General features: G+C 42.6%; 1 pseudogene; it reads right to left on the reverse strand.

Annotated features, from left to right (window-relative positions):
* Window positions 1–74,692: 74,692 nt before the first annotated feature.
* LOC147465863 (uncharacterized) lies at window positions 74,693–114,615 on the reverse strand (annotated as a pseudogene).
* Window positions 114,616–142,719: the final 28,104 nt, after the last annotated feature.

Raw genomic sequence — 142,719 nt, forward strand, 5'->3', positions numbered from 1 at the left:
TTATGTATAAATCCGGAAGAATTCGAGTGCTACCTTGAAGAATCACATGTTCAGGATTGTGTATTTGATTGTTCAACAGTGAAAACACACCAAAGACTGAAACAGTTAGGGGTTTATTGGCCAACTATGTATGCGGACACACATTCTTATGTTACCAATTGTACTATATGTAGTGCCAAAAGACCAATGAATCATGCAACTTTGTTCCAGGTAAACATTGCACCTGCATGGATTCAATATATCATTGACTTCTTAACCACCAGGACGTTCCCTGAGAACATCACAAGAGCACGAAAAAAATCTATAGATCTGGAAGCTCGTGACTTTCAGTTAATTGGGAACCAACTCTATAAGCGAGGAAAGGACAATCAACTTAGAATCTGTGCAAGTGAAAGCGAATACCTGCTGATTCTAGAACATGCACATAGCGGAATAAGTGGAGGCCATTTTTCGGGCGATAAGACGACAAAAATTGTCTTAACCGCAAGAATTTGGTGGCCTACATTGCACATGGATGCTGAAGAGTTTGTAAAGCGTTGTGACGCATGTCAACGCACCAAGGAGTACGAGAGGAAGCTCAAGCAGAATCATAAGAACGCATAGCAAAAAGAAGACTTCTGTGACAACAACAACAAAGTGGAGCACCATTGCGAATCAATGCCATTCAACTGACAAAGTTGGATGAAGACACAGTGGAGCCAATAATTGCGGTCAAAGTGGGCAGCAATCAAGTTGAACCGAGGGCATTGCTTGATTCGGGAGCTCAAGCAAATTTGATCTCTTACGGATCATACCAACAGCTCAAATTCACAGGTCAACTTCATCATACTCCTCAAGTGCTGGAAAGTAGCACATCACACATGTTGAAAACATTGGGATGGACTATATTGCATATACAGATACATCAATATATTTACCCACACAAATTCTATGTGGTGGAGGATGAAAGCACACAACACCCAATAATGTTGGGGCAACCTTGGCAAAAAGAGTACAATGTGCAGATAGATTGGAATGCAAAGGCATTCAAAATTCAGCATGCACATGAACAACAGGTGATAGCCTTTGCTCAACAATACCAGAATAATCAGCTGCAAGCCATGCAATCACTGGAAAAAGGGCCAAAAGCAAAAATTCAACCAAAGAACAACATGATACCCGAGACCAAAAATCAGGTAAAAGCCAACCATGCTAATTACAGACATACGAAGTCACCGGCCGCAATGCAAAGATCTAGGTTACCAAAGCAAGGAAAACAAGTATGGATGCGGAAGGATAGAACTGCCATGGCAGACAAACAACAATGCAACAAACGAATTCCAATGAAGCAGATGGTTCAACCAAAAACCAAGGGCATAAAATAGATATGGATCCCAAAGAAAATGCTTAGCCATAACCCAAATGTCACTCGCATTTGGATACCAAAACAAAAGCAAAAGGAACTCCCTTTAGTACAAGCAACAACGGAAGGCAGACAACTGCATTTGAAAAAGGAAAGCTGGCTTGTGTGGATGCCAATCAGCAACAAAAGAGTGGCAAAAAAGGAAGTAGCAAAACATTTCCACAAACCGGCAAAAGCAAAATACCAATGGAAAGCAAAGGCAATACGGCCCATAGCCATTCCGACCAAGCCAATCCTCTCCATAGAAACAACTACGGTTATATCAACAGTGTCGGCAAAGCAATTGCCTTTTGCAAAAAAGACAATTAAACAGAGAGCAGTAGAGTTATAGCTGTTACCTCGACGGCGAATGCCAATAAGCATCTTGCTTATTCCCTTCTCTTGCACAACATTAATTTTTCCATGCATTGACCGAGTATGCATAAAATCGGGCCACATTAATCGGCCAAGCATTAGCACAACTTTTTCAACCTATGCATGGCACATACTCCGAGGCGATACCTTGTCGTCCGGGAGGACTCCGGCTAGGAGGGGGGGAGGCATTCTCAAATGCAGAACCAATAACAGAAACAACAAAAAAGGGCATGATTTTTGACTATTTTAAGGGTTGTTGTTTGATTGAAAAAGTTTCTAGCGTAACCCAAGTACATATGCCCTTATACAGCATGTATCTATAGGTATATGGGGCCAAACGCCAAATCAAGCCCCTAGGTGTGTGTATATAAGTAGAAATAGCCATTTTTCGGGCAAAATATTGGTAAAACGGAGAAATCCGGCCATAAAAATTGCATGTGAGTGTATATAATGGTTTGCTGTGATGTTTGTGATTTATTATGATTTTTGGGGATTTTCTTGGTTTGATTTTCTATTTTCCTTTTAATTTTGTAAATTTTCGGCAGAAAAACTTCAAAAATACAAAAAGCAGGTGAAAAACGGTTGTAATAAAAAACAAAAAATATGGGGATGATCAGTGACTATAGGACAACCTATGGTACAGTGGGGGTGATATTATGAGACTGGAGCGGAAAGCGTGTTTTGGCTAGGTTTTGACCGAAATGCCAAATTTCTGGTAAATAGAGCAAATGGAGTTCAAATCAAGAAATTTTTGAGCCTAAACCACATCTCGCAAGAAGATAGGAGCACATGTCAAATTTCATGAAAAGTGGTTCGGGGACCTCCATTATAAGAAATTTTCACCTCATTTTTAGCTCATTCTCACTATTGACTTTGTGGAGAGAGCTTCTGCCACCTAGAGCAGACCGACCTTCCAACAACTTCTAAGACGCGCACGACTACCCGACGAGCTCCAGACATGAGAGGTAGGCTCACCACCTTGAGCTTTTCGCGCATGTTTGTCATTATGTCGCGAAAACTAGCGTAGGGGTCACACACAAAGCGGGCGGTAGAGACCTACAAGTAGAGACGGCGGCCTAACGGCTAACCCAAAAGCAACAAGACTTCATCGGCTGCTTACCCTAGCCTAGGAGACCAGTCTTGAATGTCCAAAGGCAGTAGAAATCCATCGGGAAAAACCAAATGGGAAATCGGCGAAACGACGACCAGATGCTACCAAAATTCATGGGTAGGAGCATCTCGACATGCTCGACAAGTCTATGTGACCCGCATGAACAAAAAGTGACCCGAAGCGGCACTAAACTTTATAAACGGCATCAGACACACAAAGGGTCAAATTGCTCTTACGGCCAAACCGCAAGCCCGTTTGCCACCAAACTTCACCAACGGCTTTCCAAGACCATCAATAACCAAGTCCTATGGTGGTAGACCACCACAAATCATCGAAGGTATGTAAACGCAACCACGGGTGCTTCTAGAGCGACAAATTGCCAAATGAAGCTCCGGTGAAGCCAAAGTCAACAAAAACCATACGGCAAGGATCCGCAAGGGATCGGGAAGCTATGGAGACCAGCATCAAGAAATTTTATCACCAGAAAGCACTCCAAAAGTCAGAAAACGGCTCGGAGGCTCTGAAGTTCACACAGGGAGTTAATCTCTATCCATTTGACTTTTTTGTTGATATTAGGCTCAAAAGGGACTCTGGGGGACCAAGGGCAGGCACTAGGAGCACCACCCATGAAAAAATCATCAGGAGACATCCTACGCGTAGGATGTCTCAAGGGCACTTTTGGGCACAGACTCCAAAATTTTTCATCATACACATTTTTTGAATGACATTTACAAGCTATCCACCAAGTCTCATCACATTTGGACCAAAATTGACCTCATATGCATGAAAAAAACGCAAAGTTAAGGCATCGAGGCAATAATGGGCCATAGACCTACCAAATCTTGTCCAAATCACATGAAACTTGCACAACACACTCACTAACACATCAACAACCAATCTGTGTGGTCAGAAGCAAAAAAATGGTGAAAAAGACATCCTATGCGTAGGATGTCTATTTGACTTTTTTGGCCTGCAGAGGATTATTGTTCAGTCCAGATCCAATCACCTCATCATGAGGAGCTCATATATCAAGTTTGAAGCCATTCTAATCATTTTTGACCCCCAACACCTTCAAAGATACACTTTTGGAGCCCAAAAACACCACATGCCCTTACAAGCATCAATCACTACCCAAATCCAAATCCAAGAGCATGGCCATGTTCCATAGGCCAAGGACTACCCACAGAACAAATTTCATGACATTTTGATGAAAAAGACATCCTACGCGTAGGATGTCTCCATCATAAATTAGGCCTTTTGTGCAAAGAGTGACATCATGGGAGCCAATATCATGGTGCAATGAGCCCATATACCAATTTTCAAGCCATTTGGACATCAATTGCTACCTATGATGGACTTTCTATCCAAAGTGTGACCTAAAGCCTGAATCAGCCCAAAAATCCACTTTTTGATATCCAAATCCAAATCCAAGCATATAGCCATGTTCTATGAGCCATGCACTACCAACATGACAAGTATGAACCAATTCTGATGAATAAGACATCCTACGCGTAGGATGTCTAAATGGAAAATTTTGGCCAGATTTGCACTGTGACCACATGAACATCTTCACAAGTTCCTTTTAAGCTTTATTTTCAATTTTCAAGTCATTTGGATAAGTAAAACTCAGTTTCACAGCTAATATGGAAAAAACGCTAACTTCGGACTACTGAGTGCAACAGCATCTATGACAGCCGCGAAGTCACCGGCAAAGAAGAAAAGAATGACCATCAAGGATTACCTGGAAGAAGTGGAACCCTTCGTCATTCCAGAAGGAACACTAAAGCCCACCAGCACATGGATACAAGAAGCTCTGTTAGAGTCCCACGACCTAAAGATCTACCAAGGAGTGTTCAAAGACATTGAAGGCAATGTTATCGAGCTACCAATGCTGCCGCGAGAACTCAATGAGTTTGTAAGAAGCAACATGGCCAGGTACTTGGAGAAGATTGATCTCCACAACTACTTTGAAGCAATACCGGCAGGGGTGGACATAAAGAGAGTCTGGGAGTTTGTGACAACCATCAAAAAAGAGGATGGAGTGGCCAAAGTAACAGATCTACAAGGCAGGCCAGAAACATAGATAATCATCACTGAGCAGGTTGTAGCAGATGCACTAGACCTCTCCAACAAGGGGGATAGTGTAACAAAAAGAAGAGATGAGGTAAAGGTGTACAATGAGAAGAAAGGGAATTACACCTTTGAAGATATTGCCAACCCAAGAGTGGCAATCATGAGCCAGTTGTACAACCAATACTTCCACATGTGTACGAAGAGGCCACAAAAGTACAGAATGCCGCTAGGTGCAATTTCCACGACACTCACTTGGGCAATGACGAAAGGCACCCCAAAGATAATCAATTATGCGGCATATATACATGACAACCTAGTAAACATGGGTAACAAGAAGCCAACCTATATAGTGCTAGGAGAACTAATCACCAAGGTGATTTATGGGGCACTACATGCAAAAGGAAGGTGGCGTGAACCCCCGTCTCAGAACGATTGGTTGAGGCTAAAAGAAGACAAAGAAGACGAGCCTCAAAGAGCACCAAGGGTGGCTACAAGACTGAAGAGACGGCCAGAGCCGGTTCAAGAAGAGCAATCGGAGCAAAAGAAAGGAAAAAAGGAATTTACCCAAGTACCTGCAAAAGAAACAAGGTCACAGAAAGCGGCAAGATTAGAGAGGCTGATGGAGAGCTTTCGAGCAGAGAGAGCCCTTAAGGGTGATTTAAGTGAACTCTGGAATCCATCTCTAGAAGCTATGTCGGGATCATCTCGAAGAGTGCAAAGGGACAGATTCGAGGACTATATCAAGAACTTTGAGATTCTTGATGCCGCATCAGAAAATATACCGCATGTCCCTTTCACAGAGGAGGAGGTGGAGCAAATACGATAGAAACTGCTAGATGAGCAAGAGAGCCAAGAAAGAGAACGAAAAACTAAAGCAGACAGAGATTTAAAGGGCAAGCCTACATTTCTACCGGCCCTAAACCCAGCCCACAGCCCTCACCACCGCCCTCACCACCTCCTAACAGCCCTCCACAAGAAGAGAAAGAGATTGAAGACAAGCCAGAAGAACGGGAAGAGGCCAAGCAAGAGCAGAGCCAGGAGCCGGAGTCAAAAGAAGAGGCTAAGCCTCGAAGTGAGCAAAAAGAATTAGAAGATTCTTATCACAACTTTTTGGACCTGCTAGCTGCAGGATACACGAAGGAAGAAGCCGCCATAGTCGCATTTGACTTGGCGAGCACAGGGCTTAAAGAACCAATGCAAGGCATCAGGCTGGTGGAATTAAAAGAAATTGCCACAGATATAGTGGACCTGCACCCGCCCTCCAACGACTAGGACATGGTGATGACGAAGCTAACCGGGTTGAGAGCGCAATCCATGGCTTCAGAAAGAGAGATGGCAGCTCTCAAGGACACTGAAGTGAAGATTAAGATGGAAGTAGATTCTCTACAAGGACAAAGCCAAAGGCAGAAAGAGAGGGAAGCTGAGCTACAGGCTAGCCTAGCAAGGGCACTGCAAAAATGCAAGGCAATGGAGGAAGCAGATAAAGCAGCAGAAAAAAGAATGCAAGCAGTTGAAGAAGAATGGCAGCAGCTCAGCAAATCACTGCTAGATGCCGAGAGGGAAAGAGATAACCTGACACTACAGCTGGCAGAAGAGTCTAAAGAAGTACAAGCCATGAGAAACACCAAAGAAAAGGCGGAGATAGATCAAGAAGCAAGCCAGGATGAGGTCCTTGAGCTCAAGGACCAACTCAAAGTAAAAGATCAGACCATCCAGAGGTTGCGAGCATCACCTGCTAGAGTCAGAGCTACTAGCTTGACTCACATCACTACAGAGAGTCAACTCTATGAAGAACAGATGCAAGAACTTCAAAAGGAGCTGACTCTAGAGAAAACGCAAAGATTGATGATGGAAGAAGGATCTATCGTCATGCAATCAAGAATGGAAGAAGAGCAAAAATCCCTGCAAGAGGAAGTAGAAAGTCTGAAAAGAAAGCTCGAGGAGGCGGAGAGAATAAACGTCAAATTAAATGACCTCCTCGTGAATATGGGCGAAAAAGCGGAAACTAAAAAGCAAAAACTCCTGAGGCAAATTGAGGAGTTGAAAGGACAGCACAAGCAGGAGAGCCAGAGAGCACAGGGCTAGCAGCCAATGAGGGAATTGACTTAGAAAATGTGGCAGATCTGGTGGACACGCCTATGCAAGAGGAAATACTAGAAGGATCCTCTCAAGAGCCACAGGATCTAACACAGGAAGAGGAAGAAAAGTTGCGTAAAGCAATAGAGGTGGAGCTCAGAGAGACAACAAAGGAAGCCTTGGAGTGGGAGCAGAGGGTTTTCAAGTCTATGACCATTCAGAAGATCGACGCCAGCAACCTCAGGTGCGAGTGGCTTCAACCCTCTCTCCCATATCCATTGCTGAAATATGAGGCAGCCACCATCAACAAGCGGATAAGAGAAGAGACGACCGTACCACTTTACAATGCAGATACCTCACAACAAGAAGGGGTCAGGCTAATTGTTGATTCTCAACCAAAGGGGAGGAAGGCCTGGCTCAAAAAGTACCCACAATACCTAATCCACTTGGTAGAGGCACCGAAAAATATCAGAGGCAACCTCAGATTTTGTCCTCTACCAAGGATCAGGACGTGGAAAGTGCAGGAAATCTTGCAAAGGAGCCAACCCACTTGGCTGAATTACCCTAAGTTGTCAGGCTTGAAGGCAGGTGAGAGAATAAGTGTCCAATACATGGTGAAAACCCTAACGGGCGCCATCAAGTTGTTCATTGGCTCACCTGACCTTACATGCATTATGATGAAGAAAATCTACAAAACCCTCTTGGCAGTGTTTGAGACTTTCAAGCCAAGCCAGGTGATCGACAACATCTTTTTCTTCCAGGATACTTACAGCTGCGCTTATGATCTATCTGGTCAGCCTTCCAAGGAGGTGATACATGCAATGTATTAGAGGATAATGTTTCTACCATCCTATCACCTCCAGGATTTTGAAGAAGCGTTCTACACAGGCTTCTTCACAATAAACACTGACATTTTTGGCCCGACAATGATGAACCTGCATGCAAGATACAAATCACTGCTAAAGATGCGAGAAACGATACGATGAAGAAGCAGATCAGCGTCGGGGATGACATGAGCAAGGAGGGGGGGAGTGTTAGAAGCTGGACATACCCCACGGCAACTAACTACTCAGAAGATTATTATTTTTGTAATTATTCATTCAGTGAGGAAAACTTGATTTTCCACCTTGTAAATATTGGGACTTACAGAAGTTTCCAGATTGTACCCCAGTTTTGATAAGTTAAATTGAGTAGATGGTTGATTTGGGAACTTTAGGGTTTGAGAATTGTAAGGTATATATACCACTTTTTGACCTTAATGAAAAACCTTTTGTCATTTTTAAAACAAGTTTTGAAGTCTGTGAGTGAGCGTACTGTGTACGAGAGAGAGTGTGAGCTTCATCTTGACACTACGTGTGCACCGGTGGTCGGAATCGAGTGCTAAGAAGTGCAGCGTGTTACCCCCGACGAGAGCTACACGTCGATACCCACATTGCGCGCGTACGGTCCAGTTTTGCGAGCTCTTTTGACGAGCTTCATCTGATGTTTGGGTGAGCATACGTTTTCTGATTTTGCATTGCAACATATCCACACGTTCACATTGAGTAGAACTACACATTAGGCACTTTAGGTCTCGGAAACGAAGACCTGCACATTTCGGCCAGACATCCTACGTGATTTTGTACCGAGTGTTTTGGGTTGGGATTTTGGTTCATAGACCTTAGGGAGAGCGACCTATTGGTGTTAGTAGGGTCTCCTTCAAGTTCTATGGTGTTTCGAGATTGTTTGATAGGTGTTTGGCTCTAGAAAGCGTTGTAAGAAGTTTCCTCTTATGCACTCTTGAAGGCCGTGACTTAGACAATTGGTAGAGACCTCTGTAGGAATTAGTTAGGAGTCGGTCGAGTGTAGGTTGACACCTTATTCTTGCTTCCACATGCCTGCGGGTCAAGCTTCGTCCTTAGCTAACATTATATGTTAGGTGAGTTCTCGCTGTGCTGACGTCCGTCGCGGCGTATCCGTCCAACAAGATTCAACCAATGTTGGGTTAATGAACTCCTTTACCTCAAGACATAAAGCAATTGTTTGATTTACACAAACAATAGAAGCACTCATGAATCAGCACATGTTTCCACCAACTTCATACTATGAAGAGCCATTTGAAGCCTATGGGGGAAAGTCAAAAGGAACTACATATGCTAGCACGGTTATCCTTCATGGATAAGCTCAGACAAAGGTAGAGAACTTTCCTACATTGCTCAACCAACAAAAAACCATTACCTAATGGAAAAAATAATGATCACGTAAATAGCAAATCAGAACTACAAACCTAGAGAATATCCTCCTAAGATAGGATAGCCAATGTGGCCACAACAATGCCGCTCAACCAAATGGTCCTTGCTATGAATGTGGAGTAATCTTTGGGCACAAATTTGTCCACACAAGGGTGAGCAAACAAACATTTTTGGGTTTTGTAAGGGTTGTGTGATAGATCTTATACTTCCAAATTGCCTCAAGAATATTGAAAACAAGGAAAAAACAACGATGAATGTAATTGGATTTTTCCCTTGTTTGAGTGGATTTGAAATCGAGCTAATAATTCCTATTTATGTGGTAAGCAAATCTCAAACTCAAGAAGCTACAAGAAACATGATGTTGATCGCTGGGTCAACAACACAACATAACTCAAGTTTCGTACCAAAGTCTTATCTTTTGCGAGTTATGAAATGCTGCGGATTATGGATATAAACGTCATTTGTAATGAGTAGTTATTCTAGTTTCAGAAGCCGGGGTGCAATGGCACTTCCAGATTGTAAATACAAAGCCATTTGACCCTTTCAACCCCATTTTTGGTTAAACCTAAGGTAGCCTTAGTATATAAGGTACCTAGGTCATTTTGTAAAGAAGACTTTTATCATAATCAAACTTAGCGCTGCCGTCAACAGTGTGTGAGAGAGAAAGAGAGTGAGTGTGAGCTTCATCCTCCTGCTACGCCCGGCTTGCTCAACACATTGGAGATCCAACTGCACCATTGTGGTAGGCTCGAGGAGAGCTACGCGACAACGCCAAGCATTCCCTGCGAGACGAAGCGCACCCGCCGACGCATCTACGAGCTATTTGTGGCCGTAAGTGTATCAAACGATGTCTATTTTCTGCGTGCTAGTAGTCTATAGAATCATGGCGACATAAGCTACACATAGGTATTCATAAATTTCCGTTTCGGGCACTTTCAAAATTCTGCTCTGGCATCCTATGCGTTTTCCGCAGACGGGTTTAGAGTGAGGGTTTTGAGTATAGAAGCTTAGGGACAGGTGTATCCTAGTGAGGGGATGGTGTTCCTTAAGTTTCGTACGAATCTGGCATGATTAGGTGAGTTACCTTCCGCATGTGTGTATGTGGCTAGATGGTGTAGTTGAGAGCAGTGAGGTTCTTGATTGTGGTTTAGTTGGCCTTCCTGAGTGTTGTATGTGTAGGATGGTCTCAGCCTTACAAGCTTAAGAGATTTCCTCCGTGTGCCTATCGTGTCATTTGTGTCCTCGATTGACATTATGTTGATCTAGGTAGTGTTTGCATGCACTTCATGGGTGTGTGAGTCTCTCCCGTCCAACACATGACAATCAAGGATGAGCCAAGACAACCACATCAAACCGAATTCAAGAGTTTAACAATCAAGACTCAAAGAGAATTCTAGAAGCAAAAAAAGACAAAATAAACGCTAAAAACCTAAAGAAAAAGATTGTCTTGGAGATAGAGTTGCAACAAACCAAGAAGGAGCTTAAATGCAAAAAAGAAAACATGTAAAAGATAGAAGGAGCAGAGTCTTCCAAAGTTTCATCAGTTGGTTGAGTCTTGGTGGACAAAGTACTAGAACCCTTAGATGCTTTGTTGCAAGCCTACAAGACGAGGCTGAAGACCCAACCAAAATTTAGAGAAAATATGGTTGCATCTTGAATTTGAAACAATGGATTGGAAATGTGCAAATGTCTCATAAAGACCCCTCTCTAATGCAACCAAAAAAAGAAAAAAATTCTAGCCAAAAATTGATGACACATAGAAAAGATACGGAAAGTAAGCTCAAGGAAAACAAGACTATTGATATGATGAGGCCTGAAATTGAAACACCATTGGATACCGGGTAGTGGCAAACACGACAAATGATTCCAAGTCATAGGGAATGATTCTTACCCCAAACGTGGAAGATCCATGGCCGAAGACTTGTGGGAAACAATTAGAAAGCTCAAAGATGGTAGTGCAACTTTTGAGTATGTACCTATCATAGAAATCAACATGGATCATGAGTTTTATCCTAGGGATATACAACCATTATACAATGATGCAGGGATAGAAGGCTAAAACATTATAGACTCTAACATCTTTTATAGGGGAGAACAAAACAAAATTAGAGGTCAAAGTTGTGTCCTCTCAAAGGAAGCCAGTTCCAAGGATGATGGACACCAAGAGCCTCCATGAATTAATGCCATTTCCTATAAAGTGTACCATCACTCTCTCATAACTTTTGCAGATTAGACCACACCTATGGGGCTAGATGGGATTTTATTTGAAAAGGATGGTGCTAAAAAAACTTTCTCAAGATGTTTATAAGATTGAAAAAATGTGTAAATTCTACATGAAAAACCAAAAGCAAAACATGTGCCTATAAACAAGGTGGGTGACTACTTGGAAGGAGAAGAGGAGAATAACACCTTGCCACTAAAGCACCAAAAGGAATGAAAACCAGTTGATAGTAGGGTTGGAGTGGCCATAGCTACAAAAAATCTAGGAAATTTAGGGAAGACCAGATCTCAGGAAAACAAGAATGAAATTGCAACTTGCAAATGGGTTTGTAGAAAGACCTTTGGGTATGCTGGAGCAGATAATCATATCGTCATGTAAGATCAGATACGAGCATACTTTCTCCATAGGGACTTTGGGAAGAGCAACAACTTTGACATTATTTTGGGATGACCATTCATGTATCAACTCAAAATGATGCAAGAGATGGGGGCTTTTCACAAGCCAAGCTCCCATACCCCTCTTCTCTCGTCCCCACCCCATGAAAACCCCCTCTTAGGGAGGGAGTGATAAAAGGCATTGGAAAAATTAAGAAAAAATAAAGTATGATTATGTAAATATATAAGAAAGGTAAAATAGGCCACCTCATGCCTGCGGGGTAGCCCATCCCCACCTTGCCTCCTTTTTTCTTCATTGTTGCCCCGTCGTGTGTCCCTTTTCCTCTCCTCCACTCAAAAGGTCAACCCCCTCTCTCTTCCCCTTGTCCTTTCTCCTTTCTCTCTCCCCTCAAGCTACCCCACCTCTCACCAATAATGCATTATAACTCACTAATAATGCACCCTAACTCACATGCAACTTACCATATCTTCCAAAATAGTATACCCCACCCCCTCTTTCTCTCTCCTATCATATCCCATGACCCAAATACCCCCCCTCTCTCTCTAAAGGGCGCCATATCTCTTGTCTTGTAGCTAAATAACCTTCCCCACACTCACACACACTCAGTTTCACTGAAAAAGGTGCCCACAGACCCATCCCCACCCAGTGGTTACCTGATTTTTCTTGTGTTCACACACATCTGCACACAGATTCACCTCTGAACACACTCCCCTCTCTCCCCTCTTGTAATTACTTTATTCTCCATGTCACCTCTCACTTTTTTTCATCAACCCATCTCTCTCTCTTAGTCTCTCTCTCTCATGAGACTGCTGTTCTGGCACATATACACACAGCCAGACAAGTGGGGCCCACAGTCACATGGCCTATGTAGATAATGATTTCTTCATTTCTAAATTCTAGAATTCCTCCCCCGTCCTCCCCTATATAAAGAGGGGTCACCATCACACTACATACACACACAACATCACCAAAGAACACACTATGCACTGTGTGTGCCTAGTGCACACACACACACCCACACCATCACCATCACCGCAATCACCATGCTTGTCTTGAGCATGACCTCTACACCCTTGGCTATGGAAGATGAAGGGCAACTAAATGAAGGATGATGGCTATAACCCTCGTGCGAGTCTTCACCATCAACTCCCACCTATCCGCCATGTGCTCTACCACTCTCTCCCTTCTCATTCCCCTACCCTATGCTCCCCATTTTATCGCCTTATTCTCTAAATAAAGCGTGAGGTTTTGTGAGTATGTTTTCTTGCAATGTTTTGCTCATGTGAGGTGTGCGGAATCGCCACCTAGTCTTGTGTTTGGAGTGAGCTTGTGTATGTGTGAAGGGTGTACGGATTCGCCATCCTTTTGTGGTGCCTAAGTACTAAGCCGCTATACCCCCTCCCTAACTCTCTCTCTCTCTCTCTCTCTCTCTCTCTCTCTCTCACTTGATCTCATTCGCTTTCCTCTTCATCATTACTCCCAAGCATCCATCTCTCTTGGATGAAAACTTTGTTATGGTGGTGTTTTGTTTGCGTCCTAGCCACTGAAGCTAGGTGGTGCCCCTGTTTGCTTTACCATGACAGGCTCGAGGCACTTCATTCGGTCCCCGGTATTTTAGAGGCCGTCGGGGGTTCGGGGTTCGCTTTGCTCCCGTCATTTGGTGCCCCCACTGAGGATCTTTTCATGAAACCCTTCAGTTTACAAGACTGAAACCCCTAAACTATTGTGAATGGATGAATGGATAGCAAGATTTGCTAATTGGACGACAGAAGAAGAAGAGCTCCAAGCACAACTAGACGAACTCCGCATCTCCATCGAAGCTCGAGTGCTAGGCGTAACGGTAATTGATTTGCAGTGGGAGAGTCAACCAACACGCCAAACCCAGTGGATATACATAGGCCAAGTGCCAAGAAGAAGAAGGAGAAGGTCGAAACCATGTCCGCAACCTACAACCAACCCACAAAAACAAAATGGAAGGAGCTCTACACAATAGAGAATCAACACTATTCTACTTTGAGAATCGGGTAACTCAAGTCACCGAGGTAATTATCACAGTCAGTTTTCAAGTCGCACCTGATGCTGAAGCATAGATAACGGAATCATTGGCTCACACTCTCACTAGAGAAACTAGGGATCTACTGAGTTTGTTTCAGGAAAGAACACCACCCTCTCCCACAAGCTTGGACAGTGACTAAGCACCTCTAAGCTTCACATGAATCAGTACAACCTACCTCAAGACATATCACACATACCAACACGTGTACGCTCAATCAAGGTAATACTGGATTTGAAGGCTCACTACCAGTACGTCATTGGCACCATGCTGGGTGGGGAGCAATTTTTTGAGGTTCTGGCATCAGATCAACCATTTGTCTTACCTTTGGTACAAGGCAATGTACCGTTTGAAGTTTTAATCTATGTCCTAGTATAAGAGGGTATACACGCCTCCTTGTAAAGAAGAAAAAACTTTTGCAAGTTAAGCAGTGTGTCTTTCTAGCTCTCTCTCAGTAATCATGGCAAGTGTAGCATTTCCAACATTTAAAGGAAAGAAGGGGGAGGATTTGGTAACAGACTTCCTAGATGACTTTGAAGTAGCATGTGTAGTGAGCAACAAAGATACGGATGAATCCCGGGTTAGAATCTTTAAGCATCTCATGAAGCCAGAAGCTAGATCATGGTACAATGCACTTCCACAAGCAACCAAGGATGACTGGGAACCCTTAAAAACCGCTTTTAAGAGGCGCTTTGGGGGAGGTACCACTTCAGAAAAGTTGTGGGACAAGTTGAGAGACTTGAAGCAGGAGGGTCTTTTAGAATATGCCACCTATGAGTCCAAATTTGTGGATTTGTGGGAACGGTGGGTTGAGTCACTGGCAAGGGGGGAAGCCGCACCCGATTTCCTAAAAAAGGATCGGTTCACACATGGCTTATGGCCGCTTCTCAAGGAGAAGGTGAAAGGTAGATTCCCGGCTACGTACGAGTTAGCCATTGAGATTGCTCGCCTTAAGGACAAGAAGCTACGAATGAAAGCCAAAGAAACCAAGTCAACAGAAGCAGGAACATCGCGTCGACCAGCAACTACGACAACCACCATACCACCACCACCGGCTCTTGGGGTAAGAGATGACCAACAAGATATGTTGGCCCATATTACTGACCAACTGCAGAATTTGTCTGTCCACTTAATACAGCAAGGGAGGAGTCAAGAAAGAGATCAAGACCCTGGAAGAGCACGATGACAAAACAGGGAGTATCATTGCTACAACTGTGGAGAAGACGGTCACGGTATGTACTACTGTCCCAAACCACGACAAAACTATAATAGAGGAGGTAGGAGGAACCAATTGTCACCCCCTAGAGAAAGAACACCCCCACCCCGAGCACCACCCCCACCAACACAAATTCTACGTCCACCCCATACACCACTACAAGCATCCATCCCACCTCTTCCACCAGCCCCACCACCTGATCGCCCTGTAAACATCATAAGGCTAGAAGAGAAAGGAAAAGCCGTAGTAGTGGATCCACCCAGAGCAAAGGAGAGGGACAATGGTAAGGAGAAGGTAACCTTTTTAGAACCACTTGAAGCCATGACTGTGAAAAGAGCTAGGAGGGAGAACGCTACACAATCAAATGATGAGAGAAGCATGAGAGGAGAAACTAGCAAGAGGCCATCCAGGCCACGACGGAAATTGGGCATCACCGACTTCCAGCTAGGGGAAAGTTCTAAGCCCTATGATCTAACATTGGATGTGGTAGAGCAAGGACCGAAGATTACATGGCCACAACTGCTACATCTTGCACCAAAAGTAAGGCTACAATGGTCTAAAATGGTAAGTACAAGACGCTCCAAAACAAAGGTAGCCGGAGCAATTTCGGGATGCAACATGGATGACATCCTTCCAATTGTCGACGTAAACATAAAAGGAAAGAGGGTTGGAAACACCTACATTGATGGAGGTGCACAAATCTGTGTAATGAGCGAAGCTATGATGCTTCGATTAGGGCTCGAGGTTGACAGGCCTTCTCCATGCAAGGAAAAGATGGCAAACTACCCAAAAGTAAAGTGTGTGGGTGTGGTAAGTGCCGTGAAAATCAAAACTTTTAACACTGAGGTAGAGGTAGATGTTTTTGTAATGCCTACTAAGGGGGAGGGCTATCCACTAATTTTGGGAAGGCCATGGTTGATGGCCATGAAGGAAAAATAGGACTAAGGTACTAGCCTTCTACGCATGACCGGTAAGAAAGGGGAGACAATCTACTACGACATGAGGATTGGCAAGCAGAAGCAAATGAATCTGGAAACATCGGCAGATGAAACCACTAGCGAATCTTCCAGTTCTGAGGAGGAGACCACATCCACCGACGAAAGTGACAGTTCCATTGATGTGATGGGTATCATTATGAAGGATCCACAAAGGGTAAGCACAACTGGTGATCCATCACCAAAAGGGCAACCCAATGAAGAGGAGAGCAAATCACCTGGCCTAGGAGGAAGTAGGTTGAAGGGTATGTTGTCTACGGAATTAACACTTGAGGAGAAAGATAGTTTTTTGCAAAGGTTGATGGGATTTCCTAACCTGTTCATTGACAACTATGAAATAATCACAGGCATTACAGTGGTGGAACATCATATTAAGCTGAAGGAAGGGGTAAAACCAATTGTGCAAAAGCTACGACGACTGGGGGTCATACAAGAAAAGGCATTCTTGGCCGAGGTAAGGAAACTGCTGGAGGCGGGATTCATCTATCCTGTAGAAAACTCAGAATGGGTGTCACCCGTAGTGGTGATGCCTAAAAAGAATGGTAAGTGGAGGGTCTGTGTTGACTACAAACCACAAAATGCAGCTACAAAGAGAGACCACTTTCCTCTCCCTTTCTTGGATGAAATTCTGAATGAAGTAGCGGGTTTTGAATGCTATACCGTCTGTGATGGTTAGTCAGGATACTTTCAAATACGCATAGCCTTGGAAGATCAGCTAAAAACCACTTTTATCATGCCATGGGGTTGTTTTGCATACAGGGTTATGCCATTTGGTCTCACAAATGCACCTGCCACATTCCAAAGATATGTCACATATGTTTTTCAACCGTTCTTTGGAACATCCATAAGAGTGTTCATTGATGATTTTTGTATATATAGCTCCCGTATTTCACATTTAGAAAAGGTAACTGAAGGTTTGGCCAGGTTGCAGAGCCTAGGTGGGCAATTAAATGTGGATAAATGTCCAATTGGGGAGAGTAAAGTCATTCTACTAGGCCATGAAATTTCAGCAAGAGGTACCAACGCCGACCCAAGTAAGGTGTCCGCACTCATAGCCCTACCTTCACCAACGACCGCACGTCAACTGGTCTCTTTTCTACAGAAGGTGAGGTACTTAAGTAGATTCATACATCTACTATCACGACTTGTTCTACCACTACAACAACTCACTCAAAGATCAACTTTCACTTGGGACGAGGAAAGTGAACATCACTACAACAAGGTAAAGGAGGTCTTAGCCACTGTGCCAACTATCTCACCACCTAAGTGGGATGAAAAATTCTATGTCACCTCAAGTGTTGGTGATGACTCATTGGGGGTTGTGCTACTCCAAAAGGATACAACGACATCTTTCATGAGGCCAATCTACTTCTCTAGTCGAATGATGACAGCAGGAGAGAAAGGTTTCACCCATGTGGAACACTTAGTCCTAGCTCTTAGATTTGCAACTATAAAGTTTAGGTCATATTTGCTGCCTAAGCAATTTGTGCCACGAATGAAATATTTCCCTATGTTGTACAACACATGGATGTGTCTGCTAGAATTACTAAATGGCTAGTTCGTCTGCAAGAGTTTGACTACACGGTACAGGTAGAAAGCACAACAAGGGCAAGTTTCGGGGGACTCATGACCTACCAAGTCTTTGAAGGGAAGGAGAAGCAATCTAAGGAAGGAGAAGTCCGATTACCTCCAGTACCACCGATGGTAGAAGGAGCATACTCTCTCTACTTTGATGGAGCCTACAAGCGAGCGTCCGACAAAGCAGCTGCAGGCATAGTGGTCTTTGATGACAAAGGTATTTTCGTTGGGCCAATTGTTAGATTCACATTCTAACAATGAAGCTGAGTATGCAGCACTAACCAAGGGTCTACAATGGTGTGTCTCGCAAGGTGTACAACGCCTTAATGTATTTGGGGATGCTCTACTTCTGGTAAGGCAAGTAAATGGAGCATGGACATGCAAGAATCCTAGTTTAAGGACTCACTTAAGTGGTGTAAAAACCTTGTTGGGTAAGTTTGAAGAAGTTCAAATACACCATATCCCAAGGGCTCAAAACCAAGAAGAAGATGCCCTAGCAAGTGAAAGACTACAGGAAGTGGTGGTTGGAGCAATAAAACTAGAGCTCCCTCTATTTCAAGGAAGTGATGCCTTGCTTGACATCATGCATTTTTTGGAAATAGGGGAATGCCCATCAGATTTAACAAAGGGACAGAAGCAATGGCTGACACGGAAGGCCACAAGGTATCGACTCATCAATCACGGTTTGTATCGTAAGGGTAAGGACCAAATACTCAGAAAGGTCCCTCTCTCTCAGGAAATCACGGGAGTAATTGCTAGCTGTCACGACGGGGTTTGTGGTGGTCACTTTGCCCTAGACATAACAAGTAGGAAAATCTTGCAGGCAGGCTTCATATGGCCTAGCCTCAACCGTGATGTACACCATTGGTGCAAAACGTGTAAGTTGTGTCAAAAGGCCGGCACTAGGTCACTTATGCCTGAACCACAGACACCTATTCTCTCATATGGCCCATTTGAAAAATGGGGTATCGATGCCATTGGGCCATTACCTAGGGCCAACTCAGGAAAATTCTACATTATCATGGAGGTCGACTACATGACTAGATGGGCAAAGGCTACAACCACCACTAGAATCACAGTGGTAGAGGTAGCTAAATTTATCTACGAGCACATATGATGTAGGTTTGGCACACCTTTAGAGATCATCTCTGATAGAGGGCCAGGTTTCAGAGCAGACTTGGTAGGAGAATTAATGCAGAAACTGGGCATTACAAGGAGGCACTCTTCACCATATTACCCTCAATGTAATGGCCTAGTTGAAAAGGTAAATGGAATGGTTTCTAAAATTATTACCAAGCAGGTAAACAATCATCCCGGAGACTGGGATAAGTATCTACTACCAGCTTTATGGGCCTACAGAACTTCATTTCGTACATCCTTGGGACTCACACCATATCATCTAGAATTTGGTAAGGAAGCAATCTTGCCCATTGAAGTGCAACTACAAAGTCTCAGAGTAATGGCAAGCCAACTTCAACAACCCAACATGCATTTGAGAGATCACATCATCAACTTGAAAAGACTGCAGCTGGACAGAGAAGAAGCAATAAATTATTATGCAGCACAAGCAAATCATAGACGGCTTAGTTTTAACGAGCATCTCCGGAAAAAAGAATTGAAGAAAGGAATGTTGCTGCTCCGCTACGACAATCGCTTCGACACATGCAAGGATAAGAAACTCCTACTCCGATGGGAAGGTCCTTTCATCGTCAGGAAAAAGTATGCCAATGGAAGCTACCAGCTTATGGAGGCTAATGGAAAACTTCATAAAACCAGGGTAAATGGTTGGCGACTTAAACCTTATTTTCTTCGATTTGACCAGGCTCCACCAATTGACATTCCAGATGAGAACACACCATCAGCCGCCACCTCCGACGATAATGATCAAACAGATGAGCTAAAGACATGAATGCTTCTAGCCAAAAGGGGAGGGCTAATGCTGGGGGCTTTTCACAAGCCAAGCTCCCATACCCCTCTTCTCTCGTCCCCACCCCATGAAAACCCCCTCTTAGGGAGGGAGTGATAAAAGGCATTGGAAAAAGTAAGAAAAAATAAAGTATGATTATGTAAATATATAAGAAAGGTAAAATAGGCCACCTCATGCCCGCGGGGTAGCCCATCCCCACCTTGCCTCCTTTTTTCTTCATTGTTGCCCCGCCGTGTGTCCATTTTCCTCTCCTCCACTCAAAAGGTGTCCTTTCTCCTTTCTCTCTCCCCTCAAGCTACCCCACCTCTCACCAATAATGCATTATAACTCACCAATAATGCACCCTAACTCACATGCAACTTACCCTATCTTCCAAAATAGTATACCCCACCCCCTCTTTCTCTCTCCTATCATATCCCATGACCCAAATACCCCCCTCTCTCTCTAAAGGGTGCCATATCTCTTGTCTTGTAGCTAAATAACCTTCCCCACACTCACACACACTCAGTTTCACTGAAAAAGGTGCCCACAGACCCATCCCCACCCAGTGGTTACCTGATTTTTCTTGTGTTCACACACATCTGCACACAGATTCACCTTTGAACACACTCCCCTCTCTCCCCTCTTGTAATTACTTTATTCTCCATGTCACCTCTCACTTCTTTTCATCAACCCATCTCTCTCTCTTAGTCTCTCTCTCATGAAACTACTGTTCTGGCACATATACACACAGCCAGACAAGTGGGGCCCACAATCACATGGCCTATGTAGATAATGATTTCTTCATTTCTAAATTCTAGAAATCCTCCCCCCTCCTCCCCTATATAAAGAGGGGTCACCATCACACTACATACACACACAACATCACCAAAGAACACACTATGCACTGTGTGTGCCTACTGCACACACACACACCCACACCATCACCATCACCATCACTGCAATCACCATGCTTGTCTTGAGCATGACCTCTACACCCTTGGCTATGGAACATGAAGGGCAACTAAATGAAGGATGATGGCCATAACCCTCGTGCGAGTCTTCGCCATCAACTCCCACCTATCCGCCATGTGCTCTACCACTCTCTCCCTTCTCATTCCCCTACCCTATGCTCCCCATTTCATCGCCTTATTCTCTAAATAAAGCTTGAGGTTTTGTGAGTATGTTTTCTTGCAATTTTTTGCCCATGTGAGGTGTGCGGAATTGCCACCTAGTCTTGTGTTTGGAGTGAGCTTGTGTATGTGTGAAGGGTGTGCGGATTCGCCATCCTTTTGTGGTGCCTAAGTACTAAGCCGCTATACCCCCTCCCTCACTCTCTCTCTCTCTCTCTCTCTCTTTCTCTCTCTCTCTCTCTCTCTCTCTCTCTCTCTCTCTCACTTGATCTCATTCCCTTTCCTCTTTATCATTACTCCCAAGCATCCATCTCTCTTGGATGAAAACTTTGTTATGGTGGTGTGTTGTTTGCGTCCTAGCCGCTGAAGCTAGGTGGTGCCCCTGTTTGCTTTACCATGACAGGCTCGAGGTGCTCCATTCGGTCCCCGGTGTTTTAGAGGCCGTCGGGGGTTCGGGGTTTGCTTTGCTCCCGTCACAAGATTGAATGTGGGACATTGAGAAAAGAAGATTGCATCCTAGAGAGGTTAGTAGAGGATAAGAGCTATGTTCAAGAGCCATTTCTTGATGATTTTTTTGAACCCTTTGGGTGGGACCAAATATACTCTAGATGTGTACATGAACGAGCGAACCCCAACAAATTCTATGATGATGAAGGTTTTGCCATAATGCCCTTCCAGATGCTGAATGTTATTTTGGAATTCGGATTTAAAACTGAGGATATGGAAACTCTAGAGATGATTGATTGCATGGAAAAGGTTTTCATTTGATGTATAAGCAATGAAAGTGATGAATAGTTTCAAGACTTGCGAGACGATGAATTAGAAATTGAAGCTGGGGATGAGCTATCCAGTAGGTTTGAAAACAAGATGAAACCAAACCAGCATGAGGCATTCTTCTATGAATTCCCAAACTTGAAATCAAGAAGAATACAAGGGAATCGATCTAAATGGGTGAAAGCAAAAAAAACATGCAAGGGAAACTTATGCCTCAATTGTTGAGCAAAATGAAGTATCCAATGCTCATAGGAGCAAATGAATTTGTTGGGGACAAGATCACACAAAAACCTGTGAAACCAGCTTCTACAAATATTAATCCAAAGAAACGAAGGAAAGGGAAATCCAAAGTCACAACTTAAACATCATAAAAAATGTCAAAAACCATGCGAAATCGTGAATATCAAAAGTTGAAGCAAACCTTGAAGGAAGTTTGGACAATGGATATAGAAAGTGTAGAGGGGTTTGAAATCGACAAATTTGACTACACTCTCACTACAAAAAGTTCACGATGCAAGATAGACAAGTCATAGTTTATCAGTCAATGAGGGAGCTAAAAAACCCAGGAACATCTTATGATGGACCTGAAAATGCCAAACACATCTACTTGGCTAAGTAAGGAAGGACTGAAACCGGAATATAGTGCCACAAGGCTCATCAAGGAGCAAGAGTAGCTATTAATAGCTACTCTCAAACAGTATAAAGATTTGTTTGCATGGTCATACAAGAACCTTAAGGGAGTTGATCCAAGTATTTGCCAACATACGATACCCTTTAAGAGTGATTCCAAACCTCGTAGATAACATCCCTTTATAATGAAATCTTTACCAAAAATATCAAAGAGAAGATAGACACACTTAAGAAAGCTGAGTTTATCTACGGGATTGAACACACAGATTTGGTGCCACCATTTGTGGTAGTGCCCAAAAAGAACAAAAAATTGCAAGTTTGTGTATATATCAAATGAGTAATGCTACCACCATCAGAGATAATTATCTACTTGCTGGGTACCTACTTGGTCCAAAATTGCCAAACTCATTAATTTGTCTGTTAGATTCGAATCGAATCTTTCAATAACAAAGGAAAAAAAGAAATAGCTTTCCAGTTTCCCCCTTTCCCTCATCATGCACGCAAAGCTTAGCCTCGCATCCCTCTCTCTCCTCTCTCTCTCTCTCTCTTTGGCCTTGCTCTCAGACCCGCGATGGATTTCCTTGTCTCGCTCTCAAAGCACATAGTCTATTGCTAACAGGATGTGGAGCATGGGCCCCGTCACAATCATAGTAGCCAAAAAAAACTTCCTGTGTTCGCCTTGGCCCTAGGAAAAATGACATCTCTCTCTCTCTCTCTCTCTCTCTCTCTCTCTCTCTCTCTCTCTCTCTCTCTCTCTCTCTCTCTCTCTCTCTCTCTCTCTCTCTCCACCATTCGTTGTCCTCCTCGTCTTCTTTCTCGCCTGAACTCAGCACCGCCTTTCTCTCTTGAGCCTGCATGAGACCCTACATGCGATGGAGAAAAAACCAGGGCATGGCGATGGAGAGCAGAACAACAATCCCCCATCCCTCTGCACCATTGCGGATCAGCACCATGTGTATTTGCTCCTCCCTTTGCGATTCGTCATAGGGCAATCCTACCCTTCACCACACAATCACGACAGCTTAGACGCAGCACACCGACAAGATGCGAAGAATGCCAACAACAAATGAAATGCCCGTCCACACGTGCACTAGAGAGACACACAGGGAGAAGAAAGAGACTTGGATTGCGCAGAGAGAGAGAGAGAGAGAGAGAGAGAGAGAGAGAGAGAGAGAGAGAGAGAGAGAGAGAGAGAGAGAGCATTGTGTCAACCATGCCTCGCTTGCATCCTCCCTATGAAATCGGACATGGCGCTCTTCCGCCGATATCTTGCTTAGCTGCAGACGTTCATGAGATTGTGGCAGGCCTGCTTCAACTCCTGCGACCTCAGCTCATCCTCATGCACGTCCTTTGCTCGTCTGACGCACAGAGAGTCTCTCTCTCTCTCTCTCTCTCTCTCTCTCTCTCTCTCTCTCTCTCTCTCTCTCTCTCTCTCTCTCTCTCTCTCTCTCAAAAAACATCACAGTGACATATGTACTCCTTTTTGCTTTACTTTGCCCACCCTTGCCTTCTCCAAAGCGGTATCTCCAATGATTCTGCCTATTGCAACCCAAGAAGAAACGTTTTGGACAGCTACTCATGTGATAGAGAGAGTTGCGAGCAAGGAAGCTTACAAATTTCTTGATGGCTTTTCAAGCTACAATTAGCTCACCCATAAAGCAAGAGGATCAACATAAGACAAGCTCTGTAAAATAGAACGAGGCATATTTTCTTATAGGGTAATGCCATTTGGCTTAACCAATGCACCTGCCACATTCCAAAGGCTGATGAGTCATGTGCTTAAAGAATATCTAAGACAATATTTAGAAATTTTCATGGATGACTTATGCGTGCATTCCCTCCTAAGGAATGAACACATAGAGCATTTGAAGAAGATCTTTGAAAAATGATGGTATTTTTGAAGAGCTTTGTACATACGACTGTGAGAGGGTACTCAACAACACATTGTAATTGATTTTTCTCTTAACGTGGTGATCAAATTTCTGCTCCAAGAATTCCATTGTGTTCCTTGTCTCTTGTTCTTTCATTTAAGTATAATCAGTCTTAGTTTTGTTGTGGTTTGTGACTACCTATCTGTGAGCTAAATCTACAATGTGACCATAGGAGAGTGTTCCTAGACCATAGAGAGACCTATCTCGACTGTTGTGTTGCAATTTTAACAACTTGGACCATGATGGATTGGAATTTTGGTACCTTGTTGGATGGCCTGCAAACTTTGTAGGATAGTGCCCCTAGACCTACTATAGATCCTCCTAAAGTCTTTTCATTCCAAGTTCATTTGGTCAACATAGAGCGCTGAGACAAGACATGGGAAGATTTCCTAGATTAGACAGTGATAGTTTTCAAGTGCTAATGATGGCTTAGTTCAGTAGGTTCACTTATTGAGGTTGAAACCCTCAAAGAGACTCCGTGCCCCATATATCCGAGTTGCTTCCCTGAGTACTGACATTATGTTAGTGCCAGAAAGCTATGCCACAAACATCCAATCATAGAGACACGATAGCAGTTGGCACAAGTCCACTCTAGAAGAATATGGTCTATGATGAGAGCGATACATTTGTACTCCCAGAGAATTATGAGCAAGTGGTGTTCATCTCAGACTTGGTAGATCCTCACTGGCTTTTTGTGGTCCAAGTTTCATTGTGTAGTAAAAAAGTGTTTTTGGAGGGTGTGGAAGTGGAAGATGTTCAAGATAGTGAAAGAAGGGCCATGACATGCAGCCCTTGAGGAAGAATACCTCAAGGAGATGGGGTTCAACCTAGAGAAAAAATGATGAGGATAAAGTAGATGTGAGTGGATGGAAGACTCGAATAAGGATCTACCTTAGGCAAGCCAGCTTCTACGGTTTGATGATAGCATTGGAATAGAGATAAAGATATATATGTTTGGAACTTTAGATCTTTCAAAACATGATAGATTAGTGGACACTTGATGTCACCTTTTATAACATGACCAAGTGACCTGCATTTTGTGGTTTCCAAATAATCAAGTTTATTAACATGTTTCCTCCAAGATTATTATGTGTTTTTGTCTAGGTGCACTTATTTTTTTTGGGGTTGCATATCCCTAAAGATAGATATGTTTGGAGATTTGGATGTTTTGAGACATGATATATTAGTGTACTCTCAATGTTATCTTTTGTAACATGACTAAGTGTACTACATTTTATGGTTGCCAAATAATCAAGTTTACTAACTCCTTACAGGTTTTCTCCAATTTTATTATATGTTTTTTTTGTCCAAGTGTGCTTTTCTTTTTTGGGTTGTATATCCTATCGTGTAGCTTAATCCATTTTTTTGTGCATGTATTCTATATTCTAATCTTGCAATAAAAATGACATCTACTAGTTGGAATTTATGCTTGATGTTGGCTTGCAACAATGATTCTCAACCATGGATACACCTCATAGACAATTCCACATTCTCAGTGAGTATTTCTCCCATACTTCTCTAGACTTCACCACACAACTTAGTTAGTTTGGTAGATTCATAGGCTGAGCCACCCTTGAGTAGAAGTGGACGACCATGAATTTTTGGCAGGGTTAAAGTATGATCCCTATTGGTGTGCTGTATACAACCACAAACCCCCTTAGTCCCTCTACATCAGTGGCCCCCTTCGGTCCTTCCACTTCTTTTACCCCCATTGACACTTCTCCTCAGGGGTACATCATACGTCAAATCCACCTGAGACCACCTTCATGGTCCTCTATGTTGAGGAGATTGACATATGTGGAAAACCTCCTGTAGTAGTGGCGACAAAGGAAATGAGGAAGATGCTATGGGGATGGCTACACCAACACCCACGCTAGATCTTGCAAGACCATCCATATTATCTATCATGACCACATCTCTCAGCACACCTAGTACACCTTAGGGGCTCATGAGCATGGTCCCTCCAAGTTGTATGGAGTTGCACATGGGGCACCATTCATGAATGTGATTGGAAAGGAGGAGTTTTTGATGTCTTTGCAACCTATAATCTCAATCCATCCCAAAAGATTGAACAATTGTCATACTTGCCAGTGATAATAGTACCTCTGATGCCAAAATAACATAACATGCCACAAAAGTAAATGTTGATCTACCAGTTTATTGACATCCTATAGTGAAAGGATTTATCATAATAGGCACACCAACAAGTGATCCAGTGGAAAAAGGATAAAAGAAGCCTTTGGTGGTACAAAAAAAGGCCCAATTTTTATTCCACATGATTGGTACTTCTACCACACAACCATTGGAATTTTGGAGGGAATCCATTTGTTGGAAAAAAAAATTCTTTAAAATTTTGATACCAAATTAATACAAAATTAAAAGTGTGACCATACATGTGACACAAACATAAGGTGAAGGGCTCATTATTGAGAGGAGTTGTAACTGTTTGAGCTTATGGGATAGAGGAGAGTAGCACCATTTCAAAAAATTCATGTCAAGGTATGCTTGCAGCTACTCCATGAAGGGAAACTTGCTCTACTAATATGATAGGTAGAAATCCAGCTTTGATAGTGCTCTCCCTCAATTGTGCTAGTTCCCTCTCTTCTAAAGGAGCTCACAATGCTGTTCCATGAGGATGCCATCATGTAAGTCTATTTCCAGAGCCTCACCTAGTTTCAAACCAAGACCAAAGGGCAAGGATAGTGCAATGAAATCCCCTCAAAGTATAAACAAGACACTGACACCTAATATGGAGGTGAAGCAGAAAAGCATCCCCAACACAAGGACAAGTGGCAAGAAGATTGTGTCGATGGAACGTTCAAAGCAAGCACCTGTCCTTTTTTATGAAGAGAGTCCAAGAAAGTCCTTGGGGAGGCAAAGAGATGAACATTGAATATGGCAACTACTACTTTGTTGCCTTCCTCATTTTTGATTCATGCATGTTTAAATACATCTTTGCATGCATGCATGTATGAAAATCACCTATGTTGTTGGCTTTAAAAAAAATTGTGTTTTGGTAATTGTGGGAAGATTCCTCACCTACTTAAAGTTTGCATGCTTTAGTAATTAGTTATATGGTACTACGTGTGCATGCATACTTGAATGTGCTACAATTTTGAGCAGGACCCTAATCCAGATTATGTGTTGTACGAGGTTACATTTTTGAGCTGATTAGAGTATGAAACTATATTCTATATTGTATCAAATTTTGTCTTAAATAGTATCAATTCTGGTACTATTTTTGCAGTATGAAATTATATTCCACACAATATCAACTTCAATCTTAAATAGTACCAATTTTGGTAGGATTTCTCGTAGTATGAAATTATATTCCACACAATACCAACTTTTGTCTTAAATAATACCAAATTTGGTACTATTTCTTATATTATGAAACTATATTCCACATAGTACCAAATTCTACCTTAAATAGTACCAAATCTAGTATTATTTTTGAGTAATGCATGCTGAGAAATTGTATTCCAAACAATCAATAATTTGCTACTAAATAATATCAATTTTGGTAGTATCTAGCATAATATGCACCATGTGATAATTAATTCCATATGTATGCATGTTTGAATGTGCTACAACCTTATGTGTTATAGGAGGTAGATTTTTTACTTGCTACATGATATGAAACTAGTCCATAGCATACCAAATTTGGAATAAAAGCACAATATTTGATACTATATGTCACCATTTTGAAGCTTGTAAGGCATGTCTAACTAGTGATAAAAAAAATTTCCCGTTTCAAGTAAAAACAAAATGGAAGAATATCCTTTGATTACTAGGTTTTGCTACACAACAGAGAACCTACATGAGGAATATGGCTTGAATCTACAGGGGGTGCTCCCAAAGGACCTCAATGATGATGATCTACCTATTGTTGATCAATGGTTGTCAGAGTTAAGGTAGAAGAGCCAAAAGCACTCAAACATCTACTTGAATCAAAAGCAACCCCACTTGGTTGATGATTCAAACTATTGTACTATAAAGTCTATCAAGCCCCCCCATCATTCAAGGAGATTACAAGTAAATTTTCATGGTGCTATGCATTCAAAAGGTGCCATGCAGTAGCAAAGAACCCTACAATCCATATAGTGACATGGGATATCTTTCGTGAGAGTGTGCTTAGTATGTGTAGTAGCACAATGGGAGATTTGCAGCGAAAGGTTGAAACCTAGAGGAGGGCTAATGGTGCCTCCCATGGAGGTTTCCCCCATCAAAACAAAAGCTTCACATGACATAGAGTAGCATCAATATTTGTATAGAGAGAGAGCATTTGTACCCTAGGCTAGTAGTTGATTACATCCCTAATTTGGAGGTGGTACTTGATAGGATGCCTCGAAAGAATAAAATTGTCACGAGTACGCTTACAACATTGAGGGCTAATATCCAGGAGACGAAGGAGACTTTGCTGAGGTAGGAAGGCTCATATGCTGCGTAAAGAGAATTAAGGATGATATTGTGGGATATGAAGCACGACTTGTTGAGTTGTGACAAAAAAACCTTGTTTGTGATGATGAGATAAGGGAGGTGGAGGCTGACTCGGTAGCCAGTCAATGCATTCTCTTGCAACTTGCTACTAGTGAAAACATATAGAGATGTGAAGAAGAAGTTCAGAAGGAGAAGATATTCAAACTAATAGGTCTTGATTCTTTTGGCAGTCTTGGAAATTATACTTTTAGGGTGCATAGTCTGTTTGGAAAGTTTGGGTGGTTTAGGAAGTTTTATTACTGATAATTTTTCCACATTCTATAATTTCAATAGTTTTGGCAGTTCTAAAGATAATGTACTTTTGCTAGTTATGAAAGATTTTGTAGTTTTGATAGTTTAGAAAAATTCCACAGCTTAAGTACTTTGTATGGTTTTGGTAGTTCTAGTAGTTTTGATAGTTTGGCTAGTACAGGTAGTTTGGAAAGTATTGTTAGTTGTCTGGTGGGTTTGTCAGTTTATGTAGCTAATGAACTGATACATTTGGTATTTTTGTAACTTTTGAACCTTTGGTAGCTTTGGTAGTTCTAGGTTCTAATGATTGAAAACTCTAGTTGGGGTACTTTTGGTAAAGTTAGGTAACATTTTAGATTTTATCTAATTTGGTAGCTATGAAAGTTTTTGGTACACTGTTTGGTAGTTTTGAGAGTGTGGTACATTTGGTACTATTTGGTAGTTTTGAGAGTGTAGTACATTTGGTACTATTTGGTAGTTTTGAGAATGTTTGATACATTTGGTACTATCAAGTACTTTTGGTACATTTGTTGATAAAAACTATAGTTGAGGTTCTTTTGGTTAAGTTTAGGTGCTTTTTAAAGTTTAATTAACTTGGTAGTTATTCAATTTTTTGGTATATTTGGTATTGTTTGGTAGTTTTGAAAATGTTTGGTACATTCGGTCCCGTCAAGTATATTTGGTAGTGTTAAGTACTTTTGATACTTTTGCTCTAGTTGAGATACCTTTGGTTAAGTTTTGGCACTATTTGGTACTTTTGGTGCTTTGGGATTGTTTTGTATTGCTTGATCTATGGTGTTTACTTTTGCTTCCTCCACATTATGTTGTATGATTGGCAAGTATGGAACTTGCTAGCTTGGTTTGGTGGTACAAAAAAAGGACCTATTTTACTTCTACCAATGAAAAAGTGGGGATTGGTAAAATTTTTGTAGTTTAGGTCAAAACTTTTTGGACCTTGTGTTTTTAGATTCTCCTTTTGAAGATCTATCACTGATATATAGTATGATAGGTAGTTTTTCATGTGACATGTAGACATTGTAGCTCAAAGATTTGTCAAAGGGTCTGTCAAGGACAATCCTTTTTGTACCACCAAAGCGTGCTTTTAGCCAAGATGATAACTTCTTTATATATGTTTAATCTTCTCTCTTTTGTTTTACAGATAGAACATGATTGTCTTGAGGTTGAATGCAAGGAACCACATTGATTTTTTCAACAAGGTCATTATAGGGAGAAGAGGTTCACTCTCTTCCTAGGGCCTCAAATTGTGGATGCTGAGAATAACATGCATGTCTTTGGTGTTTGCCTCGTTTGTGGGGAGGCTTTGAAGGCTTCCTATGTTGCTGGTATCTTCATGCTTTCTTCTTGACATCAATATTAGCCTCTATGCTTTGTATTCTATCCTGGAGGAGTACCTCTTGTGCTAAACCTGGTCACAACATTGCAATCCCTATGAATTCAAAGTCTCGGATTAGTGGGCACTCTACTTTGAAGCGTATGTGGGTAATGTTTCAGCATGAAATTTTTCTCTTGTGCTGATTTTGTCCCTTGATCAAAAAATCTATCAATGTTTTTTGATTATGTAGATGGAGAGAATACTACTGAGGATTCAAAGTGGACAGTTTGGAGAGGAATTGAGGAGAACCAAGGTCCTACCAAGTTAGTTGCTAGTAATATGTTTTCTCAGGATGATGCTACCAATAAGGAAGTACATGGTGTCCTGTGGGACTTGAGGTATTTTTTTGTGGAAGGCCTAGGCGATGAACAAGGGTTGGAGGGTTCAATCACAATTGTGAAAACTAGAGAGGGACTAATGTGGAGGGTAGATCATGTGTGTCACGTGAAGAAGACATGAAAGAGAGAGTCCCTGAGACCATTCACTTGGATGAAGAGGGGTCACATATAGGAGTCAACATAGAGGCAAAGGGTGATGACACCAAGGCTCATGATGGTGGGACCCCAACTCTTGATGAGGCCAAGGTTGGTGATGAATATAACCCAAATGTCAATGAGTTATTTGGTACTAATAAAGATATGCCAACTATTGATGAAGACATGCCAGCTATTGATAAGGCAAGAAATGTTAATGCCAACGGGAAAGGTACGATTGATGTGATGAAGGGGGAGGATGATGAAACTAACTTTTGTGTAGAAAATACCAACAATGTGGACGGAGGTAATGCCAAGAAGTGGGAGAGCACAAGAGATGCCAATAAGGGGGGGAGCACAAGAGATGTCAAGAAGGGGAAAAAGGGAGAGGACGATGCAACACAAAACCGTATAGTAAAGGCAAGGAAGAAGAAGGTGGGAGGTAATTCCAAGAAGGGGGAGAGCATTGGAGATGGAAAGAAGGAGAAAGGGGGGAGGATGATGCAAAGAAAAAACATACGAAAAAGGTGACTAGACAGGCGAGAGGTACTACCAAGAGGGGTTGGGGGGGGGGGGGGGGGGGGGGGGGGCACGGGAGATGTCAAGGGGAAAGATGATCCCAAATAGGGGTCAATACAACAAGTTTCAAACGATGGGGGGTTGACGCAAAGGGGGAGATGAAAACTGATGAGACTAAAACTACAAAGGGAGGTGAGGCTACAAGGAATATGACTTTTGTGGGTGACAAATATGCAAGTAAAGAATCTGACTTGGCCACTCTATTGGAGCTTTTTATTTTGAACAGACCATAGCGCCTTGCAAGTCGTGGTTTGAAACAACGCACATGCAAGGATTTGACCTTGAGGGTGTGAAAATTGTATTAGATCTACATGAATCAAAGACATTGTACTGTTCTTTTGTTGTTGCCATCTATCCTCCATCTATCATTTGGTTCAGTTTATACAATCTCTCATGTTTTCTTGTGAAGGAGTCACATAAACTTGTGTAAAACAAAATTCTAGTTTGGGTACTGTTCTGTACCAAGATTTGGTACTTCGTACTACCAGATTGGATACCATATACTACCAAATGGTTTGTCTAGTACTACCAAATTTGGTATTGTCCAATAGAATTCAACTATGTTGTCTTGCTTATTATAAGGTTTAAAAATCTTCTATTTTGTTTTTCTTATAAGTATAAAACCAAACTTTAGTTTTATATTGCTCAACACCAACTTTTGGTACTTCATACTACCAAAAAATTGGTACTTTATACTTTCAAATGGTCTGTCTAATAGTACAAATTTTGGTGTTGTCCAGTAGAAATCTTTCATGTTGTCTTTCTTATAAAAATCTTATGGAATGAGGTAATGTTTTACATTACCTTTTATATTACATAGCACAAAATTTGGTACTTAATACTACCAAATTGGAAACTTTATACTACCAAAAGGTTAGTCTAGTAGTACCAATTTGGTATTTGCTAGTGGATTGTTTCTACCTTTAACCTTTTATTACCCAATTGAAACTACTTGGTACCTTGAGTGATCCAATAAGGTAATGTGTGACATGATTTTGATAATTCCTTACTCCAAAAATTGGTTGTGTTGTGTTGTGTTGTGTTATGTTTTTCCTACATAGAGCCAAACAGCTTACAAGTACCAAATATTGGTACTCTTAACATTCTATTGGTATTGTATATTCTTATACTTAGCAATGTAAGCTACAATTCTTGTATTCAATCTCTAATACAAATAATATCTTTTATTTCAATACTTTGAACTTTGGGTATTGTAGGAAAGCAACATCCATGGTGGCTAGAAGACCATTGGAAAACACAGAGCTCCCCAAAGATCTACCAACTAAAAGTCATCGACTGACCTAATTTTGGATGTCAATGGTGTGTTGTTGAAGAGTTATTTCAAGGTGCCAGATGATTTTTGATAGTTTCCCTTCCTAGATAAAGTCAAACCCCAGGGTGTGCAAGTCCAGTAGATATTCCTATTGTGTTGTGAGGCATGATGCTGAGGAGTTTATCCTTGCACTAAGGAAGGAAGCCTATATTATGCTTTGGTCATGTTATAAAATGCATATTCTCATGAATACAATGCACACATACTTTCTTGAATTGATGAGGATGCATGGACTATTTTTAGGTACATTCAACCTTCTCTAATAGTATGCATTCTCTTTACAAGCATGTACTTGAAACTAACCTCTTACTTACATCTATAGATACATTCTGCCAGAACAAATCCAAGGTTAGGGCCGACACTATGCAAAAACATTTGCAGGTCCCAAAAAGGCTAGGTGACAAGCCACTATTCTTGAAGAGGTTGAGGAGAGTATGGCAGAAACACCTACAATTTAATGAAATCAATAGAGTTTTAGTCAACCATACCGGATACAAGTCATTAAAAACTGGCTATGATGCATGTTTATGTAATTGATCTTACTAGCCAAAAACACTTTGATGAAGAATCCCCCTTGTACCTCATGGATTCTATCCTATTGTGGTACAAGCCATTTCATTGAAAAATGGCTATGATGCCTGTTTATGTAATTGACCTTACCAGCCAAAAAAACATTGACAAAGAATCCCCTTTGTACCTCTCATGGATTCTATCCTATTGTGGTTTCTTGGTTGTATACACTCCAAATACCTAACCACTTACTCTCACAAGAACCCTTTGTTTGATGTAGAAAATGACATCTCCCCTATAGTTGCTAACCATTTCTAGGTTAAATCAAAAACCGATCATTAAAAAACATCAAAAAATGAGTGAAAACGGACGCCTAAAAAAGTAAGCGGTTAACCTTGAGGTTATTCGCCGACACTTGTAGGGTGCCAAAGGCACATGCATCTGCTCTCTGGTCATGTGCTAGAGACGGAGCAACTAGAGAGAATTTTGACTTACGCGAGTTCTCATTATCCACCTACCTTAGGTTCCGGGCCCTCGGCGGGGACCTAAGGTAGTACAAACCAAGACCCAAACATAGCAGCTAGTGACTCTTCCTTTGACTATGACATCATGGAGGGTTTCCCAATGCCTAATCCCGATAGCTCAAGCCAAAACATGCATGCCATGGGTCCACAGTCCGGGCCAAGCGTGCTTAGCCACTTGAAGGAAACCTTTAGTAGAGCCAGTCGCTCCGAACATGGAGATAACGATGTAAATGAGGGGGGTGGGAAAGTAAATTCGCCATTCATGACCAACGTAGACCCTATGATCTTAGAGAGTGTGCACGTGAATACTCCATTCACTGAACCCCCTCACTCTTCAGAGCTATTTCCCTCTGAGGTTATATTATCTGATGGTAGAATCCTTGCCGAAGTGAAAGAGGTTGAGCGGTATATCCTTGCAGTGAGGGAAAAGGAGATTGAGAGCTTATGCAAGGCGGAGCAACAAAGAGATTTAACATCAAAAGCTCCTATGTCAATATCCTTGCTAGGAGAGAAATCGAGTTCTCTTGAATTAGCGAGTACTAAGGGTCAACCCATAGAGAGTAACATTGCATCTAGCTCAAAGGACACCCCTAGGACCTCAATCCTAGATGGAGCGTTCTTAAATGAGAACTAGGAGAACGAACTACAAATGGAAACTCTAACCAACCTATACAAAGGTCACACCTATCACGTGGGTTGGTTAGATGTCCTACAATCCACAATGGGTGCTACTAGTGTGGAAGATAAAAAACAAAGAGTTTGTGAGGTCGTCCATAGGGTCATTGAGTTAGAGAGATAGAACAAGGGGATCAACATGCCTTCAACGGATCTCATGAGATTCTTGGATATAGGAAAGGCTAAACAACCGACCTTATTGCAAATGGAGACTCCCTCGGTGAGTCTGATGGAACCCCCATATGTTGTTTCGCCAAGGGTCTCAGTGCAATCTGAGCCCACTGTAGGGATGCGTTGTAGCACGACCTAGTCGCAACCCACAAAATTGTCAAATCGTGGATCGGCAACCCGGCTAGGGCATGGAAGCACAAGCCTAAGATGTATAGACGTAGAGGATTCAAGGGATCCTTCTTCTCATGATAGAGAGAATCCATGGAAAGGGGCTTCCTCTAATCAATAACACATTCCTACTCACTAATCACTTGCACACAATCATGTGGTTAAAATTAACCTCTCACATCGATCTCTCTTATTCACAACTCTTAATCAAAACTACACAAGCATGCAATTAACATATCTACTCCACATTAGTGTGTCCATTCCGGCACAACCCCTCAATACGACTATATATGCATACACACTAACCGCACCTTGTAGAGAGAGATGAAGAGAAGGAAGACATAGCCCTCACACACCATGGCCAATGGTGTGGATAGAATAGATTAACTCAAAAAAGGGATTAGAGATCTACCATCACACTGATACAATCTCACTCCGCACAATCAAACAAAGAGACTAATAAGAAATAAGGTGTAATTGATTATTAGAAATCAAGAGCTACATGGGCATGGAAAGCCCATGAGCCTCATGACCATCCACTCTACAAAGAGGAGTCCTCACCCAAGAATGACTACTCATTAAGCATAGGGCTCTTTTATAGCTTTGGGCCTCAAACCCTTCAACTATGGGATAAAGTTTGGGATAAAGTTGAGCTCTCTAGCTTAGACTAATACAACTTTGGAACTCCTACATGAGCCCAAGGCCTATACAATGAAAGGAAATATTGTGCACTATGGCACATCTACAGCTTGGTGTATAATTGGTGTAGCCTGTGTTAGCCACGGCTAACATTCTCCCCTTCCTAATTTGGTGCACGTCCTCGTGTGCCGGTGAAGCAACACATGTTGACATGGTAGAAAGCAAGTCCATGGAAGAAATGTTGAGCTGCAAAACATAAGAACAAGTAAAAAATGAAGCACAATGATCAAACATGCAAGTGAATTTTTTGCTTCTAAAAGATGGGTGAATCATAGTAAAAAACTAGACAACATAAAGCAAAAAAAACACTTATACTATTGTGAAGATTAAACCACTTGAAATTTCAGTTTTATGCATGAAACATAAGCAATCAATTATGACCCTAGGCTAATGAAAGTTCATAAACGTACTAGCATAAAAACTACATGAACAATCTTAATAAATCATTCAAGTCTATCACGTCTACAGGCTATAAAAAAGCTCCTAATCATTAGTACATTGTCACAGCTTTTTTGAAGCTCATGGAAGTTTTGTTTTTGCATTTCATTGAAAAAATTAAGCACAATTACAAGGCTACCACCCCAAGGCAAGTCTAGCTACGACTCTCGGCTCCTTGAACCCTCAAGAAGGTGTTCCAAAAGCCTACTAGCCTACCAAGGCGACGGCTAACCCCTATCAGCCCAAGGCATCGGTCTAGGGCCTTGACCAAGCGAGCCGAGGTGATTCCCCTCGCATGCCAAGTGCCAATAAGGCGCTAGGCCTCACATAGACACAACATAACATATAGATTTGATTTTCATATGCCTAGTAGCATTTTTGCTACTTTTCCTTGACACTTTTTTTCTTCATTGATTCATTTTTTAGCACTTTATCGCTTCCATTATGAGATGATTTATGGCAATTGGACTAAAGAGACTAAAGACTAATCATAGCCCTAGGTCATGTTAAAAATGAATGGAGTATTAAGACTATCACTAAGAGTCTAGGACTAATGAGAAATGAATCTACATTAACCTAAGGTCAAGGCCAAATACCTATGATTTGCACACATAAAAGCTAATTTGTTGATGAGTTAATTTTCACAAAGCAAAGTGTTGAAACTTTATTATGCCTAGCTTTTGAACATGAAAAAACCATAGCTTAGAAGCAAAAATTACTTAAGCCAAGCAAGAGAATCAAAAGAGAAAAATCATGGAAGGATTACACCTATTCATGAAGTGGCTCTCGATAGCCAAATTTTATAATTTAAAGCTTTTCAAAAAGTTGGCTAACAACTAGCTCACATTAAATTTTACAATTTTAGAGCAATCTATGAGCTAGAGATGACTCCAACTTGATGAAATAAAGATGAATGGCTCCCAATAGCCAAATTATGTACTTGAAAGCTCAAAAAAGTTGGGTAAACACTTGCTCAAAATGAAAAAAATTAAATTTTTGACCAAGCTATGAGGTAGCATGTATACAACTTTTATTCCAAAGAATTTGGAATGGCTCTAATTAGCCAAATTTTGCAATATTGCAATGATGACCCCTCCTTGGATCAATGAAATCACACTCCTGCCACACCCCTTCAAAACAAATCAAATGTTAGTGCTTTTAACCATTTGTAAATTCAATACAAGCACTAAAAATATGCTCAATCGATCACAACCCCTCAATGCTATCTCATGGCCATTCAAGAAGCTCAATTTAGTGCTATGCAAGGATTTTTGCATACATATTAAGCACTAAAAAAATATCGAGCACTGTCATTTAATTCAAGCACTAAAATGTACGAGCACTGTCATTTCCAAACATAAAGTCCCAACCAAGCAAGCACAACTCATAAATCAATGCGACTCTCACATGAAGCTCATATGCATGCTAAAAATGATAAATTTTTTTTCTCTCTGTAGTGCAATGAGACTTCAATCATATCAAGCACATAGGCAAATTTTTGGTGCAACGGCTTTTTTTCTTGCTCAATCTAGGCACCCACTCAATGCTCACATCCAGCTAGCTCTCATATCGCATGCATAGCAAAGACAAAACATAAGACGAAGTTATTTGTCAAGCTCCCTCAAGTACCATCTCTAGTAATATACTAGTACGCAAAAGCATCTTACATTAACCTGAAGTAACACAAGAAATTCATGCTCATCAAAGCAGGTTTAACATACCAAATTCTCTCGTTGACGAACCATTTACTCGAATGCAAGGGAGGTCAGGTGTGTGGGAACGTATGCATAGCTTTTTATTTTATTTTTTAATTTTCTAAAAAGGTTTTTTCTCAGTGCGATGGTTGCATCTATGGGGTCGCGACTCGCCACACACACACAGAGAGAGAGAGAGAGAGAGAGAGAGAGAGAGAGAGAGAGAGAGAGAGAGAGAGAGGAGAGAGAGAGAGAGAGAGAGAGAGAGAGAGAGAGAGAGAGAGAGAGAGAGGTGATCATGTGTGTGTGTGTGTGTGTGGGGGGGGGGGGGGGGGGGGGGACTGCATGCGAATTCGGCAGCAGCAGTAGCGATCGATGTGGGCAGTGATGTTGGACAATGCAGAGGCAAGCAGGCGATCCTGATCCGAAGCCAAAGAGAGGGAGCATATGTGTAGGTGTGTGTGTGAATTCCGGCCAGGCAGGGCTTTTATATGTTCTTTGAAGGCGTGCAGGTTTGAAAGCTTCCAAGGTGGGCCACTGGGCTTCGTTTGTGGGCAAGGACAAGAGGTTTGCCGCCCTGTCAAAGCATGGGTTGACCTCGCATGGTGAATCGGATGACAGCGACGGTATTGAGCTTCTAAATGTACTATGTCGGCCTGGTCATCACAGCGATGGTACTGAGCTTTTGAATGTACTGTGTGGGCCTGGTCATCACAGCGATGGTATTGAGATTTTGAATGCATGGGTTGAAGTCTGACGGCAACCAGCGCAAGTGTGTAGTCCGAACCGTCCATTTAGGCCATTCGTTAGTGTCTACAAGACTTGGGGAGCAGCTGTTTAGGTGTTGTGAGAGAGATGGAGGCTATGGTAATTCAATGGTTTATTGGCGGCTCTCCGGGTCAGCAGGAAAATGGGCCGAGGCATATGCTCCAAGGAGGTAATGGCCGCTATTGATGCTACTATTTGTGTGTGTGTGAGCTGTGAAGACGCCAAAATTGCAAAAGACCCCGGTGGGGTTTGGCTTCTTGTGAAAAAAGGGTGTGTGTGAGTTGTGTAGCGCTACAAGCCAAGCATGGCAAATCCAAAAATGGGTGTGTGTGTGTGTGTGTGTGTGTTCAAGCCAAGGTAAGTGGGCAAGGTAGGAGACGAATATTGATTCCGTAGCCTTCGCAGTCAGGCCAGAAACAGGAACTCACCAAGGCAACCAGTTGGCATGCAGAGGCTTTTCCTTTATTTTATTTGTTTTGTTTTGTTTTTTTTAAGGGAAGCTTCCCATGACAAGGTGTTTTGACTATATGTCGGCATGAGTGAGTTTGAGCCACGGCAAGCAATGTATGTCAAAGAACAAGTGTATGTGTGTATGATGAGTGTTGCATCACTAGGCATCAATGAAATCACGAATTGAGTTGTACCCATGACCGAGAACAAAAGAGAGAAGCGTGAGTATATGCGTGTGTGTATCCCAATGGTAACTCCTTAGATAAGGTCTTAGTAATGCATTGATCTATTTCAATTTAAACTACCATTGTTGTCATTTGGCATTTGGATCACTACACCAAAATATCTCTCAAAATCATTCGATCAATACACACAAAAATTTGATTCAATAATAATTCAATTTATTCTCTTTTGGACATATTGTCTTTGATTGAGAGTAATTATTCTATGCATCGATTTGACATTAAAACCTATCAATTGGTTATTGCACAATGCATATACACTCAATGAGAACACAAGTTCTCATCGACCAATCCAACTTGATATTCAATCATTGCAAAATTTCTCATATCTAATATCAAAATCACTCAAATCCCATTTGGATCTGTCATTTACGGTTTTACAAAGCTTCAAGCTCGTGATAATGGTAACTCATGGACGTACAAATTAATCAATTTTTACCATATCCTATCATATAGACATACATGACAATGGTATTACCCTAAATCATTCTCAATTATGCGCAATTGAGTCATTCCTCTCGATCAATTGATTTGATGACACACACTCAATGGTTTAGGTCTATTCAATCATTATGACTTACCATTGGGTCCTTAGTGAAGCCAAAACAAAAAAACATGGCGATTGTGCCACCCAAGACCGAAGGGACGGGAGCCGATGGGCATGAAACTTTGCAAGGGTGTAGAAAGCACATAAATCCTTGTCCTTGCAAAGTCTCATGGCCATCGTAACCCGTCTCGACAGTCTATGGTGGCACAATCGCCAGTTTTTTACCATTGGGTCCTTTGCGAAGCGAAAACAAAAAAAGTATCGATTGTGCCACCCTAAATTGACGAGACGGATTGCGATAGGCATAAAACTTTGCAAGGGTGGGGAAAGCACAGAAGTCCCCACCCTTGAAAATTTCATGGCTATCGCAACCTATCTGCACGGTTTACGATGGCACAATCGCCAATTTTTGTCCATTGGGCCCTCAGCATAGCCAAAATGAAAAAATTGGCGATTTTGCCACCCTAGACCGACGAGACGAGAGCAGATGGCCATGAAAATTTTTAAGGGTTGGAAAAGCATCTAAATCACCATCCCTACAAAGTTTCATGGGCATCGTAATCTGTCTCGGCGGTCTACGGTGGCACAATCAGTTGAATATTGGGCCCTTAGCGAGGCCAAAACGAAAAAATTGTCGATTATGCCACTGTAGATCGTCGAGACGGATTGCGATGGGTATGAAAGTTTGCAGGGGTCGTGACACAAATCCCCGTCCTTGCAAAGTTTCAATGTCCATCTTAATCTGTCTTGGCGGTGTACGGTGGAACAATTGCCAGTTTTATACCATTGGGTCCTTATCGAAGCAACAAAAAAATTGGCAATTGTGCCGTCCTAGATCGAAGACGTGGGAGCCAATGGCCATAAAACTTTGCAGGGGAAGGGAAAGAAACTAAATCATTTTCTGTGCAAAGTTTCATGGCCATCGCAATCCGTCTCGACGGTCTACAGTAGTTCAATCACCAATTTTTTACCATTGGGCCCTTACCGAAGCCAAAAAGAAAAAATTGGCGATTGTGCCACTCTAGACTAACGAGACGGGAGCAAATGGCCATGAAACTTTATAGGGGTGGTAAAGTCACCCAAATCCCTATCCTTGCAAAGTTTGATGGCCGTCACAATCCTCCTCGATGGTCTACGATGGCACAATCGCCAGTTTTTTACCGTTGGGTCCTTAGCGAAGCCAAAACAAAAAAATTGGCGATTGTATCACCCTAAACAAAAGAGACAGGAGCCAATGGCCATGAAACTTTGTAGGGGTGGGGAAAACATAAATATCCCTACCCCTCCAAAGTTTCATGACCATTACAATCCATCTCGACGGTCTTAGGTGGCACAATCACTAGTTTTTCACCATTGGACCCTTAGCGAAGCCAAAACGAAAAAAGTGGCGATTGTGCCACCCTAGACCGACGAGACGAGAGCGGATGGCCATGAAACTTTTCACGAGTGAGGAAAGCACTAGAATCCTTGTCCACAAAAAGTTTGATGGCCATCACAATCTGTCTCAAGAGTCTATGGTGGCACAATCTCCGGTTTTTTACTATTGGGTCCTTAGCGAAGCCAAAAGAAAAAAATTAGAGATTGTGCCACCCTACACCAAAGAGACGGGAGCCCATGGCCATAAAAATTTGTAGGGGTAGGGAAAACACCTAGATCCTCACCCCTGCAAAGTTTCATGGTCATCGCAATCTATCTCGACGGTCTAGAGTGGTTCAATCGTCAGCTTTTTACTATTGGGCCCTTAGCGAAGCCAAAACGAAAAAATTGGCGATTGTGCCACCCTAGACCGACGAGACGGGAGCAGATGGCCATCAAATTTTGTAGGGGCACCTAAATTCCCATCGGTATAAAGTTTCATGTCCATTGAAATCCGTCTCAATGATGTACGGTGCACAATTACCAGTTTTTTACTATTGGGCCCTTAGGGAAGCCAAAATGAAAATATTGGTGATTGTGCCACCCTAGACGGACGAGACAAGAGCAGATGGCCATGATACTTTGCAAGGGTGAGAAAATCACACAACTCCCTCCCCTCCAAAGTTTAATGGGCATCCCAATCCGTCTCGATGGGCTACGGTGGCACAATCGTTAGTTTTTTACCATTGGGCCCTTAGTGAAGCCAAAACGAAACAAATGATGATTGTGCCACCCTAAACCGAAGAGACCGGAGCTAATGGGCATGAAACTTTGCAAGGGTGGGAAAAGCACTTGAATCCCGACCCTTGAAAAGTTTCATGGCCATCGCAATTCGTCTCGACGGTCTATGGTGGCACAATCGCCAATTTTTGACCATTGGGTTCTTTGCGAAGCCAAAACAAAAAAAGTGGCGATTGTGCCAACCTAGACCGACAAGACGGATTGTCATACGTATGAAACTTTGCAGGGGTGGGGAAAGCAATGAAATCCCCACCCTTGCAAAATTTCATGCCCATCACAATCCATCTTCACGGTCTACAGTGGCACAATCGTCAGTTCTTGTCCATTGGGCCTTAGCGAAGCCAAAATTGAAAAATTGGCGATTGTGCCATCCTAAACCAATGAGACAAGAGTGGATGGCCATGAAACTTTGCAACGGTGGGGAAAGCACCTAAATTTCTACCCCTGCAAAGTTTCATGGGCATCGCAATTCGTCTCGGCGGTCTACGGTGGCACAATCCCGAGTTGTTGAATATTGGCCCCTTAGCGAGGCCAAAACCAAAAAATTGGCGATTGTGCCACTGTAGACTGTTGAGACAGATTGCGATGGGAATGAAACTTTGCAAAGGTGGGGAGATCTCCCAAATCCCTGCCCGTGCAAAGTTTCATGGCCATCCCTACTGTCTCAACGGTCTATGGTGGAACAATTGCCAGTTTTATACCATTGGGTCTTTAGCGAAGCCAAAACAAAAAAATTGGCTTGTGCCACCCTAGATCGAAGAGACAGGAGCCGATGTCCATGAAACTTTGCAAGGGAAGAAAAAGAACCTAAATCCCCACCCTTGTAAAGTTTCATGGCCATTGCAACCTGTCTCGACAGTCTACGGTGGTTCAATCGCTGTTTTTTTTACCATTGGGCCCTTAGCAAAGCCAAAACGAAAAAATTGACGATTGTGCCACCCTAAACTAACGAGACGGGAGCGGACCATGAAACTTTGTAGCGGTGGAAAAATTACTCAAATCCCTACCCATGCAAAGTTTGATGGCCATCACAATTTGTCTTGACGGTCTTCGGTGGCTACGGTGGTTCAATCGTCAATTTTTTACCATTGGACCCTTAGCGAAGCCAAAACAAAAAAATTGGCGATTGTGCCATCCTAGACCGACGATACGGGAGCGGATGGCAGTGAAATTTGGTAGGGACAAGAAAAATAACCTAAATCCCCATTGGTACAAAGTTTCATGGCCATCGCAATCCGTCTCGACGGTCTACAGTGGCACAATTGCCAGTTTTTTACTATTGGGCCCTTAGCGAAGCCAAAATGAAAAAATTGGTAATTGTGCCACCCTAAACCGATGAGACGGAAGCGGATGGCCATGATACTTTGCAAGGATGGTGAAAGCACACCAATCCACTCCTTTGTAAAGTTTCATGGGCATCTCAATCCGTCTTGACGGGCTACAATGGCACAATCGCTAGTTTTTGACAATTGGGCCCTTAGTGAAACCAAAACGAAAAAAATGGCTATTGTGTCACCCTAGACCAAAGAGACGGGAGCCGATGGGCATGAAACTTTGCAAGGATGGAGAAAGCACCTAAATATCTGCCCTTGCAAAGTTTCATGGCCATCCCAACCGTCTCAATGGTCTACGGTGGCACAATTGCCAGTTTTTTACCATTGTGTCATTTGCGAAGCCAAAACAAAAAAAGTGGCGATTGTACGACCCTAGACCGACGAGATGGATTGCGATAGGCATGAAACTTTGCAGAGGTAGGGAAAGCATAGAAGTACCCACCCTTGAAAAATTTCATGGCCATTGTAATCTGTCTCCACGGTCTATGGTGGTACAATCACCAGTTTTTGTCCATTGGGCCCTTAGCGAAGCCCAAAAAAAAAAAAAAAAAAAAAAAGCAATTGTGCCACCCTAGACAGACGAGATGGGAGTGGATGGCCATGATACTTTGCAAGGGTGAGGAAAGCACACAAATACTCTCCTCTATAAAGTTTCATGGGCATCTCAGTCCATCTCGACGGGCTACAGTGGCACAATCACTAGTTTTTGACAATTGGACCCTCAGTGAAGCCAAAACGAAAAAAATGGCTATTGTGCCACCGTAGACCAAAGAGGCAGGAGCCGATGGGCATGAAACTTTTCAAGGTGGGGAAAGCACCTATTTCTGCCCTTGCAAAGTTTCATGGCCATCGCAATCCATCATGATGTTCTACGATGGCACAATCGCCAGTTTTTTACCATTGGATCATTTGCGAAGCCAAAACAAAACGGATTGCAATAGACATGAAACTTTGCAAGGGTGGGGAAAGTAGAGAATTCTTGATCCTTACAAAATTTCATGGCCATCGCAATCTATCTCCACGGTCTACGATGGCACAATCGCTAGTTTTTATCCATTGGGCCCTTAGCAAAGCCAAAACAAAAAATTGGCGATTGTGCCAACATTGACCGACAAGACGAGATCGGATGGCCATAAAACTTTGCAAGGTTGGAGAAAGCACCTAGATTGACACCCCCACAATGTTTCATGGTCATCGCAATCTGTCTTGGTGGTCTACGGTGACACAATCACCAGTTGTTGAATATTGGCCCCTTAGCGAGGCCAAAACGAAAAAATTAGCGATTGTGCCACCGTAGACCGTCGAGACAAATTGCAATGGGCTTGAAAATTTGCAGGTGTGGGGAGAGCACACAAATACCCACCCTTGCTAAGTTTCATGGCCAGACCAATTTGTCTCGACGGTCTATGGTGAAACAATTTCCAGTTTTATACCATTGGGTCCTTAGCGAAGCAAAAACAAAAAAATTGGCAATTGCACCACCCTAGATCAAAGAGACAAGAGCCGATGGCCATGAAACTTTGCAAGCAAAGGGAAAGAACCTAAATCCCTACGCCTACAAAGTTTCATGGCCTTCGAAATCCGTCTCGATGGTATACGGTGGTTCAATCGCTAGTCTTTTACCATTGGGCCCTTAGCAAAGCCAAAATGAAAAAATTGGTGATTGTGTCACCCTAAACTAATGAGACAGGAGAAAATGGCCATGAAACTTTTTAGGGGTGGGGAAAGCAATCAAATCCTCGTCAGTTTTTGACCATTGGGTCCTTAGCGAAGCCAAAACAAAAAAATTGGTGATTGTGCCACCCTAGACCAAAGAGACGGGAGACGATGGCCATGAAAGTTTGCAACAGAGGGGAAATCACATATATCCCCACCCATCCAAAGTTTTATTCCATTGCAATCCATCTCGATGGACTACGGTGGCACAATAACTAGTTTTTAACCAAAGGGTCCCCAGTTTTTGCCACCCTAGACCGACGAGACAGATTGCAATGGCCATGAAAGTTTGGAGGGGTGGGTATATATATGCTTTCCCCACCCTTGCAAAGTTTCATGGCCATCGGATGTTGTCTCTTTGGTATAGGGTGGCACAATCGCCAATTTTTTTGCAATTCTTGAATATTGGGCCCTTAGCGAGGCGACCAAAACAAAAAAAATTAGTGATTGTGCCACCGTGGACCATTGAGACCGATTGCAATGGGGATGAAAATTTGCAGGGGTGGGGAGATCATACAAATCCCCACCCGTGCAAAGTTTCATGGCCATCCCAATCCGTCTCAATGGTCTACAGTGGAACAATTGCCAATTTTATACCATTGGGTCCTTAACGAAGCTAAAACAAAACAATTGGTGATTGTGCCACCCTAGATTGAAGAGAGAGGAGCCAATGGCCATGGGACTTTGAAAGGGGAGGGAAAGAATCTAGATCCCCACCCTTGCAAAGTTTCATGGCCATTGCAATCCATCTCGACACTCTACGGTGGTTCAATGCCAATTTTTTTACCATTGGGTCCTTAACAAAGTCAAAACGAAAAAATTAGAGATTGTTCCACCCTAGACTCAACGAGATGGGATTGGATGTCCATGAAACTTTGTAGGGATGGGAAAAGTACTCAAATCCCCATCCATGCAAAGTTTGATGGCCATCACAATCCGTCTCAACGGTCTACGGTGGCACAATCGCAAGTTTTAACAATTGGGTCCTTAGCGAAGCCAAAACAAAAAAATTGGCGATTGTGCCACTCTAGACCGAAGAGACAGGAGCCGATGGCCATGAAACTTTGCAAGGGAAGGGAAAGCACATATATCCACATGCATTCAAAGTTTCATGGCCATTGCAATCCGTCTCGACGGTCTACGATGGCACAATCGCCAGTTATTTTACCATTGGGTCCATAGCGAAGCCAAAACAAAAAAAATCGCGATTGTGCCACCCTAGACCTATGAGATGGGAGCGGATGGACATGAAACTTTGCACGGGTGTGGAAAGTACTTGAATCCCTATATTTGCAAACTTTTATGGCCATCAAAATCCGTCTCAACGATGTACGGTGGCACAATCGCCAAGTTTATACCATTGGGTCCTTAGCGAAACCAAAACGAAAAAATTGGCGATTGTGCCACCCTATACCGAAGAGACACGAGCCGATGGGAAGGGAAAGAACCTAAATCCTAGGCTTGCAAAGTCTCATGGCCATCGCAATCCGTCTCGACGATCTATGGTGGTTCAATCGCGAGTTTTTTTACCATTGGATCCTTAGCGAAGCCAAAATGAAAAAATTGGTGATTGTGCCACCCTAGACTGACGAGATAGAAGTGGATAGCCATGAAACTTTGTAGGGGTAGAAAAAGCTCTCAAATCCCTATCCCTGCAAACTTTGATGTCCATCACAATTCATCTCGACGGTCTACGATGGCACAATCGCCAGTTTGTTTACCATTGGGTCCTTAGCAAAGCCAAAATGAAAAAATTGGCGATTGTGCCACCCTAGACCAAATAGACAGGAGCCGATGGCCATGAGACTTTGTAGGGGTGGGAATCATTATCCCCGTCCCTCCAAAGTTACATGGCCATTGCAAAATCCGTCTCGATGGTCTACGATGGCAGAATCGCCAATTTTTTACCATTGGGCCCTTAGCGAAGCCAAAACAAAAAAATGGCAATTGTGCCACCCTAGACCAACGAAACAAGAGCGGATTGTTGGGGCTGATGGTGTGTGTGTGTGTGTGTGCGCGCGCGCTTAAGGAGTTTTGTGTTGAAGGAGTACGAGCGGAAGTACGACGGGAGAAAGAGTGTGCGAAGAAGAGCACAACGATATGGTGAACTCTCTCTAATGTAATGTGTAGAGCATAGTGAGTTCTTATTAGGTTTTTACAAAATAATATGTGTACATCCCTGGCGGCCCGCCCACTTACCTGGGCGACCACATTGGGCTTTATACCCCAACAACCTCCCACTTAAAGTCCAATGTGGTACTTTAAGTGTGAGAGAAGCTACTATACAAGCTAATATACAAGAGATGTAGAGAAGTGATGTACTACCCTACACCTAATTGCTTGTGAAAATGCGCAAAGCTCTCTGAGGAAAGTCCTTTTGTAAGTAGATCAGCAGGATTTTCTGTGGTGTGAACTTTGACAAGCTGAAGTTGCTTATCCTCAAGCATTTCCCTAATTCACATCCACATGCTTTCTCTTTGAGTGATAAACTGGATTGCGAGCCAATTGTATAGCACTTTGACTATCACAATATAACATAGGCATCTCTTCTTTGATTCCCAAATCTGTTACTAGTCGATTAAGCCAAATTGATTCTTTGCATGCCTCTGATGCTGCAACATATTCAGCCTCTGTAGTAGACTGAGTAACACAATCTTGTAATCTAGAACGCCATGATACTGCTCCACCAGCCAATGTAAAGACATACCCTGACGTAGACCTTCAGTTGTCTATGTCACCTGCATAATCTGAGTCTGTAAAACCCTTTACACTTAGCTTCTGACTCCCATAGCATATATGCATACTCTTTGTAGCTTTCAGGTATCTCAATATTCCTTTCACTGCCTCCCAATGTTTCTTGCCTGGGTTTGACATGTATCGACTTACTGCTCCCACTGCAAATGAAATGTCTGGGCGAGTAGCAATCATTGCATACATCAAACTACCCACTGCAGATGCATATGGAATCTTATCCATTTCAGCCTGTTCTTCCTCAGACACAGGACAATCTTGTTTGCTAAGTTTCACATATGGTGGCAATGGAACACTCAATGCCTTTCCCTTCTCCATATTGAAACGTTGCAAAACCTTGTCAATATACTCTGTTTGAGATAACCAAATCAACTTCTTTGATCTGTCTCTCTCAATGCGCATACCAAGTATATGACTTGCCTCACCCATGTCTTTCATGTCAAACGATTTTGCCATCTTTGACTTCAAAACTGAAATTTCTTTCAAGTGCTTGCCAGCAATCAACATGTCATCCACATACAAAATAAGGATTAGCCAACTGCCATCCTTATCCTTCTTTGTATATAGACAGTGATCGAACTCACTACGTTTGTAGCCTTGAGAAAGCATAAACTTGTGGAACTTATGGTACCATGCCCTCGGTGATTGTTTTAAGCCATAAAGACTCTTTAACAACTGGCATACCAAATCTTCCTTGACTTTCTCAACAAACCCTTCTGGCTGCTGCATGTAAATTTCCACATCTAAATCACCATGGAAGAACGCTGTCTTGACATCCATTTGGTGCAACACCAAATCTAATATGGCAACCAATGCAAGAAAGCATCTCAATGTAGTCATCTTGACCACCGGAGAGAAGACTTCATCAAAGTCAATGCCTTGTTCTTGCTTAAAGCCCTTGGCAACAAGCCTTGCTTTGTACTTTGGCTGACTATCATTAGTGGTGATCTTATACCTGTAAACCCATTTACAAGGTAGAGTCTTTTTGCCATGTGGTAATTTAACTAGCTTCCATGTCTGGTTTTATGATGCAGAGATGTCATCTCTGACTGCACGGACAATTGCCAATTCCCGGAGTCCTTCATTTGCACTGCTTCCTTGTAACATGAAGGCTCATTGCAATCAGTCAACATGACATAGTTCATAGATGGAACAAACCTATCAGGAGGTCGCGTGATACATCCAGATCTACGCAAAATAGGTGGCTCAGGCTCAGCCACAACCTGTGGTTCCACTCTATCTTGTCCTTGCTCCTCTTGAGCCCTGACATTTTGTCTTGCACGTGCAGGTCCATCTTCTTGGAAGACAACTCTTCTAATCTCCTCAACCCTCTCTGGTTTAGAATGATATTTGGCTTCATTAAAGTGAACATCATTGCTGCGGATAACCTTTCTGGATTCGGGATCCCAAAGTCTGTACCCCATCTCACGAGAATTACCATAGCCTAGAAAGATGCACTTTCTACTCTTTGGCTCAAGTTTGTTCCTAAATTCCTTTGGAACATGAGTATATGCCTCACAGCCAAAGACTCTGAGATGCTTGTATGAGGGAATTTTGCCTGACCATACCATCTCTGCCACTGAATCCTTCTTCAAAACCTTGCTAGGAGATCTATTTATAAGATGAACAGTTGTTGATACAGCTTCAGCCCAAAACCCATTTGGCAGTTGTGCATTAGACAGCATACTTCTGACCTTCTCTTGTATGGTCCTATTCATCCTCTCAGCAACACCATTTTGAGGAGGATTGTAAGGAGCAGTAAGTTCACGTTTTATACCTTTTGACTCACAAAAGTCCTGAAAGGCCTTTGAAACATACTCTCCACCATTGTCAGTGCGTAATCATTTAAGCTTCTTGCCACTTTGATTCTCCACAAGTGTCACAAACGTTTTGAAAACACTAAACGCTTCATCCTTATGCTGAGAAAGTAAACCCATACTTTCCTCGAGTAATCATCTATAAATGTCATAAAGTAAGAAGCTCCCCCTAGAGATAGGTTAGGCATAGGTCCACACAAATCACTATGAACAAGTGCCAACTGTGTATCTCTTCGACTGCTTCTATGCTTATGTGGCTGTTGTGTTTGCTTACCATACAGACAATGTTCATAGAATTCAAAATCATTAAATGACAATCCAGGCAAATAACCAGAATGAGACAAGATTTCCATTCCCTTCTTGGACATATGTCCTAACCGACTATGCCACAAAGAAACGTTCGGCTACTCGGTTACATTGATTAGATTTTTAGAGACATTTGATACATAAATCATGTAAAGTCCTCCAGACTTTACTCCATGTGCTACTATCATAGAACCCTTGGATATCTTCCACATGTTCTGTCCAAAAGTGGTGACGTAGCCAACATCATCAAGTAAAACTGTACTGATCAAGCTCTTTGTAATTGCGGGAACATGTCTCACATTCTTCATCGTGAAAGAAGAGCCATTCTGAAACTTCAATTGAACATCTCCAACACCTAAGATCTCACATGTCTGCCCATTGCCTAGCCAAACATGGTCTTTAGTGGTCACATAAGTGGTAAACCACTCCTTGTTTGAAGTGATGCCCCTGAGTCTATAATCCAGTCCCTCAGTGCATTTCCATCAGATGCTATAAGAGGAGCTGAGTCCATTGTATTCTTCAAGAAGTAGATGTCTCCTGACACTAGACTGTCATCCTCTGCAACAGTGTTTGTCACATTTATTTCTTGAATCTTCACTGAGGACTTGTTCTTCTCACCATGGTCTTCATCTTTCTCTTTGCCTTTTTCTGCTTTCCATTCTCTGCAGTCTCTTTTCATGTGACCCTTCTTGCCACAATGGTAGCATTCTATGTCACTCTTACCTTTAGCACTGCGGGACTTGCTACGAGACTGATTCCTCTTTCCACCTTTGTAATTTTCTTTGGTCCTTCCCCTGACAACTAAGGCTGTTCCTTTGTCTTTGTCCATTGTCTTTCTGTTGGTTTCTTCAGTAAGCAAACTGCCTTCTACACCTGCTATGGTCAAACCATCTGGAGGTGCAGAATTACTCAAAGCTGTGCGAAAAGTATCCCAACTTTCCGATAATGTGATCAACAGGAACATAGCTCTAACATGTTCATCAAACTTGACACCTTGAGCTGAAAACTGACTGTAGACGGTGTTGAATTCATTCAGATGATTGGACATAGGTGTCCCTTCTTTCATCTTCAAGTCAGCAAGCTTCTTAAGCCAGTATACCTGTGAAGATGCACTTTGCTTATCATAAAGATCACTCAGCTTTGTCCATGCTTCATAAGCCGACATCTCGTCTGCTACATTGAAGTAAACGCTTTCTGCCAAAGTCAGCATAATGGTAGAAAGTGCCAATTCATCCATTTCGCTCCATTCATCTTCGTCCATATCTTTTGGTTTTATCCCCTTGAGCTTTATAGGTTTTATCTGCTTCTTTTGTACCAACACGTGCCAAATCTGCTTCTTCCACAATGGGAAATTGGTTCCATCCAGTTTCTTGATATTGTAAAGAGCAGTGTCCTGTGATCCATCCATAGCTACGCTTCACAGTAGTTTACTTTCCTGGGAAAAATTCGACAGAGTTTTCCCTGTAAACTGACCTCTGAACCAATATCAACCTGTCAAATGAACCAAGAAAGCTTCAGATTCTGCAAAAATTTCGACAGAGTCTCATTTGTAAAATGGCTCTGGTGTACTAAAAAACAAACCAAAAATAGCTCAAAAAACCACTGTCTCTCTAACACTGTAAGCTGTGGGTAAACCTGTCCTGCACCTGTACTGTCTCTCACTGTCCTGTCACTGTCCTGTAATCATAGACTGCGACAATGCCTCAACGGCAGCAAAGCAAAGATGCAATCCCAACTGTCTAACTCACAGTCAATACATCCTAGCTGCCTATCTAAGGGTGCTCGAGGGATCGCTCCAAGACCTGTATCACCGAAAGGATCTCAACATTCGAGAATCCCCCAACTCAATAAAACCTCACTCGACCCTCAACAAAGGCTGCAGTACATCTGATAGTACATAGAATTCCCACAAAGCCATACATCCACAAATTTCCCATTGTATGATGTAACCGTTGCGGCGGTTGTTTGCTGCATGACTCACAGCCAGCAAACCCTCAACAGACATACATCATCTCTGACAATACATCCCATGTGGAAGTACCTACAATGTCAGGATGAAATCTGGAATATCAAGCAGCAAACACAAGCTATCTGATGAACTAGTGGATGTCGCCTACAATCTGTGTGTAGATGCGTCCGTGTCATATGTGACACGCCTCCAAAAACTGTGAGCCGTCATTCGTTGTGTAGATAGCCACAAATCAACACTCTGGAAGTGCAGATATCCTCAGCACTTGCAGTCATAGGCCAAAACCCCAAATTTGCAGAGTCGGATCTGCACCCGCCAAGACCACGTAGTCGAAAATGGCATGCGCAGAACTTTGTCGAAGCCGAACGGTGGCCGAGATGACCTCAGAATGAAATTCTGAGAACACCGAGCCCTTTGGGTTCGCCCACAGAATTTGGGGCCGTGTCTTCGCCTGTCGAATCAAACTCCAATCTGAGTAGGTGACTCTGGCTACCTGCAAATGCTGCCCCGAGCCTCGATCTGAGCTCTGATACCAGTTGAAGGAGTACGAGCGGAAGTGCAACACGAGAGAGAGTGCGAGAAGAAGAGCACGACGATATGGTGAACTCGCTCTACTGTAATGTGTAGAGCATAGTGAGTTCTTATTAGGTTTTTACAAAATAATATGTGTACATACCTGGCGGCCCGCCCACTTGCCTGGGCGACCACATTGGGCTTTATACCCCAACATGTGTGTGTGTGTGTGTGTGTGTGTGTGCGCAGACATAGCTTACACAGATAGAGAGAGAAGTACACACACTTTTGAAAAGGTAAACTCAATACACAAAAAGGGGCTAATAATACTTTTGCATAGTGTATTTACAACATAGGCTTGGGCTTTATTTAAGTACAAAGCTGGAGTGGCTATCCGGCTGATGACTCTCCATGTAGCCATTCTTCGAAGCTTACAACTCATAGGCTAAATGCCAATAGCAAAAGGTATGCACATGTAGAGGTGTAAGCTCCTCCCAGTGATTCAAATTTCTTCTTATTTTTCTTTTCTTCTTCATGGATTGCCCCCGTAACATATTGTAGAGAAGGTATGGGTTCCTTTTGCTCTAAGACTGTGACTATGTTGTCAAAACTTTCAGGTAGAGCACTCAAGAGCACAACGACTTGATCTTCTTCCGGAACTTGGCACTGAATGTAAGTGAGTTGAATGATTATGCTCATTAGTTTGCTAACAAGGCTTGAAACATCCTCCTCTTGAAGCATAGTAAGTTTATAAAGATTTTTCTTTAAGCTAATCTTACTTTGCTTCTGTTTTGCACCAAAGTTATGTTCCAGAGTATCCCATGCTTGGATTGTAGTGGTGCAGCTATTTGTAAAGTGCACATAATTATCGTGGAGTGATGTGATAATTATGTCGAGTGCTTGTTCATCTTTATCTTGTGCTTGTGCAATTTGGACCCTAGTGAGAGTGCCTTCAACAAAAGTGGATGGTTCGCTTACTCTCGGTTTTACAACATACCATAGCTATTTTTTCATGAGGTATCCACGTAGCTTTGTCTAACATGTATGGAAACCGTCTCCATTACATTTTTCAATCCCTTTTGCTCCCATGGTGAAAAATGGTTATAAATAGAGAGACTCTCTCTATGGCAGTGTCTTTCCCTGTACACAATGATCCGAAACCAAAATTGTGAAGTCACTCTTAATGTGCGTGAAGCCCCTCTTCACAAGTGGTGATTAAATTACGTGTGTGGAAGTGTGTGTGTGTGCCTTGGAAAAGCACGCTTTGAAGTTCAAACAGCTTGGAAGCTTGATTGAATACAAATTGACCATAAAATATTCACTATGTCGAGCTTGGTGACGAAGTCGAGCGTGTTGTCGATGTCAAGCTTGGCTGCCACTTCAAGTGTGCATAAACTTGCAGGTTTTAATCTCAACGAAAAGATTATAATGGGAGCTTTGCAAATTGTTGGTGTGAAGCTCCATTAGCCAATCAAAGGCTCAAAAGGCTACTTGAATTTTTTTTTAAAGCATTATGTACACAGAAAACGAGACCTGAGAGTTACTGAGATGAGCAATTTCCATCGAAAGCGAGGTGGATGATCTTGAAACCATTCCGTGATTGGGAAAGAGGGGTCGTTTTTGAGCTGCGACTGCATCCGCAGTGGGTGATCGGTGAAACTCCAAGGTCGGGAAGAGATTCTAAAGCCGTCGAATGAGGTGATAAGCTGAAATTTTCAGCTTTGCATGATCCAAGGTTGTAGGAGAGAGCACCTTAGTGAGGGAAAAACATATGCGAGATCGAAGCAACTTCAAGCCATGCTCTTGATTTTCTTTGATTAAGGGGCTGATTTGGGCTTCTTTATCACCTTTTGATCAATTATTAATGCACTTGAAAATTAGCAAATTGGGCTTCTATGTGATGCTAATAGGATTGGTAAGCTTGTCGTGATGCTCACTAGCTCTGGTACCAGTTGTTGGGGTTGATGATGTGTGTGTGTGTGTGTGTGCACACGCGTGCGTGCTCACGGAGGTTTGTGTGTGTGCAAACATAGCTTACATAGCTAGAGAGAGAAGTACACACACTTTTGAAGGTAGACTCAATACACAAAAAGGGGCTAATAAAACTTTTGCATAGTGTATTTACAACATAGGCTTGGGCTTTATTTATGCACAAAGCTGGAGTGGCTATAAGTCTGATGACTCTCTATGTAGCCCTTCTCAGAAGCTTATAACTCATATGCTAAATGTCAATAGCAAAAAATATGCACATGTAGAGGTGTTTCCCGTAGTTGCTGAAGAAGGACATGCCTATCTCAACACGAATGGCCATGAAACTTTGCACGGATGAGGAAAGCACTTGAATCTTGTCCGTACAAAGTTTAATGGCCATCACAATTTGTCTCGACGGTCTACGGTGGCACAATCGTCAGTTTTATACCATTGGGTCCTTAGCGAAGCCAAAACGAAAAAATTGGCGATTGTGCCACCCTAGACCGAAGATATAGGAGCCGATAGACATAAAACTTTGTGGGGGAAGGGAAAGCACCTAGATCCTTGCCCTTGCAAAGTTTCATGGCCATCACAATCTATCTCGACGGTCTACGGTGGTCCAATCTTCAGTTTTTTACAATTGGGTCCTTAGCGAAGCCAAAACAAAAAAATTGGTGATTGTGCCATCCTAGACCGACAAGACGTGAGCGGATGGCCATGAAATCTGATAGGGACAGACAAAGCACCTAAATTTTTGTCCGTACAAAGTTTCATGGCCATCACAATCCGTCTCAACGGTCTACGGTTGCACAATTGCCAGTTTTTTACTATTGGGCCCTTAGGGAAGCCGAAATGAAAAAATTGGCGATTGTGCCACCCTAAACCGATGAGACGTGAGCAGATGGCCATGATACTTTGCAAGGGTGGGAAAAGTACATAAATACCCTCTCTTGCAGAGTTTCATGGGCATCGCAATCCGTCTCGACGGGCTGCGGTGGCACAATCGCCAGTTTTTTACCATTGGGTCCTTTGCGAAGCAAAACAAAAAAAGTGGCGATTGTGCCACCCTAAACCGACGAGACGGATTGTGATAGGCATGACTTTGCAGGGGTGGGAAAGCATATAATTCTCTACCCTTGCAAAATTTCATGGCCATCGCAATCTGTCTCCACGGTCTACGGTGGCACAATCGTCAGTTGTTGTCCATTGGACCCTTAGCAAAGCCAAAACAAAAAAATTAACGACTGTGCCACCCTAAATTGACGAGACAAGAGCAATGGCCATGAAACTTTGCAATGGTGGAAAAAGAACCTAAATTTCCACCCCTGCCAATTCTCATGGGTATCGCAATCCGTCTCGGCGGTCTACGGTGACACAATCGCCAGTTGTTGAATATTGGACCCTTAGCCAGGCCAAAACAAAAAAATTGACAATTGTGCCACCGTAGACCGTCGAGACGGATTGCTATAGGCATGAAACTTTGCAGGGGTGGGAAGAGCACACAAATCCCTGCCTGTGTAAAGTTTCATGGCCATCCCAATACATCTAGATGGTATACGGTGGAACAATTTCCAGTTTTATACCATTGGGTCCTTAGCAAAGCCAAAATGAAAAAATTGGCGATTGTGCCATCAGCCGATGGCCATGAAACTTTGTAGAGGAAGGGAAAGAACCTAAATCCTTACCTCTACAAAGTTTCATGGCCATCACAATCCGTCTCGACGGTCTACGGTGGTTCAATCACCAGTCTTTTACCATTGGGTCCTTAGCGAAGCCAAAACAAAACAATTGGCGATTGTGTCACCCTAGACTGAAGAGACGGGAGCGGATAACAATGAAACTCTGTAGGGGTGGGGAGAGCATTCAAATACCCATCCTTGCAAAATTTGATGGCTATCATAATCCGTCTCAACGGTCTACGGTGGCACAATCGTCAGTTTCTTACCATTGGATCCTTAGCGAAGCCAAAACAAAAAAATTGGCGATTGTGCCACCCTAAACCAAAGAGATAGAAGCCGATAACCATGAAACTTTGTAGAGGTGCGGAAATCATATATCTCTACCCCTCCAAAGTTTCATGGCCATTGTAATCTGTCTCGACGGTCTATGGTGGCACAATCACCAGTTTTTTACCATTGGGCCCTTAGAGAAACCAAAACGAAAAAATGGCAATTGTGCTAACCTAGACCGACGAGACGGGAGCGGATAAACATGAAACTTTGCACGGGTGGGAAAAGCAATTGAATCCCTATTGGTACAAATTTTGATGGCCATCACAATATGTCTCAATGGTCTACGGTGGCACAATCGCTAGTTTTATACCTTTGGGTCCTTAGCGAAGCCAAAACAAAAAAATTGGCGATTGTGCCACCCTAGACCGAAGAGACGGGAGCCAATGGCCATAAAACTCTATAGGGGCATGAAAAGCACCTAAATCCCCTCCCCTTGCAAAGGTTCATGGAGATTGCAATCTATCTCAACGGTCTATGGTGGTTCAATCGTCAATTTTTTTACCACTGGGCCCTTAGCGAAGCCAAAACAAAAAAATTGGCAATTGTGACATCCTAGACCGACAAGACGGGGGCGGATGGCCATGAAATTTTGTAAGAGTAGGTAAAGCACATAAATTCTTGTTGGTACAAAGTTTCATGGCCATCACAATCCGTCTCGATGGTCTACGGTTGCACAATTTCCAGTTTTGACTATTGGGTTCTTAGGGAAGTCAAAATGAAAAAATTGACGATTGTGCCACTCTATAGTGACAAGACAAGAGCGGATGGCCATGATAATTTGCAAGGGTGAAAAATCACACAAATCTCCTCCCCTGAAAAGTTTAATGGGCATCCCAATCCGTCTCGATCGGCTACGGTGGCACATTGCCAGTTTTTTACCATTGGGCCCTTAGTGAAGCCAAAATGAAAAAAACGATGATTGTGCCACCCTAGACCGAAGAGACAAGAGCCGATGGGCATGAAACTATGCAAGGGTGGATATTGCATCTAAATTCCCTCCCTTGCAAAGTTTCATGGCCATCGCAATCCGTCTCAATGGTCTATGGTGGCACAATTGCCAGCTTTTGACCATTGGGTCCTTTGTGAAGCCAAAACAAAAAAAGTGGCGATTGTGCCATCCTAGACCGACGAGACGAATTGCGATAGGCATGAAACTTTGCAGGGGTAGGGAAAGCACAGAAGTGCCCACCCTTGCAAAATTTCATGGCCATCGCAATCTATCTCCATGGTCTACGGTGGCATATTCACCGGTTTTTGTCCATTGGGTCCTCCTTAGCAAAGCCAAAATAAAAAAATTGGCGATTGTTCCACCCTAGACAAACAAGATTAGTGTGGATGGCCATGAAACTTTGCAAGGGTAGAGAAAGCACCTAAATTGTTGCCCCTACAAAGTTTCATGGGTATTACAATCCGTCTCAGTAGTCTACGGTGGCACAATCTCCAGTTGTTGAATATTGGGCCCTTAGCGAGGCCAAAACAAAAAAGTTGGCGATTGCAATCCATCTCGGTGGTCTACGGTGGCACAATCGCGAGTTGTTGAATATTGGGCCCTTAGCGAGGCCAAAACAAAAAAATTGGCGATTGTGCCACTGTACACCATCGAGAAGGATTACGATGGGCATGAAACTTTGTAGGGGTAGGGAGAGCATACAAATCCCCTCCTTTGCAAAATTTCATGGCCATCCCAATCCATCTCAATGGTCTATAGTGGAACAATTTCCAGTTTTATACCATTGGGTCCTTAGCGAAGCCAAAACTAAAAAATTGGCGATTCTACCACCCTAGATGGAAGACACGCGAATCGATGGCCATGAAACTTTGCAGGGGAAGGGAAAGAACCTATATCCCTACCCCTTCAAAGTTTTATGGCCATTGTAATCCGTGTCGACGGTCTATAGTGATTCAATCGCCAGTTTTTTACCATTGGGCCCTTAGCAAAGCCAAAACTAAAGAATTGGCGATTTTCCCATCCTAGACTGACGAGATGGGAGCGGATGGCCATGAAAATTTGTAGGGGTGGGGAGAGCACTCAAATCCCTATCCTTGAAAAGTCTAATGGCCATCACAATCCATCTCGATAGTCTATGGTGGCACAATTGCCAGTTTTTAGCGTTGGGTCCTTAGCAAAGCCAAAACAAAAAAATTGGCGATTGTGCCACCCTAGACCAAAGAGACAGAAACCGATGGCCATGAAACTTTGTAGGGGCGGGGAAAGCACATATATCTTTGCTCCTCCAAAGTTTCATGGTCGTTGCAATCGGTCTCGAGGGTCTACGGTGGCACAATCGTCAGTTTTTTACCATTGGATCGTTAGCGAAGCAAAAACAAAAAAAATTGGTGATTGTGCCACCCTAGGCCGACGAGACGGGAGCGGATGGCCACAAAAAATTTAAGGGGCAGGAAAAGCATCTAAATTCCCTTTGGTACGAAGTTTTATGACCATCACAATCCGTCTCAACGGTCTACAATGGCACAATTACTAGTTTTTGACTATTGGACCCTTTGGGAAGCAAAAATGAAAAAATTGGCGATTGTGCCACCCTAGACCAATGAGACGGGAGTGGATGGTCATGATACTTTGCAAGGGTGGGGAAAACACACAAATCCCCTCCCTTAAAAATTTTAATGGGCACCCCACTCCGTTTCGACGGGCTATAGTGGCACAATTGTCACTTTTTTACCATTGGGCCCTTAGTGAAGCCAAAACAAAAAAACATGGCGATTGTGCCACCCAAGACCGAAGAGACAGGAGCCGATGGGCATGAAACTTTGCAAGGGTATAGAAAGCACATAAATCCTTGTCCTTGAAAAGTTTCATGGCCATCGTAGCCCGTCTCGACGGTCTATGGTGGCACAATCGCCAGTTTTTGACCATTGGGTCCTTTGCGAAGCCAAAACAAAAAATGTGTCGATTGTGCCACCCTAAATTGACGAGACGGATTGCGATAGGCATAAAACTTCGCAAGGGTGGGGAAATCACAGAAGTCCCCACCCTTGAAAATTTCATGGCTATCGCAACCTGTCTGCACGGTTTACGATGGCACAATCACCAATTTTTGTCCATTGGGCCCTCAGCATAGCCAAAATGAAAAAAATGGCAATTGTGCCACCCTAGACCAACGAGACGAGAGCGGATGGCCATGAAAATTTTTAAGGGTTGGAAAAGCAGCTAACTCACCATCCGTGCAAAGTTTCATGGGCATTGTAATCTGCCTCGGTGGTCTACTGTGGCACAATCAGTTAAATATTGGGCCCTTAGCGAGGCCAAAATGAAAAAATTGGCGATTGTGCCACCATAGATTGTCGAGACGGATTGCGACGGGTATGAAACTTTGCAGGGGTGGTGACACAAATCCCCGTCCTTGCAAAGTTTCAATGGCCATCTTAATCTGCCTTGACGGTGTACGGTGGAACAATTGCCAGTTTTATACCATTGGGTCCTTATCGAAGCCAAAACAAAAAAATTGGCGATTGTGCCGTCCTAGATCGAAGACGTGGGAGCCGATGGCCATGAAACTTTGCAGGGGAAGGGAAAGAAACTAAATCATTTTTTGTGCAAAGTTTCATGGCCATCGCAATCCGTCTCGATGGTCTACAATAGTTTAATCACCAATTTTTTTACCACTGGGCCCTTATCGAAGCCAAAAAAGAAAAAATTGGCTAATGCGACGGGAGCGAATGGCCATGAAACTTTATAGGGGTGGGAAAATCACTTAAATCCCTATCCTTGCAAAGTTTGATGGCCGTCACAATCCTCCTCGATGGTCTACGATGGCACAATCACCAGTTTTTTACCGTTGGGTCCTTAGCGAAGCCACAACAAAAAAATTGGCGATTGTGTCACCCTAAACAAAAGAGACAGGAGCCAATGGCCATGAAACTTTGTAGAGGTGGGGAAAACATAAATATCCCTACCCCTCCAAAGTTTCATGACCATTGCAATCCATCTCGACGGTCTTAGGTGGCACAATCACCAGTTTTTCACCATTGGACCCTTAGCGAAGCCAAAACCAAAAAAGTGGCGATTGTGCCGCCCTAGACCGACGAGACAAGAGCGGATGGCCATGAAACTTTGCACGAGTGAGAAAAGCACTAGAATCCTTGTCCAAAAAAAGTTTGATGGCCATCACAATCTGTCTCAACGGTCTATGGTGGCACAATCTCCGGTTTTATACTATTATGTCCTTAGCGAAGCCAAAAGAAAAAAATTAGAGATTGTGCCATCCTAGACCAAAGAGACGGGAGCCCATGGCCATAAAAATTTGTAGGGGTAGGGAAAGCACCTAGATCCTCACGCCTGCAAAGTTTCATGGTCATCACTGTCATAATAATCAATATCTAATTCTCCTAAATGATTTTCTCATATTAAACTGATCATTTAATGTGGGGAAGTGCCAGGGGAGAAAAATCTAGAATATTGGTTAAGCTAGCAAACCGGCCACACTAGGGATCCAAAGGAGGGAAAATAGGGATCCAAAGGGGGGGCCATCTGCAAAAGAGCCATGTGCAACAATGGGCTAAAAATACCCTAAGGTTCAGCCCATTAAGACTTCCAAAATGCTAAGGTTCCAAAATTCAAAGGTTGTGTCCAAAGGTCAACCCTAGGGAAAATTGGACGCTTTGTGTGTGCCCTAAAAGTCTTTGCACATCCCTACATGGGAGGGGGCGAGCCCCAAAGGTAGGGGATGAGAGAGAAAGCCACACACACACACACACACACACACACACACACACACAGGCTCCCTTTACACAAAGGCAATGAGGGACACATGTCAGCTCCCTAGCCCAGATGCCCACAAGGTGTGCCCAATTCCTATTGGAAGACACTTGAAGTGGACCAATGAGAATTAAGCTAGAGTAAATGTAGTTTAATTAATTTAAAAACATTTAATAAAAGAAACCAATGAGAATTAAGTCTCCTAGAAGACTATTGGGCAGTCTCCCAAAGGGTCCAATGAGCATTCAGAAGCCCCATGGCTTGCCTGATTTCTATTGGCCAGGAGGCAAAGGGGTCCAATGAGAGTTTAGTTTAATTATTTAATTACCTAAAGCTCTCACAAAAGGGAAAAGGGGGACACATGTCAGAAGGCTATCACTTATGCTGCTTAATACCCATTGGCTTGACTTGGGGAGGTCCAATGGGGAGCCTGCCAGACCAAATTAGCAACAAGGGCTCGCCCAAGAGAGAGAGGGGGCTGATTTTTGCTTGGCATTGACACACACACACTCACACTGGACGATGTGTGAAGGAAGAATACTCTATCTCCTCCCAAGCTTTAATGGAGAGCTCATCACCTACTCCAAGCTTGTGAGATAGAAGCCTACATCAACACTCTCTTGGCATGTGGATGCAAATCCAACCAAGAGCCAAGCTTCAATGCATGCTCATCTCCTCTACCAAGCTAATTACTAAGCTAAGCTATGCTAATATGAGTGATTATGTGAGGAGATGTACATATTTCTCGTAAGATACTCCTTCTTCCTCTCAATCTACTCTCATACCCTGCTAGCTCTCACCATCTTCGAAGGTGTGTGAGGTCTTGGGTCTGAGAACGGGGATAATTCAAGTTGTGTTTGATTAAGTGTTTTGCTTGGTGCATGAAGCTTCCATCTTCATTGCACTAGCTAGTCTTGAAGGAACACAAAGAATTGTATTGTACAATGTCTCTCTTGAAGGGAGAAACCATAATACAAAGCCTTTTGAAGGGGGGCCGGCTCCATGCAAATCCGGTCCTCAATTGTTGTCACTAGGTTAAATTCTCTCTCTTTTGAAAGTATTGTCGATGCTATCTAACTACGTGTTATGCTTTTTGTTGCTTTCTCCACCCAAGCACTCTTGTAATTCTCATTAGGAATCTATTCTAATGAAATGCCCACTATGTTCATGCTAATTTCCGCTACACATAAGTTATTAGGCCATTAAATGTTACATTGGTATCAGAGCTCAAGGTTTCTCTTTTCTTGCTCAAGAACGGAGGTCCTCAAGCTAGCTACAAATGGTTGGTATTATTAATTTCCTGTGAGTAAGTAGAATAGGGATTTTTCAGCCTTGTAGTGCGCCTGCCTTTGTGCAGTTAACGGGGCATCACCGTCGAGAGCTGTGGTCTTAATAGTGGAGTCCTACGGGGCTTGCCTACGGCTTAACCACTATTGAGCTATTAGAAGCTTGACAGGAGCCGGTGCTGTTTTGGTGTCGAAAGACCCTCTCTTCTATTCCTTGCAATTAATGGTATTCGAGCCGCGGGTACAATAGCTTGAGTGCTTTTTCTAAAGGGGTAAAGAGGAGTAGCAACTAGGGCTTGAAGTGCCAAAGTATACCTAAAAAGTTTACACCTAAAAGTTGTTAGAATGGTTGACAATAGTAAAGAGAGTGAAATGAATGTTGATAACTTTGATTTTGCTCATGAGCAAGCTACTAATGATGCTTCAATGCTTGTTAACTATCTTGTTTCTAGGCTTCAACAAGCCATGGGCAATCCATCTCTCCAAAGTGAAGTGCAACGGCAACTCCGTGCTCACGGGATTCTTCAAGCTATTCACCATGACGAGAGAACACCTAGGAAGCCTCCTTGTGAGACTACCAAAAGAGGTCTCTCTCCAATTCGGGAAGAAGAAGAGGATCCTTATGAAGGGCTCAAGAATTTACTTCTTGATGATGCATCTCCTTCCCAAAGGAGAACTCAAGAGCCTCTACCGAAGGAACGAGAAAGAAGTGAGTCTCCCGCCACCTCGGCGGAGATGGCTCCACGAAGACGGCGGGCTAAACGCTCTCCATCACCACCAAAGCGGAGAAGACCATCGTAAGCCATTGGGCTCCTGAATGCTCATTGGACCCCTTGGGAGACTGTCCAATAGTCTTCTAGGAGACTTAATTCTCATTGGTTCCTTTATTAAGTGTTTTTAAATTAATTAAACTAGATTTTCTCTAGCTAGGAGACTTAATTCTCATTGGTTCCTTTATTAAGTGTTTTTAAATTAATTAAACTAGATTTTCTCTAGCCTAATTCTCATTGGTCCACCTCCAAGGCCATCCAATAGGAATTGGGCACACCTTGTGGGCATCTGGGCTAGGGAGCTGACATGTGTCCCTAATTCCCTTTGTGTAAAGGGAGCCTGTGTATGTGTGTGTGTGACTTTCTCTCTCATCCCCTAGAAGAAGGGCTCGCCCCCTCCCATGTAGGGATATGCAAAGACTTTTTAGTTACACACAAAGCATCCAATTTCCCCTAGGGTTGAGCTTTGGACACAACCTTTGAATTTTGGAACCTTAGCATTTTGGAAGTCTTAATGGGCTGAACCTTAGGGTCTTTTTAGCCCATTGTTGCACATGGCTCTTTTGCAGATGGCCCCCCCTTTGGATCCCGATTTTCCCTCCTTTGGATCCCTACTGTGGCCGGTCTGCTAGCTTAACCAATATTCTAGCTTTTTCTCCCTTGACACTTCCCCACATTAAATGATCAGTTTAATATGAGAAAATCATTTAGGAGAATTAAATATTGATTATTATGACATTACCTCTCTCTTGAAATCATAGTCTTCCTCGACTATGGTGTAGAGAAGATAAAGCATATTCATGAGTCCTTTTCTTAGCGGGTAGAGGATCCCTATGTTACCCTACGACATCATTCCACAATGGATGACTAGTCCATTTGGCGCTTGACAGTCTGAGGATGCCGCAAGCATGTCTGCACATTAGTCCTATCAGTCTTCCATAGTAGAGTGACAAACTCTACTTGGTGTTTGGGAGACGTCGTCTCCGCAAACTTGATCTAAGCATGCATACTACTTCATTTTTGTGCACAATAAAGAAAAAGAGAGTCTTATAAGACAAAAAACTTTGTTCATTTTTAACATTTTGTACATTTGCTTACTCTTGGGAAGCATTGTAAGCTTTGACAAGGTTTAGGTTATCCTTTAATTGTATGCCTTGCATCCATCTAGCATCTTGAAAAGGATAATTCTTAAACTTAATAAGATATCGTCGGATAGTCTTACCGCCTCTTAGTACCTTGTCTTCATGTCGGAGAATGGACTCTGGCTGTAGCACCTCCTCTTGGTCCTCGATCTTCGGTGGGTCTTCAATAGTTGGTTCTTGAGGTGGCTCTCCTTTGTAAGGCTTTAATAGGCTCACATGGAAAGCATTGTGTATGAGCCAATGATTGGGCAACTTGAGTTGATAGGCCATCTCATTGATTGGCCTAAGAATCTGGAAGGGACTATAGTACCTTTTTGCTAGTTTAGCATAGTACTTTTGGTGGCCCGTAGGATTCTTGCCCGTCGTGTGCCTTAATCGAGCCTTGGAAAACTTTAACAAGACCCAATCGTTTTCTTTAAAGGCTTGGGCTCTTCTGTGCTTGTCAGCAGCAGCCTTTTGCCTTTGCTGTAAGATAGAGATAGCATCCTTAATCTTTTGAAAAGATTCTTGTAGGTATCGGCTATACTCATTTGCAGCGAAGATCTTCCCATGTACTTTAAGTAGCAAGGGACTTTTTTATCTTTCCTCAATTACCTCGAAAGGTGCTTTTCCCGTGCAAGTATGTACAGTGTTATTGTAAGCATACTCCAATAAAGGTAAGTACTTCTCCCATTGGGATGTTTGATCTACTTTCGTTACATAGGCTTTTAGTAGATCGAGAATTTTTAGGTTAGCTATTTCACTTTGGCCATCCGTTTGTGGATGATAGGCTAAAGAGAAGTTTAGCCTTGTCCCTAAATTCTCAAAGAGACCCTTCCAGAAATTACTGGTCATTCTAGGATCTCTATCCGACACTATGGACATTGGCAAGCCATGGTACTTGAAAATTTGTGAAATGAAGAGGGTTGCCATTTGATGGGCTTTGATAGTCTTTTTGACAGGTATAAAATGAGCTTGTTTACTGAACCTGTCTACTATCGTCCATATTCCCGTATTCCCATGGATAGACTTAAGCAATCCAAAGATAAAATCCATGGATATGCTCTCCCATGGTGAATTAGGGCTTGGCAAGGGTTGAAGCAATCCAAGTTGCTTCCCTCTATCAAATTTTGTCTTTTGGCATACCACACATTTAGAAACATACTCTTGTATGTTCACTTTCATGGTAGGCCAATAGAAATATGTTTCAATTCCCTTTAAGGTAGACTGAATCCCTCTTTGCCCCGCATACGGTGGAGCATGAGATTCATACATTACTTTCTCACGTAGTGAGTTAGTAACGCATAGTCTATTTCCATAGCGAAGATAACCATCTTGTAAAGTAAATGGTTTTTCTTTCTTCCCTAATGCAAGGGCTTACATCACATCTCTAAAATCAGGATCAATAGCGTACTCATCTATCATTGAAGATAGATCATTGTGAGTTGCTATGGAAACCGCATTCACTCTCGGCCGTCTTGAGAGTGCATCAGCTACTTGATTATGCTTGCCTGCAATGTGAACAATATGAAAATGAAATTGCGAAAGGAAATTTGCCCACCTCATTTGTTTGTGGGAGAGCTTGGTCTGCGTCATGAAGTACTTAAGACTTTGGTGATCTCTTCGCAGAATGAAAGGAGTCCCCAATAAATAGTGCTTCCATGAATCTAAGGCATGTATAGCTGCAAGGAGTTCCTTTTAGTATATGCCTAGAGCTTGCTCAACAGGGTTGAGCCTTCGACTCTCATAGCCTATGGCGTGCCCTTCTTGGAGTAGAACAGCTCCAAGGCAATCACCACAAGCATCACATTAGACCTCAAATGGTTTTGAGAGATCCGGTAGTGTAAGCACAGGTTGAGAGATAAGCTTTTCTTTAAGCTTTTCGAAAGCATTGTTCTCCTTAGCAAACCATGTATACCTAATGCTTTTCTTTGTTAGGTCATGTAATGGTCCCGCAATTTGAGAGAACTTTTCTATGAAGAGTCTATAGTATGCACACATACCTATAAAGCTTCTTAGTTCATGAAGATTCCTTGGTTTAGGCCATCCTTTTATTACCTCTAACTTTGATGGATCCATTTGGATGCCATCTTGAGAGATAATGTGACCTAAATACTAAATCTCTCGCAAGAAAAATTCACTTTTCTTTCGATTAACATAAAGTTTATTCTCTCTTAAAACTTGAAATATTACCTGGAGATGTTGCTTGTGTTCGTCTAATGAATTAGAGTAGATGATAATATCATCAAAGAACACTCCAGTGAAGGTTCGATAAGGCCTGAACAGCTTCTCCATCAAGCGGTTGAATGTGGCTGGTGCATTGGTCAAGCCAAAAGGCATGACAATGTATTTGTAAAGACCAAATGTGGTATGAAATGCGGTCTTTACAATGTCTTGATTAAATATCCTTATTTGATGATAGCCACTTTTTAGGTCAATCCTACTGAAGTAGGTCGATCCTTGTAGCTTATCAAATAGGTCTTCTACCCGTGGAACGGGAAACCTATTCTTGATAGTGATCCTATTTAGTGCTCTATAGTCGACACACATACGATATGTGTCGTCTTTCTTTTGCACTAATAGCACCGGTGAGCAAAATGGAGATGAGCTAGGCCTAACCATGGCCTTCTCAACTAACTCATGCACTTGCCGCATAATCTCCTCTTGTTGAGCTTGAGACACTCTATAAGGGGGTTTGTTAGGCGGTGAACTTCCTGGAAGAAGTTCAATTGCATGGTCATCATTACCTCGTTTAGGAGGTAGCTCACAAGGGATGTCGTCAATAAAAACATCTTGAAACCCCTTGAGAAAATTGGATAACTCTAATTCCTTTTGGTTGCTTGTATTTTCTTTTGTTAAAGCATTAGGTTCATTTTGAGAATCTTTAACAAAAATCATGTACACGGAAATAGAGTTCTTTATTGACTTGTTGAAAGCTGGTGTATGTACAATGGGGATAGTGTTACCCATTTCCTTAGCATCTATATACATGTCTTTTTCCCTGAACTTAAAGGAGATTCTCCTTTCAAGAAATTTAACATCGGCAGCTAGGCGGTCAACCCATGGCGCCCCTAGGATTACATCCTCATGCTTGAGAGGAGAGATAAAGAAGTCCTCTTTGTCCACATAGCCTTGGACATGAAGCCTCAATTTCCCGATTAAGGGAGTGACTGAAGCTTCTTGCCCCTTGAAGGCACTGTCTGCGGGTAGGACATCTCCCATCTCGTAGGATTGTATGCCTAGCTTGGTGGCCAACTCTATAGATATAAATTGTGAGTAGAACCAGGGTCAAAGAGAATAAAAGAATCATGTTCTCTTACCTTTCCCCAAGCATGGCATAGAGGAGATCCTTTGTGATGAGTTTGGTGAGTCTCCTCCTCTTGGATTTCAACCAAGGAAGCTCTAGGAGGATCTTCGCGGTTGTTCTTTTGGGGACAAGCACGGTACGCATGCCCTTGTTCGCCGCACTTGAAACACCGGTTATCCTTGAGATAACGCTCAAGCTCTTCAGGAGAGAGTTTGTTTTTACCTTTGTAAACTCCCTTCTCTTTAGCTTTGTTGGAGTTGCCCTTAGGAGACTTTTGGACATTGTCCTTCCCCTTAGGCTCGTTGGAACCCTTGTTTTCCGGGGGCTTATTATTTCTTTTACCTCCGTTTGGAAATTGATTCGAGAGGCCACCATAGTATGGTGTATTACTGCCGATATGGTACGTGGCCTTTGGGAGTTGACATACTCCGCCATTTCTTCGGTTAAGCCCGCACAAAATTGTTGTTTTTGCTCTCCAAAATCCAACTTTTTGAAGACAGTGGCTTTTAGTTGTAGGTCCCAAAACTTGTCTACATATTTGTGGATGGATTCATTGGGAGAGAGCTTTAAGCTTCGCCATTCGGTGAGTACTTTGTCTTTGGCATCGGTGGCCAAAAACTGCTTTATAATGGAAGCTCTTAAAGCTTTCCATGTTTGTGGAGCTTCACCGTTGGCTCGTAGGCTAGACCACCATTGCCTGGCGGACTTTTGAAAGTGCATAGCTACATGGCGTAGCTTAGAGGACTCCGTGAAGCCCTCATCTCCAAACGCCGCATCAAATTGCTAGATAAAGGCCAAGACTTTGTCCGTAGCACCAAAGGTACCATCATAGGTAAGGAAAGACATGCTCTTCCCTCCCTCTTTGAATTTCTTCAGCTTGGATGACCTCTTCCATGCGGCATAGGATTTCCTATGGCCTCTTCTTTTTGATGGTTCAAAGGTTGCACCATCACTTTCTTCAGAAGGTGAAGAATTTGAAGAAGGTGGAGAAGAGGGTGACCTCTTTCTCGCCTTTTTCTTGTCTTGATCTTCGTTGTCTTCACCATCACTTTCATAAGAGGAAGAGGATGAAGAAGATGGAGAAGAGGGTGTCCTCTTTCTCACCTTTTTCTTCTCTTGATTTTTATCATCCCTCTTTGAATTATGGCGTGGAGAAGAGTGTGATGGTCTTCTCCGCTTTGGTGGTGATGGAGAGCGTTTAGCCCGCCGTCTTCGTGGAGCCATCTTCGCCGAGGTGGTGGGAGACTCACTTATTTCTCGTTCCTTCAGTGGAGGCTTTTGAGTTCTCCTTTGGGAAGGAGATGCATCATCAAGAAGTAAATTCTTGAGCCCTTCGTATGGATTCTCTTCTTCTTCCCAAATCGGAGAGAGACTTCTTTTGGGAGTCTCACAAGGAGGCTTCCTAGGTGTTCTCTCGTCATGGTGATGAGCTTGGAGAATCCCGTGAGCACGGAGCTTCCGTTGCACTTCACTTTGGAGAGATGGATTGCCCATGGCTTGTTGAAGCCTAGAAACAAGATAGTTAACAAGCATTGAAGCATCATTAGTAGCTTGCTCATGAGCAAAATCAAAGTTATCAACATTAATTTCACTCTCTTTACTATTGTCAGCCATTCTAAAAACTTTTAGGTGTAAACTTTTTAGGTGTACTTTGGCACTTCAAGCCCTAGTTGCTACTCCTCTTTACCCCTTTAGAAAAAGCACTCAAGCTATTGTACCCATGCTCGAATACCATTAATTGCAAGGAATAGAAGAGAGGGTCTTTCGACACCAAAACAACACCGGCTCCTGTCAAGCTTCTAATAGCTCAATAGAGGTTAAGCCGTAGGCAAGCCCTGTAGGACTCCACTATTAAGACCATATCTTTCGACGGTGATGCCCCGTTAACTGCACGAAGGCAGGCGCACTACAAGGCTGAAAAATCCCTATTCTACTTACTCACAGGCAATTAATAATACCAACCATTTATAGCTAGCTTGAGGACCTCCCTTCTTGAGCAATAAAACAGAAACCTTGTGCTCTGATACCAATGTAACATTTAATGGCCTAATAACTTATGTGTAGCGGAAATTAGCATGAACATAGTGGGAATTTCATTAGAATAGATTCCTAATGAGAATAACAAGAGTGCTTGGGTGGAGAGAGCAACAATAAAGCATAACACCTAGTTAGATAGCATCAACAATACTTCAAAAGAGAGATAAATTAAGCTATTGACAACAGTTGAGGACCGGATTTGCATGTAGCCGGTCCCCCCTCCAAAAGGCTTTATATTATGGTTTCTCCCATCAAGGGAGACATTGTACAATACAATTCTTTGTGTTCCTTCAAGACTAGCTAGTGCAATGAAGATGAAAGCTTCATGCACTAAGCAAAACACTTCGTAAACACAACTTTAATTATCCCCGTTCTCAGACCCAAGACCTCACACACCTTCGCAGATGGTGAGAGCTAGCAGGGTATGAGAGTATATTGAGAGGAAGAAGGAGTATCTTACAAGAAAGATGTACATCTCCTCACATAATCACTCATATTAGCATAGCTTTAGCTTAGTAATTAGCTTGGTAGAGGAGATGAGCATGCATTGAAGCTTGGCTCTTGGTTGGATTTGCATCCACAAGCCAAGAGTGTGTCGATGTAGGCTTCTATCTCACAAGCTTGGAGTAGGTGATGAGCACTCCATTAAAGCTTGGGAAGAGATAGTCTTCTCTTTCTTCACACATGAGATTGTGTGAGTGTGTGTGTGATAATGCCTTGCAAAAATCAGCCCCCTCTCTCTCTCTTGGGCGAGCCCTCTTGCTATTTGCTCTTGCAGGCTCCCCATTGGACCTCCCCAAGTCAAGCCAATGGCTATTAAGCAGCATAAGTGATAGCCTGCTGACATGTGTCCCCCTTTCCCCTTTTGTAAGAGCTTTAGGTAATTTAATAATTAAACTAAACTCTCACTGGACCCCTTTGCCTCCTGGCCAATAGGAATCAGGCAAGCCATTGGGCTCCTGAATGCTCATTGGACCCCTTGGGAGACTGTCCAATAGTCTTCTAGGAGACTTAATTCTCATTGTTTCTTTTATTAAGTGTTTTTAAATTAATTAAACTAGATTTTCTCTAGCCTAATTCTCATTGGTTCACCTCCAAGGCCATCCAATAGGAATTGGGCACACCTTGTGGGCATATGGGCTAGGGAGCTAACATGTGTCCCTAATTCCCTTTGTGTAAAGGGAGCCTGTGTGTGTGTGTGTGTGACTTTCTCTCTCATCCCCTAGAAGAAGGGATCGCCCCCTCCCATGTAGGGATATGCAAAGACTTTTTAGTTACACACAAAGCATCCAATTTCCCCTAGGGTTGAGCTTTGGACACAACCTTTGAATTTTGGAACCTTAGGATTTTGGAAGTCTTAATGGGCTGAACCTTAGGGTCTTTTTAGCCCATTGTTGCACATGGCTCTTTTGCAGATGGCCCCCCTTTGGATCCCTACTGTGGCCGGTCTGCTAGCTTAACCAATATTCTAGCTTTTTCTCCCCTGGCACTTCCCCACATTAAATGATCAGTTTAATATGAGAAAATCATTTAGGAGAATTAGATATTGATTATTATGACAGAAGCCGATGGCCATGAAATTTTGCAAGGGAAGAAAAAGAACCTAAATCCCCACCCTTCTCAAGTTTCATGGCCATTGCAACCTGTCTCGACAGTCTACGGTGGTTCAATCCCTGTTTTTTTTACCATTGGGCCCTTAGCAAAGCCAAAACGAAAAAATTGACGATTGTGCCACCCTAAACTGACGAGACGGGAGCGGATGGCCATGAAACTTTGTAGCGGTGGAAAAATTACTCAAATCCCTACCCATGCAAAGTTTGATGGCCATCACAATTTGTCTTGACGGTCTACGGTGGCACAATCGCTAGTTTTTTACCATTGGGTCCTTAATTAGCGAAGCCAAAATGAAAAAATTGGCGATTGTGCCACTGTAGACCGAAGAGATAGGAGCCGTTGGCCATGAAACTTTGCAAGGGTGGGGAAAGCACATATTTCCATGCCCCTTCAAAGTTTCATGGACATTGCAATCCATCTTGAGGGTCTGCGGTGGCACAATCGCCAGTTTTATGACCATTGGGCCCATAGCGAAGCCAAACAGACAAAAAGTGCGATTGTGCCACCCTAGACCGACGAGAGGACGGGAGTGGATGGACATGAATATTTGCACGGGTGGGGAAATTACTTGAATCCCTATTTTTGTAAAGTTTAACGGCCATCAAAATCCATCTCTACGGTCTACGGTGGCACAATCGCGAGTTTTATACCATTGGGTCCTTAGCGAAACCAAAACAAAAAAATTGGCAATTGTGCCACCCTAGACCGAAGAGACGGGAGCCGATGGCCATAAAACTTTGTAGAGGCAAGGAAAGCACCTATACCCCTACCTCTGCACAGTTTCATGGCCATCACAACCTATCTCGATGCTCTACGGTGGTTCAATCGTCAATTTTTTACCATTGGACCCTTAGAGAAGCCAAAACAAAAAAATTGGCGATTGTGCCATCCTAAACTGACGATACGGGAGTGGATGGCAGTGAAATTTAGTAGGGACAGGAAAAATAACCTAAATCCCCATCGGTACAAAGTTTTATGGCCATCGCAATCCATCTCGACGGTCTACAGTGGCACAATTGCCAATTTTTTACTATTGGGCCCTTAGGGAAGCCAAAATGAAAAAATTGGTAATTGTGCCACCCTAGACCGATGAGACGGGAGCGGATGGCCATGATACTTTGCAAGTATGGTGAAAGCATACCAATCCACTCCTTTGTAAAGTTTCATGGGCATCTCAATCCGTCTTTACGGGCTACAATGGCACAATCGCTAGTTTTTGACAATTGGGCCCTTTGTGAAACCAAAACGAAAAAAATGGCTATTGTGTCACCCTAGACCAAAGAGACGGGAGCCGATGGGCATGAAACTTTGCAAGGATAGAGAAAGCACCTAAATATCTGCCCTTGCAAAGTTTCATGGCCATCGCAACCGTCTCAATGGTCTACGGTGGCACAATTGCCAGTTTTTGACCATTGGGTCATTTGCGAAGCCAAAACAAAAAAAGTGGCGATTGTACGACCCTGGACCGACGAGATGGATTGCGATAGGCATGAAACTTTGCAGAGGTAGGGAAAGCATAGAAGTAACCACCCTTGAAAAATTTCATGGCCATTGTAATCTGTCTCCACGGTCTATGGTGGCACAATCGCCAGTTTTTGTCCATTGGGCCCTTAGCGAAGCCCAAAAAAAAAAAAAAAAAAAAGCAATTGTGCCACCCTTGAGAGACGAGACGGGAGTGGATGGCCATGATACTTTGCAAGGGTGAGGAAAGCACACAAATCCTCTCCTCTATAAAGTTTCATGGGCATCTCAGTCCGTCTCGACGGGCTACAGTGGCACAATCACTAGTTTTTGACAATTGGACCCTCAGTGAAGCCAAAACAAAAAAAATTGGCTATTGTGCCACCCTAGACCAAAGAGACAGGAGCCGATGGGCATGAAACTTTTCAAGGGTGGGGAAAGCACCTATTTCTGCCCTTGCAAAGTTTCATGGCCATCGCAATCCATCATGATGTTCTACGATGGCACAATCGCCAGTTTTTTACCATTGGATCATGTGCGAAGCCAAAACAAAACGGATTGCAATAGACATGAAACTTTGCAGGGGTGGGGAAAGTAGAGAATTCCCAATCCTTGCAAAATTTCATGACCATCGCAATCTGTCTCCACGGTCTACGATGGCACAATCGCTAGGTTTTATCCATTGGGCCCTTAGCAAAGCCAAAACAAAAAATTGGCGATTGTGCCACCATAGACCGACAAGACGAGAGCGGATGGCCATAAAACTTTGCAAGGTTGGAGAAAGCACCTAGATTGCCATCCCCACAATGTTTCATGGGTATCGCAATCTATCTTGGCGGTCTACGGTGGCACAATCACCAGTTGTTGAATATTGGCCCCTTAGCGAGGCCAAAACGAAAAAATTAGCGATTGTGCCACCGTAGACCGTCGAGACAAATTGCGATGGGCTTGACACTTTGCAGGTGTGGGGAGAGCACACAAATACCCACCCTTGCTAAGTTTCATGGCCATCCCAATCCTTCTCGACGGTCTATGGTGAAACAATTGCCAGTTTTATACCATTGGGTCCTTAGCGAAGCAAAAACAAAAAAAATGGCGATTGCACCACCCTAGATCAAAGAGACAGGAGCCGATGGCCATGAAACTTTGCAGGCAAAGGGAAAGAACCTAAATCCCTGCCCCTACAAAGTTTCATGGACTTCGAAATCCGTCTCGACGGTATAGGGTGGTTCAATCGCTAGTCTTTTACCAATCGGCCCTTAACAAAGCCAAAATGAAAAAATTGGTGATTGTGCCACCCTAGACTAATGAGACAAGAGAAAATGTCCATGAAACTTTTTAGGGGTGGGGAAAGCAATCAAATCCTCGTCAGTTTTTGATCATTGGGTCCTTAGCGAAGCCAAAACAAAAAAATTGGCGATTGTGCCACCCTAGACCAAAGAGACAGGAGACGATGGCCATGAAAGTTTGCAACAGAGTGGAAAGCACATATATCCCCACCCATCCAAAGTTTTATTCCATTGCAATCCATCTCGATGGTCTACGGTGGCACAATAACTAGTTTTTAACCAAAGGGTCCTCAGCGAAGCCAAAACGAAAAAATTGGCGATTTTGCCACCCTAGACCGACGAGACAGATTGCAATGGCCATGAAAATTTGGAGGGGTGGGTATATATGTGCTTTCCCCACCCTTGCAAAGTTTCATGGCCATCGGATGTTGTCTCTTTGGTATATGGCACAATCGCCAATTTTTTTGGTTTTGGCTTTACTAAGCACCCAATGGTTAAAAAACTGGCGATTGTGTCACCCTAGACCAAAGAGACAACGAAAAAATTGGCTATTGTGCCCGTAGACCGATGAGACGGATTGCGATGAGCATGAAACTTTATAGGTATGGAGAAAGCACTTCAATCCCTATCCCTACAAAGTTTTATGGCCATCCCAATCTGTCTCGACGGTCCTAGCGAAGCCAAAACGAAAAAATTAGCGATTGAGCCACCCTAAACCGACGAGACAGGAGTGGATGGCCATGAAACTTTGCAGGGGTGAGAAAAGCACCCAGACCTCGGATCACAATCTGTCTCAATTGTGTAGGGAGTCTTACAATAAATTGGAATTCATCCCGCTAATGAGAGTCAAGATGGCAATAATGTAAGACTGTGAATGTTTAATAAAATTAGATCAATGTAAACCAAAATAACAACTTATGAATGGTAATATAAAAAATGAAGATCAAATGAATAAGGGAAAGTACAGCACTATAATATAGAATATCAATGAAGGAGAGTATACAAAAATAAAAATGATCGAAAGGGCCAAAAGGTGGAATGGTAAATAACACAAATGTAGGGGTCATCGCTAACACTCATCATCACAACTATCATCTACAGAAGCAACTCCAATATCATCTGCAAGGTCTACAACTCCTGCTCTACTGCAAACTATCTCCATGATGCTCTCGTGCTCATCCAAACCCAATCGCCAACGAGGGGTGCTCCCTTTCTTCTTGTTGACAATCCTCTCTAGCCTTAGCTTCACAGCAAGGACAAGATGGGCACAGTGTATGGCCACCTTCGGCCACTCATACTGTACAAAATGGATATAGTGCCCACATCCATGGACTTGCTAAAAATAGTGCCTTAAAATGACCATATTGTGAGCATCATATGCCTCACCATAATCATCCACGGAGGATTCGTGAAGCACAAACTTTGCCTGTATGCACTTAAGAATATAGTAGTCAACTCCCTATGCATTTCCCTCTTCAGCAATAACTGCAAAATCATATCCCTTTGCCAAGTAATCTATGAGAGTTTCAGTATCATTTGAGAACTGTGTGGCCTGGCCTATCAATGGAGCTACTCGATGTGTTCTGTAACATTTAATGGTCTAGTAACTTGTGTGTAGTGGGAAATACCATAGACATAGTGAGCATTTCATTAAGAATAGATTCCTAATGAGCATAGCAAGAGTGCTTGGATGGAGAGAGAGCATAACACCTAGTTAGATAGGCATGAACAATACTTCAAAAAGAGAGAGAAATTAAGCTATTGACAATAATTGAGGACCGGATTTACGGTCCCGCCTCCAAAAGGCTTTGTATTATAGGTTTTCCCCATCAAGGGAGATATTTTACAATACAACACTTTGTGTTCCTTCAATAACTTGCTAGTACAATGAAGATGGAATCTTCAAGCACCAAGTTTACACTTGAAAACACGATAGCAATTCCCTCACAATCTCAGACCCAAGACCTCACACACCTTCGGAGATGGTGAGGGCTAGCGGGGTATGAGAGTAGATCAAGAGGAAGATGAAGTATTCTTACGAGAAAGAAGTATGTATCCTTACATAATCACTCTTAATATCTTAGCATAGCTTAGTAATTAGCATGGTAGAGGAGATGAGCATGCATTGGAGCTTGGCTCTTGGCTGGATTTGCATCACAAAGCCAAGAGTTGTTGGTGTAGGCCTCCCTTCTCATCACAAGCTTGGAGTAGATGATGAGCATTCCATTAAAGCTTGAGAGGGAGATAGTCTTATTTACTTCACACAAGAGTTTGTGTGAGTGTGTGTGTGATACTGCCTTGCAAAAATCAGCCCCAACCTCTCTCTTGGTCGACCCCTCTTGCTATTTCCTCTTGTTGGCCTCTCATTGGCTCATGCCAAGCTTAGCCAATAGGAAATTAGAAGCATAATTGCTAGCCTTGTGACATGTGTCCCCCTTTCTCCTTTTGTGAGAGCTTTAGGTATTTAAAGTATTCAAATTAAACTCTCATTGGACCTCTTAGTCTTCTGGTCAATAGGAATCACGCAAGCCATTGGGCTGTTGAATGCTCATTGGACCCCTTGGTAGAATGTCCAATAGTCTTCTAGAGAGATTAATTTCTATTGGTTCTTTTATCAAGTGTTTTTAAAGAATTAAAATAAATTTACTCTAGCCTAATTCTCATTGGTCCACCTCTATGGCCATCGAATAGGATTTGAATGCTCCTTGGGGGAAACTTGGCTAGGAATCTGACATGTGTCCACCATGCCCTTTGTGTAAAGGGAGCTTGGAAGAGTGTGTGCGTGTTTCTCTCTCATCCCCTACAAAAATGGCTCGCCCCCTCCTTGATAGGGATGTGGGAAGACTTTTGAGTCTTCCCACAAGCATCCAAATCTCCCTAAGGCCATTGAGCATTTCATTTAATTTTGGAACCTAAGCTTTTGGAAGTCTTAATGGGCTAAACCCTAAGGTCTTTGAAGCACCATTCATGCACATTTGTCCTTTGCAGATGGTCCCTCTTTGGATCCCTATTTTCCCTCCTTTGGATCCCTACTGAGACCGCTCTCCCAGCCTCACCAATATTCTAGCTTTTTCTCCCCTATTACTTCCCATATTAAACGATCAATTTAACATGAGAAAATCATTTAGGAGCATTAGATATTAGTTATTATTACATTGCCTCTCTCTTGGACAATAAAGCCTAGTCATTAGTCCTTTTTCTAGCAGGTAGATGATCCCTATTTTACCCTACGACACCGTTCCAGAATGGATTACTAATTCATTTGGTGCTAGATAGCGTAAGCTGCCGCAAGAATTTCTGTGTGTTAGTCCTATCAATCTTCCATAGTAGCATAACAAACTCTACTTGGTGTTGGGGAGACATCGTCTCCGCAAACATGATCCTAAGCATGCATGCTTCTTAACATTTGTGCACAATAAAGAAAGAGAGAGACTTATAAGACAAAAACTTTGTTCATTTAAACATTTTTACATTTGCTTATTCTAGGGAAGCATCGTAAGCATTGCCAAGGTTTTGGTTATCCGTTAATTGTATGCCTTGCATCCATCTAGCATCTTCAAAAGGATAGTTGTTAAACTTATAAGATATCGTCGGATAATCTTACCGCCTCTCAATACCTTGTCTTCATGTCGGAGAATGGACTCAGGTTGCAGCACCTCTTCTTGGTCCTCGATCTCCGGTGGGTCTTCAATAGTTGGTTCTTGAGGTGGTCTAAGAATCTCGAAGGGACCATAATACCTTTTTGCTAACTTAGCATAGTACTTTTGGTGTCCTGTAGGATCCTTGCCCATTGTGTGCCTTAATTGAGCCTTGGGAAATTTAAGCAAGACCTAATCATTTTGTTTAAAGGCTTGAGCATTTATGTGCTTATTAGCAGCATCCTTTTGCCTTTGCTATGAGATAGAGATATCATCCTTCATATTTTGGAAAGATTCTTGTAGGCCTTGGCTATACTCATTTGCAACAGCGAAGATCTTCCTGTGTATCTTAAGTAGCAAGGGACTTTTGGATCTTCCCGCAATTACCTCGAAAGGTTCTTTTCCCGTGGAAGTATGTACAGTGTTATTGTAAGCATACTCCACTAACGGTAAGTACTTCTACCATTGGGACCTTTGATCTACGTTAAATTTCCTGAAAGGAGAATCTCCTTTAAGTTCAGGGAACAAGACATGTATATAGATGCTAAGGAGATGGGTAACACCATCCCCATTGTACATACACCAACTTTCAACAAATCAATAAAGAGCTCTATTTCCGTGTACATGATTTTTGTTAAAGATTCTCAAAATGAACTGTTAACCCTTACGGCACACGGATACCCTATGATCTATAAACGTTGTATTGTTTAGAGTCAGGTACCGGGCTTGTCAGACCAATAGGAACAGGGTAAGGGTGATCGCCGATGACAGGCGCACTCTAACTGGAATATTCAAGGAGTTAGTTGGCTAAGTATGGGCGCCCAAGTGTGAATGGGGTGAGCTCATATAAAAGCCACTAAACCTAATTTTTACTCATTCTCTCACAGTGCAATAGAAGCTGCTCTTGCTCCATCTCCACCTTCTCCTTCACCATCTCCTTGTGTGTGTGTGTGTGTGTGTGTGTGTACGTGTGAGAAAGAGAGAGTGTGAGAGTGTGAGAGTGTGTGTGTGATCGAGCGTTGCGGCGGCACGACGGCGGCGAGGCGGTTGAGCGTGGCGTAGCGGCGTCTCCCTCTTCTTCGCGGCGCGGGAATCCTTCATTCGCAACTACGCAAGAAGGTGAGTGACACACCATTCTTCCTTGTGAGCTTGTCTGTTGTATGACTGTGTGCTAGGAGCCTTTGTGGCTCGCACACGGCGCGTAGCAAGTCCCCAGCCTTGACATTTTTGGTGCCGCTGCCCGGGAGCTGCTGCGCGTGAAGCTCCAATGGCGACCTGTAAATTGTATTGAAGCTATTTTTTATGTAGGAAAGGCGCGGCTTAAGTTTGATTATTGTTGTTATGCAAAAACAGTAGAGAAATACACAATGTTGTTGACTGTATTCAAGTTTTCTGTGTTCTGTTAAGCTCTGTTTTGCTAGTTCTATTAAGCTCAGATTTCAGCTTACACAGTTAGCATTTCTTGCGTTTCTGCGTTTTCTGCATTTTCTGGTTTGCACTGCACAGTTCTGTCAAGTTTCAATTTTCTGCATTTTCTGTGTTTTCTGGTTTGTGCACAGTTAGGCGCACAGTTAGTTAATTAAGTAGGTTAGTAATTAGGTGAACCACTGATTAACAGGTTAGTAGGTAGGTGAGTCAGTAGGTAGGTGAGACAGTTGAAAAATAAAAACGTGAGTGAGGGGGAGGTTATAAAAACGGACGGAAAAAAATCGAAAATATTTAAGCGTGAGTGACTGGGGGGATCACTAAAATTTTGATCGGGATCGGGATCATTTCCCCAAGCCCAAGCCCAAGCCCAGGCCCAGGCCTCAGTCCTCAGTCCTCTGATATATACTAGACTTACTCTTATATATATACCCTACCCCCTCAAGAGGGAATGAGAGCATGTGGGGCAAGTCCTCCACTCTCCTCCCTTCTCTTCCCACTTGCACCCTTAGACTTGCTATTTGGAGCCTAGTTCCCCAGCTAGAAAAAGACTTTTTCGGGCTTTTCTGGAGCAAAATAGAACCAAACGGTGGGCTGTAAAGCACAGCGCGTCCCTCCTAGCGACACGCTCGTTTTGAGCTATCACACGGACCATTCCACGACACGCTCTAAAAAATCTAGCAAAAAAACAAACAAAAAACACGCAAAAAACTAGTCACAAGGCCTCCTAGAGCAGCTTTTTGACACCTGAGGGTATCAAAAGCACATGCACTTACGCTCTGGGCGGGTGCTAGAACACGATAATATTGAGGGTGCCTCTGTTCATACGGACACCCATTACCCATCCACGATAGGCTCTAGACCCTCAGCGGGGACACAAGGTAGCACCACCCAAGACCCTAAAATAGCCGCTAGGGATTCCTCCTCCGACTCAGAAATCATGGAAGCATACCCTACCCAAAACACTGAGAGAGAAGGCCATGCACCTCCCGAAGCTCCACAGCCTAGTACTAGTATGTTTAGCCGTTTCATGGAAACATTAGGTAGAGCTACTCGCTCGGAACCTGATGCAAATGAAGCACACGAAGGGGGTGGGGAAGTGGACTCTCCTTTCACATCGCACGTGGACCCCACACCCCCACAGAGTGTCCATGTGGATATCCTGCCAACTTCTTACCAAGAAGGCCCTGTTGAGCTGCCTCCTTCAGAAGTTCCCTCTAGAGTACCGTTGGTGACAAGTAAAACCACGGGGAGCAACATTGCTTCTACCTCACAAGAAACCGTTAACACGTCGACTCTAGAAGGATTGTTCATTAATGATCATTGGACATACGACCTCCACACTGAGGTGTTGACGGATCTACACTCTGGCCACGCCTACCATGTAGGATGGATAGAGATTGTACAATCCACCTCTAGTGCCACGAGCATCGAAAATCAACAGAAAATGATTTGTAATGTTATCCATGGCATTATTCAATCAGAAAGGCAAAACCGAGGGGTAAATATACTCTCAACTGGCCCCATGAGATTTCTGGATATGAGCAAGGCTCAACAGCCTACTCTATCACAAATGGAGACTCCTCTAATGAGTCCCATGGACCCATCTTACGTCATTTCACCTGGGGTCTCTATGCAATTTGAGCCTCCGAGCGACAACTTTAGCTTCCCTAACTTGGCTCAACCCTCTATTAAGGAAAACACAGTGCTCACTCCAGGGATAGGCCTGACAGAGAATGTACCGATGACATCTACAGTTAGCGCAGTGCCACTACCTAGTGTCGTAGTACCTAATATGGGGCCTCGACCGTATGTGCCTCTAGCCCCTTATGCACACATGGCCCCCACACCTCCAATTGTACCACTTGTTTATGCTCCTCGAGTGCCGCTCCCTAGCCCTTATCTGAGTGGACCTATGCCCGGTTATGTTCCATATCCTGCATCATCCACACATATGCCAAGACCGGTACTCGTCCCTCTCCCACATATGATTCCAAGAGTACCTCCACCGGCCCTGCCTCCTCACATAGGTGACTTGGCAGCGTTTGCTCAAACCATAGGTCGATCTATCGTGGAAAATATGCGTCATGCATCTGATAGAGAGCCTAGAAGTAAGGCAGTACAAATTGCCAAACTCACGCAAAAATTCAATGGGGACGAAGATGCTAGAAAACACATTGAAGTGTTTGAACAAGTATGTGATTCCTTAGGGGAACGCAACGAACTACATAAGTGCAATGCCTTAAGCTTGACATTAAGTGGGAAGGCTGGACATTGGTATAGAACCCTAAGGGTGGACGAGAAAACAATCTACCCTACCCTTCGAAGGTTGTTTCTAAAGGAGTACATACGAGAAGGTGTGCTTTGGGGTGTAGCATCTCAGCTACAAAAGGCCGAACGTAAGGAAGGAGAGTCAGTAAGGGACTTCATTAGTCGTCTAAAGCACTTAAACTCTCGCTGCCCTGTAAATGAGCGCTTCAACAATAACCAACTACTTGATCGATTCATTCGAGGGTTGAGGAATGAAGGAATCTATAATGGACTAGTGATTAGAGGTATCACAACCTGGGAAGATGTCACTGCCATGCAATCCAATTAGAGGACAACTTGATGATAGTAGGCATGAGGGTGTCTACTGACACGAGATCCACTAGCTCACAAGCCATTGAGTATGAACCCATGTGTTAAGGCGGTTACGCCGCTAGCGGAAGCTAAATAGAGAGAACTCAACCAACAATAGAATTTGTCAGACGAGGACGAAGCTTGACCCGTAGGCGCATGGAAACAACTAGGTGGGTGTCAAATCACCTACTCGACCTTCTAGTGACAATCACTACTAAGGAAATCAAATCTAAGTTCTAAAATACGCAAGTGACTGAAATCCGTACAACGAACGAATGCTATACGAAACAGGATCTAGAATCATTGAATCGATCTCAAACTCAAGGGGAAGTCTATACACTAGGTAAGAACAACACCCTTAAGACTTGAACTGCAAAATCAACCTATAACCACTCTGTGCGGTAAACGCGTATGAAGACAGGCCAAAAAATACAGGTGACCGAAACTTGACCCCGATGGTACTAATGTGTAGCTCTACTCGTTGTGGTTCTATAGATATGCTGCACGCTCTATTCCGACACACGAGTTGGAAGAAAACTCACACCGAAGCTCGTAGGAACTTACCACACATAGAAGCCGATAGCGCGCACTCTTGGTATCTGTGCGTAGCTCTCGCCGTTGCTAACACAATGGCGGTGTCGCTTCTCCAATGGCGGCTCCGTAGCTCGCGTAGCAAGTAGATAAGACTCTCTCTCTCTCACTCACTCTCTCTCAGACACAGTCACGGCGCTCAAAAACTCACTTTGATTAATAATCTGAATCTCCTTAGGTTACAAAAACTTTGGCTTATATACCTCAGCCTTGGAGGTGAGAACATCTCTAACTAATTACATCAGCAAGTGAAATTACTTCGGGATTACAAGCTGGAAACTCAATTGGGTCCCGTTACTTAATGAATGGCTCAAATCAAAATCAATGTCGGAAAGACATTTATTACAATCAATGGTTACAAAAATGATGAGTGTGAGCAAAAATGTGGGTGTGATCCTCTGCTGGCTCAACACTCCCCCCCTCCGCGTTCATGTCGTCCCTGACATGACCTTTATGCTTGGTCAATAAAGTCCTGTCGTCTTGAGCATCTGCAAATGTGATTCGTATCGTAGGTTGCCGATGGTCAAGGTTGGGCCGAATATTTTGCTTTCGTGGGTGAAAAAGCCGGTGTAGAAAGCTTCTTCGAATGTTTGCATGTGGAAGCTAGGCAAAAACATAATCCTTTGGTATAGGAGGTGCAACACTTTTGGAGAAGGCTGCAATGAAAGATCATACATCATATCAGTCACTGTGTCGGCCGTCGATAGTAGACTCGAGGTCGTGGCTTTATCTGGCGCGAACACTTCAATGCAAGCTAAGAGAGTCCTGCAAATTTTCTTGAGCATCTGACACGAAAGGTCAGGAGAGCCAGTAAAGAGCTTGATGGTGCCCGTTAGGGTTTTCACCATGTAGGCTTTACCTATTCTCTCTCCTGCCTTTGGTCCTGGCATCCTTGGGTAATTAAGCCAATTTGGCTTCTTTTCTGCAATCCTGCCATGCTCTTTCCAGCTTCTGACTCTTGGCACCGGGCAGAAGGTTGCATCCTCCCGAATCTCCTTTGGTGCCTCTACCAAGTAGATGAGGTAGGCTGGGTATTTGTTCAGCCAACCTTTCCTCCATCTAGGTTGCGAATCTACAATCTTCTTTGATTGTTCCTCTTTTGTGATGTCGCCTTCGTAAAGAGCGACATACTGCTCCTCCTCTATTCTCTTTTTCGTTTTTATCACTTCAAACTTCATCAAAGGGAAAGGCAGGCTGGGTTGCATCCACTCTTCATGGAGCACTTTTGTGTCTAATCCCTGAAGTCTAATGGAGATGAGGAGTCTCCTCTCCCATTCCATTTCCGCCTTGGCACTCTCCTCTGTTGACTTTTCTATTTGGTCATGGAGCCTTTGTTCTTCTTCTTCAGAGATTCCTGAAGTTGAGGCCACCTCTTGAACTGGGGCTGGATCTTCAATTGTGGTTGCCTCTCCAGTTTCTGGTAGCTCTATGGCTGCTCCACCTGATTCTTCTTGTGGTGTCTCTGTCTCTCTTCTTTGTTGCTCTTGTAGATCTTGGAGCTGTTTGCGGAGGGTCTCATTCTCTGTCTTAGTGTTTGATTTTCTAAAGTGAGCCTCTCCTCTGCTGCCAATGATCCCTCCGCAATGTGCAACCTTTGCACTTGCTCTAATCTTAGCTCTCTTTGTAAGCTTCGGACCTGGTCTTCCAGAGCTGGTACAAGAGCTCCCTCTTGTTCGGTTCCTGCTCTGCTAGCTCTAGGGGTAGTCCTGAGTCTAGTGATTGTTCTTTCTTGGAGCTCGACTCTTTCCCTTAGCTCAATGAGCTCATCTTTAGCCGCCTCCAAGTCATCTTCCATCCGCTCCCTTGCTTCCTGTGCACTTGTTACTTCTCTTGAAGCCTCGGCTAGCTGGAGTATCAAGCCGTCTCTCTCGTTTTCCGTCGTAGAGTGATGCTTTATGACTTTCAGATTCAGTCATAGCATCTCTAATTTCCTCTGCAACTCGGCTTCCCTTTGTTTGGCTGTCTCAATCTCTACTTCCTTTGCCTTGGATCTTTCTTTGATCTTGCTGAGCAGTTCATGCACCATGTGCATGTCTTTTTCATCTTCATCTGTCAACTCTAAAGCTTTTTTGCCACCACCTCCACTGGCTTCGGCTCTTCTAGTACGTTCTGCTCGTCCAGTTTTTCATCACTTTCTTTTGTACTCTTTGTATTTCCTCTGTCCCTCTCCGATCATCTTGTTTTGTAGGGTGATCCCATAAACTGCCTCAAGGGCCTCTTCTTCAGTGTACCCTATCGCTACCAGATCCTCATAATCATTTTTCTTTTGCTGAATGGATCTATCTCCTTTTCCTTGGTCCCGGCCTCCGGCTTTTCCATACCATCGTGTCCATCTCTACTGTGGTCTCTTCCACAATGATTTCCGTCTTCTTCGGGCTGGGTACATCAGTAAAGGAGGGCTGATTGTCCTCAGTCATCTTGGCTTTCCCTTTGTTTGCTTGCCCGTCTTTCTCTTGAGGTTCAGTAGACTCATCTACTTTCTTCTTCCCCTTGTCGTCCTTTTTCAGCTCAGCTTTTAAAAGCTGTACTTCCTCTTCAGTGTATGGCTCGACAGGTTGCTGCTCCAGTATAGCCTCTGACTCCTCATAAGCTCTAATATATTGATCATATTGATCAACATGTGGCCTGGCTGAGCTAGTTCCGACTTTAGTGGGGTCTGGCACCCACTTTTCTTCAAAGTCCCCCTTTAGAGCTCTTTCCGCTCTAAACTGCTCCACTAGTCTTTCCATTCTTGCCGCTTTCTGACTTTTGGTTTGCTTGGGAGCAACCTTCTTCTTTGCTTTCTTCATAAGCGGCTCATCCACATCCTCTTCAGGTTCTGAAACTATTTCTAGTTTCCTGCGTGCTCTTGTGGACGCCCTCTTGGATACTTCATGCTGTTCTTCCTCCTCATCGGCTTCTCTAAGCCACTCATTCTGGGAGGGAACCTTTGGCCATTGATCTCTGGCTCCAATAGCTTCATAAGCTATTCTTGTCAGAACTTCAGCTCCTCCTATGTACTTTGGCTTCTCGTTGTGCATGGCAATTACTTGCTCGTGGATGTGTTGAGCGTAATTCACCTCTTTTGGCATATTGCTCTTCAATGCCCATGTGATGGTAGTTGCAATGGCATGGGGTGGTGTCGTATACTTTTGCGGTCTTTTACTGCAAATATGGAGAAATTGGTTGTACAGTCGGCAAAGGGTTGCCGCTCTTTGGTCTGCCATATCTCCATAGTTGCATTCTGTTTCTTGGACCATAAACCTCTATAGCCTCCCTTCTTTCCTGACAGAGCTCCCTTTGTTGTGCAGCTTCAATGCATCTGCAATGAGCTGTGGAGTGATCTGTACTTCTACTTTCTCTCCATCCATGGCTGTCAATGTGGCTTTCCCATCCTTCTGAATGGATGTTGCCAACTCGTACACTCTTCTTGTATCACACCTGATGGTCTCGAGGTGAAGAAACTGTGCAAGTCTGCCCTTTCCAGGTACCTGCTGATGTTCTCTGACCTGCTATAATCCACCAATTCTTGTGGGATCATCGGTATATCCACCGCTTGCCCTTGAGGATCTCTGAAAGTCCCCTGGTAGATCTTTATTCCCTCTTGTTCCAGTACTGCTTCCTCCACCCAAGTTTTGGTTGGCTTGAGGGTTTCTGCTGGAATGTCAAAGGGTTCTGCTTCTGCAAGAGCATCTTTGATTGTCGGTCTTTTTCTCTTTGTTGCCGATACTTGGCGGAATCCATGGATCCTGTAACTCCAATTTCAGAAGTTAGCGTCTTTTTAGTACTGAAAGCCGAAATGAAGCTTTTAACTATTCAAATGACTTGAAAATTGAAACATGAGCTATTCAGGGCCTAAGGATGCAGGTAGGTGAAAAAATATGCAAACTGGGCTCAAAATCATGCTGGAGACATCATACGCGTATGATGTCTTTTGTGTCAAAATGACTTCATATTGGTTGTGCTTGTAGCTGATAGTGTATACATGAGTATCATATGCTTGGATTTGAGTTTGGATCCCATTTGGTCAAGTTTTGGCCAGTTTAGTCCAGTTCAGGCTCTTGGCAAAATTTTGAAAGGGAATGGATTTTATGATCCAAATTGGATAAAACTTGGTGGTTCACTTCAAATGGCATGTAGATCACTTCTGTTTGGTGGTTGAAGCCCTGAGGTGCCAAAATCACATAGTGAGACATCATACGCGTATGATGTCTTTTAGTGTATTTTTGGACCAAATTTCTCTATAAGCTTGGATTTGGCTTTAGATAGGCTTATTCAGTGGATTTATGAATTTTGGATAGATTTTGGGCTAAAAATGGCTCTGGAGACATCATACGCGTATGATGTCTTTTTCATCAATTTTTCATGGGATTGGTTCTGTGGACTCCCCATGTACTAGTGAAGGACTGTCTCTACTCAAATCTTGGTTTGGACTTGAGTATGTTGGATTTGGGCCAAAAATAGGCTTTGGATGAAGGATTTTCCCTCAATTGGGCTAATGGGGTGATCCACTTGACCAAATGGTTCCAAACTTCATATGTAGCATGTATTAGATATATATAATGGATGTATGATGACAAATGAGCAATTTTGGCTCTGTAAGTGCAAATAGACATCATACGCGTATGATGTCTTTTGTGTCAAAATGGTGCTTTTTGGTTCCAGATAGCTTGTAGATGTGTTAATCAACAATCCTACAAAGTTTCAATGAGTTTGGAGTTATTTTGACAAAATTAGGACCAAAAATCAATTTTATGGCCTACTTTGCGTCTTTTTGGTTTTCCTTGGGTTTTCTAACTCCAATTCTCATGATACTTGGTTCATAGGATGTGATTAACATGTGGAATGAGGCTATGCACTCAAATGTTGAAATGGATGTGAAAATCATGCTGTGAGATATCATACGCGTATGATGTCTTTTCTTGAAATGTTGGTCTTTTTGTGCAAAGAATGCTTTGTGCTAGTGCCCTAAGCCCTGCTAACTAGTTTTCAACTTAAAAAGTCATCAGTTTAGCTAAAAAGCCCCCTGATAGGCATTTCAGTCTCCGAAGTCGTCTTTTTGCCTTGGAGTTGAATTTCTTCAACTTTTCTTCTCGAGAGTTGCATTTCCAGCTCATTGGATATGTTGTGAAGCCACCTATTTGGTTGAACTTGACTTTGGCTCCCCGTTCTCCATCTTTCTCCATTTGGTTGCCCGAAAGCGTCTTTTTCACCATTGGTAAGTGAATCAACTTTCTTTTGGGTTTTGCTTGCAACATAAGTCATCCATGTATATTTGAAGCTGCTTGTGAAGTTTCATGTCATTTGGTCGTCAATTTTAGCCGTTATGCCAAAATGACGCTTTGTGTGTCCGCCGCCGAATCGGTTGTTCCGACCTACTTTTGGTGATTTGTGTCGTTTCGACAACTTTTTTTCTGTTTGCCTCTTGCAGGCTCTGTTGACCTAGGGTTTTTCAAGTCGTTCTTTCTCGAGCTTTGAGTGTTAGAAACCCATCTTCTATGTTAGGGTAACCCACCTCTAAGTTCTTGCAAGGTTTGATTAGGCGGTTGTGCCCCTACCTAGCATTCCTCCCCATTCCCCGTCTGCTCTTGTTTCTTGGTTTTGGTCAGTTTTCGCGACAAAAGTTAACGATAAGCATCAAAAGCTTATGGCAACGAGTCTACCTCTCATGTCTGGTGTCCTCTGAGCTCTCGTAGCAGTCGTAGAAGGCGGTAGAAGGTCGGATGCTCCTGTGTGCTCTTTGCTCTCTCCAAGAAGGTAATAGTGGAAATGAGCTTGAAAGTGATGTGAAAAATACTTAACTTCGGACTTCCCGGATCACTTGTTACCAAATTTGACATGTGCTCCTATCTCGTCGTGAAATGCACTTTAGGATTTGAAATTTCTCAATTTGGACTCCGTTTGACCTGTTTCTGAGAAATCTGTCCACTTTGCCAAAATTCTGTCATTTCGGGCTTTCCGCAACTTTTTCAGAATTGTACCCAATTTTTACCATGGGTTGCCCTTGTCATTAGGACCATCACCGTCTATTCTTTTCTTTTTTCCGATCTCATTTCACCTGCTTTTTTATTTTTCTTTTACTTTTATTAAGAAAATCATAAAAAATAAAGGAAAATAGCAAATTGAAGCCAAAAAATTCCAAACATACACAATAAATAGCTGGTAACCCTGTGTATATGAATATACACTTATTTGTGATTTCTGGACTTGGATTACCACTTTTTAGCTCCAAAAACACTCTTATTTAGTGATATTTACACGTCTAGAGACCCAAATTCATCATTTGATCTCTTCTTGTTGCAAAACAAGGTATATAAGGGCATAAATATTATCAATATCCGCAATCAAACATAAAAATTGCAAAATCATGTAAGACACTGCCCTTGTAATATAATTTTTGTTTTTCTTTGTTTTTGGCGCTTGTAGCTGCTTTGTAACTCCTGTATACCTGTATACCTCCCCCCCTCCTAGTCTGAGTCCTCCCGGACGACTATGAAGTGTCTGTGGGCGAAGCATTGTAGTTGTTTTGGTCATAAGTTCCCAATGCAATTGTAGAGCGATGATACAACAGTCTTTCCAATAAAGCTGCTCTTTGTTTGATTGAAGGATTGGTGGTCGGGTTTTTTGGTTGGTTTACTTCGGTAGTAGAATCAGTAGATGGATTCTTCTTTACCTTGTTGTTCTTTTTCACAATCCAAATCTGCTTCCGCTTTGCTTGTGCTTGCCACAAACTCTTTGCGACCCAAACCTGCTTTGTTCTTTGTGTTGATTTCCTCGCCTTGAAATACCTAGGAGTTTCCGTTGATTGTACTGAAGGGAGTTCCTGTTTACAAATCTTTGGGATCCAAATTTGCTTGCTATAGCTTTGTGCCGTCATGAACTTCTTTGGAATCCAGATCTGTTTCACTGTCCTTGATTGTCTGGAATCACTCTGTTGTCTGGTATTGAAGACTCTGTTTTCCACCTTTGTGTTCTCTGGCACAACCTTTTTTGGTCTCCATACCAACTTTGACTCCGTTTTTTCCCAAGGTTGAGCTGTTATATTATTGCTTGTCTTCCTTATCCACTGTTGAGAATTCCTCGTCGAAGAGTAATCCAGTTGTATAGAAACTTTTGGTTGCCATTGCTTCTTCTTTTTCTCTGGTTGTTGTTTACCTTTGTTCTTGGATTCTTCCTTTGGAGTTGGCTCTGCTCCTTTGGTGAACTTAACTGATTGACTTTCACCTTCGTATTTGATAAGCACTGATTTAGAACTCCAGTCAATCATTGCATTGTATTGCTTCTGCCATGGTTGTCCTAGCAATAATGGATGTTGTGTAGCTTGGTCTTCAACCACGTAAAACATATGAGGATACACATACTGGTTAATCTGTATATGTAAAACTGTGCATCCGACAGTTTTGATTGAATTCTCAGAGTAACTCTTTAACTCTTGCTTGGCAGTTTGTAGTTTAGTGTCATTTGTCAATTGTCTATACAAACTGAGTGAAAGTAGGTTAGCTTGAGCTCCTGAATCCAATAGTGCTCTGGCTTTGATTTGGTTGGTTCCTACTTTGCATTCAATGATGGGTTCTTCTTTGTCATTATCCATTTCTGTTATACTGACTGCGTTTATTCGTATTGCTCCTTCATTGCGCTGTTTCTGACGCAGTAGTCTTCTTTTCTCCATTCTTTCCTTCGCCTCGGCTTGCGCTTCCTCCTCAATCTTTTTCTTTTTCTGGACACGCAGCTTTTCTTGATGTATTTTGAGAAGCATGTCTTGGGTTAGCGGCAAAAGATACTTTTTCACTCTGCATCCACTAATCCAATTGGGCATTTCTTCTCCGTCTAATGTAGCAAGCTTGACGGCTCCACTTGGTGATAGATCTTTAATCACCAGAGGTCCCATCCCTCGCTTTTTAAGCTTCTTAGCATGCTGTTTCAGAGTGTAAACTAGGACATAGTCCCCAACCTTAAACTCTTTAGTCCGCACATGCTTATCAAAAAATTCCTTTTGTCGCCTTTTTTGAGCGTAGATAGAAGCTACTGCTTTTAGGCGAAGCTCGTCTAGCTTTTCCAGGTCATCTATTCTATCAGAAAGCTCGTGCCCTGTCCACTCTAGATCCTTAGCCACCCTTAAGGTTGAAATCAAGAATTCTATTGGTAAGATAGCATTTAGCCCAAAAACCATGTTATATGGGGTCGTTCCTATTGATGTTTTATATGCTACCCTATATGCCCATAATGTTGAATGCAACTTCTGGTCCCAGTCAGTTCTCGACTCAGATACAATCTTCGTAAGGACCGTGCATATGGTTTTGTTTGTTGCTTCAGCTTGTCCGTTTGCTTGTGGATGATACGGGGCTGATTTCCTATGGATTACCATGAATTCATCTAGAAGGATCTTTATCACTTCATTTATAAAATGTGTGCCTCGATCACTCACAATTTCTATTGGCAATCCATATCGTACAAAGACGTATTCATATAGAAATTGTGCCGTGGTCCTGGCATCTGCTTTTTGAGTTGCCTTTGCTTCGACCCACTTTGTTAGATAGTCTGTAGCCACAATGATGTATTGTGCATGAGTCTTATATGCAGGAGGTGAAATGGGTCCGACATAATCAATCCCCCATTTTGCAAAAGCTCTTGCCCCCATCATTGGTCTAAGCGGCATATCATCTCTTTTAAGTGGTACTTTGGTCCGCTGACAGTCATCACACCGTTTAACGTATTCCTCAGCGTCCATATGTAATGTTGGCCACCATATTCCTGCGGCTAAGACAAGTTTTGCTGTCTTATCACCTGAGAAATGGCCTCCACCTACTCCTCCATGAGCTTGCTCCAGGATTATCACATACTCAGACTCTGATGCGCAAATCCTAAGCTGGTTGTCTTTACCTCTCTTATAGAGTTGATCTCCTATTAAAGCGTAATCTCTAGCTTCTGTCTCTACAGATTTCTGACGAGCTTTTGACGTTCCTTCTGGGAAAGTTCTATTTGTGAGATATTCAACAATATACTGACTCCATTCTGGAGCGATCATTATCTGATATAATGTCGAATACTCTGCTGGCGGTTTTGATGAACATACAATACATACAGTGACATATTCATGTACGCTTTCTTTCATTCCTGGCCAATAGACTCCCAATTGTAACAAATTCCTATATGTGTTCCTTCTTGAACAATGAAATGCACATTCCTGAACATGTGCTTCGCGCAGATATATATTATATTCCTCAGGATTGATGCATAGTCGTAAAACATGATCATTTCCCAATTGATACAACCTTCCTGCAACCAATTGAAGATTCTTGGATTGCTGAATAGCAATATGTTTCTGGTTGTATTCTCTTCTATCGAACTCTCCTCCATAGGTTAATAGGTTAACGACATTTTGAGACCACTTCGGTATCATTTCTATGTTGAACAAGTACGCGTCTGGCATGTCGTCATCTACTCCTATAGGGTCTTCTCCATTCGTCAATCGCGAAAGATGATCAGCTCTAAGATGTGTTTTTCCTTTCTTTACTACTACCGTGAAGTCGAATTCCAGTAAGATAATGAACCATCTCACTATTCTCCCGGTATTGCATGGTTTATTCACTAGGTAGAGCAAGGCTTGGTGATCCGTAAAAAACACAAACTTGTTGGCTAGAAGATAATGCCGAAATTTCTTCACAGCATATATCATTCCTAATCCCTCTCGCTCTGTTGTGGTGTAATTCTTCTCTGCATTGTTGAGCTGTCGACTGGCGTAACAGATAGGAAAATCCATGTTTCCTTCTTCTGGCTGAGCCAGAATGCATCCTATTGCATATGCCGAAGCATCTATATGCACATGGAATATCTTCTCCCAATCTGGTGATTTCAAGACTGGAGCAGTAATGAGTGCCTCTTTCAATTTCTTGAACGATTCCTCACACTCCTCTGTCCATTCAAAGTTCACTATTAGCCTGTAAAGTGGTTGGCCTATTATAGCGTACATGTAAATGAATCGTCTATAATATCCGCAATGTCCCATAAAGCTCTGTACTTGTTTCGCATTGGTTGGTCTAGGCATATCCACTATAACTTTTATCTTCTCTAAATCCGTGGATATTCCGTTTTGTGAGACAATATGTCCCAGAATTCTGCCCTGTCGGACCATAAACACACATTTCTCAGGATTGAGACAAATGCGATATGTCCTACATTTCTCAAATACTTTTCTTAGGTGTTCTAGATGCTCATCTCTCAGAAGAGAATGTACACATAAGTCATCCATGTATATTTCTAGAAACAACCTTAAGTATTCTTTGAAAGCATGCGTCATCAGCCTCTGGAAGGTTGCGGGAGCATTGGTTAGACCAAAAGGCATAACCCGATAAGCATAAATTCCCCACTCCGTTGCAAAAGCTGTTTTATGTTGATCTTCCAGTGCTATGGCTAGCTGGTTATATCCTGAAAAACCATCAAGAAAAGAGTATGCTGTTTTCCCTGATACACGCTCTAGAACATGATCAGTTATCGGCAAGGGATAATTGTCCCTGATTGTTGCAGCATTCACTTTCTTTAAGTTGACACACACTCGGAGTTTTCCGTTCTTCTTGGGTACTACCACAATTGGAGATACCCAATCGGTGTGTTCAATCTCGTATATGAATTCAGCTTCCATTAGCTTATCTATCTCTTCTTTGATTCGCTTAGCAAAAGTATCATTATATGTGTATGGTCTCTGTCTGCTAGGCTTTGCGTCTTGTTTCAGTGGGATTGTGTGTTGGCATATCGATGGGTCAACTCCCTTTAAGTCCTTATAAGACCATGCAAACACATCCCTATACTCTCTGAGAAGACTCAAAAGTCTCTCTTCCTCGCCTGGAGACAAATCTGTGGCTATGTACACCGGTCTAGGTGGCTCACCTGGAGCTGCTAAATCAACTTTTTTTGCATCCTCCGGTCCGTCATAAGATTCGTTCTCCTTCCTCTCTCGAATAGGTGGGGTTAATATCACCTTCCTATCCTCTATTGTGAATTTCCTATAGTGAGAGGGAACATCCATGTTTTCCTTGATTTTGGCGTTTTGTCCTCTCCACTCTCAATTTCTGTCGTCCAAACTTCTTTCAGAGTTTTCTTGAGCTCTCTGTACTTGTTTCTACGTTCTAACTTGGACTCCGTGTGTTCTCTGTTGCGCTTGTTCTTTTCTGATTTTTCTGTTTCAGTTTTCGTTCCATTCCTTTGAACTTGATTTCTTGAGCCTTTTTTGTCTTTTCGTAAGCTCTTTTGATCATTGCCTCTCATTCTTCCAGAAATCTTGTCCTTAACACAATCTTCCGCCTTTACTAGCATTAGGAATTGATTTTTTCCTCTTATTCTAGGCATCGGATTGGTTCTAACCCCCTTTGTTTTTCTCTTTGCTCTATAGCGTTTCTGGCGTTGTTTAGTTTGGTTCGGAAAATCATAAAATCGGACATCCGTTATAGTTTCTTCGTTTCCGCTTGAATTGTCCGTTGACTCGTTGTCTGCTTCATTTCCCCACTCAGGATGATCGGGAATGTCGTGAAACACCTCTTCTTCATCTTCCTTTTCCAGTGTATCGTTCTTTTCAGTTTCTTTTTCGAGTACAGTTCTCAACATGAAGTACGGAACCACGTCGTACCCGTCCTTGTCGCAAAATTTCGTTGTGGGACCATCCGGAATTGCACAAACATCTAGGGTTGCTAGAATGTGTGTCCATTCTAATGGTTCAAGCGTGTCCTCTGGAAAGGGTTCTCCTATATAAGTTTCGTCTTCGATAGCCCTTTCTAAAACATATTCTTCTCGTTTCAGACTTCCACATTTCGAGGCTCCACACATCCATAACTCCTTGGGTTTACCTAACCAAGCTGGAAATTCGGATCCCGCCAAAGTAGCTGAATCAAACTCCTCTACCGGTGTTCGGTTCACATCTTTGTAGCTATGGTCTTTCAGGTTCACACGTGTAGTGGTTTCCATATTTCTCAGGTATATGTGATCGTAGCCCCAATCCTGGACCATTTTCAACTGTCTCATGAATGGTCTTCCCAATATGATATCATAGTTATTCTCCTTGCCAAAATCGACAATAGCAAAAGTATGTTCGTATTCAATGCCGCAAGAAGTCACTACAACTTTCTCTAATAACCCCATAGGTTTCTCCATGTGTCCATCTGCTAATTGGAGTTTCAACCTAGTCTTCCTTATTGCTGGTTTCCCCCATTTTTTCCAGATTTCTTTTGTAGCAATGGCTACCCCAGCTCCGCTGTCTAGTATTGCCATCGTGTTCACTCCTTGGAATTCAACTGGTAAGGTTGTATTCCCCTCTTCACCTTCGCAATACTCTCCGACCTTGTTTAAGGGTACAGGCTTAGCGTTCTTTTGTGGTTTACTCAGCTCTTGTATACCCTCTTTCAGTCTCGATGTTGGGTCTTTTATCCCGAATTTCTCCAAGCATTTTCCTACAGTGGTCCACATATGTGGTCTTAGCCTCAAAAGCTCAGCTAGAGTGATAGTGCATGTCACTGGTGTTGACAAGATCTCTATCAATCCTTGCGAGTCCATGACTTTTTCTGATGAGATTCTTCGTGAGGGAAGTGCTCTAATCTCGGATTTTGCTTCATACTCTCCTAAGTATGAAGGTAAGGTATTCAGTGAGTGAGGTTTGCTCTCCATTGTTCTAACAGAGCCCCCATCTCCCCAGTAAGATTGCAGATCCAAGTCCACTTGAGATCCTGCCTCAAATTCCACTATGGGAGGATTCCTGATGTCCTTTTCCCAATTTGTCTGATTAGCTTGGCAACTTAGCTCGTTTGCAAAGTTTGCCTCTCTCACTTGTTTCCAAAATTCATTGTAATCCTCATCTCTTCCGTAAGACCTCTGTATGACTGGATGAAAACTCTCTATCTCCTGATCGGTTGTGTTCAACACTATGCGGTCATCCTTGTGTGTATTTTCAGGCTTTTGTGCACTGGGAGTCTTTTCAGCTACCCGTGAAACGATAGTCTCTTGCTGAATTGGGTTTTCCTTTCCACAATTCATTGTTTCTTTTGGTGGTTCTAATAAGGCTTGTGCAGTCTCGATCATTCTCTGGCACATTTCAAGTCTCTGCTTTTCCAATTCCGCGTTTGGGTATGTCATCCACCTCTGTTCTTGTGTTTGGTTGTTCTTTAACCTAGCTTCGTAAGCTCTCATCAGTGCGTCCAATGGTTCGTGTACTTTGTCGACTAGCACTGATCCCCCTGAGCTTAAGCTCGTTGTTTCTTTGATACTCTTTTGTTTCGTTCTTTCCGGGCTCATCTCTCGTTTCCCGTTTTGACTCTCAAGTTTTTCTAATCTATCTTTAGTTCGCTTTAGTTCCTCAGCTAGAATAGCGTCTTCACGTTCTTTTCTCAACTTCATGCGTGCTTTTCTAGCTTTCCATGTGTTTTTCTGACTCCGCGGTCCTTGACTAACCATTTCAGTCGCTAACTTTCCATTCTCAGGTTCTCTAGTGGTTTTCTTAGCTTGAGCTCTAGTAACAACTTGCGTTGGTATCAGAGTTTCATTTTCAGACCCACTGCTGGTAGGAATAGTTTCTAGCATATTCAATGTCGTCTTTTGCACTTTGTTTGGATTCTTTGAACAATCCTCAATGAAGTGAGTAACCCCACACTCAGTGCAATAAGCGTTAATTCTAATGATTTCCGTATGTGGGCAAACATTCATCAGATGGTCACCTCCACACTTGTAACAGGGTCCTAGTGCTGGTCTTGGTCCCATTTGATTCGTCCTTTGTGGATAGGATGGTCTTTGTCCTGTTAACCCTCCATGAGCTATGAACATCAATGTTCTTGCGTCCAAATTGTATCTCTCTTCATCAGAAGCACTTGTAATTGTTGGTATTCCAACATTCCCAATCATGCCCCATGGTTCTGGTTGTTTGGGTTCTTCTGGTGGGTAATACACAGTTGGAGACATGTGTGCACCAGATTCTTCATAATAGGCTTGAACAGGCACTAGGCTTGTTCTTCCTGATTCTCTAAGGTTGGTGCATATCTAATGCCCACTGGTCTTGCTCCTGGTAAAGGTGGTTGTTGTCCCAATACCGGTTGCGGTCTTTCTATCCCCATAGGTCCTGGTACATTTCCCGTTGGGTATCGAGGTACTGGATGTACTTGAGGTGGTGCTAATTGAGCAGGAGGTGCATACTGACGCTCCCTTACAAACCCTTTGTTGTAATAGCACTCCTCTGTTGGATGGTTTGTCCATTTTTGTTCAATAGCACACCATTTCAGTGTTTTTGGCAATGGTTTTTGGTATGCTGCCATCCTTTTTAGAGCATCTTCTATCATTTGCTCTACATTTGGCATGGTTGTTGTTTGAACATTCTTTTTAGTGGTAGTCTCGCTCGCTACGGAGGAAGAGCTACTGGATGCAAAATATGTATCCGCTGACACCTCTCCATAAACCGTACAGTTATCCACTAAGTACAATGCTTCTCTCGTTACTTGCTCGAAACTTGTACAAGCTTTCAAGTGCAAGTCCTTCTTGAGAGTGTCGTTTCTCAATCCCTCAATAAAGAGAACAGATAGTCTGTCATCTTGTGGTCGTTCACGTACTGGACATCTCTCAATGTATTGTTTGAAGCGAAGTGAAGCTTCCTTCACTTTTTCGTGTTCTCTCTGTTTAAAAGCATATATTTGTGAGACCGTATTGTGCTTAATCCCTCGTTTTGAGAATTCCTCAACAAACTCTCTTAGCAAATGGTCAATGTCATGGAATCCCCCTAGTTGAAACCATGTCAGTGCCGTACCTTCTAGAGTAAGACCAAATCCCTCGTATTGTGTATGGAAATCTGTTATCTGCTCAGCTCTTAAGACTTGCTTAAAGAGTGACACATGTGCATACGGATCTCCCGAACCACCATACTTCTTTGGCATACACTTCGCTACTTGAGATGGTCTCATACGTCTATGGTCTGCTACCAATCTCATTGCTCCTGTGTCCCGGCTAAAGCTTTCTCTAGCATCATGGACTTCATGGGTTACCCTTGTCGGTTCCCCCGCCCTGAATCTACTACTAGGAGGTAAATGTGATGGTTCCGCTTCGAAACTTGGACCTGGAGTGGTATACGTGGGGATTGGAACTGCACTACCTCGATTCGTATCCATTGACTCTCTGGAATGTAATGATCCCATTGGTCCCGGCTTCGAGTACTGAGGTTGACTGAAAGAGTCAGCAGCCTGAGTTCTTTGTCCTCCTGTCGTCATTGGGTTTTGCCCTCCATTTGTTGGTGCTGGTCTTTGTGAGCTAGAAGTAACATAATACTGATGTAGAGGTCCCCCAAAGTATGTATATCCTTCTAATTCTTTCTTGCCCATTGTTGAGTATTGCCTGCCATACTTGTCGTAAGCGGCAATTTTCACTTCCGATCCCTCTGTGTAGGTAAAGACATAAAGTCTTTTTTGGTCTGTCAACTCTCCGGTGTAGGGTTCTTCACATCTATAATAGAGATCTTGCTCCCCATTATTATATTTGTATAGCCCCACATAGATGTTATCATTGTTGATCCTTGTAGTTTCATTCTCCCTTCTTAACCTCGCATCAGGGAAGTTCATTATTGGTGCTTTCTCCTCAAGTTCTTCATCTACTTTGGCTTTGGTGCCCATCAATCTCCACTTGTCCACAATGTTAGGGTTTAGGACTACCAAGTACATGGTACCCTCGTCATCTAGATATCTATCTCCGCTATAGCTCACAGGCACTAAGTCCTTGAACTCACTAGGTCTATCTTCTATCTTCACACAATAGCGGTCCATTCCATCCTTGTATATCTTGGCACCTTGCTCATTGTCGTACTGATATTTTATGAACAATAGCTTCATTGTGGCGGAAGGGCTTGATGATCCTGTTGCCATATTTTCTCTGTTGTTCAGGTTCAGGTGTTCCAAGTGTTCGGTGAAAATCTCGTAAGATCTCTCCGAAGAAGTATCAGAGACACTTCCTTCAAAGATCGGCTCTAATGGTTGCACCCAACTTTGGTTTATACTTCCCTCGGTTGATATGACACTTGCTGGTTCCCCTTGTTTAGGTTGGTTATTCTGGAGGTTCCTGCCCGATCTCAAATTCATCAATTCCCCTAAAGGACTTCAACTTTTCCGTCTCGGCAATTTGTTTTCCCCAATTTTTTGTGGTCAGAATTGATCCAAACTGATTGATACTTGGTCAATTGTTTAATCTTGTCAGTTGGACAACTTCTGTTTCATCAAGTGAGAATTTTGTTGCAGTTATGCTGAAAAAGACATTATACGCGTATGATGTCTTTTTTCACAGATTTAGACTATTTTGGTTATGCTCACTCTCAGTAGCCCCCTTATGCTCTTTCCACTCACAAAATTCAGTTTGAACTCTGTTTGAGCAAGTTATGGCTAATTTAGGCTTTTCTTGGCAATTTTCCGCTTTTGACTTGTTTTTTAGGTCAATTGTGATCCAAATGGGATGAAACTTGAAATATAGCCTCTAGACAGCTATTACAATGGATCTGTGTTGGCAAAGTATCAAAATATGTCCAAAATTAGGTCAAAGACATCATACGCGTATGATGTCTTTTTCATCAATTTAGGTCAAAACTTGATATTTATGCTTCCTACAGTGCTTGTAACAATCTTGTCAGGTCAGATATCAAAAATAAGCAGTGGATGTGCCAAAAGACATTATACGCGTATGATGTCTTTTGTCCCAGATTTTGACTATTTTTGGTTTTAAGCCTTCTCCAATGTTTATAATTGAGTTTCAAGTGTTTTTGTCAGGTTTGAATGTAAAAACAAGATCTGAATCCAAAATTTCCTATTCTTTGTGTTTCTTGGACTCCGACTTGTCTTTTCGGGTTTCTTTGAGTGTTAATGCTCTTGTTTTAAGTTGAAATTAGGGTATAACCCCCCTTTTGAACACTCTGGTAAAGTCAAAATTTCTGTTTTGGTCTCTGTTTGGTCATTTAGACATCATACGCGTATGATGTCTAAAGTTGCAGATTTCCAGTTTTTTGGCACAGAATCCTTCCTAAAGCTTTCTCAAGTGCGCAGCAACTCCCAGATACACAGAAAATTTCTCTGACTTTTGTTTATTGCAAGTTTCACTACTAACTCGACGGTTTAGTGATCTAACATGCAATCACCCATATCAAGCAAATACTCCAATGATTATTAGCTCTAGATCAGGATCAAATGAAGTCCTACCTAAGCTATTCCTAATCATAAAATGGGTTTGGTAATTGTGATTTTAAAGATATCCACTGTCACTCACGGACTAGCAAATTCTTCTTCTATCAACAACTACTCAACACCAACAAAACAACAAACAAATCTAAGCTAAACTAAAAATACTGTCAACACGGAAGACCCAGGAATACCCCACTTCCTAGTATCTCTCGAGATCTTCGGAGTCCACCACTCCTGGATCTTTTCTAACTAAAGTATACAAAGTAGTTTATACGACTCACCTCGTAGGATTAGTCTAAGGTCACCTACTTAGGGCTCTCGTCCCCGGCAGCGGCGCCAAATGTTAAGGCGGTTACGCCGCTAGCGGAAGCTAAATAGCGAGAACTCAACCAACAATAGAATTTGTCAGACGAGGACGAAGCTTGACCCGCAGGCGCATGGAAACAACTAGGTGGGTGTCAAATCACCTACTCGACCTTCTAGTGACAATCACTACTAAGGAAATCAAATCTAAGTTCTAAAATACGCAAGTGACTGAAATCCATACTACGAACGAATGCTATACGAAACAGGATCTAGAATCATTGAATCGATCTCAAACTCAAAGGGAAGTCTATACACTAGGTAAGAACAACACCCTTAAGACTTGAACTGCAAAATCAACCTATAACCACTCTGTGCGGTAAACGCGTATGAAGACAGGCCGAAAAATACAGGTGACTGAAACTTGACCCCGATGGTACTAATGTGTAGCTCTACTCGTTGTGGTTCTATAGATATGCTGCACGCTCTATTCCGACACACGAGTTGGAAGAAAACTCACACCAAAGCTCGTAGGAACTTACCACACATAGAAGCCAATAGCGCGCACTCTTGGTATCAGTGCGTAGCTCTCGCCGTTGCTAACACAATGGCGGTGTCGCTTCTCCAATGGCGGCTCCGTAGCTCGCGTAGCAAGTAGATAAGACTCTCTCTCTCACACACACTCTCTCTCAGACACAGTCACGGCGCTCAAAAACTCACTTTGATTAATAATCTGAATCTCCTTAGGTTACAAAAACTTTGGCTTATATACCTCAGCCTTGGAGGTGAGAACATCTCTAACTAATTACATCAGCAAGTGAAATTACTTCGGAATTACAAGCTGGAAACTCAATTGAGTCCCGTTACTTAATGAATGGCTCAATTCAAAATCAATGTCGGAAAGACATTTATTACAATCAATGGTTACAAAAATGATGAGTGTGAGCAAAAATTTGGTCGAAATTGCTAGTGTGACATCGCCAATACTACCCGTCGCACCCGCTTATGCGATTACACGGTCCATGCTTCAAGGGCTAGGCCATATCCTCGAAGAGAGAGATACCGCGTCAGTTATCCAAGCAAAGAAAAAGAAGACACAAAGGAAGAGGTCGCAGAATATGGGAAATTCAAAACCAAGTTCCAAAACAAACATAGGAACAGGAGATGACCCCGTGTATATGAATGACCTCGAGGATGATTCAGATTCAATCGAGACAATGGAGACTAGAACCAATACCACAAAGGGAAAGACCGACAAAGAAAACCGTAACATGGAACCAAATGAAAACCGAATAAGAGAAAACCATAAAGAGCCTCTAAAAACACCATAAGTGTTTCCAAATCCAATCCAAAACCCCCAAGATAAACCGCAGGGGCAAAAAGGGAATAATCGTAAAAAGAAGATTGGGACGTACCCAAACCCAGTAGACGAGATTGAGCAGGTGAAACATCTAAGAGGTTTAGTGGAGGAGACTCAAAGGAAACTAGAACCAGAACCCATGCATGTCAAAATTCATGACACAGTGTTTCCCACGCAAGTTCATCCACCCCACATGAACCATAGACATATCTAGTATCATCCAAGAACGGAGTGAGGACGGGACATCAGAAAGTGAGCATACACCTTTCTTGTTGGAAAGGATGTTTAACAAAGGAATACCTGATCCCATTGAGGAATATGAGATTCCATCCTCACCAGTTCCTAGTCAAGGACCTACACCCTGCAAAATGCCAATGAATGTTGCCAAACTAGTGGACTTCATGTCTTCTGAGGTCCAAACAACGATCATAGCAAAGCTGTATGGAGATCCTGAGTTATTCCTTGCACTTCGAGCATTCCTTAATGGAGAGCTACGAACGGGATTACTGCAGTTTGCGCAACCAAATAGGCCTGACTCGATTATGATTGATGAGGAAAATCATGTGCAATCACTTGACTTAGATGGACACGAGTCTGTGATCGAGGTACCCATTAACGAATTAGGGTAGTATTTTGAAGGCGACGAGTCTAATGCGACCCTACCCATCACTACCAAGGGATTAACTATAAAGGGAATTCTTGATGGTGGTGCGGGAGTTAGCATCGTTACAAAAGATTGTTGGGAATCCATGGGAAAACCCCACCTCAGTGTTACTAACATTGTGGTAAAGATGGCAAATGGTACCATAGCCAAACCTATGGGGATGCTCAAGGATCTTAAGATCAAAGTTCTAGGACACAAGGTACGACATACGTTCATTGTAATGGATTTCTCTAAACACCTTATGTCATATGAAATGATTTTAGGACGATCATCCATGAGGGAAGCACAAATGGTTCATGATTGGTCTAAAAATCATGTCTATTTGCAATTCCAAGACTCTGTCCTTAGAGTGGATTTGGTGACTGGTAAGGTACACCCCTTAGGGAGTAAAACCATTATTGATCATCGCTCTGACACCACAGTTCACTCGGCCCCACTACAATATTGTTACACTTGTAAGAAGGATACAGACATTGGCCAAGATTCTCCTTACATGGATGTGTTATCGGGTATGACGGAATCAGACAACGTAGACTGGGTACACCTAGCTGCAACCATAGATACCTGGGGAAATAGAGGAACCACTTGGGTCACACCAGAGGGGGAAGAGGTACCACAAATTGCACCTCTAAACATGATAAGTGCCATACATGCATCTTCTAAGGGCAAGGCAATTGTAGACCAATCTGACAGTGACACCGATAGCTCAATAGAAGACTTTGACCAACACGACTCAGACACGGACTCCCAGAGTGAAACGGATTCTGAATCTCATGAATTAGAGAGTGGAGCAAGTTCAGAGTCAAAACATTCGGAAGGACCGAGCACATCAACCGATGATAGCTCCTCCGAGAGTGAAGAGGACACCAACGAGGACTCCTTTAGTGAGCCAGATCTAAATGCAAATCAAAAGCAGGTCTCAAATAAGAAAAAGAAAAACTTTAAGAGGCGTTGATATCGAGCCAATGTACGGTCTAGGATAAAAAAGAAGAGATCCTCAGCAGAATGGCTCAGTTATATAGGAGCATGTGATGCTCATCGAAAATTGGTAGACGATTGGGGTGAATATCTCCAAAATGTTATGTGGTGTAGACCACGACCCCATGACATAGCCCAATTAGAGATCATAGACAAGCCAAAGTTGAGCCGCACTGCAAGGAGACGTCAAAACCAAGAGTTAGCTCGACAACACAAGAAAGCAGAAATGGAAGCACAGACCAAAGCACAACCAGAATCCACAGACTTGCATCCTGCACCAGAACATTTCAAATCTTACACCACAGGGAAAGCAAAGGTTGTGTACACAAAAGCCCAAAGAATACCTATCGATGGGAATAATGGAATCTATGATGGTCCGGCAATAGTTAAAGAAATAGAATTAGCCGACCCCGGTGAAGAATCGAAACCTGTTTTTATTGCCCAAGACCTCACAGAAGTTGAAGAGGCGGTCCTCAAAGAGCTTCTGAAGGAATTCAAGGACGTATTCGCTTGGACATACCATGATATGAAAGGTGTTCCAACTTCTGTGGTCCAACATACAATCCCTATGATTAGCACTGCGAAGCCCGTACAACAAAGACCCTACCCGATGAATCCTAAGTACGCAAAGATCATTCAAGAAGAACTAGAAAAGCTTATCAAATGTGGGTTCATATATCCTATTGAACACTCTGAATGGGTGTCTCCAATAGTTATCGTGCCAAAAAAGAATGGGAAACTCAGGGTGTGCGTGGACCTCAAAAAAGTTAATGCAGCTACTAGAAGAGACCATTACCCCCTACCATATTCCGAACATGTACTCGAAAGAGTTGCAGGCAAGGAAGCTTATAGCTTTCTAGATGGGTACTCAGGCTACAACCAAATCACGATAGCGCTAGAGGACCAAGCTAAAACTGCCTTCATCACAGAATTTGGCGTGTTTGCATTTCGTGTGATGGCTTTTGGCTTAACAAATGCCCCTGCTACATTCCAACGATTAATAAACACTGCTTTTAAAGAATATTTGAGAGAGTTTTGTGAAGCTTTCTTAGACGACCTTTGTGTTTACTCTTCTTGGAAAGAACATCTATCATGTTTGCGAAAGGTGTTTGAAAAGTGTAGGTTATATCGTATCTCATTGAACCCATTCAAATGCCAAATTTGGGTCAAGCATGGAGTTATTTTAGGGCATATAGTATCTAAGAATGGTATCTCAACCGATGAGAGCAAAATTAAAGTGATTCTAGAGTTACCACCACCAACCAATTACAAGGGAGTTCAAAGGTTCATGGGACACGTGGGTTATTATCGACGGTTTATTTTATTTTTCGCTGAGATAGCACGTCCTTTTTACAAGCTTCTCATTGAATTTAAATGGACTGAAGAGTGTGACCAGGCCTATGAACAATTGAAGAAAACACTAGCAAGTGCTCCGATTTTAAGGACACCTAACTGGGATGTCATTTTCCATGTGCATATTGATGCATCAAACTTTGCTATTGGGTGTGTTCTCACTCAACCAGGAGAACATAAATTGGACTATCCCATTAGCTTTGCAAGCCGTCAATTGAACGATGCTGAAAGGAACTACACCACTACAGAGCGAGAAGGTTTAGCAATGGTTTATGCAGTAAAGAAATTTCGCTACTACCTTCTGGCAAACAAGTTTGTATTTTATGTGGATCATCAAGCGTTGATGTATCTGGTAAACAAGCCATGCTCCACAGGAAAAATCACACGATGGTTGTTAATTCTTCTGGAGTTTGATTTCACGATTGTAGTGAGACCCGGTAAAAGGCACGTCATGGCTGATCATTTGTCTCGCATACCCAATGGTGAAGCCCCCACAGGAGTTGATGATGAATTACCCGATACTTCCCTATTCATACTTGAGACTATGCCTGAATGGAGTGAGAACATTGTTAACTTTTTAGTTAATGTTTTTCCACCCAAGGAACTTCGTAAGGATATCGCTCGAAGGCTAGTAAAAGAATGTGAACCCTATTGTGTGATTGCCAGAACTCTGTATAGACTAGGCAAGGACGATATTCTTAGGCGTTGTGCCCGCGAGGATGAATATTTGTATATCTTGCAAGAAGCACATATGGGCATAGCAGGAGGACATTTTTCAGGAGACCTGACTGCTAGAAAGGTGCTGCAATCATGCTATTGGTGGCCAACTTTATTTAAGGATGCATCACTTTTTACAAAAGGGTGTGATGAGTGCCAACGTTACAAGACCACACAGCGCAAAGACAGAATGCCCTTACATCCTATTAAAGTAACCCAACCATTTGAAAAATGGGGCTTAGACTTTGTAGGTCCAATTAGTCCCGCAGCTCGCAACACTCAATCTCGATATATTCTAGTTGCTACGGACTATGTAACAAAGTGGGCTGAAGCTAAGGCTTCACAAAAAGCTGACGCGAGGACAACAGCTAAGTTTCTTTTTGAGAACATTATCACAAGATTTGGTTGCCCTTTTGAAATTGTTAGTGATAACGGTACCCATTTTATAAATGAGGTAATAAGAGAGCTTACCACGACCTTTATGATATCCCACCATAAGTCTACACCTTATTACCCGCAAGCTAATGGACAAGCCGAGAGCACCAACAAGACTCTAATCTCTATTTTAACCAAGACGGTAGAAGCTCATCGCACTGATTGGGATTTGAAGTTGACATCTGCTCTATGGGCTTATCGTACTGCTTATAAAGTGGCTATTAATTGTACATCATTCAAAATGGTATACGGCCAAGAAGCGGTTATGCCTTGGGAGTTTGTCATTCCTAGTCTTAGGGTAGCTTTGCAAGAAGGATGGAATGGTAACCCCTTAACCGAGCGTTTGTATATCTTAGAAAAACTAGACGAAGAGAGACAGTTGGCTGTGCAAAATGCTCTTGTGGAAAAGGATAGGAGAAAGAAGTGGTTTGATCGCCATGTGAAGGACAAGGACATCAAAGTTGGTGATAAAGTCCTTATGTATGGAGTACGTAAAGAGAAGAAAAAGTTGAAATATGCTGGTAAAGGACCATATAGAGTATGTGAAATTACCCCACAAGGTACCCTTCGTGTGGAAACTCTTGATGGAGTTGAAACCATTGGATTCCTCAATGGGAGTAAATTCAAAAGATATTATGATCCTTTAAGCCAAGAAGAACTACGGGCCATTCATCAAAAGAAGGCCGCCAAAGCACAAACCGAGTTAAAGAAGATACAAGCTCATGCTGAGGCTAAGGAGCGACAACAACGTATAAGACAAAAACGAGAGGCTAACCTTGGAGTCACAAATGCATTCCACGTGGAAATCGAAGAGGATTGGTTGGACTCTGACACACCTCTACGATACCCTATTGAGTTAAATAGTGCCTATGGAAAAGTGCTATATAACGCCTTATTGGACACGGGTGCTAAATATAATCTGCTATCCTATGGGGTGTGGTGTCAGTTACGGAAGCCACCTCTATCTGAGAGTATTATCCAAGTCAAGGGTGTCAACAAGAAAAAAACTACGGTTTTTGGAATCTGGCACACTTCTGTTAGTTATGACAATGGAATTGTAGCTCAAGACTTTTTGGTCATGCCTACTGGAACTATGGAGGGTAATATAAACCTAGGACGCACGTGGATGATAGCCACCAAATGCACTATTGATTGGAGGACTGGGGGTGTCACAACGCAAAAACCAACTCTTATCCCTACCACTCAAGCCATAGTCCCTGAGATATTGCCTAAGGAAATAAAACCCAAGACATTGCATGTCCAGGAGGTTGAACCATACGTCCCCATAGCCCAACTCTCTAGATCTTCAACTGATGTAGTTGAAAGAAAGCTTGAGACACACAAGAACCATCCTAATATAACAAAGAAAGCATACAAGTGGGTCCCTAAAGCTTCTTTAGTAACCATGGCTGATGCTAAAAAACGGAAGCCTCGTAAGAAACGTCCCACTCGCTCCAAGAAATGTAAGAAAACGTGGCGCTGGATTCCTAAACGACTATTAAAAGCCCAAGGATACTATGATGGAAATGAGAAAATTTGGGTACCTAAACGTAAAATGTGTCCTTCCCTATCGACAACAAACCCATATGAGTCAAACAGTGTAACGCTAAAGCCAATGGCAGACCGTGGGAAGGGAAAGATCACAGAATGCTACACACCTAGTCCAGAGCTAGTTTGGGCTCCAAGGCAAACCCAATTTATTCCACCTAGCTCAGGAAGGAGGGAGTTCCATGAAGCTTCTATCTCCTCATGTAATACATCCATAGAGGTAAAAGCTTCTACACAGCCTCCTCTATAGTAATGGACGTCAATGAAGCTACAAAAGAATCCACACCTCCCAGTGTTCAATAATCACCTGATAAACCACTTCAAGTTTGATCCTGGGAGAGTACCTTACCACCCTTGCAACTTGACGAGGCACCTAGGGTAATAGAAAACTACTGGCAAAAATCCTCACCTATTACCAACTGGAACAATTGGTTTCAAAGGGTGACAAGCTCATTTCAAACGGTATGATCTACCCAAGGAAGGGGGGAGTGTTTGTGGACATCCATCATTCACTTGCTTCCCTCTCAACCTTTCTCCCTGACCTCTTAATCTCCGATCTTAGGGAATGTATATATAAAGCCTTATACTCACAAAAACAAGATAAAAACGTAAAAGAGCAAGAGCCATCACACAAATCATAAAAACAAATTATGCACAAGAACACGACCCTTGTAATATTTGCACTCTAACCATTATCTATTTGCGTGTACAGATATGGCTAGTACGCTAGAGTCATCCACTCCTGCCTTGGGTGAGAGGTACCCTCGTTACTTTTCACAAATATTTCACATGGTATTTCCAGTGCTTGCATGTGAATGGGATTTGATAGGTACGCTAGCATGTGAGAGGAATTTTGAGGAGTTAGAATGGCTGATACGTCTCTTGACCACGTCTGATCCATACTTAGTAGAGAGCGTTTCTCCCATTGCACAAGCCTACCCTTTTGACCAAGATGACTATAGGCGTCTAGTGACCTTCTTAGTAAACATGGGCACCTATGATGAAGAAGAAAATTTACATGACTACACGGATGGCACATATGGTCTCATGGATGATGACTTTGTTTATCTCGACGACGAGGATAGGGGTTTAGCCTTAGGGTTTCCCCCCAACCTCTACAATATCCTATTCCCTTGACTCTTTAGGGGGAGTGCAAATAATTAGGTTAGGGTTCCTTATGTTTTTTGTTGTGTTCAATAAGTGTTGGAACCTTTTCCCACTAATGTGCCTTCTGGAGGTATTCCTTTTGTTTCCAAGTGTGTACAGGAGCGTGTTGCTATTGATAGGATTTGGACCTTCATGGAACCTTTCTCTCGTTCACACTTCAAATCAAGCACGACCATCAACACAAACAGGTGTTTTATGTCCATTAGCATTGCCCTTATCTTTTTGCATCCATGTTTGTCTGCTTTGATTGTGATTGGTAGCATAATATTCAGCGCATTTGCTTAGTATCAAACATTTAATTCAATGTAATGTTTTGTCATAATCACTTGTCTAGGTTTAAAAATCAAGCAGTCCGACTAAGCTAGTTTGACCAAGATAGGTATTAGAAATCTTCTCTTAATACCATGGGGAATGCCTTCCTAATAAGCACTGGTTAATTAGGTTCTTAATCCGATTTAGGCAGCATTGTGTGAAATGTACTAGGGCTTTCTAGTGGGCTTAACCCTATTGACCTTTAGCTTAAGTATTATAAAGGGAGTTTACTAATGTGATGAGCCTGGGGAGGGTAACAGTGTTATATGACCCCCCAAAGTTACAAAATTAAAATGCTGAAAATGAACAAACAAAAAATCAAAGTGCCACAATGTAAAATTTTAAGCTGGAAGAGAAATCCCTGCTTAAATTGGTACTTCACTCACATGTATCGCCTATGGTACTAGAGCCCTAGAGGTTCCCAGTGTGGGCTCTTTTCCTTGAAAAGCAAAAAACCCAAGGCATACAAAATAAGCACACACATCAAAATTGAGTCAATGTGAAAAGACTTTGGGGGGTCAAAGAAAAGGTAATCAGTCAGGCGATGATTTCATGAGAAATTCCTTTTATCGTAGCTTAACTACAAGGTCTTCTAGGTATAGCCTCTAGTCAGCCCTCGAACATCAAATACTTGGCTCTCGCGATTAAACAACTTAATTGACCAGAAAAAATTGAGAAGTTACCCATGGTATTAATAGTCGAGCTCTAGTGCCTTTTGACCGTTAAATTAGCGATCCCGGACTTGTTTAATTTTTTACCTTTACATCTGTTTATGCATTTGATTATATTGCAATTTAATGTTTATTGCTGACAAATTGTCTAAAATTCTGTTACCAATCAATTTGTCTGTCTAAAATTGCATATGATTTTTAATTGTATATGAGAATGCAATTACTGTGGCACTGTTGTTTGATTTTGCAGTGATTGAAGAAGGCTACGCACATCCATGTCGACTGCTCTCCCATCTCGACGAACGAGCTTCAACTGGATAGCTTCCGAGGACGGAATCTACATCAGGAAGGGGGGCATGTTAACCCTCACGGCACACGGACACCCTATGATCTATAAACGTTGTATTGTTTAGAGTCAGGTACCGGGCTTGTCGGACCAATAGAAACAGGGTAAGGGTGATTGCCGATGACAGACGCACTTTAACTGGAATATTCAAGGAGTTAGTTGGCTAAGTATGGGCGCCCAAGTGTGAATGGGGTGAGCTCATATAAAAGCCTCTAAACCTAATTTTTACTCATTCTCTCATTGTGCAATAGAAGCTGCTCTTGCTCCATCTCCACCTTCTCCTTCACCATCTCCTTGTGTGTGTGTGTGTACGTGTGAGAGAGAGAGAGAGAGAGAGAGAGAGAGAGTGTGTGAGAGTGTGTGTGTGATCAAGCGTTGCGGCGGCACGACGGCGGCGAGGCGGTTGAGCGCGGCGTAGCGGCGTCTCCCTCTTCTTCGCGGCGTGGGAATCCTTCATTCGCAACTACGCAGGAAGGTGAGTGGCACACCATTCTTCCTTGTGAGCTTGTTTGTTGTATGACTGTGTGCTAGGAGCCTTTGTGGCTCGCACACGGCGCGTAGCAAGTCCCCAGCCTTGACATGAACCTAATGCTTTAGCAAAAGAAAATAAAAGCAACCAAAAGGAATTAGAGTTATCCAATTTTCTCAAGGGGTTTCAAGATGTTTTTATTGACGACATCCCTTGTGAGCTACCTCCTAAACGAGGTAATGATGACCATGCAATTGAACTTCTTCCAGGAAGTTCACCGCCTAATAAACCTCCTTATAGAGTTTCTCAAGCTCAACAAGAGGAGATTATGCGGCAAGTGCATGAGTTAGTTGAGAAGGGCATGGTTAGGCCTAGCTCATCTCCATTTTGCTCACCTGTGCTATTAGTGCAAAAGAAAGACGACACATATCGTATGTGTGTCGACTATAGGGCACTAAATAGGATCACTATCAAGAATAGGTTTCCCGTTCCACGGGTAGAAGACCTATTTGATAAGCTACAAGGATCGACCTACTTCAGTAGGATTGACCTAAAAAGTGGCTATCATCAAATAAGGATAGTTGATCAAGACATTGTAAAGACCGCATTTCGTACTACATTTGGTCTTTACGAATACATTGTCATGCCTTTTGGCTTGACCAATGCACCAACCACATTCAACCGCTTGATGGAGAAGCTGTTCAGGCCTCATCGAACCTTCACTGGAGTGTTCTTTGATGATATTATCATCTACTCTAATTCATTGGAGGAACACAAGCAACACCTCCATGTAATATTTCAAGTTTTAAGAGAGAATAAACTTTATGTTAATCGAAAGAAAAGTGAATTTTTATTGCAACAGATTCAGTATTTAGGTCACATTATCTCTCAAGATGGCATCCAAATGGATCCATCCAAGTGAGAGGTAATAAAAGGATGGCCTAAACCAAGGAATCTTCATGAACTAAGAAGCTTTATAGGTATGTGTGCATACTATAGACGCTTCATAGAAAAGTTCTCACAAATTGCGGGACCATTACATGACCTAACAAAGAAAAGTGTTAGGTATACATGGTCTGCTAAGGAGAACAATGCTTTCGAAAAGCTTAAATAAAATCTTATCTCTCAACCTGTGCTTACACTACCGGATCTCTCAAAACCATTTGAGGTCCAATGTGATGCTTGTGGTGATTGCCTTGGAGCTGTTTTGCTCCAAGAAGGGCACGCCATAGGCTATGAGAGTCGAAGGCTCGACCCTGTTGAGCAAGCTCTAGGCATATACGAAAAGGAACTCCTTGCAATTCTACATGCCTTAGACTCATGGAAGCACTATTTATTGGGGACTCCTTTCATTCTGCGAACGGATCACCAAAGTCTTAAGTACTTCATGACACAGACCAAGCTCTCCAATAAACAAATGAGGTGGGCGAATTTCCTTTCGCAATTTCATTTTCATATTGCGCACATTGCTGGCAAGCATAATCAAGTTGCCGATGCACTCTCAAGACGACCGAGAGTGAATGCGGTTTCCATAGCAACTCACAATGATCTATCTTCAATGATAGATGAGTATGCTATTGATCCCGATTTTAGAGATGTGATTTCAGCCCTTGCATTAGGGAAGAAAGAAGAACCATTTACTTTACAAGATGGTTATCTTCTCTATGGAAATAGACTATGCGTTACTAACTCACTACGTGAGAAAGTAATGTATGAATCTCATGCTCCCCCGTATGAGGGGCATAGAGGGATTCAGTCTACCTTAAAGAGAATTGAAACATATTTCTATTGGCCTACCATGAAAGTGAACATACAAGAGTATGTTTCCAAATGTGTGGTATGTCAAAAGACAAAATTTGATAGAGGGAAGCAACCTGGATTGCTTCAACCCTTGCCAATCCCTAATTCACCATGGGAGAGCATATCCATGGATTTGATCTTTGGATTGCCTAAGTCTATCCATGGGAATACGGGAATATGGACGATAGTAGACAGGTTCAGTAAACAAGCTCATTTTATACCTGTCAAAAAGACTATCAAAGCCCATCAAATGGCAACCCTCTTCATTTCACAAATTTTCAAGTACCATGGCTTGCCAATGTCCATAGTGTCGGATAGAGATCCTAGAATGACCAGTAATTTCTGGAAGGGTCTCTTTGAGAATTTAGGAACAAGGCTAAAGTTCTCTTCGTCCTATCATCCACAAACTGATGGCCAAAGTGAAATAGCTAACCTAACCATTCTCAATCTACTAAAAGCCTATGTAACGGAAGTAGATCAAAGATCCCAATGGGAGAAGTACTTACCCTTAGTAGAGTATGCTTACAATAACACTGTACATACTTCCACAGGAAAAGCACCTTTCAAGGTAGTTGAGGGAAGATCAAAAAGTCCCTTGCTACTTAAGGTACATGGGAAGATCTTCGCTACAGATGAGTATAGCCGAGACCTACAAGAATCTTTCCAAAAGATTAAGGATGCTATCTCTATCTCACAGCAAAGGCAAAAGGCTGCTGCTGACAAGCACAGAAGAGCCCAAGCCTTTAAAGAAAACGATTGGGTCTTGTTAAAGTTTCCCAAGGCTCGATTAAGGCACACGACGGGCAAGAATCCTACGGGCCACCAAAAGTACTATGCTAAACTAGCAAAAAGGTACTATGGTCCCTTCCAGATTCTTAGGCCAATCAATGAGATGGCCTATCAACTTAAGTTTCCCAATCATTGGCTCATACACAATGCTTTTCATGTGAGCCTATTAAAGCCTTACAAAGGAGAGCCACCTCAAGAACCAACTATTGAAGACCCACCGGAGATCGAGGACCAAGAGGAGGTGCTGCAGCCCGAGTCCATTCTCCGACATGAAGACAAGGTATTAAGAGGTGGTAAGACTATCCGACGATATCTTATTAAGTTTAAAAATTATGCTTTTGAAGATGCTAGATGGATGCAAGGCATACAATTAAAGGATAACCTAAACCTTGTCAATGCTTACAATGCTTCCCAAGAGTAAGAAAATGTACAAAATGTTAAAAATGAACAAAAATTTTGTCTTATAAGACTCTCTTTTTCTTTATTTGTGCATAAAAATGAAGTAGTATGCATGCTTAGATCAAGTTTGCGGAGACGACGTCTCCCAAACACCAAGTAGAGCTTGTCACTCTACTATGGAAGATTGATAGGACTAATGTGCAGACATGCTTGCGGCAGCCTCAGGCTCTCAACCGCCAAATGGACTAGTCATCCATTATGGAATGATGTCGTAGGGTAACATAGGGATCCTCTACCCGCTAAGAAAAGGACTCATGAATATGCTTTATCTTCTCTACACCATAGTCGAGGACGACTATGACTTCAAGAGAGAGGTAATGTCATAATAATCAATATCTAATTCTCCTAAATGATTTTCTCATATTAAACTGATCATAGATGTGGGGAAGTGCCAGGGGAGAAAAAGCTAGAATATTGGTTAAGCTAGCAGACCGGCCACAGTAGGGATCCAAAGGAGGGAAAATAGGGATCCAAAGGGGGGGCCATCTGCAAAAGATCCATGTGCAACAATGGGCTAAAAATACCCTAAGGTTCAGCCCATTAAGACTTCCAAAATGCTAAGGTTCCAAAATTCAAAGGTTGTGTCCAAAGGTCAACCCTAGGGAAAATTGGATGCTTTGTGTGTGCCCTAAAAGTCTTTGCACATCCCTACATGGGAGGGGGCGAGCCCCAAAGGTAGGGGATGAGAGAGAAAGCCACACACACACACACAGGCTCCCTTTACACAAAGGCAATGAGGGACACATGTCAGCTCCCTAGCCCAGATGCCCACAAGGTGTGCCCAATTCCTATTGGAAGACCCTTGAAGTGGACCAATGAGAATTAAGCTAGAGTAAATGTAGTTTAATTAATTTAAAAACATTTAATAAAAGAAACCAATGAGAATTAAGTCTCCTAGAAGACTATTGGGCAGTCTCCCAAAGGGTCCAATGAGCATTCAGAAGCCCCATGGCTTGCCTGATTTCTATTGGCCAGGAGGCAAAGGGGTCCAATGAGAGTTTAGTTTAATTATTTAATTACCTAAAGCTCTCACAAAAGGGTAAAGGGGGACACATGTCAAAAGGCTATCACTTATGTTGCTTAATACCCATTGGCTTGACTTGGGGAGGTCCAATGAGGCAAAAGCCAGACCAAATTAGCAACAAGGGCTCACCCAAGAGAGAGAGGGGGCTGATTTTTGCTTGGCATTGACACACACACACTCACACTGGACGATGTGTGAAGGAAGAATACTCTATCTACTCCCAAGCTTTAATGGAGAGCTCATCACCTACTCCAAGCTTGTGAGATAGAAGCCTACATCAACACTCTCTTGGCATGTGGATGCAAATCCAACCAAGAGCCAAGCTTCAATGCATGCTCATCTCCTCTACCAAGCTAATTACTAAGCTAAGCTATGCTAATATGAGTGATTATGTGAGGAGATGTACATCTTTCTCGTAAGATACTCCTTCTTCCTCTCAATCTACTCTCATACCCTGCTAGCTCTCACCATCTTCGAAGGTGTGTGAGGTCTTGGGTCTGAGAACGGGGATAATTCAAGTTGTGTTTGATTAAGTGTTTTGCTTGGTGCATGAAGCTTCCATCTTCATTGCACTAGCTAGTCTTGAAGGAACACAAAGAATTGTATTGTACAATGTCTCTCTTGATGGGAGAAACCATAATACAAAGCCTTTTGGAGGGGGGACCGGCTCCATGCAAATCCGGTCCTCAACTGTTGTCAATAGCTTAATTTCTCTCTCTTTTGAAAGTATTGTCGATGCTATCTAACTAGGTGTTATGGTTTTTGTTGCTCTCTCCACCCAAGCACTCTTGTAATTCTCATTAGGAATCTATTCTAATGAAATGCCCACTATGTTCATGCTAATTTCTGCTACACATAAGTTATTAGGCCATTAAATGCTACATTAGTTATTATGACATGGTCATACCCTGTGATAGAATCCACCTATCATGCCACTCTGTCATGTTGCAATCTGCCCACTCACCATGTACGGAGGTATCGCAAAAGCATGAGTGATGCCTAGTAAAGATAGTGGGATCCTTAGCTGTGGTGCTCCAAATGCTGTGCAACTGGAGTGTACCTGCTACTGTGTCACAATCCTAGCTAGTAGATCAATATCTTGGCTATCCACACACCAAAAGAACCTCCTCACTGAGCATCCACTACGTGGAGATGAGTCATGTGCCATGTGTTGTGAGCACCACTCCTCAAACAGTCTAGCATCTCTAAATCAATCACTGTCATGTCGAACTCATATCATCAGAGAGCACGCTTCACACAAGCACTTGCACCATCGTGCTCTCCCTTTCCATGCCCTGACTCAAAGAGGCTCCAAATGCAATGTATGCCACTACTATGGCGCCATATGTACAACCAGAAGAACTGACGTGCGCTTTTGATTTGCACACCACAACCATTCGACCAAATATAACGTCAAGAGAATGAGATGTGGCACTCATGAAGGAACCGATCATGCTGCTGGAAAAAATGTTGCACAAACTGTGCACTGTCGAGCGATTATCACTGATGTAGAAATGGTACTCACATATAATCACTCATGAGTCCTCAGAGCTCTCCAGTCCATCAACTGCCGTCCTTGCATGACAACAAGATATATGGACAAGGATTGTTACCTTCAAGAGCATTTAAAAAGGTTAGAGTGAATGAAACAATGTGATTACATAATGTGGCTATAAATGCAAAGCAAACGTAAAGTTATCAAACTATTATAATTTCTACCTTCTCAGAGAAGTAGTATTTGGATTGCATCTCCTGCTGTGGAGCAAAGGTGTAGCTCTCTGCAAAATCCATGACAGAGACCACAGTGCCAATCAAGAAGGCGGAAAGGCAAGCACATATGGATACACAGCAGACCAAAAAGCCTGCATGAAGTGGGGACGTGGCGGAGTATGATATGTGAGCCGCAACCTATACGAGATGTGCCACCTCGAAGACCTATGTATGTCTGGTAGTTATACTGCTACCATGTAACTATCCCACCTGCATCATCATCATCTATGAAAAATGGAAGTCGCGCAAGATCCCCACATTGGACAACTTGCCCTCCACACACAACATCTGATGGTAGGAGGCTCCATATACACCCTGACATAACAAAGAGTGGATGAAGTCTCGTGGCCCCGTCGCGACCTTTCCAGCATGCCCCAAAAAAACACGCAACACATCATACATAATCTGAAACTACTCATGGTATCTACAATAACATGTCTCCCTCTGTAATGGAATTGGCCTATTAACTTGAGAGTGGTGCAAATTAGAGAGAATACTTTTGAGAAATTACTTTATGAGCATAGGGGTGATCATAATTGAAGATAACAACATAAACATAGCAATTAGTTAACTTGGCATGAACAATACTTTTGCAAGAGAGAAAATTTAGAGAACATGACAACAGTTGAGGAACGGATTTATGTGGAGCCGATTGCCCCTCCAATAGGCATTTGTATTAGGATTTCTCCCATCAAGAGAGACTTGTTACAATACAATCTTTGTGTTCCTTGTGACCTAGGTGATGCAATGAAGATGGAAAACTTCATGCATCACAAGCATAACATAAACTTTATGGAAAGCTTTAGCTATCCCAAACCTCAGTCCCAAGACCTCAAACACCTTCGAAGGTGGAGAGACTTAGCAGGGAATGAGGGTAGGGAGGAGGAAGAAGAAACATTTCATAGGAGAAAGAATTAGTTCCTCACTTATCATAACTCTTCTTGTTAGCATACATAATAGCATAGTAATGAAGATGAAAAGCTTAAGCATTGAAACATGTCTCTTGGTTAGATTTGCACTCCATAGCCAAGAGTGTTGTTGTAGGCTCTCAACCTCTCTACTTGCTTCGAGGAGGAGAGGGAGCTCTTGCACTTTGCACTTCATACAATGAGGTGTGTGTGTGTGTGTGTGTGTATGGGAGAGTATACCCCCTAAGAAATCCCATAGCTTCCTTGGTCAACCCCACTTTGTAGCTCATGCTTGAAGCTCATTGGAGCCCTCCAGGCCTAGCATATCACAAGCAGGAGGCATTACAAATAACAAGGGTAGCCTTGGGACAAGTGTCCCCCCTTCCCCTTTGAGAGAGAGGACTTGATAAATGAAAAAAAAATTAATTAAATATTCTAAATTATCATTGGACCCCTTGGTTGGCCAACCAATAGGCTTCAGGCACACCATGAGGGCAACATGAGGAGGAACTTGACAAGTGTCGCTTTTGCTTTCTTTGGACTAGGCATGCCTTGTTGAGTGTGTGTGTGTGTGTGTGTGTGTGTTCTCTCTCATCCCCCCTCATGTAGGGCTCTCCCCCTCCTTTTAGGAATTGGCATTGACTTTTGCACACCTCAAGCCACTCAACCTTGGGTTGGGTTCCCACCACAAGCTTGGCCCTTAAGCCCCCCCTCAATCTTGGGCCGAGTTCCCACCTCAAGTAGAACCCTAGCATCTCAAGCATGACAAGCACCTCAAGCATCCCAATCATCAAGCACCTCAAGCATCTCAATCATCAAGAAACTCAAGCACCTCAGTCATCAAGCACGACAAGCACCTCAGGCACCTTAAGCTTGGGCCAAGTTCCCACCTCAAGCTCAGCCCTAGCTTACCTAAGGTCAAAGGACTTTTACACTAACTATTGGAGGTCTTCAATGAAGCTAACCCTAAGGAATTTATGCTCCATTGGTTAGCCTTTCTCTTTGATAGACCATCTCTCATTTGGGCCCCTTTACCATTGGCCCCGTGTTGAGATAGATCTATAAGCACATGTCTATATCTTAACCCTTGTTCCTGTCTATTCTCCCACATTAAATGATTAGTTTAATATGAGAAAATCATTAGTCAATCTTACTTAGCGGGTAGAGGATCCCTTTTTAATCTATGACATCTTTCCAAGATGGATGACTAATCCATTTGGTGCTTGGGAGACATAGCTGTTGCAAGCATGTCTGCTCATTAGTCCATTTCATTCTCCCAAAGTAGAGTGACAAATTCTACTTGGTGTTTGAGAGACATCGTCATCACAAACATGATTCTAAGCATGCATACTATTTAAATTTATGCACAATTAAAAAGAGAACTACTCTTATAAGGCAAAAACATGGGTCATTTAAAAGAAATTTGTACATTTGCTTACTCTAATGTAGCATTGTAAGCATTGACAAAGTTCATACTATCCTTAATCTATATTCCTTGCACCCATTGAGCATCTTGAAAAGGATAATTTTAGAACTTAATAAGATGCCGTTGGATAATCTTACAATGTTGTAGTACCTTGTCTTCACGACGCTAAAGGATAGCTTCGGGTTGTAGCACCTCTTCTTGGTCTTCAACTTTGGGAGGGTCCTCAATAATTGGTTCACTTGGTGGCTCTCCTTTGTAGGGCTTGAGTAGGCTCACATGAAAATCATTTTGTATGAGCCAATGGTTGGGCAACTTGAGTTGGTAGGCCGTCTCATTGATAGGCTTCAAAATTTGAAAGGGACCATAGTATCTTTTTGCTAGCTTAGCATAATACTTTTGATGGCGCGTAGGATTTTTACCCGTGGTTTGCCTCAATTAAGCCTTAGGAAACTTAAGCAAGACCCAATTATTTTCTTTGAATGTTTAGGCCCTTCTGTGCTTGTCAGTAGGAGCTTTCTGCCTTTGTTGAGAGATGGATATAGCCTCCTTGATCTTTTGAAAAGATTCTTGTAGGTCATGGCTATACTCATCGACAGGCGAAGATCTTCCCATGTACTTTGAGTAGCAAGGGACTTTTAGGTCTCCCCTCAATGATCTCAAAAGGTGCTTTTCTTGAAGAAGTATGTACAATATTATTGTAGGCATACTCTAAAATAGGTAAGTACTTTTCCCATTGTGAGCGTTGATCTACTTCAGTAACAAAAATTTTGACAGATCGAGTATTGTAAGATTGGCTATCTCACTTTGGCCATCCATTTGTGAGTGATAGGCCAAAGATAAATTCAATCTTGTTCCTATATTTTCAAAGAGACCTTTCTAGAAATTACTGGTCATTCTAGGATCTCTATCTGACATGATGGATGTTGGTAATCCATGGTGTTTGAAAATCTGATATCTGAAGAGAGTTGCCATTTGGTGTGCCTTAATAGTCTTTTTGACAGGAATAAAGTATGCTTGCTTGCTAAACCTGTCGACTATTGTCCATATTCCCATATTCCCATGGGTAGACTTGGGCAATCCAAAGATGAAATCTATGGATATACTCTCCCATGGTGAATTTGGGATAGGCAATGACTGGAGTAATCCAGGTTGCTTCCCTCTATCATACTTAGTCTTTTGGCATACCACACATTTTGAAACATACTCTTGTATGTCCACTTTCATGGTAGGCCAATAGAAATACGTCTCCACTCCTCGGAGAGTCGGTTGAATGCCTCTATGCCCCGCATAGGGGGGAGCATGGGATTCATACATAACTATCTCACAAAGGGAATGGGTAACACATAGCCTATTTCCATGGAGAAGATAACCATCCTGCAAGGTGAATGGTTCCTCTTTCTTCCCAGAAGCAAGGGCTGAAATTATGTCTCTAAAGTCAGGGTCAGTAGTGTTGGGGTGTAGGCCAGGTGGCCGTGGGAAACCACCCTTGTACACTTGATTTCACCTAATCAATATAGGGAGAAAAAGAGAGTGGGTTGTCTCTATCTTTCTTCTCCACTAACCCAAACACAGGCTGTCTGTGTATCATCCCCTTCCCCATTCTCTTCTTCCCCTCTCTTGCACACACTCTGTACACGCGCTACACACGTACAACAATTGGTATCAGAGCTTGAATTACCAATCCCGCTACCCATCACTGCGTGTACAGCTGCCCTTGGAAGCATGGAGTCTCAGCAGGGAATTCGAGATCGGCAGGTTGTTGAGCTTGAAGGCGAGTGTTGTCAAGCAAACGAGAAATAGCAGGAGCTGAAGGCAAGCCCAACAAAATTGGAAGCTTGGAGGTCTTCATGGCAAGCTTTGCAAAGCAAGGGAGAGCTACAGGTCAAGTCGAGAGCAGGTCACGAGTGGCAGTGAACATAGCCAATTAAGGCAGCCAAGGAATCCGGTATGAATCTTTTCAAGTAAATGAAGCAAGACTTAGAATCGAGTTGAGAGTGCAGAGCTTGGAGAGCAATCGGGTGCAGCTTAGGAAAGCATAGCAGAAGTCGATAGCTTCAAATCGAAGCATAATCGGGCCAGCTCGTCGATTTGGCAGGGCTCACACACAGGCCAGCGTTGTCGATCTCTTAGGTTGAGCAGCCCAAGACATTGAGCAGATAGGGGCATAAGGAGATAGAGTCGAGGCAGCATCGAATTGAAGGCTTGGAGTAGCTTGGGGGGGATTGCAGTCTGGCAATCCGAGCCTGGCATCACACACACACTCTGTGTGTGCGTGGCATTGAGCGAGCTGCAGTAGTAGAGGACGAGCGCGAGCACACACACACACACACACACAGTCCTCGACTCTGAAACTGCAGGAAGTAATCGACAGTAATTTTTTTATAACAAAAATCACCTCATTACACTATGTGTGTAACCCCCCATTCCCACCAAACATGTCGACAGCCACACACACAACTCTCTTAAACATCGACAGAGAGAGAGAGAGAGAGAGAGAGAGAGAGAGATTGGGAGATACCAGAGTCTCATCATTGACGTCAGCTATTCTCCAACTTTGTCATCGACTTCTTTGACATCGTCATCCGACTTCGACGTCCACTCCCGAGTCTGACAAGCTTGAGAGCGATCTTGATAGATCGAGCAAGATCTCCGATCGATACCGATCCGACTCAACATTGACCGCTCAATATCGGCTTCGAGCATTGGTGTTTTACGGCTACTCGGCTAGCCACTTGCGCCCGGCTGTGGAAGGCGACATCGACATCGACACCGCTCATGCGCACCGGCTCAACACTGCTCATTGCGGCGGATCTCCGACATCCGACCCAGACACTAGGCATTTCCCCAGATGAGTGCGTTCCCGCGATCGATGATCGTGCTTGCGACATGCACGGATGAGGTACCTCTATCATAGAGGAGTGACACCCGGCATCGGCATCGAGCGCACCGATCACACTATAAGACATAGTTTATGGATACGACACCTTTGGCGGGCTATTCGACTAGCATATTTCTGCCCGGCGGCAGAAATTGGTACATAGCGACACCGACATGCAGGTTATAGGCTACAGGGGGTTTTCAGCCCATTCACTCACAGATTCTCCAGGTTACCAGACACAGCGCTTTCACAGGCGATTTGGTAGTCATTTCGACAGCAAATTCTCTACGGACAGATGCATTGACATATGCATTTTGTTGTGAGCACACATAGTGCTACTGAGCTCTTTTGAGAGCAGAAATCCTTGCATGGATCACTTTCACTGTATGCAGCAGTTCTTGGCGCCTGTTTGAGCACGGTTTTACTCATGTACGTTGAGTTGTGGACACTGCCCACTGTACTACGTGTGGAGCCATTTTTTGTCTATTTTGGCAGTTTTTCCCGGCCGTTTATGTGACTCGGACCGGAAGAGCCCTTTCTGAGACTCTGGCTAATCTAGTTTTTTCTGCATTAGCCTTTGGAGGGTCGATAGCATGAGGTTTTCTTTGAGCTGGGATGTGCTCGAGTGTTGAGACACCTTCGGTGATACAGGTAGCTGGAGTTCCTCTTTACGGTACCCTCGCCATAGGATATGTATCTGGACGGTTATTTATGCTTTTGACACCGAGTTGGCAGTCACACAGTAGTGGTTTTGTGCAACAGATGCCCAATTAGTGCAGTTGGCACATTTATTTGTATTTTGAGTTGAGTTTTGACTCCTCATACAAAGGAGACTCTGCCAGATTTACTTCCTGCGATTCGTGACTTTCGTTTTTGGCACTTTTGAGTCTATTTCGGTTGAGATTTTACTCCCGATACAAAGGTTACTCTGCCCAAAATTCTACAGCTTCTTGCCATAGTTTGGCACCTCTCAAACCCTCTTGTCAGTGATGGCTTCTTCTTTAGAAAAGGAGGAGTATTTCATTTGGAAGTTCGATGGCAGCAACTTCACCATGTGGAAAGAGCGCATGAAAGATGTTTTGATAAACAAAGGCCTCTCAGAACCGTTGAAAGAGCGCGCAAAGGATGATGATTATACACAAGCTCAATGGGAGCTTTTGGATGCAAAAGCCATGGCTACGATACGTCTACATCTAGCCGAGTTAGTCTTCTTCACTATCATAGAAAGAAAACAACCAAGGAACTTTGGGATAGCTTATGCTCAGCATAGGAGAGCAAAAGTGCATCCAACAAAGTTTTTCTCATGAAAAAGCTTATGAAGCTCAACATGAAAGAAGGTAGCACAGTTTCTGGTCACTTAAATGAGTTCAACTCCTTGTTCAGTCAGCTAACATCTCAAGGCTTTAAGGAGTTTGACGATGAACTCAAATCTATCTTCTTGTTATGCTCTCTACCCAGTTCATGGGATATCTTTTGCACAGCCATTAGCAATTCAGCTCCGAATGGCAAGTTAGAGTTCAATGCTGTCTCACAGATGCATTGCTCACTGAAGAGATTCGTCGTAAATCTCTCGATGGTGCTAGCCATGGAGATGCATATATGGCTGGCAGTTCAACAAAGGCAAGAGGCCGTGACAAGAACAAATACAAAAGCAAAAGTAGAGAGCGAAATCCTTGTAGTCCTAGCAGACACAAGAACCAAAGTAGAGACCGCAATGCCAGAAATGTCGAGTGTTACTATTGCCACAAGAAGGGTCATTACAAAAAGTATTGTCACAGGTTCCTAAGAGATCAGAAAAACATGCAAAAGGATAATTCTGGAAAAGGCAAAAGTACGGTAAAGATTGAAGAGCTCAATGTTGTTGAGTCTCCCATACCTACCACTACAATAGAGTATGCTCCTCCTCCAGTGATGCTCATTATGCCCATAGAGATTCAAGCCGAGGTGACAGCAGATGTCTCAGATGTTCTCATTTTCACTTCAGGTCTCACTCCCAGATGCTTTGGTTGCACATGATGAGGGTTATGCACAGAATTGGATTCTTGATTCTGGTGCAAGTTTTCATGTCACACCGCATAGAGAGTGGTTTTCCTCTTATGCATCCATGCATGGAATAGTCAAGCTTGGTGATTCCTATGAGCTTGAAGTTATTGGCATTGGTGATGTGAAACTTCAGATGCATAATGGCACTACTTTTGTGCTGCAGAATGTCGGACATGTGCCCAAGCTTACAAAAAGCTTGCTTTATATAGGGCAATTGGATGATCTTGGCTACACTACAGTTTTTGGTAATCGTTCTTGGATGATCCGCAAGAACAACCTTATCATGATGAAAGGTAATAAAAATGGATCCTTGTACTCTTTGTTTGTTTTGAGTGTCGACGAACACTCTATCTATGTTGCCGAGCTGCCGTCTATTGAGTTGTGGCATAGCCAGCTAGGGCATATTAGCCAAAAGGGAATGAAAACACTTCAGCGTTTTGGCTACTTACCTGTGTTAGATTACACGGACTTTCCATTGTGTGAGCATTGTCTATAAGGCAAACAGACTAGATTGACATCTTCGCCATTGAATAAGAAACTAGGCAAACCTCTAGACTTGGTGCACAGTGATTTGTGTGGTCCAACGCCACATAAAACTCTAGGGGGGGCGAACTTCTTTCTCACATTCATAGATGATTCTACCAGAAAGGTGTGGGTGTATCTTCTTAAGTGTAAGGAAGAAGTCTTTTCAACATTCCAAAAATTCCTCGCCATGGTTGAGAACCAATTTTTAAAAAAAGCTCAAAGCTTTTCGCACGGACAATGGTGGAGAATACGTCTCCACAGAGTTCAAGGCTTTTTGCAATAGAAGAGGCATTCGGCGGCAGTTTTCTGCTCCATACACACCTACACAAAATGGGATAGCTGAAAGAATGAATCGTACAATTCAAAAGTGAGTTGTCTCTATGATGTCTATGGCGAAGCTTACTCCAGAGTTTTGGGGGGAAGCTGTTCTGACAGCAATGCACATCATCAACAGGTCACCTAGTTCTCCTTTGGATTTCAAAATTCTAGAGGAATTATGGACTGGAAAAAGGCCAAGCTATGAGCATTTACGTGTATTTGGATGTGAGGTATATGCACATGTGCCCAAAGAACTTCGTCGAAAGTTAGATCCCAAATCACACAAATGCATTTTTATTGGCTACGGTGCAAATGGAGAGATGGGATATTGTCTCTTGCACCCAGAATCAAACAAAGTTGTTTGTAGCTCACATGTGATTTTCAATGAACCAAAAATGCACAAGCAGCCCATCAAAGAAGTTGAGTACAAACGTGTTCGTTTTGAGGATGTAGCCTCCGAACCAACTCAGTTCAGTAGTGTTGCACCTACTCATCAAGCGCAAGATACTACTGTTGCTCCGGAGAGAGCAGAGTCCAGCAGTCAGGCACTGAGACACTCTGAGACAGTATCACGTGCGCCCGAGCGGTTTGAGCCGGGTATACACCACATTTTGGTCACTGACAGTGGAGAGCCAACCTGCTACAAAGAAGCTATACAAATGGATGATAGCATTAAGTGGGAGCAGGCTATGCAATTAGAATACAATTTGATTGTGGCTAATGAAACATGGGATTTGGTTGAATTACCAAACGGCAAAAATGCTTTACCTTACAAGTGGGTATACAAGAAGAAGTATACATCGGAAGATCCCGAGCCTAGATACAAGGCTCGTCTAATTGCCAAGGGTTTCAAGCAACAAAAAGTTTTGATGAGATTTTCTCTCCAGTAGTCAAGATGACTATACTTCGCGCTGTGCTTGGCTTGGTTGCTATCCAAGACATGGAACTTGTCCAAATGGATGTGAACACAACATTTCTTCACGGGGATCTAGATGAAGATGTCTACATGAAACAACTAGAGGGCTTCGTATGTGAAACCCAAAAACCAACAAGGATAGAATTGGTTTGTAGACTTAAAAAGGCACTCTATGGCCTCAAGCAAGGTTCAAGGAAATGGTATCAAAAATTCAACAAATTCATGCAGTCTCAGGGTTACATAAGAAGTCAAGAGGATCACTGCTTATACACAAAAATATTGAATGATGGTTCTTTGATCATCTTGATCTTGTATGTAGATGATATGCTTATCGCAGGAAAATCAATTGATGAGATCAACCAGTTGAAAAAGATGCTAAACACTCAGTTTTCCATGAAGGATTTGGGAGATGCCAATCACTTTCTTGGTATGCACATCAAGAGAGACAGGCAACATGGAATTCTTGAATTATCTCAAGAAAAGTACATTCACAAAGTCTTGCAACGTTTTAGTATGCAAGGGGGGGAGTCAATGAGTACCCCAATGCAAGCATACTCCAAACTTAGCAAGGAAGACTCTCCCAAGACAGTGGCTGAGAAAGAGGAAATGGCGAAAGTACCATATTCTTCAGCAGTTGGCAGTTTGATGTACGCTATAGCAGCCACAAGACTAGACATTGCACATGCAGTGGGAGTGGTTAGTAGGTACATGGAAAACCCTGGCAAGAAGCATTGGGAAGCATTGAAGAAAATCCTCATATATTTGAAAGGTACAGCTAGCAAGTGTTTACGCTTCAAAAATAGTGATGCATCTATTGTAGGTTACACGGATGCAGATTATGTGGGTTGTGTGGATCGTAGAAGATCCACATCTGGCTATGTGTTCATGTTTGTTGGAGAAGCTATCTCTTGGAGATCTTGTCTCCAAGATTGCACGTCTTCATCTACCCTGAGGCAGAATATGTTGCTGCGTCTGACGCCAGCAAGGAATCCATATGGTTGGCTCGTCTAGTGATGGCTCGTCTAGTGAGAGATTTGGGCATTCACGAGGTTCCAATACTACATTGTGATAGTCAAGGTGCCATTGCTTTGGCAAAGAATCCGGTTTTTCACTCAAAGTCAAAACACATAGTGGTCAGATACCATGTCATACGAGATGCATTGGCTGGCAAGAGTATCGAGCTTGTCAAGGTTCACACTGACGACAACCCCGCAGATGCTCTCACAAAGAGCCTAGCCTCGAAGAGACACATTGTATAGAACGTAGGGGTGTAGGATGAAGCCTCAGCAATGCTTCATCAACTTTGTATAGACTAACTATACTAATGCCACTATTGGCCACCATGACCTTCAAGTGGGAGGTTGTTGGGGTGTAGGCTAGGTGGCCATGGGAAACCACCCTTGTACACTTGATTACACCTAATCAATATAGGGAGAAAAAGAGAGTGGGTTGTCTCTCTCTTTCTTCTCCACTAACCCAAACACAGGCTGTCTGTGTATCATCCCCTTCCCCATTCTCTTCTTCCCCTCTCTTGCACACATTCCGTACACGCGCTACACGCGTACAACAAGTAGCATACTCATCTATCATAGAGGATAGATCATTGTGAGTAGCTATAGACATCGCAGTAACTTTTGGTCATCGTGAAAGTGAATCAGCCACTTGATTGTGCTTACCAGCAATGTGAGAAATATGAAAATTAAATTGCAAAAGAAAACTTGCCTAGATCTTTGTTTGTCAAAAATCTTGGTTTGCGTCATGAAATACTTGAGACTTTGGTGGTCGGTTTGTAGAATAAATGGAGTCCCTATAATTAGTGCTTCCATGTGTCTAGGGCATGTAGAACAGCTAAAAGCTCTTTCTCATAAATGCCCAAGACTCGTTCATTGGTATTGAGCCTTCAGCTCTCATATGCTATGGCATGCCCTTCTTGAAGCAAAACTGCTCCAAGGCAATCACCACAAGCATCACATTGGACCTCAAATGCCTTTGAGAGACCCGGAAGCATGAGGACTGGTTGGGAGGTAAGCTTTTCTTTGCGCTTTTCAAAAGAATTTTTCTCCTTAGCAACCCATACATACTTAACGTTCTTCTTGGTTAAGTCATGTAATGGTCCTGCTATTTGAGAGAATTTTGCTATGAAGCATCTATAGTATGTGCACATACCAATAAAGTTTCTTAGCTCATGTAGATTCCTTGGATTAGGCCATGCTTTTATTACCTCTAACTTTGATGGATCCATACGGATACCATCTTGAGAGATAATATGACCTAGGTATTCAATCTCTTGAAGGAAAAATTCGCTTTTCTTTTGGTTGAGAAAAAGCTTGTTCTCCCTCAATGCTTGAAAACTCACTTGGAGATGTTGCTTATGTTCCTCCAAAGACTTGGAGTAGATGATGATATTATCAATTTGCGGTAAGGTATAAAACTTTCCTCCATTAGACAACTGAATGTAGCTGGTGCATTAGTCAAGCCAAAAGGCATGACTAGATATTCATAAAGACCAAACGTTGTGTGAAACACGGTCTTTAGGATATCTTCATCCGACTATCCTTATTTGATGGTAGCCACTTTTAAGGTCAATCCTACTGAAGTAGGTAGAGCCTTGTAGCTTATCAAACAGATCTTCTACCCAAGGCACGGGGAATATGTTTTTGATAGTGATATGGTTTAGTGTTCGATAGTCCACACACATACGGTATGGTTTAGTGTTCGATAGTCCACACACATACAGTATGGTTTAGTGTTCGATAGTCCACACACATACAGTATGTACCATCTTTCTTTTGCACTAAAAAAACCGAACAAAAAAAGGAGGAGGAACTAGGCCTAGCCATCCCTTTGTCTACCAATTCCTGTACTTGCCTCATGATCTCCTCTTGTTGAGCTTGTGAGACTCGATAAGGAGGATTGTTAGGCAGTGAGCTTCTTGGAAGGAGCTCAATGCGATGGTCATCATCCCCTTGTTTTGGAGGTAAGTCCATAGGGATATCATCGATGAACACATCTTGGAATCTTTTTAGAAAATTAGACAAGTCTTACTCTTCTTGATTCCTACCATTTACATTTGATGAAACATTAGGATCTTTTAGAGACTCTTTGACAAAAATCATGTACGCAAAAACTCAGGTCTTCATTGATTAATCAAAAGCAAGATGGTTTACAAGTGGAATAGTGCGACCACGCTTAGTAGCATCTATATACCTGTTCTTTCCCCTGTAGGTGAAGTAGATTCTCCTTTCAGGGAACTTCATATTGACAGCCATGCAATCAAACCATGGCGCCCCTAGGATAGCATCCTCATGTTGGAGAGGAGAGATGAAAAAATCTTCTTTGTTGTCAACATAGCTTTGGACATGAAGCCTTAACTTCCCAATCAAGGGAGTAACGGAGGCTTGTTGTCCCTTGAAAGCTGTGTCAGTCGTTACCATATCTCCCATCTCAAAAGCTTGAAGTCCCAACTTGGTGGCCAACTCCATTGATATGAAGTTGTGAGTAGAGCTAGGGTCAAACAAGATGAAGGTATCATGATCTCTTACCTTTTCCCATGCATAGGAAAGTGACGATCCTTTGCAATGAACATCCTCTTTTGGAGCTTTGATGGTGGAAGCCCTGCAAGCATTCTTTTTGGGGCAAGAACTATAGCCATGTCCTTGCTCCCCACACTTGAAACACTTATGGTCCTTGCAAAAAGCTTCAAGCTCTTCAGGAGAGAATTTGTTTTTGCCTTTGTAAACTCCCTTCTCCTTGGACCGATTGTCGTTGTTGTTGTTGGAAGTGCCTTGGGAAGAATTCTGATCATTGGTTTTCTCCTTTACATCATTTATGTTTTTTTCTTCCATGGGCTTGACATTCCATCTAGCCCCTTGATGTAAATTGATGTGTGAAGAAACCATGGTGTAATGGATTACTTCGGTGATAGAACTAGGCCGTTGAGAGTTGATGTATTCAGCCATCTCTTCAGGTAATGCCACACAAAATTGCTGCTTTTGCTTGACAAAGTTTATCTTTTTAAAGACAGTAGCCTTGAAATGTAAATCCCAAAACTTGTCTGCATACTTGTGGATAGACTCATGAGAGAGAATCTTCAAGCTACGCCATTCAGTAAGCACTTTTTCCTTTGCATCGCTTGCAAGGAATTGCTTCATGATGGATACTCGTAGAGTTTTCCATGTCTTTGGGGCTTCACGGCTGCCATGAAGGCTAGCGCACCATTGACGAGCTGATTTTTGAAAGTGCATAGCTACATAGTGTAGCTTTGAGGACTCTGTGAAGCCCTCATCTCCAAAGGCCGCATCAAATTGCTAGACGAAGGCCAACATTTTGTCGGTAGCACCAAAGGTGCCATCATAGGTGAGAAAAGAGATACTCTTTCCTCCCTCCTTGAACTTCTTTAGATTTTGTAACCTTAGCCATGCAGGGTATGACTTACGATGTCCTCCCCTCTTGTATTTTCTAGGAGAATAGTCATAGCTTTTGTTGAAAGAGTAGGAAGGTGAAGAAGAAGGAGAAGAGGGTGACCTCTTTCTAGCCCTTTTCTTCCTTTGTTTCCTCTCTTCCCTTTCAAAATGACCCAGAGAAGGACTGTGTGTTGATCTTTTCCTCTTGGGAGGAGTAGGCGATCGTCTAGACCATCGTCTTTGTGAAGCCACATCTTTAGAGGAGCTTAAAGTTTCATTGCTTTCTTGCTCTTTGGATTCCTCCTCTCGTATGGGAGAGAGTATTCTTTTGGGGGTCTCTTCAAGAGGCCTCCTAAGCTCTCTCTCCTCTTGGAGAGGAAGGAAAATCCCATAAGCGCGAAGTTATTGTGTAACTTTGGCTTGCAAAGGAGGGTTGCCCATAGCTTGTTGCAACCTAGTAATGAGATAATTGACAAACATGGGGGCATCATCATTAGCATCTTCATGTGCAAAATCAAATCTATCAATGGTCAATCTATTGTTAGCCATGTTAACAAAATTTGGGTACGTACTTAGTCGTATCTCTTAGCCTTTGAAAATCGGCTCTTAAGTATCTACACCCACGGCTCGAAGTGGTTAATTATAGAGGGTAGTGGAGTAGGTCTAACATAGCAGAGTTGTCGAGGTCTAGCTCCTTTTGGACTTCTTATGGCTCAATAATGGTAAAGCCGTAGGAAAGTCTAAAAAGACTCCATTATGAATCCCGAAATGTGCACCATATCCCACATAGTGGGCTCACAAAACCGATAATAGATCCCAGTTCCACATACCCTAATATAATTAACAAAATCAACCATCTATACGCTACTTAAGGACCTCTCTTCTTAAGCAAGAAAAGAAAAACCAAATGCCCTGATACCAATGTAATGGAATTGTCCTATCAACAAAACCGATAATAGATCCCAGTTCCACATACCCTAATATAATTAACAAAATCAACCATCTATAGGCTACTTAAGGACCTCTCTTCTTAAGCAAGAAAAGAAAAACCAAATTCCCTGATACCAATGTAATGGAATTGTCCTATCAACTTGAGAGTAACAAAAATTAGAGAGAGTACTTATGAGAAATTACTTTGTGAGCATAGTGGGTGATCATAATTGAAGATAGCAACATAAACATAGAAACTGGTTAACTTGGCATGAACAATACTTTTGCAAGAGAGAGAATTTAGAGAACATGACAACAATTGAGGACCGGATTTATGTGGAGCCGGTCCCCCCTCCAATAGGCATTTGTATTAGGATTTCTCCCATCAAGGGAGACTTGTTACAATACAATCTTTGTGCTCCTTGTGACCTAGGTGATGCAATGAAGATGGAAAACTTCATGCATCACAATCATATCATAAAGTTTGTGGAAAGCTTTAACCATCCCAAGACCTCAAACACCTTCGAAGGTGGAGAGAGCTAGTAGGGAATGAGGGTAGGGAAGAGGAAGAAGAAACATTTTATAGGAGAAAGAATTAGTTCCTCACTTATCATAACTCTTCTTGCTAGCATACATAATAGCATAGTAATAAAATGGAGAAGATGGCAAGCTTAAGCATTGAAACATGGCTCTTGGTTGGATTTTCACTCCATAGCCAAGAGTGTTGGTGTAGGCTCTCAACCTCTCTACTTTCTTGGAGAAGGAGAGGGATCTCTTGCACTTTGCACTTCACACAATGAGGTGTGTGTGTGTGTGTGTGTGTGTGTGTGTGTGTGTGTGTGTGTGTGTGTGTGTGTGTATGGGAGAGTATACCCCCTAAGAAATACCCTAGTTTATTTGGTTTACCCCCCCTTGTAGCTGATTCTTGAAGCTCATTGAACCCCTCTAGGCCTAGCCAATCACAAACAGGAGGCATTACAAGTAACAAGGGTAGCCTTGGGACAAGTGTCCCCCTTTCCCCTTTGAGAGAGAGGACTTGTTAAATGAAAAAACAATTGATTAAATTTTCTAAATTATCATTGGACCCCTTGGATGGCCAACCAATAGGCTTTAGGCACACCATGAGGCCAACATGAGGAGGAACTTGACAAGTGTCCCTTTTGCTTTCTTTGTACTAGGCATGGCTTGTGTGAGTGTGTGTGATCTCTCTCATCCCCCCTCATGTAGGGCTTGCCCCCTCCTTGTAGGGATTGGCACTGACTTTTTCACACCGCAAGCCACTCAACTTTGGGTTGGGTTCCCACCACAAGCTTGTCCCTTAAGCTCCTCAAGCTTGGGCCGGGTTCCCACCTCAAGTACAACCTAGTATCTCGAGCATGACAAGCACCTCAAGCATCCGAGTCATCAAGCACCTCAAGCACCTCAGGCACCTTAACCTTGAGCCAACTTCCCACCTCAAGCTCAGTCCTAGCTTACCTAAGGTCAAAGGACTTTTACACTAACTATTGGAGGTCTTCAATGAAGCTAACCCTAAGGAATTTATGCTCCATTGGTTAGCCTTTCTCTTTGATAGACCATCTCTCATTTGGGCCCCTTTACCATTGGCCCCGTGTTGAGATAGATCTATAAGCACATGTCTATATCTTAACCCTTGTTCCTGTTTATTCTCCCACATTAAATGATTAGTTTAATATGAGAAAATGATTTGGGTTGGTTAGATATTAGATTTTATGACACCCTCTCATGCATGAATCACACATACCAAGGCTTTCAAGTCTCGAAGGAGAACTGACCAATGCTAATGTCAGGGTGGGCATCCTAGAATGCATGAAAGAGCTGACTATGTGTAATCTCTAGGATCATAGCACCATGCTGTATGTATTGCTTGCTACAAATCCTATGTCGAATTGCCTTTTTGAAGTCTGGCAAGGCGTGGCAAATCTCCTCCCAAAACTGTGCTATGAGCTCTCTCATGCGTGAATCTAGAATGCATGAGCATAATGGAGCACGCCCACTGCTTGCTCAAATCTCATCACTATGTCCCAAATCAAGTCGCTGTCTCCTAAGGTGTCCGACACCCAAGGTAGGCCGACGAATGCACAACACACGAGAAGTGGCCCAAGAATTGATGTAGCCGCAACTGTTGCAATGAATGTGCAACAAGTTGCAAGTGCATCCCTGGATCCTCGTCAAGATAGTGCAATGTAAGAGCGTCTGACACTATCTATAACTGCCACTGTAGCACAACGGGTCCTCGGACTATGGATCTCGATAGCTGTGCAGGCCTCAACAACACAAGGGTGTTGCAATAAATGCTCAAACACCTGAGTCATTGAAGTAGGTCTCCGCAATAATGCCTGCACAATATCTGGCTCTAGACACGCTAAGGGAGAATACCATTGCCAAAGGATTGCTCTCTGACGCTACCGTAGGTTCCACACATGCCTCCATGCCAACTCCAGAGGGTGCTCCATGAGAAAGCGAGGGAGATCCACTCAAAGAAATGAGGCGACTGTGTTGTGTCGATGGACTGCCAAAATGCTCCAAGGCTGGCGACACCATGTGAGACTCCCCAAAGGCACCCATCATGGGGAGTGTGAACTCGCCAGTGGCGAACGCCTCTCCTAGCGGGAATGTAAATGTTGAAGAAAATGGTAGAGGGACCAAGCAAGGGGAAGACAACAAAAAGCTAGGTGTGATAGAGGAAGAGAAGAAGAATCACCCTCATACGACGATACATACATGTGAACACTCCCAGATTCCTTGATCGTAGGACCTGTAGTAGTAGGCTCTTGAGGCACTAGAGCATAATCTTGCTCTAGAGTATTGCTTGTGTTCTTGAGCTTTGCATCGATTTTCTTCCGCATGGGTAATTGCTTTCGCATCCCAAACTTTGTGGATGGGGTCTTTCTACTATGTATCTTGCTTTTGAGACCTTCGTGATTGTGAACCCATGCTTATTTAGAAAAATGAATGTTAGAGTAGTTAGTGATTGAATGAAAAGAGCATAAATGCTCCAAACTCACTCATGCTCAAACTCTCAAATGAAGTGCACTAAAAAAAAAAAATTATATACATTGTCTCCCTAATGTAATCTAAAAATAAGATTACACCAATCAAATTTTAGAAAAATAGTTTATACAATATTATAATTGTCTTTTAAGTTAGTTGACTTATGTTAAGTGAATTTCTTTTGAAAAATTATCTTAAAAAATATAATTCTTTAGTTCTTATCCAATAGTAATTTACATAAATAAAAAATTAATAATAATTATAATATTCTAAAATAATTAAATATATAAAAAGTAAAATTAATTTACTTTAAGATGTCTTTTAATAATTATGATATATAATCTATATAATTTATTCATTAATAAAAATTTATTAAAGGTATAAATAAATGATGTGGCTATGAGGTGGCCATGCATGGATGACATGGCCAGTCTATGTGGCAATATGATGTGGCGGTCAAATCCTCCTCAATTGCCATGTCATTATGTGACATGGAAAAATGGTGACATGGAATGCTTAGATGGAAAAAAGGTGGATGGGGAGTTGGAGAGTTGATGATGTGTCATGCTTAGTGGATTGTGAGGTGGCGAGTGATGTGGCAAGCCAGGCATACATCACGGACAAGTGCTATGTGAGGTGGTGTGGATGACATGGCATCTAATGTGAGGTGGCATGCAAGGTGGCAGTTGAGGTTGGTGGATGAGGTGGCATTTAGGATGACATGGCACACCAAGTGTGAAGTCAAACTTTTGACTATGGTGATGTGGAATGTGACATGGGGTGATGACATGGACTTTTGGTGATGTGGCGGCCTCCTTGTATGACATGGAATAGACAAGTAGGATTGGGAGAAAGATACGAAACCATGAAATATGGACAAGTGTCAAAATTTTTGGGCTTGACGTTTTACCAAACCTAAGGAGCCACACCTTAAGTTAATTGTGGAAGTGAAAAAATTAAAACAGTAAAAAAGTACCTTTCTCTAACTCAAATTGACTCATTTTTTTTTCATAATGAGTACTTTATGATGAAAGCTATAAGATACATGAAAATCAAATTGAATTAAATATAAATTATTTAATATATTTTTAAAAAAACCTCCCTTAAGATCCTCTGAGCAGTCTTTGCTATTTTTCGAGCTAGATCTAAACAAAATTAACCGTTAAGATTTTACTTTTTTACATTATCACATTTTACAGGTCGTAAACAGTCAAATGACCATTGGATCTTGAAAAAATATTCTATACATCATTAGAGATCTGGTGTAAAAAATTAAGGCTTTTTATAAACAATAATTACATAGAGACCTGAAAACTTATTAAAAAAATCAAGTTAAATTGCTTGTCAAGTGAATAGTTAATGTGCAAAAGGACAAACCAAGAGAATAAATTCATATAAAGATATAGACAATTCTTCATCAACATTACATTGTTGTGACAGGGCATGACAGGCTGGACCAAAGTACTTCTTGCACACTAAAATTTCTTTTTTTTTTGAAACATTAAAGATCGAAGCTTTTCGTAGTGTTTACTACTATGCATTTTATGTGGCCACCAAATCTTGCCGCTAAAAAGTACATACAAGCAAGTCAAATATACATAAAAGTATGGAAAAACAGTTTGTTTTTGGTAATTCTGCTAAGGGCCACTACTGAAAGTGGATACACCTTATCATGCATATACCCTCAGATTCCTTCATGGGGTATATAATACCTACATCTAACAAATGGTTGATCTCTAACCAGAGGGATTCCTTTGAATTTCTCCCAATCTCCTTAGCTTATGTGCTTTTGGCTTTTACCCTTCCTTGAGGACTATCTTGTGCTCAACACCCTTTGCTCCTCACAGATCCTTGTATCCCATCGCAACAAACAGATCCAAAGAAGATGCACACAATTGAACATAGCCTTCCATCTCTTGCTTGGTCAAATCTTTGCTTGATATATTGGATATCTCTTCCGCACCTATACCATGAACCTACGGTTGCAATTTCTCTTTTGCATGAGAGTCTTCCACAGTGACTCCAAAAAAATCAGCATCAATCTTTAGCATATCATCCTTGCTTTCCTCTTCCTTTGCATCTCCATAGCCCTCATCATAGGCCATCTCAGTTTCATACATCTCATTGTATCATCCTCTTCTCTTGCTGCAATAGGATGGAAACATCTCTCTTTGGTCTTCAGGTCGAGCACCACCTGTCTTCCTCTTTCCTGATCAGGCAAGGTGAACACCCTAATTTCTCGATCTTGTTTAGCACCTATTGCCAGCAGCCACGGTCTACCCAAGATGATAGGGTATGCATTATCACCTGCTTTTGTCACAAAGAAATCAATTAGTCACTCATTGCCCATAACTTTCACTCTTACATCTTGAGCCACGCCCAAACACCTAGCTTTAGCATGATTATCCATCCTCATGCGCACGTTTGATTTGGCCACTGATTTAACACCTATTTCTTTCATTGAAGTTTCCATCCTAATGCAAAGCTATGCCCCACCATCTATATAGGTGTGAACCTACATCCTCTTTTTGATGACAACATCCACCAAATGAAGAACATTCGTTGGGCTATCCACCCTGAATGCCATGTTTTGCACTACATGCACATTGTCCTTAGCCTTTGGTAGCCTTGTGCTCATACTCGTAGACTTACACCTCTTAATGGCCTCTTACCTAGTGAGAAGGTAGCCTTACACCTCTTAATGGCCTCTTACCTAGTGAGAAGGTAAGGGAGGTGGCTGGGGAAAGGGGGGGGGGGGGGGGGGGGGGGGGGGGGGGACCACTTTCATCTCTTTTCCCCACTTTTTGGTCCGGATTTAAAAATACACTAAAAAGTTCAAATTTTCAAAAAAAAATCAAATTTCAAGTTTTCCCTCCTTAAAAGGTCCCCAAACCTATTTTATGGTCAAAAAAGTATTTTTGACCTCCAAAAGTCAAAAATGTATTCTAAAGCCACTGACACCTATGCAGTTTCTTTCTGTATCAAGAAACTACGTGCTTGGTGTAGAGATTTTTCAGAGCAATACAATGTGCCATGGTAAAAGCAAAAGCAAACTTACTGCAGCAAGATTGTTAGTATAATGCACAAAAACTATTTAAAGCAACCACCCAAACAAAGAAAGACATTGCAAAATATGAGTGAGCATTTGAATATTTTGAGCTCAACCCAAAGGTGTGTTTGCGTTCACTTAGTGAGGTGGTGCATAAATTCTACTTTATTCTGATCACTTTTGTAGACCGCGGTCTTATTTTGATTATCTGCTCGGATTTGTAAAGATTGCACATGTAAATAGATTTTTTTCTACAGTCATGGACCATGGAGCTCAATTATATCTCTCCCACTTCTATGCTCACTCTCATTACTTATGGACCATGGTGCAAAGTATTTCAGTTCACTATGTGGTGTGCTGCAAAATTTATGATGATTTCTAGAACAAACATGTAGATGAATGTTTTTTATAGTCATGGACCATGGATTTCAATTGTATCTCTCCCGCTTCTATGATTGCTCTTATTACTTATGGACCATGGTGCAAAGTATTTCAATTCAATATGTGGTGTATTGCAAAATTTATGATGATTTCTAGGCCAAAGTAGCAAATGAAAGTCTTTGTATAATCATGGACTATAGTGCTCAGTGATCAATACACTATGTGGTTTGTTTGATCTTTTTTATCGCTAGTGAATTTTTTTATTATAATGATGGATTCATGGTGTAAATCAGTTCAATACCGTAGGTGGTGTGTTGTGGTATTTTTTATTATAATGATGGATTCATGGTGTAAATCGGTTCAATACTGTAGGTGGTGTGTTGTGATAGTGTGTTATAATGATGGACTCATGGTGCAAAGTGATCAATGCAGAATGTCATGTGTTGTAATAACTTAAATCAATTTGTATCACTGGATTAAGGGTTGTAAATGAGTTTCCATGATGTAAACTTGAAGAGATTGTAACTTTGTTTCTGCCAGGCATGGATGAGTGTGAGAAATCCAAAAAAGAATATGACCGCTTACGTGCACTTGTAGATGCAATTGGCCCAAATAACCAAGAGAGAGTTTCCGCGCAGACAAGTGAGTGGGCACTGGAAAATGGAAAGCAATGGAAAGACATCAAAACAAAGACGTCACCATAGAGATGGTCAAGGAAGAGTGGCCAACTATGTCTAAATTCTCTATCCGTATAAGGGAAGATTGAAGCTAGACAAATGTGTTGTGCCAAACATTTGCACGCACACCGAGATCATATACCTTGCTTGCACAAGTAGTACACTAAACCACACAGGTTGTGGTTTGCAAAGATGTTATACATCCAATATGTTCAAAATAAGCCAGTGGACTTTAGCATCAGGCCCCCCAATAAGAGCATAGTGGATATCCAAAGTGAAACAGTCACAATATCACAAGAGGAGCTAAGATATGCATTGGCCAGCGCCTCTATGCAAACACGACGTTGTGGAGGAATTGCAAACCCAGATTTGTACCTCCACATAGATGATCGGGGGAGGTGACTCAACTAACACCAAACAATTACAGAGAGACATTAAACTCCTCAGCCCTAAACTCTAGAAAATGGAGGAACGGTGTCAACAAAAATTGATCATGACTATGATCGAGCATCCCAACACATTGCGGCCACCTCTAGCTTACACAAAAGATGCCATGGGTCCTTGCCCAATTTGCGGACGCTTTTTCCACAATTGGAGTGGTCACCCAAAACCCTGAAAGTAAATATTTATGTCCTGTTAGGTTACCATACTAGTTTTAATATAATCATGCACAATTTTTTGAAGTCTTCAAGTCACGGTTATGGGTTTTCTAAACTAGTATGAGAGTGTCGGTGCACCCATGAAATGTATTTGATATGTTGTTTTTTATTGTCCAGTGCAAAAATGGCACCACAACAAAAGAAAATTATTATGATTACCATTAAAAAAGAATGTATTTTGGCAATATCTTCATGTGCAAATGGTTGCATACAACAGATTAATGAAAGTGACGTCTTCGTTAAAGATCTCACTAGCACTATCTGGGGAATGCATCCAGCTAAAATAGGCATGTCGTGAATCCTGCACACCTGCCTGACGTGCACGGCCAGTACAGAATCCCGCGAGTTACGGCGTATTTTCCAGGCTGATGACGTGGCACTTTTGCGGCAGCTTTTACAGCTTTTTGGCTACACAATTGGGGAGAGAGAGAGAGAGAGAGAGAGAGAGAGAGAGAGAGAGAGAGCCCTTTTTGCTATTTTACGCAAGGGGATCAGAGAGAGAGAAAGCCACTTTTGCTCTATTTTTCAAAGCTTTTTAACTTGAAGCTTTTGGGACAGATTTGAAGCTTTTGGGCTAGCATCCCTTTGTAAACCCTAGTCTCTCAGCTCTCACTTCTCAGAGCATCTGGACGCAGAGTCTGAGAGTGAGTCCCGGCGACTTACTTGTACTTTGAGTTGCAGATTAATACAAAAAGAAATACCGAAAGGGGCGCCAGTCTTTGGGCCAATATCTCTAGGCACGGAACTCCGCCGAATCAATTGTGAACTGTGAACTGTTTCGAAGTATTTATTTGTGGTGTTGCGGTAGATTCTCGACTTAGAGTGTCCCAATCTGTTACAGTGGTATCAAAGCGCAACCAATTTCTCTCCTACGGAAATCCGATCCTTTTTACGCGGCACCTATGGCTTCAGGCAAAGATCAGTCGACTCCCTCTGCATCCGGAGATGCGGGAAGGGATCACAACAAAGATTCACGCAAGGAGTACGGCCCGCCTCGGCCTACACACGTGGAGATCGAAGAGATGGAGCGTCGACGATTGATCGGCGATGCAACAAAGATGATGCTTAATTTGGCAAAGGACCCAATATTTGCAAAATATATGAGCCAGATCTCTTTCGATGAAGTGCACACACAGTGGCGGCAGACCACAGAGCCACCCTCAAACCGGCTCTCAAGAAAACCTCCTACTCCGAGGATGTATACAGAGCAAGAATTAGAAGAGGTGGTTGATGCACGAATTGCTCAGCTTTTTGACGTGCAAAATAAAGCAAAAAAGCATGGCAAAAAGCAAAAAGGAATTGACTTCCAACGAGTTATTTAGGTCGTCAGTCTACTTTTGAATCGGCAAGAAAGCAGAAGAAGAAGCATGTTCGATTTGTAGGAGTACCCAGTTCTTCTTCTTCTTCTTCTTCCTTCGAGAGTTCTTCTAGCTCATCTGACTCGAGCGAAGAAGACAGAAAAGGGAAAAAGCGAAGCAAAAAGCAAAGCTTCGGAAAGGGCAAGAAAAAGGTAAAGAAGTGTAAATCTCGCCCCGTGATTGACAGTTCTACAGAGGACTCGTCTACAGACAATTCGGACTCTGATGACAACAACTTTTACGCAAAGAAGAAGAATTTTTATAAAGCTAACCAGTATGACTTTTTGGAAGACAAAAGCAAGAAAGTCCGAGAGTTTAAGGAAGGTGGACAGTCAATTAAATTTGACACGTTTTTGGTTATAGAGATGCTTCGAAGGCTTTGTCTTTTGTACAGCAGTTTGACATCACTTTCGCGGGCGGGCGTTACTCAGAGCACTCTAAGATTCGGAGAGCTGCCTCTTACTTTTAAGGGGAATGCTCGAACTTGGTGGTCCACGCTTCTATTAAACAAGACAACACCAGTTAAATGGCTGAACTTCGAGAGGCTTTTTATTTCTTCTTGGCTGACTCCAGATTATGAACACGACATACGAACTGCTTGGAACCATCTTCGGATGACCAAGAAGGATACAATGGACGCTTATTGCAAGAGATTCTAGAGCTCTTTTCTACCCGCCTCTTCATTTAAGAAGATTCCGTTCAAGGAACAGATTGAGCGGTTTACCTTGGGTCTTCCTACAAAGATCCGAGATCACTGCTTGGAACAAAAGCTTCCATTCAAGAGTTGATGAGTCATACGAAATGGGGTTTTGCCATTCACTCACGCAGTTTGACCTACCCCACCGATGAGATCATGACACAAAGAGCCGAACAAACTTCGACAAATGAAAGTAGAAAGAGAAAGAGCAATCCGGAAAAGAAAGAGAAGGATGCACGACCCAAACTTACTCCTCAGGAGAGCTCGCTTTATAGAGGGGAAGTGCTTTGGATGCGGGGAAACTGGGCGTATCTCTGCGAAGTGCCCTAAAAAAGCACAGAAAGAACAGAACGACAAGGACGATGAAAGGCTTGAGACTTCGAGAGCAGCTGAGGACCGTGGAAGAAAAGGCAAGATGAAAACACGACTGGTTCCAGATTGCTTGGTTTCCGATCCCAGCACGATGGACGAGAGTACAGAACTTTGCCGAGCTTGGGGCAAAGTGAAAGACCAAGAAGCCCTAATCTTCTTTGATGGATGAGCCAAGGCCAACTTCATTTCACCGAATTGGCGGCGCGGCTCGAGATCACTCCCGATTTCATTGGACCACTTGCAGAGGCAGTTCTAGTGGCACCCGGCAAGGACATAGCCATTACACCTGTCATTGGCAAACTTCGGTTGCATTGTCAGGGGTATTTGGGGCATGAGGACTTTTACATAATGCCTTTGGAAGGTTGTGATGTCCTCTTGGGAACCCTGGTACCACAAAAATAACGCCGTAGTCGACTATCGGGCGAGGAAAGCAACATTGACCACAGAGAAGGGCATAACCATTGTACTCGATATAAAACTGAAGGGCGAGTCTGTCCCTATTGTATCGGCTTCGGCCCTTTCCAAATTAATGAAATCCAGTCTGTTTGTTTACTCGATCCTTTTGAAAGAGTTGAGTGATGAGGATAGGACAAATATGTATGAACTTGATAAAGAACGCCAAGATTTTCTCCACTCTCATGCCGATTGCTCAGAAGGCCTGCCAGGCGAGTTACCAACCCACTCTTCCTGAAGATCATACCATTGATCTGATACCTGGAAGAACACCACCAAACCGCCACCTTACCATGTGAGCCGAGCTCAGAACGAAGAGATTATAAACCAAGTGAAAGACCTCTTGGAAAAGGGTCTTGTCCAGCCTAGTACTTCACCGTACTGCTCTCCTATGTTGTTGGTTTTGAAGAAAGACGGATCTTGGAGAATGTGCATCGATTATAGAGCTCTCAACAAAATCACCATCAAGAACAGTTTTTCGATTCCTAGAATCGATGATATACTTGACCGACTTCAGGGACTCTCGTGCTTTAGCAGGATCGACTTGAAAAGTGGATATCATAAGATCCAAAACACGTCGGGAGATGTCTACAAGACAGACTTTCGAACGACTTTTGGGTTATTTGAGTTTTTGGTGATGCCTTTTGGCTTAACCAATGCTCCTGCGACATTTAACCAGATGATGGACAGGATTTTTCGAGAGTATAGACTATTTGTTGGCACTTTCTTTGACGACATCATTGTTTTCTCCAAGGATGAGGCAGAACATAGAGTACATCTGCTTCAAGTCTTTCAGGCATTACGAGATCACAAGTTAGTGATTAATGTGAAGAAGAGTAAAGTTTTCCTACCAGAGATACACTTTTTAGGACACATTGTGTCAGCAGCAGGAGTGCAGAACATAGAGTACATCTGCTTCAAGTCTTTCAGGCATTACGAGATCACAAGTTAGTGATTAATGTGAAGAAGAGTGAAGTTTTCCTACCAGAGATACACTTTTTAGGACACATTGTGTCAGCAGCAGGAGTGCAGATGGATCCGGCCAAGATAGAGACTATCCGTGATTGGCCCGATTTGAAGAATGTCAACGAAGTTAGAAGCTTCTTGGGATTGTGTTCGTACTACAGGCGGTTCATTAGAAAGTTTACAGAGGTTGCTTCCCCTTTGCATATCTTGACACAGAAAGGAGTCCCTTTCTCATGGGGACCCACAGAGGTGACTGCCTTTCAGACTTTGAAAGAGAAATTAACTACGGGACTAGTTTTGACTTTGCCGGACTTGCAGAAGTCATTTGAAGTATATTGTGATGCTTGTGGTCGTAGTCTAGGTGTGGTCTTAATGCAAGAAGGCCATGTCATTGCCTACGAGAGCCGATTGTTCTCAAGGCCGGAATTGACAGCACAGATTTATGAGAAAGAGCTTTTGGCGGTTATTCATGCTCTTACTCAGTGGCGGCACTACCTACTCAGAGCGGATTTTACTGTCTTTACAGACCATCAGAGTTTACGCTACTTCTTGTCACAGAAGCAGCTATCGGAAAAGCAGATGCAGTGGGCGAACATCTTGTCACAGTTTCACTTCCAGATTGCCCATGTGCAGGGACTGAAGAATTTGGTGGCAAATGCTTTGTCTCAGAAGCCGTTGGTTCTGACGATACATCAAAGGAGTTTCGAGGATATGGTCGATCAGTATGCCACAGATACAGATTTGCAGATATCTTTACACGGATACGGGATGGGGAGACAGTAGCAGGATATTCCATTCGGGATGGCTACTTGATGAAGAAGACCATGTTGTGCGTTACACAGCCGTTGAGGGAAAAGGTTATGACCAAATGCCACTGTCCGCCTTTTACATGTCACCGCAGCATTGCTACCACCTTGAAAGGGGTAGAGAGACACTTCTTTTGGCCGAGACTCAAGAAGGATGTGGACGAGTTTGTGCGCGGCTGCTTGGTATGCCAGAAGGTTAAGTTTTATGCCAGAAGGTTAAGTTTGACAGGCATAAAGCACAGGGATTGTTACAGCCTTTGCCCATACCCACCCGCCCCTGGGAAAGAGTTGCAATGGATTTCATTTTTGATCTCCCGAGAACACAGAATGGTCACGATGGTATCTGGACTGTTATTGACAGATTTAGCAAGCAAGCTCATTTCATTCCAATGAAGAAAACAGTCAAGATGGATCACTTAGCGAGACTGTTTGTGGCCCAGATCTTTAGATTACATGGCATGCCCGAGACGATTGTCTCCGACACGGACCCCAGATTCATGAGTTTGTTTTGGAAGGCAATTTGGGAGAACATTGGCACGCGGTTGCAGTTCTCATCATATTTCCACCCGCAGACTGACGGGCAATCTGAGATTGCCAATTCAATGGTTTTAGATTTATTGAAGTCTTATATGAAGACTCAATGGGAAAAGTATCTACCTTTGGTGAAATTTGCCTACAACAACCCGATACACTCTTCGACGGGGAAGGCGCTATTTGAGATTATT

Source organism: Adiantum capillus-veneris, chromosome 1 (genome assembly GCF_014529385.1).
Source record: "Adiantum capillus-veneris isolate H3 chromosome 1, ASM1452938v2, whole genome shotgun sequence".
Taxonomy (NCBI): Eukaryota; Viridiplantae; Streptophyta; class Polypodiopsida; order Polypodiales; family Pteridaceae; genus Adiantum; species Adiantum capillus-veneris.